This window comes from Colius striatus, chromosome 3, assembly GCF_028858725.1.
Source record: "Colius striatus isolate bColStr4 chromosome 3, bColStr4.1.hap1, whole genome shotgun sequence".
Classification (NCBI taxonomy): domain Eukaryota; kingdom Metazoa; phylum Chordata; class Aves; order Coliiformes; family Coliidae; genus Colius; species Colius striatus.
This window is the reverse complement of record NC_084761.1, coordinates 46,157,967-46,301,751: the sequence shown is the minus strand read 5'-3', so window position 1 is coordinate 46,301,751 and position 143,785 is coordinate 46,157,967. Positions and strand designations below refer to the sequence as shown.

Sequence of the window (143,785 nt, the reverse complement as noted above, 5' to 3'; positions counted from 1 at the left end):
AACTTTTCTTAGCCTATGCCTTTAAAAGCAAAGTGAGAGAATTTTACACCAATCCTAATAAAGGTATTTATGACTCGAGCCACTCAAGCCCCACCTTGAAAGTAAAAAGTATTACAGAAATGGCTTAACAAAGGGGAACCATTAGGAAAGATACCATCGTGACTAAGTCAGGCAAGAATCCATCACTGACTCTTGACTCCTGCGATCAGCTGATGGGCTGAACCTCTCTTCCCCTCATAGGGTCACCTTTGGGTAAGATCTGAACTTTAAACTTAGACACCTCTATACGGTCTCTTTCTCTCTCTTTCCTAACTTTCTGTGCTGTGGTACTCACACATACATATTTGCACGTGCTTTTTTGTAGACCTTTCACCAAGACTTTCATCAACAACTCCCACAGCACTTCCAGAGATCTCCGTTGCTGTCTGATCCAAACAAATCTGTAATGCTCTGCTGTATCCGCCCCCATCTCCCTCAGAGTCAAGAATTCCACCTGGCTGCAAGAGCTAACGTACCTTTAACACCTAATGGTGCAGCTCAGTTTTGCACTGCAACAGAACATCTTGGCCATATTCTTCTACAGACGGCCAGTGCATAAATTCTGCCGCTTGATACTCTGCACGTGCAAATCCCCAAATCTAGTCCCGAGCTTTCCCTGGGTGTCCAGCTAGCTTAGGTGCAAATCTTTTGCTCTTCCCGTGAGACTTGGGGTTCTGAAAACAGGACTTTGCACTTAGCCCAGACTATTGGAGCGTGGTCCAAGGTAATGACGCGATGGATAACTCATCTGGAGAGAGAGGTACAAAAAAAGCTTCAAGAGTAACTGAAGATCCCCTGCTGTGTCTGAACGGGTGGACCCAGGCACAATTTGCACCTCTTTTGTCAAGTTTCCCCCCAGTTAACATTTGGGAAATGAGTGGACGGTGAGGTGGATCGAGAGCTGGCTGAAGGACAGAGCCCAGAGGGTGGTGATCAATGGCACAGAACCGAGTTGGAGGCCTGTGGCCAGTGGAGTTCCACAGGGATCGGTTCTGGGGCCAGTCTTGTTCAACATCTTCATCAACGACCTGGATGAGGGGACAGAGTGTACCCTCAGCAAGTTCCCTGAGGACACCAAACTGGGAGGACTGGCTGATTCCCCAGAAGGCCGTGCTGCCATTCAGTGGGATCTCAACCGGCTTGAGAGCTGGGCGGAGAGGAACCTCGTCAGCTTCAACAAGGACAAGCACAGAGTCCCGCACCTCGGGAGGAACAACTCCATGCACCAGTACAGGCTGGGGGTGACCTGCTGGAGAGCAGCTCCACGGAGAGTCTGTTTTTCTGTAGTGCCCCAGTGACTGGACAAAGGGTAACAAACACAAGCTGGAACGCAGGAAGTTCCACTTAAATAGGAGGAAAAACTTCTTTCCCGGAGGGAGCACTGGCACAGGCTGCCCAGAGAGGTTGTGGCATCTTGCTCTGGAGGTTTTCAGAACCGAACTGGAAGTGTTCCTGTGCAACCTGATCTATGTTAACCTGCTTTAGCAAGGGGAGTTGACTAAATCTCTAGAGGTCTCTTCCAACACTGATCTGGTCTAGGTTAACCTGCTTTGGCAGGAGGGTGAACCAGATGATCCCTAGACATCCCTCCCAACCCAGACTATTCTGTGGTTCTACAAAACTGACTCTACTTCTGTCTTTTCCAGAGCAAGACTATTCAGTGCACACAGGTTCATTCAAAACATCTGTCTGTTTGAGGGGGAACGAGAAAAAGCCCGTTAGCACTGCACTGAGAAAAGAGGAGCTTAGCACAGAGCAGGGCTCAGTGCACTCTTCCCAAGAGACCCACCTTTGTATATTAAATGACAGGAAATATTCCCTGCGTCAAGACTGAGATGAAAAATGCTGAAAAGCCAAATGCCAGAGGCAGGACGCCTAGAGGCCCCTCAGTACAACTAAACTAACCTGAACACCACGCTTGGACTCCCATAATTTCTCACAGACCCTCAATATAGATTGTTGCTCACCTGACTGCTTTCAAACTCCAGCCCATTTGCAACAGGCACTAGTGGTACTTGTTTTGAGCTCACAGGAAGGCTTGTCATCCACTGCTCTTAAGAAAACTTAGAGCAGAAATGGAGAAGAATGACTATGTTTAAAAAGTAACTACTAATGCTCTTGGGCAATGCTCCCAACTTGGTATGTATTTAGAAAAGAAATATTTTAAAAAAAAATTGCTTCCTCGGGAAACAAAAGAAATTCTGCACGTGCCACTAATTGATTTTTTTAAAAAAGCTATGAATATGGAGGTTCCACGGTAAGAAACTACATTGATCTTTACCCTTCCTGTCCAGAAACAGCTCTGAGCCAACCATGGAACTACCAAGCACTGAGACAATTCAGTATCACAACGGCAGCAGACAGTCTTTGGAGTCTAACCACTTCACAGCCCAGTTTTATCCCATGAACTACACGTCTCCTCTTTCCCATCATCTCATTCTGAAGTCTGGTTACTGCCCAAGTCATTGCCTGTCCTGGTTTGAGCTCGGATAGAGTTAATTCCCGTGAGGAACCAGGAAAGGGTACAGCCCGAACAGCCAATCCAGGCTGGCCAGCAAGTATTCGATGGCATCCTAACGTCATGCCAGGATATAGGTAAGGAGCTGGCTGGAAGAAGTTCTCTTGCGAGGTCGTGGTTTCTCCGTATCCGATCCGGAGCGGTGGCTTAGGTCTGATCCTGGGTGGTGAGTGACTGTTTTGTTTGTAATATTCTTTTATGTTTGTTATAGTTGTTCCTCTTCAACTTTCCCCTAGTAAATTGTTCTTATTTCAACTTAGGCGGGCTCTTTTTCTTTTTCCCGATCCCGTCTGCGTTCCGCCGGGAGGAGGAGGAGGAGTCTCGGGCTTTTGTTCCGCCTTTCCGCTGCGGCTGGGCAAAACCACGACATTGCCTTCATCTTCTTTTCCAGACAGAGCATGTTTGGAGGAATCTTTGGCTTCTCCCAAACAAACAGCCCCTTTCCGCTCTGGCAAGACACTGAAAAAGGCCTCTTTCCAGTCTCTCTTCTCCAGGTATGCAAGCATGATCTCAAATACTGCAGAAGGAGCCAGCCGAGAGCTTGTGGCCACTCAAACAGAAAGACCAGGCAGATGAGGGCACCTACGGACAGATAGGAGCAGCCTCCTGTTAACGAGCCCTATCCTCGTGGGGCACTTCAACCACCCTGATATCTATTGGAGGGGCAACAGAGCAGGGCATAAGCAATCCAGGAGGTTCCTAGCACATTATGATGAGAAATTTATATCCCAAGTGATAAGAAGAGCCACAGGGGAGAGGTGTTCCCCACCCTGGCATGGCTTCTCATACGCCCGGTAAGGGCTGCTGAGGGACTACACTGAAAGCCTGAACAGCTGCCCTCAAAAGCAAAGAGAGAAATTTTGTGTAATGCCATTTTCTTCCAAAAGTAGCCCCTGCTCCCCTTTCCTGAATCTGTCAAGGAGAAGCATTTCATCAATAACAGTCGCTCCCTTCATTTCAATCCACTCAGCAGTGTTATCTGACCTCAGCAATGAATCATTTCTGTATCCTTTGCTTTCCCTTCCAAGCCTGCAGTCACGACATCTTACAACAGTCGAGTCCTTCCTTTACACAGTGCTTTCTGTTTGGGAAAAGCTTTTGAAGAAAAGTCAAGGAGGGGCAGTGACAGAATGACTTGGTGTGCATCTGGCTCCCAGCCAGGGCTAAACCTCCACACCAGAACTGGCTTTTCTTTCAGAAGCACACCCCGTGTTTGCAGAAAGACATTGCTGAATTGTTGAAACATGGCCAGCTTTACATTGCAGAAGGCCCACAATCGTCCTGGATGGAAAACCACTCCCAGCCATGTTCCTCAGTAGAAGTCAAACTGGCCTCAGAGGCAAAGGCTTCTTTGCCTCAGTCTTTGGTAATAGCTGCATTTCCACTGGGGAAAGTCAGCCCCCCCCAAGCCAAGAGACAGGAGCGAGGAGCAAAATGTCCCCTCTACATCTATGGGGCTGGATGGGGTACATCCTAGAGTGCTGAGGGAACTGTCAGGGATGCTGTGCTTCATACAGGTAGTGAAGACTATTCTATCGGGGCCCTTATTTTTGTTGTGGAAGGAAGACAGGCGCACCATAAATCAGACCATATGTACGGAAGTGCAAGGCAATCCCCAGCATCATCTGCACGGGGTAACCATGGAAAAAGGCAAGTGAGAGGGCAGAGATTGTTGGTAATTGCCCGGATAACTACGCTACAACAGGCGCAACAGTTAGTGGGGACCCTACAGTGGCTGCGATCATTTGTACCGATCACCCAGGATAAGATGCACGAAAAGGTGGTCACGCTATTTTGGACTTGAGTGTGCGCGGCCACGATTAGACGGGTAAGACAGCGTACATGGCAACTGTCGGGAATGGACCCAGCTGTCCTTATTTTGCCTATTACAGTTGCACAATGGAAAAAAAGGTCAGTCAGTCAGCCAGTGTAACACCCATATATAAGAAGGGACGGAAGGATGATCTGGGAAATTACAGGCCTGTCAGTTTGACTTCTGCCACGAAGTTTTCGGCTCTTGGCCTGAAAAACCAAACTCAAAGTCTGCAAACCAGACTCTAAGTCTGAAAAACCCAGGCTCGAAGCCTGAAACCAGACTAAGTCTGAAACACCCAGGCTCAAAGCCTGAAACACCCAGGCTCGAAGCCTGAACAACCAGCTCCAAGCCTACTTCATGCGGCGATCAACTCAGGGTCCGATTCTCAGCTGGGTGGGAAGAAATCAGTCCTACTCAATGTGAGTGATAGCAGAAATCTTCTTTATTGAGAGCAGGCTCTAACTTATATACACAGCAGCTTCAAAGCTAGCTCAGCAACAGCAGCTAATAGATTACATTCTCATGTTCATCCTCCTTTGCGGTTTCTGCGATAAGCAAGCTCCCTCACATTTTCCCATCTTGTTTTTCTCCGAAGTTGTTTTCCACCTTGAGCTGTTAGCTCGTTAGCTGAAAACAGCCCGACCTTGAGGGAGCAGAAAGCGGCCTGCTGTCTGCGCTGACTACGTGACAGCAATTGCTTTAACCATGGCTCTGACTCTGGTCTTGATTGTGCATTAAATTCATATAACTAGAACTCAGACTGCCTTGCCCCATCAGGCCTAACATTATACCCCGGGATCCATGTCCATTCTCCCTTAACCATTCCTCCACAGACTTCAGTGCCCGGGAAGCTGGTGGAGCAGGTCATCCTAAGTTCTATTACGCAGCACATGCAGGACAACCCAGACATGCAGGATCAGGCCCAGACAGCATGGCTTTATGAAGAGCAGGTCCTGTTTAACAAACCTGATCTCCTTCTATGACAAGGTGACCTGCTTGTTGGATGAAGGAAAGGCTGTGGCTCTTGTCTACCTTGACTTTAGTAAGGCATTTGACAGCCTTACCCAGAACGGCTGTCATGTCAAACCATGACACACAGTTTCCGACAGTTTCCCTGAGAGCGTTCTCTCAGGGAGATTGGCAGTTCTTGGCTTGGATGGGCATACACTTTCCTGGGTGAAAAACTGGTTAGATGATCTGATCCAACGAGTTCTGGTCACTGGAGTTAAATCCAGTTGTTAGCCAGTCACGAGCGGTGTCCCCCAGGGCTCAGTGCTGGAACCACTCCTGTTTTAACATCTTTATTAATGATCTGGATGAGGGGATAGAGTGCGCCCTTAGTAAGTTTGCAGATGACACCAAGCTGGGTGGAAGTGCTGATCTGCTTGAGGGCAGGGAAGCTTTACAGAGAGGTCTAGATAGGCTGAATGGCTGGGCCGAGGCCAATGCCATGAGTCTGAGTAAGGCCTAGTACTGGGTTTTGCACTTGGGCCACAACCCCCAGCAGTGCTACAGGCCTGGGGAGGAGTGGCTGGAAAGCTGCCAGGCAGAGAGAGACCTGGGAGTGTTGGTAGACAGCGGCTGAAGGTGAGCCAGCAGTGTGCCCAGGTGGCCAAGAAGGCCACTGGCATCCTGGCCGGTACCTTTTAGAGAGGTCGTGCTCGCCTGGCAACTAACAACAGCCTATGACGCAATAATGACAAGGCGTGGCTGTGCAGCTCAGAGGTGTCACCAGGAGGTGTCCCAGAGTCTCCCCACATCACCGAGCCACAGCTGCTCGGCCGAGCAGACGCGCTGAGCTGCTGCTCCCTCAGCTGAAGACCCCTGCCCGAGGAAAAACGCAAATCCCTGCTGCAGGTAGCAAAAAGGTGCCACTGTCCTGACACCTGCCAAGAAGGAGCTCCTCTACCTCACCGCTTCTCAGGTAATTGCACCTTTCTGCCCATGACACCAGCACTCATGTGCTTTCCGGGTACAGACTGAGAACTGGTGAAAAAGGCATCAATGGCCTACGTTCCATTTTTCCTCAAGAGCCCATTAACACAGCCAGGTGCAAGGCTACTCTCGTTTTGGGAGGAAGCGAGGAGCCTGGAATTCCTTTGGAATACTGCAATGAACATCCACATTTCTCAGTGTGATTTTATCTACAGTATAAAAAAGACAGTGCTGGCTGGTAACATCCTTCTGTCAAATGTCCAGTTGTCACAGGGATCGCCGCGCATAATTTTGCTGTCTACTAAATCGCCCAAGGCATGTTGTACCAGCTGCCCAAGGTGACTACTTAGGACTGGAGAAGCAGGGAGCTTGCTTCCACCTGCCTGTGCTTATACCTTCTCCAAATTGGATATAGTAGTGGGAAAAATAACAAGAAAACCAGTAATTGTAGCTTCTGCTCCCTTTCAGCCTATATGAGTACATGTTCATTACTTCCCCTCCAGTGTCTGGCCTGAGGCCACCAGCAGAACAGCCAACTGTCTTTGCAGTCAGACTTTCAGCAAGAGAAGAACAAGGGTTACGGGACAGACACTGCTTCCACATCAGTGTCTGAATCCCAGTTCAACCACATCATGAGGAATTTTGACCACTGTTCCTCACAGTCTCGCAACACAGGCGGAAAATACCACGTCTCAAGGAATGTTCCCCATCCCAGGCTGGTCTGCCACATGCCAGGTAAGGGCTGTTGGGGGACCACGCAGATTATCTGCACAACTGCCCTCGAAAGCACAAAGAGAAGTGCAAGTGTAATGCCATTTTCTTCCAAAAGCACCCCCTGCTCCAGTTTCCAGTTTGTGCCTATGAGAACCATTTCATAAAGCAAGGCCGTTCCCTTTATGTCAATCTACTCAGCAGCTTTGCCTGCCGTGAGCAATGAATCATCTCTCCTTCCTTTGGGTTTTCACACAGGATTGAACAACGCTCCAGTCTGTTTTGTAAGAAGCAGCTCTCCACATTTAAAAGGCAAGTCTGTCCTCCTTTCTGTATCTGTAGTCACGACCTCTTACAAAATTTCTCCTCTCAGCTACCCCTGCATCTTGATAGCTTTTAAAGACCACATGCTGCCCAGATAACCTCACAATGAGCAGCAATCACTCGGCAGCAGTGGGGACATGGCACTCTCAGCACGCCTCTTGAAAATACACTTTCCAGGGTTTTCTTCTCATTTCTTGGGTCCCTCAGCAGATAGTTGCTTCAGTGGATTCCACGTGGTAGGAAAAGCAACAAAAGAAAGAAAGAAATACACTCCCTTAGAGGGATCTAAAATATGGTTTGTGCATTTTGGAAGCGAAAAGTGCCCTCTGCCCCATATAACCTAAGGTGTATCATACAGCCGTCCTTTTTCACCCTGAGAAAACACTCTGCCTGTCCATTTCCAGAACCACGTGCAGATCTTTCTGAAAGAACTGAGAGTCGCTCACCTCTTGCAGAACAGGTAAGGGAAGAAAAGACACAGCTCTTTGTTTTCCATCTCTCACTTCCCAGCCCTGTCACTGTGAACTGACAGTCTCAGACTGGGAAGGAGGACAGTGCACAAACCAAAATGAGGGATGTGAGTACCCTGGGTGTAGCTGGTAACCGCTCCTTACATGGAGTCGAGCCCTTCCTTTACACGGTGCTTTCTGTTTGGGAAAAGCTTTTGAAGAAACGACTCCAAGCCTGGGCACAACCTTCAAAAAGAGAGGCAATCCACGTCAAGTCTCTCACTCAGCCATCCCCTCCTTCGCTCAGCTTGAGTGACGGGGAGAAGGTGAATTCTGGCCATAGCTACCTGCATCGGGAAATAAAGGTAAGACGTTACATGGCTCTAGTCCTTCTCGGGGACATTGTCGGTGCTTAGTGGTTGCATTTCCCCGACGCTGTGTGCCTGTCTCCAACTGCTCTTGTTTATTCCCTGTGCTATGTGTGTTTCTGTTGGACCCCTCATGATGTTGACTTTACTGCTGCCTTTCAGCCTGCTTGAGTTCATGTTCTTTGCTTCCCCTCCAGCGTCTGGCCCCACGCCATCAGTGGGAGAGCACACCTGATCGGCAAAGACACTTTCAGGAAGACACGATCAAGGCTTTCACAGCAAATGCTGATTTCCTGACAGCACGTGAGCCCCAGTTCTACCGGCGTTCCACTCAGCCTACTGACTCGGGGGAAAGGCACGTTTTGTCTAGGAACGTTCCCCATCCACGGATGGTGTATTACATGCCAGGTAAGAGCTCTTGAGAGACCACACAGACAGTCTGGACTTGAGTGTAATGCCATTTTCTTCCAAAAGTAACCCCTGCTCCCTGTTTCTATCAAAGAGAACCATTTAATCAACAAAAGCCGTACCCTTAATCCACTTGGTATCTTTACTCATCCTCAGCAATGAATCGTCTCTGTAGCCTTTGGTTTTTTTCTTTTTTTTGCACAGGATTAAACAACGCTCCAGTCCGTGTAGTAAGAAGCACCCTTCCACCTATAAAAGGCAAGTTGCTTTTCCCTTCTGTGTCTGTAGTCACCACGTATTACAAGACTTTGTCCTTGCATCTTGATAGCTTTTCGAGATCACGTGCTGCCCCGACACCTAACAACTTCACAATGGGCAGCAATCACTCGGCAGCATCAGCGACACGACACTCTCGGCATGCCTCTATGAAATACACTTTCCAGGGTTTTCTTCTCATTTCTCAGGCCCCTCAGCAAGTCACTGCTTTAGTGACTCCGTGAGGTAGGAAAAGCAATCCCAAAAGGAAAGAAATACACTCCCTTGGAGGGATCTAAAATATGGCTTCTGTATTTTTGAATTGAAAAGTGATTTGACTGTGTCCAGTTCTGGGCTCCCCAGCTCAAGAGGGACAGAGAACTTCTGGAGGGAGTCCAGCGCAGGGCCACCCAGATGATGAGGGGACCGGAACATTTTTCATATGAGGAAAGGCTGCAGGAACTGGGTCTATTTAGTCCAGAGCAGAGGACACAGAGAGGGGGATCTCATTTATATGTACAAGTACATAAAGGGCGGATGTCAGGAGGTTGGGACATCCCTTTTTTCTGTTGTATCTAGCGACAGGACAAAGGGTAATGGGATGAAGCTGGAACAAAAAAAGGTCCCTCGCAGAATAAGAAAAAACTCTTTTACTGTGAGGGTGAAGGAGCCCTGGCACAGGCTGCCCAGGGAGGGTGTTTGTGGAGTCTCCTTCTCTGGAGGTCTTCAGAACGCATCTGGACATGTTCTTGTATGACCTGCTCTAGGTAGACCTGCTTTGGCAGGGGGATTGGACTAGATGATCTCTAAAGGTCCCTTCCAACTCCTACCATTCTATGATTGGATGATTGGATGATTCTACGAAAAGTGCCCTCTGCCCTGTATAACCTCGGGTGTATCATACGGGCTTCTTTTTCACCCTGAGAAAACACTCTGCCTGTCTAATTGCAGAACCACGTGCAGATCTTGCTGAGAGGAATGAATGTCACCCACCTTCTTCAGAACAGGTAAGGAAAAAAGGTCACAGCTCTTTGTTTTAGCATTCCTCTCTCTCTCATTTCCCAACACTATCACCAGGGAACTGACGGTCTCAGACTGGTAAGGAGGAGAGTGCAGAAACCAAAATAAGGGATGTGAGTACCCCAGGATGGAAACAGAGGTCCAGATTTAATCCCTTCCTCACCTTGATTTCTGTCAGCATGTCCCTGGCAGCACTCTCATTCTCATCCAGAAATTTTATGCCTTATGCCCTGGGCATTTATGATTCTTCTCCTCGATGCCTGGACATTAGAAGTTGCAGCTATTCACCCATTAAATTATCCTAGAGGGGGTCATATCCCAACAGGTGACAGTCACGGGTGTCTCGTCTGCTACACACCCTTGCCGGGGACTCGTGTTAGCCATAGACTTCACCTTGTCTTTAACTGCTGCTTATATGAAGTCAAGCCCTTCCTTTACATGGTGTCTTCTGTTTGGGAACAGGTCTTGAGAAAACGATTCCCAGCCTCCACACAACCTGCAAAAAGAGAGGGAATCCACCTTGTGCCTCTCAGTCAGCCGTCCCCTCCTTCGCTCAGCTTGCGTGGTGATCTGTGTGCCTGGGAGAAGGTGAATTCTCAGCCCATCTGTTTGGATCAGGAAATAAAGGTGAGACGTGAGGGCTACCGCATACGGCTGACCAGGACGTTACACTGGTCTATTCCTTCTTGAGGATAGTGTGCGATTTTCCTGGTCAGATTTTCCACCCTCCGCTGCCCCAGTGTGGAGTCTACTGCCTGTTGTGTTGAGCATTTCCTCTGGAGCAGCTCCCACCTGCCTGGAACTTGCTAGGGGCAGGCACTGGAGGAGCAACACAGCAGGCACGTGGGCTGAAACTTGGACTCTACAAGACAGCCTGCAAAGATCACACGTCACACGCAGGGGGCTTTAGACGGATCAACGCCGCTTGCGATTTCTCTCTTCTGTCTCTCACAGGCTGTGTACACATCATCTTTTGCACACTACTGTCCTTAGGTCACAGTGTGGCAAAACTGATGGACATTTTGGCCTGGCAATTTTCCCACCTGTAAACCTGCGCATTCACAGCTCCCCTTAATCCTGACCCACAAGAACCTGATGGGTACTCAGGGGCACCTCCCTGCCTTCCAGCTGGTCACTGACTTAGAGGGTGAGAGCCCTCCTCATCTCCCCTGACTGTCCTTCCCAAAGAGCCCGTACCCACCCACCCAACAGTCCAGTCACGGGAGCCATCACACCGCGACTCCATGTCGCCAGTAAGATGGAAGCCCAGCAGGCCATGTGGCCGCCTCCAACTGCTCTTGTTTATTCCCTGTGCTACGTGCGTTTCTGTTGGGCCCCTCATGACGTTGACTTTACTGCTGCCTTTCAGGCTATGCGAGTTCATGTTCTTTGCTTCCCCTCCAGCGTCTGGCCCCACGCCATCAGTGGGAGAGCACACCTGTTCGGCAAAGACACTTTCAGGAAGACAAGATCAAGGCTTTCACAGCAAATGCTGATTTCCTGACAGCACGTGAGCCCCAGTTCTACCAGCGTTCCACTCAGCCTACTGACTCGGGGGAAAGGCACATTTTGTCTAGGAACATTCCCCATCCACGGATGGTGTATTACATACAAGGTAAGAGTTGTCAAGAGATAACACAGATGTTCCCTTCATTTCAATCCACTCGGCATCTTAGCCATTCTCAGCATGGAATAATCTCTGTTTCCTTTGTGGTTTTTTTGCACAGGATTAAACAGCACTCCAGTGCGTGTAGTAAAAAGCAGCTTTCCACCTGTAAAAGGCAAGTCTCTCTTCCCTTCTATGTGTATTAGGCACCTCATCTTACGAGACTTTCTCCTCACCGTTATCCTTGCATCTTGGTTGCCTTTAGAGATCACGTGCTTCAGGTCGTAATTAGTATTTACTCTGGAGCTGCTTTCACTTAACTGCATGTAGCGGTTTTGCCTGGGCCAGGCTTTGGTAGCGGGATGGCTACAGGGGTGGCTTCTTTAAACCAAGAGCTGCCAGAAGCTTCCCCTGTAGCTGACAGGGCTAGGGCCAGTCAACCCTAAGATGGACCCGCAGCTGACCCAGACCTGGCCAATTAGTGACTGAGGTAACGCCTCTGTGAATAATGTCTTTGAGAAGAAGCTGCTGCACAGTTGCTAAACTGCAGCAGCAACAGGGAGTGAGAATGTGAAAACATCTCTGCAGACACCAAGGTCAGTGGACAAAGAAGCAAAGGAGGTGCCCCAGCACTGGAAGAAAGACTCCCCTGCGACTTGTGCAGCACGTGCTGAGGCAGCTGTGCCCCTGCGGTGTGTGGAGATCTGCGAGGGAACAGAAAGCCACTCACAGCCTGTGAGAAGGCCCCATGCCAGTGCAATCTAAGAAAAACTGTCGCCCATGGGAAGGACCCGCACTGGAGAAGTTGGTGAAGGACTGTCTCCCGTGGGAGGGACCCCACACTTTAGCAGTGTTAAGATTCAGTTTGGTTTCTCATTTCCCAGCTCTGTTCTGATTCTTCATTAATAAATCAAACAACTTCTCCCCAAGCTGAGTCTGTTTTGCCCGTGACAGTAATTGCTGCGCGATCTCCCTGTCCTTATCTCAACTCACAAATCTCTCGTTGTATTTCTCTCTCCCCTGTCTAGTTGAGGAGGGGCAGCGACAGAATGACTTGGTGTGCATCTGGCTCCCAGCCAGGGCTAAACCTCCACACCGGAACTGGCTTTTGTTTCAGAAGCACACCCTGTGTTTGCAAAAAGACATTGTTGAATTGTTGAAACATGGCCAGCTTTACATTGCAGAAAGCCCACAATCGTCCTGGATGGAAAACCACTCCCAGCCATGTTCCTCAGTGGCTGCCAGAATAAGCAGCCGCTGCATCGGGACTGGCATTTGTAGCTGATGAGCCTGTGACACAACTTTTGCAAGAAGTGATGAAGGGTGTTGCAGAAGCAAATCAGGTCTGAAGGAAAGGAAGCTTCTTGTGTCTCAGAAGGGCCACCTTTGAAGGAGCAACGCAAGACAACTTCTCTCAAACTGACCACCCTGCGTAGAGTGTACACACTTCTGTTTGCGTGCATATAGATGTCTATAGATATCTATAAACTCTACCTGGAGTGGAGCTCAGACCTGGAAGACAAGCTGAGCATAGCCAGCAAAGACCAAAGCCTTGCATGGCTTAGTCAGACTTTCTTAGTGGATACCTTTAGCTGTATGGGGAAGGGGCAGTAATGTGCAGTGATTACTTTCTGCGGAGTATTTATCTCAGCTAGTAAACAGAATCCATCTTCTGAAAATCCTCTTCTGCTACTTAGGAGCACTGCTTCTTTCCCATGTTACATCCAGTTGGACTTGCATGGATGGTAAAAACATCGGCTCTTTCTAAAATTCCTTTCACCCTGGCTAAGAAAAGAGGATCTGAGTTCTTCACTACGTGCTGCGTTTGTCCTTGAAGAGCACAAGCTTTCTAAGAGTTACAGGAGAGCGGTGCTTTTCTCCTGACTGGCACCACTACATGAGCGTGCTTCACCCTACCTGGCCACTCTCCAGATATTTCATCTGGAACATCGTCACTGCTCAGGGAGTGGTCGATCTCACCATCCTCTCCAGCAGACTGCTTAGAGCTCTGTGGCATCTAGTCAAGTCAGTTTTGAAGGGTGTAGGAGTCCAGGAAGGTGGACACTTTTGAAGAAGGAAATCTTAAAAGGCCCAAGAACAGGCCATCCCCATGTGCTGTAAGACCAGCCGGAGGCAAAGACTGGCCTGGCTGAATAGGGAGATTTGGCTTAAAAGCAGGGAAAAAAGGAGAGTTTATGGCCTCTGCAAGAAGGGGCAGACCACTCACAATGAGTACAGGAACACCGTTAGGTTATGTAGGGAGACCATTAGAAGGTCAAAAGCCCAGCTACAAGTCAAACTGGCCTCAGAGGTAAAGGGTAATAAGAAAAGTTTCTATAAATACGTTAAGAATAAAAGAAAGAGCCTCCAGCCCCTATTAGATCCAGAAGGAAGTTTGGTATTAAAAGACGAGGATAAGGCTGAGGTGCTTAATGTCTTCTTTGCCTCAGTCTTTGGTAATAGCTGCATTTCCACTGGGGAAAGTCAGCCCCCCCAAGCCAAGAGACAGGAGCGAGGAGCAAAATGTCCCCTCTACATCTATGGGGCTGGATGGGGATACATCCTAGAGTGCTAAGGGAACTGTCAGGAATGCTCTTTAAGGCATTGTCCATCATCTACCAGCAGTCCTGTCTGACTGGGAAGGTCCCATCCGATTGGAAGCCAGCACTCTCTCATTTCCCAAGACTGTCTCCGGAAATGACAGTCTCAGAGTGGTAAGGAGAACAGCCTTGGGCCTGTAAAGGACAGGGGAAGCCTGTGCACAGAGAAATGTATTAGAGGGGCCCTGCCTCCAGCCAGGGGGAGGACAGGGACAACAGGATGTACTGGTCTGTGTTGATCCGTTGGCTTCACACATCAGATCCACAAGATTACAAGGATCTGGTGGATACTGGAGCTCAATGCACTTTGTTCCTGTCAGGTTATAGAGGAGAACAAATTTGTATTTCCAGAGTGACAGGAGGATTCCAACGGCTCGCTGTGGTGGAAGCAGAAGTGAGTCCGATGGGAAATAGATGGCAAAAGCATCCCATTGTGACAGGTCCAGAAGCTCCATGCATCTTGGGAATAGATTACCTAAAGAGAGGGTATTTCAGGGAGCCAAAAGGGTATCAGTGGGCTTTTGGTGTGGCTGCCTTATCGAGACAGAAGAAACTGAACAGCTGTCCAGCCTGCCTGGCCTCTCAGAGGACCCTTCTGCTGTGGGGTTGCTGAGAGTTGAAGACCATCAAGTGCCAGTTGCAACCACAACAGTGCACCAGCGGCAATATCGGACTAACCGTGACTCTCCGATTCCAATCTACAAAGTGATTCGTCAATTGGAGAGCCACGGGGTGATCAGCAGGACTCAATCACCCTTTAACAGCCCCATATGGCCAGTATGAAAATCTAGCGGAGAGTGGAGACTGACAGTAGACTATCGCGGCCTGAATGAAATCACACCGCTGCTGAGTGCTACTGTGCCGGACACGCTGGAACAAGGAAAGCAGCAATTGCAGATTCTGCTGCCTTTTAGCCTATGGCAGTTCACATTCTTTACTCTCCTTCTAGAGCCTGGCCTCAGGCCATCAGTGGAGGAGCTAAGCTGCTCACCAGAGACATGCTCTGTGACAGGAGAAGATCCAGGCTTACACGACAAATATTCATTCCATGCCAGCGTGTGAGTCCCAGTTCAGCCAGCGTTCCTCTCAGTCGAGTGACTCAGGGGAAGGCTACTACTACTCCAGGAACGCTCCCCATCCCAGGATGGTGTATCACATGCCTGGTAAGAGTTGATGAGGGACTACACAGAGAGCCTGGACAGCTGCCCTCAAAAGCAAAAAGAGACATTTGAGTGTAATGCCATTTTCTTCCAAAAGTACCCCCTGCTCCCCTTTTGTGGATCTGTCCAAGAGAAGCTTTTCACCAGCATCAGCCATTCCCTTCATTTCAATCCACTCAACAGCATTGTTAGCTTGAGGTGGGTGAGCAGGTTCACCGTGCCCAGGGCCGCTTGCATCCCATGGATGCGGAGGCGGGGTCTGTTTACAGGCACCCACAGAGTTATTAAGTGTCCAGAATTGGACAGCGGTAGAGGAGGAGATGCTTCAGGCTGCTTTGTCGGGGACCGAGGGGATGGAGCAGCATCTTAAAACGTGGGGAGGGAGATTAAGAGGACTCTCTGAGACAGCAGAGGAGAAACAGGTCCGCTGACGGCGCGGGAAACTACCCGTCCGGGGAGGTGGCCGTGCGGTCGGGTGCGCCGCCATTTCGAGCTCCGGGGGTCGCCACCTTGTGGCGCGGAGGCGGCGGAGCCGCGGAGGGTGCCGGCGAGCCACGATGGGGGTAAGAGCCGGCTGTCGTTAGCGCGGTGCCTAACCACGAGGCGGTCGTGTTCCCGGCCCAGATTGGGCGGAGTCGTGCGGGGGTACGACGCAAGGTAAGGCATAGTAAGTGGGCGCGACCCCGTGTTAGACTGGGTACCGTCGGGCACGCAGGGGGAGATGAAGAAAAAGAAAACGCAGGAGACAGGAATGCCGCCTGCGCCGCCGGCACCGGGGATGGTGCTGGGTCAGGCGGTGCCGGAGGGGGAGAAATACCGGCGCCACGAGCCGCCAAAGATGGCGCCTGAAGGCAGAGGGGGCGGGACAAATGAGAAATAGCAGCTGTGTCAGGAGCCGCCAAAGATGGCGCCTGAAGGCAGAGGGGGCGGGACAAATGAGAAATAGCAGCTGTGTCAGGAGCCGCCAAAGATGGCGCCTGAAGGCAGAGGGGGCGGGACAAATGAGAAATAGCAGCTGTGTCAGGAGCCGCCAAAGATGGCGCCTGAAGGCAGAGGGGGCGGGAGAAATGAGAAATAGCAGCTGTGTCAGGAGCCGCCAAAGATGGCGCCTGAAGGCAGTGCGGGCGGGACAAATGAGAAATATCAGCTGTGTCAGGAGCCGCCAAAAATGGCGCCTGAAGGCAGTGGGGGCGGCAGAAATGAGAGCCGGAGGACGGGGGGCAGTGCGGATTTGTGGGGCCAACGGCGTTCATCGTTACCAAGTTTGAAAGACTTAGAGGAGGAGGGGACAGAGTAGACAGCGGCTGAAGGTGAGCCAGCAGTGTGCCCAGGTGGCCAAGAAGGCGAATGGCATCCTGGCCTGTGTCAGGAACGGTGTTGTTTGTCAGCAGGAGCAGGGAGGTGATCATTCCCCTGTACTCGGTTTTGGTGAGGCTGCACCTCAAATACTGTGTCCAGTTTTGTGCCCCTGTCTACAGGAAGGACATTGAGGTGCTAGAGGGGATACAGGGTTGGGCTATCAAGCTAATAAAGGATTTGGAGCACGTCTCATATGAGTAATGGCTGAGGGATCTGGGGCTGTTTAGCCTGGAGAAAAGAACGCTCAGGGGAGATCTTATCGCTCTCTATAACTATCTGACAGGAAGTTGTAGTGAGGTGGGGGTTGGTCGGTTCTCCCTAGTGACAACCAACAGAACAAGAGGAAATGGCCTCAAGTTGTGCCAGGGGAGGTTCAGGCTGGATATGAGGAGGAATTTCTGTACTGAAAGGGTTGTCAGGCATTGGAATTGACTGCCCAGGGAGATTGTGGAGTCACTGTCCCTGGAGGTGTTTTTAGAGACGGGTGGATGTTGCACGTCGGGAAATGGTCTAGTGGTTGATAGGGCTGGGACAAAGGCTGGACTCCATGATCTTAAAGGTCTCTTGCACCTGAAACAGTTCTGTGATTCTACGTATGCCAAGTCTGTTCACTCTTTACACACCACTCCATAAACCCTGTGCTACAGCATACAAACCTCAGGTCTGATACCTCTGTTTTACAGACGCAGCACTGACTCTCCTTGGAGAGCCCCAGCTAAGTGTACTGCGTGTTTGCTGTTGTGAAGACAAAACCCAAGTCCTTTGGGTTTCTGCGCAGGCTTAAACAGCGCTCTGGTCTGTGTTGTAAGCAGTAGCTGTCCAAGGGAACACCCACCTGCAGGCAGCCCAGTAATCCCTGAGCAAGATGCTGATCGAGAGCACGTGCTAGCGGGCATGCCACAAGCAACACAACTGCCAAGGTCTACCTTCCAAAGCTCAATGGGGTTCAATTGAAGGCAGCTAGTGATATGCCAAGGCCTGGGTAGCAGGCCTCAGACAATGGCTGGCCTCTGGAGAGACCCCGCAAAATAGCACTTGCTGATGCTAGCAACTTTTTATAGCAACCACCAACAGCACTTGTTAATAGTACCAACTTTCTAGCAGCCATCAGCAGGCACTTGTTGGAATGACAGTGTCACACCTGTCACACTCTTCTTTTTCCCCTTCAAGTGTAAAAAAAACCAGAGGGATCAAAAGCTCTGATTCTGGTCCACCGGTTCAGGGAGGGAAAAGTCATCTCTGATAGCTGTGCTTTCTGGAATACAAGCAGCAGTAAGGAAGTAAGAGACTGTGGTAGAGAGACAGCTCAAGGGCAGCCTTGGTTGCGGTGACCACGAAATGGGGGAGCTCAATATCCTTAGGGCAGTGAGGAGGGTGCACAGCATGCTCACTACCCTGCACTTCAGGAGAGCAGACTTTGGCTTCTTCAGGCATCTGCTTGACATGGTACCACGGGATAAAAGCCCTGGAGCAAACAGGGACCCAGGAAAGCTGGTTCCTGTTCCAGGATCATCTCCTCCAAGCTCAGGAGCGATGCATCCAAACAAAGAGGACGTCAGGCAAACACACCATGACACCTGCATGGGTGAACAAGGAGCTCCTGCATAAACTCAAATGCAAAAAAGGTTACAGGGCATGGAAGGAAGGACAGGTAGCCTAGCAGGCTACCAGAGAAATTTTCTGAGCGGCCAGGGATCAGGTTAGGAAAGCTAAAGCCCTGATAGAACTGCATCTGGCCAGTGATGGCAAGGGCAACAACGAGAAAAGCTTCCTGACAAGATTTCTCCTGGGTAACTAGCCATGGACTTTGGTACCTTTTAGAGAGGTCGTGCTCGCCTGGCAACTAACAACTGCCTATGACGCAATAATGACAAGGCGTGGCTGTGCAGCTCAGAGGTGTCACCAGGAGGTGTCCCAGAGTCTCCTCACATCACCGAGCCACAGCTGCTCGGCCGAGCAGACGCGCTGAGCTGCTGCTCCCTCAGCTGAAGACCCCTGTCTGAGGAAAAACGCAAATCCCTGCTGCAGGTAGCAAAAAGGTCCTGACACCTGCCAAGAAGGAGCTCCTCTACCTCACCGCTTCTCAGGTAATTGCACCTTTCTGCCCATGACACCAGCACTCATGTGCTTTCCGGGTACAGACTGAGAACTGGTGAAAAAGGCATCAATGGCCTACATTCCATTTTTCCTCAAGAGCCCATTAACACAGCCAGGTGCAAGGCTACTCTCGTTTTGGGAGGAAGCGAGAAGCCTGGAATTCCTTTGGAATACTGCAATGAACATCCACATTTCTCAGTGTGATTTTATCTACAGTATAAAAAAGACAGTGCTGTCTGGTAACATCCTTCTGTCAAATGTCCAATTGTCACAGGGATCGCCACGCATAATTTTGCTGTCTACTATATTGCCCAAGGCATGTTGTACCAGCTGCCCAAGGTGACTACTTAGGATTGGAGAAGCAGGGAGCTTGCTTCCACCTGCCTGTGCTTATACCTTCTCCAAATTTGACGTGGAACAGGAAGAAAACCAGTAATTGTAGCTTCGGATCCCTTTCAGCCTATATGATCAGTTCACCTTTTTTACTTCCCCTCCAGCATCTAGCCTTAGGCCACGGGTGGAAGAGCCAACCTGCTTGCCACAGAGACACTCCATAAGAGGAGAAGATCCAGCCTTACATGACTAATATCCATTCCATTCAAGCATGTTCAAGTACAACATGTCAGAATTGAACCACTCCTCATCTCAGTATAGAGGCTCAAAAGGAAAGGACTACTCCAGGAATGTTCCCCAAGCCAGGACGCTGTATCACTTGCCTGGTAAGAGTTGATGAGGGACTACACAGAGAGCCTGGACAGCTGCCCTCAAAAGCAAAAAGAGAAATTTGAGTGTAATGCCATTTTCTTCCAAAAATACCCCCTGCTCCCCTTTCCTGGACCTGTCCAAGAGAAGCATTTCCCCAGCATCAGCCATTCCCTTCATTTCAAGCCACTCGGCAGTATCGTTAGGTGTCCTCAGCAATGAATCATCTCCATGTCCTTTGTTTTTTTTCCACAGGATTAAACAACACTCGCATCTGTGCTGTTAGAAGCAGGTTTCCGCCTTTAAAAGGTAAGTCTTTCTTCCCTTCTATGTGTGTGGTCTCCACATCTTGCAAGATTTCTCCTGGCTAACTAGCGTTGCAGCTTTGTACCTTTTAGAGATCACGTGCTGCCCAGACATGTAACAACTTCATAATGAGCAGCGATCACTGGGCAGTAGCGGGGACACGGCACATTAAAAAGGGACAGAGTGATTTGGCAGAAAATAAACCCCCTTTCATTCTAACTGTCCTCACCAAGGTGGGAGGTTAGGTGTGGCTAGGTTGAAATTTTGAGTGATGCTTAATTTACCACGACCAGTCCAGGCATGTTCACCTCCTGTGAACTATCATGACTCTGGATTCAGTGATAGTGGACTGCATCTTCAGTCCAGTCATTCTCAGGAACTAGCAGAGCCACACTCCAGGGTCTGGTCACGTTCAGTGAGAAACACTGATGACTGGCTACTTAGTGCAGTTTTATTCATGCAAAAGAGATACAGGTTGTTGTGGATTGCCAGCAATAGTGACTGTCTGCAAAAGAAATACGTACAAAAAAAATATAGACACGTATTTAATACAGTGCACGAAATGACAAAGTACAGCCTGGCTACAAAAATTCTGTTTCCAGCAGAAGTACTTAGTTTAAGTCTCACCCAAGGCCACCCAAGGCGAGAGGAAGAGAGGCTCAGTCGGTTGGCTGATCCCAAGAGTCAGAGACAATCTGCAAAGGAGCTTCCCCGAGTTGTTCGTGATGGTGTCTTCCCCCAACATCCCCTTTTCTTTAACCATTTTATACCTTTTTTCACCTTCAAGGTGGAGTTAGAGTGACTTTAGTCTTAAATACCTTTATTCCAATTGGTATGAAATTCTCCTGCCTCGCATTTAAAGGTACAGTTTACAAACAATTCAGGGCGCAGACTGAGGGAGGAGTAGTTTCACCTTGAAGGCAGGTAGCCTTGGGATGGAGGTGTGTTTTAGTATTAAAATGACATTAAAATGAGCAAAGTTTGCACTAAAGACAGCATTTTGTCAAGATTTGACAGACCATTGGCTCAGGGTACCAAAAGTGCTGCTTATCAGTTCTAGAGGACCATCTCGTTCCTGCGTATCCTCACAGAGTGTGTCGGCAGAGCCTCCACTCTGCTCCACACTGCATGGTATTTGCAGGGAATTGCTTGTTGTGCATTCCTCACATAGCAGCAGCAGCTGTATCCACCCTGTAAGCCTTCCCGATTTTATACCTTTCCTTAAATGGTGAACAATGCTGATTTTTATACCTTTCCTTAATGGGTGAACAATGCTGATCTTTCATGCAAGGTTTAATATAAGCTTTAATTTCCAGGCCACTTAGGTAATTATGTCACACACTCTCAGCACGCCTGTTGTAAATACACTTTCCAGGCTTTTCTTCTCACTTCTCAGGCCCCTCAGCAAGTCACTGCACCAATGTGCTGTGTGAGGCTCAAAAAGCAAACAAGCCAGAGAACAATTACAACCCCCTAGGGAGATCCAAAATATGCTCGTGCCGTTCTGAAGTTAAAATGCCCCCTGCCCTGAAGAGCATAAAGGGTAACTTACAGCCTTCCTTTATCAACTTGAGAAAACACTCTGCCTGTCTGTTTCCAGAACCCTCTGCAGCTCCTCATGGAAAGACTGAAGGTCACCCTCCTGCCTCTGAAAAGGTAACAGAAAAAAAATACATGGCTCATGCTTTAAGCACTCTCTCATTTCCCAAGACTGTCTCCAGAACTGACAGTCTTTGACTGGTAAGGAGGACAGCCCAGAGCCACAGCCAGACACATGAGGATCCCACGGGTAGAACAGGAGCCTGCAAGGGAGACAGTGTCAGGGCGCTTGATAACTAAACTAGAACTCTATTGCTTCCAGCTGTGTCATGCCTCCTGAGCTGGCTGTAGGAAAGACCACGCTTGACTTTTACTCTTCCCTTACTCTCACAGAAAACAGCTCTTCCAGGTCTTATTTGCTGTGGTTTGGCTACAGAATGACTACAGGATGGACATATCACCACCCTCAGACAACTACGCTTCCTTAGCAGCTCTCAGCAGCCTGCTGTTCTTTGTACTTACAAATAGAAACTTCTGCCAAGCACAGTTGGACCACTTGGGCCTTCAAAGGGCAGGGGGAGCCTGTGCACAGAGAAATATAGTGGCCTAGCACTAAGTGTGCTTGTAGTGACAAACCCAGTACAGAAGAGCAAAGACACCACAGAGATCCAGATTGAATCCCATCCTCCTCTGATTTCCATCAGCAGTTCCCACAGTCATCCAGTGTTACACATTACGCCCTGGATATCTGTTATTCTTCTCCTCGTTGTCTGGACATTGGAAGTTGTGGCAATGCACCTATGAAATTAACCTAGAGGGGGTCACATCCCAGCAGGTGACAGTCTCGGGTCTCTTGTGCTGCACACCCTTGCTGGGGACTTGTGTTAGCCATAGACTTTACCTTGCCTTTAAGTGCTGCTTACGTGGAGTCATGCCCTTCCTTTACACAGTGCTTTGTGTTTGGGGAAAGGTCTTGAGAAAAAACAGGGGTTTCTGTCCTTTTCAAAACCTTCCCTTGGACTGAGAGGATTGATGAAATTGACTGATCAAGTTGCAGTGCTCCCCAGGGCTGCCTTTGGTGGGAGCGGCATCTGGCCATCATAACTCCCGGCCCTGCCTACAGCTCCTGAGGGAGAGCTGCTGGCTCCCGGCAGGCCTTCATGCTCCCCTGGGCTTTCTCTGGCTCAGGAATGCACCTGAACCAGCGCAGGTATTAAGAAACACAGGACTGCCTCTCTACCCACACAACCCTTAGGAAAGACAGAAACCCAAAAGGCTTGCGCATGTCCTTTCCTGTCATCACTTGGCCCCGCACCTCCCGTGACAAGTCAGAGAGCAATCCACTGCCCTGCTCCAACAGAATCTGTTGCTACAAGGAGATGTCTCAGGCAGGCATAGCAAGGCGCGGCTGACCTGCGGAGCACGAACTATAAGTAAATAGCAGCAGCATTGGCTGCCCCGTGGAACGACTTAGGAGCGGAGCAGCGGGGAGCTTGCTTCTACCCGCCCATGCTTATAACTTCTCCAAATTGGACATGGAAGAGGGAGGAACAAGGAAAGCAGTAATTGCAGATTGTGCTGCCTTTCAGCCTATGGCAGTTCACGTTCTTTACTCTCCTTCTAGAGCCTGGCCTCAGGCCATCAGTGGAGGAGCCAAACTGCTCACCAGAGGCATGCTTTGCGACAGGAGAAGATCCAGGCTTACACGACAGATATTGATTCTATGCCAGCGTGTGAGCCCCAGTTCAACCAGCGTTCCTCTCAGTCGAGTGACACAGGGGAAAGCTACTACTACTGCAGGAATGCTCCCCATCCCAGGATGGTGTATCACATACCTGGTAAGAGTTGATGAGGGACTACACAGAGAGCCTGGACAGCTGCCCTCAAAAGCAAAAAGGGAAATTTGAGTGTAATGCCATTTTCTTCCAAAAATACCCCCTGCTCCACTTTCCTGGATCTGTCCAAGAGAAGCATTTCCCCAGCATCAGCCATTCCCTTCATTTCAAGCCACTCGGCAGCATCGTTAGCTGTCCTCAGCAATGAATCATCTTTGTATCCTTTATTTTTTTTCCACAGGATTAAACAACACTCGCATCTGTGCTGTTAGCAACAGGCTTCCGCCTTTACAAGGTAAGTCTTTCTTCCCTTCTCTGTGTGTGGTCTCCACATCTTGCAAGATTTCTCCTGGCTAACTAGCGTTGCACCTTGGTACGTTTTAGAGATCACGTGCTGCCCAGACATGTAACAACTTCATAATGAGCAGCGATCACTGGGCAGTAGCGGGGAGACGGCACTCTCAGCCCACCTGTTGTAAATACACTTTCCAGGCTTTTCTTCTCACTTCTCAGGCCCCTCAGCAAGTCACTGCACCAATGTGCTGTGTGAGGCTCAAAAAGCAAACAAACCAGAGAAGAATTACAACCCCCTAGGGAGATCCAAAATATGCTCGTGCCGTTCTGAAGTTAAAATGCCCCCTGCCCTGAAGAGCATAAAGGGTAACTTACAGCCTTCCTTTATCAACTTGAGAAAACACTCTGCCTGTCTGTTTCCAGAACCCTCTGCAGCTCCTCATGGAAAGACTGAAGGTCACCCTCCTGCCTCTGAAAAGGTAACAGAAAAAAAATACATGGCTCATGCTTTAAGCACTCTCTCATTTCCCAAGACTGTCACCAGAACTGACAGTCTTTTTGACTGGTAAGGAGGACAGCCCAGAGCCACAGCCAGACACATGAGGATCCCACGGGTAGAACAGGAGCCTGCAAGGGAGACAGTGTCAGGGCGCTTGATAACTAAACTAGAACTCTATTGCTTCCAGCTGTGTCATGCCTCCTGAGCTGGCTGTAGGAAAGACCACGCTTGACTTTTACTCTTCCCTTACTCTCACAGAAAACAGCTCTTCCAGGTCTTATTTGCTGTGGTTTGGCTACAGAATGACTACAGGATGGACATATCACCACCCTCAGACAACTACGCTTCCTTAGCAGCTCTCAGCAGCCTGCTGATCTTTGTACTTACAAATAGAAACTTCTGCCAAGCACAGTTGGACCACTTGGGCCTTCAAAGGGCAGGGGGAGCCTGTGCACAGAGAAATGTAGTGGCCTAGCACTAAGCGTGCTTGTAGTGACAAACCCAGTACAGAAGAGCAAAGACACCACAGAGATCCAGATTGAATCCCATCCTCCTCTGATTTCCATCAGCAGTTCCCACAGTCATCCAGTGTTACACATTACGCCCTGGATATCTGTTATTCTTCTCCTCCCTGTCTGGACATTGGAAGTTGTGGCAATGCACCTATGAAATTAACCTAGAGGGGGTCACATCCCAACAGGTGACAGTCTCGGGTCTCTTGTGCTGCACACCCTTGCTGGGGACTTGTGTTAGCCATAGACTTTACCTTGCCTTTAAGTGCTGCTTACGTGGAGTCATGCCCTTCCTTTACACGGTGCTTTGTGTTTGGGGAAAGGTCTTGAGAAAAAACAGGGGTTTCTGTCCTTTTCAAAACCTTCCCTTGGACTGAGAGGATTGATGAAATTGACTGATCAAGTTGCAGTGCTCCCCAGGGCTGCCTTTGGTGGGAGCGGCATCTGGCCATCATAACTCCCGGCCCTGCCTACAGCTCCTGAGGGAGAGCTGCTGGCTCCCGGCAGGCCTTCATGCTCCCCTGGGCTTTCTCTGGCTCAGGAATGCACCTGAACCAGCGCAGGTATTAAGAAACACAGGACTGCCTCTCTACCCACATAACCCTTAGGAAAGACAGAAACCCAAAAGGCTTGCGCATGTCCTTTCCTGTCATCGCTTGGCCCCGCACCTCCCGTGACAAGTCAGAGAGCAATCCACTGCCTTGCTCCAACAGAATCTGTTGCTACAAGGAGATGTCTCAGGCAGGCATAGCAAGGCGCGGCTGACCTGCGGAGCACGAACTATAAGTAAATAGCAGCAGCATTGGCTGCCCCATGGAACGACTTAGGAGCGGAGCAGCGGGGAGCTTGCTTCTACCCGCCCATGCTTATAACTTCTCCAAATTGGACATGGAAGAGGGAGGAACAAGGAAAGCAGTAATTGCAGATTGTGCTGCCTTTCAGCCTATGGCAGTTCACGTTCTTTACTCTCCTTCTAGAGCCTGGCCTCAGGCCATCAGTGGAGGAGCCAAACTGCTCAACAGAGGCATGCTCTGCGACAGGAGAAGATCCAGGCTTACACGACAGATATTGATTCCATGCCAGCGTGTGAGCCCCAGTTCAACCAGCGTTCCTCTCAGTCGAGTGACTCAGGGGAAGGCTACTACTACTCCAGGAATGCTCCCCATCCCAGGATGGTGTATCACATGCCTGGTAAGAGTTGATGAGGGACTACACAGAGAGCCTGGACAGCTGCCCTCAAAAGCAAAAAGGGAAATTTGAGTGTAATGCCATTTTCTTCCAAAAATACCCCCTGCTCCCCTTTTGTGGATCTGTCCAAGAGAAGCATTTCCCCAGCATCAGCCATTCCCTTCATTTCAAGCCACTCGGCAGCATCGTTAGCTGTCCTCAGCAATGAATCATCTCTGTATCCTTTGGTTTTTTTTCCACAGGATTAAACAACACTCGCATCTGTGCTGTTAGAAACAGGCTTCCGCCTTTACAAGGTAAGTCTTTCTTCCCTTCTATGTGTGTGGTCTCCACATCTTGCAAGATTTCTCCTGGCTAACTAGCGTTGCATCTTGGTACCTTTTAGAGATCACGTGCTGCCCAGACATGTAACAACTTCATAATGAGCAGCGATCACTGGGCAGTAGCGGGGAGACGGCACTCTCAGCCCACCTGTTGTAAATACACTTTCCAGGGTTTTCTTCTCACTTCTCAGGCCCCTCAGCAAGTCACTGCACCAATGTGCTGTGTGAGGCTCAAAAAGCAAACAAATCAGAGAAGAATTACAACCCGCTAGGGAGATCCAAAATATGCTCGTGCCGTTCTGAAGTTAAAATGCCCCCTGCCCTGTAGAGCATAAAGGGTAACTTACATCCTTCCTTTATCAACTTGAGAAAACACTCTGCCTGTCTGTTTCCAGAACTCACTGCAGATCCTCGTGAAAGGACTGAAGGTCACCCTCCTGCCTCTGAAAAGGTAACAGAAAAAAAATACATGGCTCATGCTTTCAGTACTCTCTCATTTCCCAAGACTGTCGCCAGAAATGACAGTCTTTGATTGGTAAGGAGGACAGCCCAGAGCCACAGCCAGACACATGAGGATCCCACGGGTAGAACAGGAGCCTGCAAGGGAGACAGTGTCAGGGCGCTTGATAACTAAACTAGAACTCTATTGCTTCCAGCTGTGTCATGCCTCCTGAGCTGGCTGTAGGAAATACCACGCTTGACTTTTACTCTTCCCTTACTCTCACAGAAAACAGCTCTTCCAGGTCTTATTTGCTGTGGTTTGGCTACAGAATGACTACAGGATGGACATATCACCACCCTCAGACAACTACGCTTCCTTAGCAGCTCTCAGCAGCCTGCTGGTCTTTGTACTTACAAATAGAAACTTCTGCCAAGCACAGTTGGACCACTTGGGCCTTCAAAGGGCAGGGGGAGCCTGTGCACAGAGAAATGTAGTGGCCTAGCACTAAGCGTGCTTGTAGTGACAAACCCAGTACAGAAGAGCAAAGACACCACAGAGATCCAGATTGAATCCCTTCCTCATCTGATTTCCATCAGCAGTTCCCACAGTCATCCAGTGTTACACATTACGCCCTGTATATCTGTTATTCTTCTCCTCGTTGTCTGGACATTGGAAGTTGTGGCAATGCACCCATGAAATTAACCTAGAGGGGGTCACATCCCAACAGGTGACAGTCTCGGGTCTCTTGTGCTGCACACCCTTGCTGGGGACTTGTGTTAGCCATAGAGTTCACCTTGCCTTTAAGTGCTGCTTACGTGGAGTCATGCCCTTCCTTTACACCGTGCTTTCTTTTTGGGGAAAAACAGCTCTTGAAAAAACGATTCCAAGCCTCCACACAACCTGCAAAAACAGAGGGAATCCACGTCATACCCCTCACTCAGCCGTCCTCTCCTTCGCTCATCTCGCGTGACAAATCTTGCGTCCAGGAGAAGGTGAACACTGGCCACAGTGACTTGGATCGGAAAAAAAAGGTAAGATGTGAGGCTTACCGCATACGACTTCCTAGGACTTTGCACGTTTCATTTCCTTCAAGGATGGTGTGGTCCTTCATTGCCAGATTTCTCTCCCCTTGCTACTCGAGTGGAGTCTACTGCTTTTCCTTTTTAGCATTTCCTCTGGAGTCACTTTCACCTGTCTGCAACTTGCTAGGGGCAGGCACCAGGGGCAATCTCACAGCCTGCACTAAAGCAAAAGCCATGCAAAAGTTGTCCGTGAATCAGCTTCTCATCCTTCATGGCATCTGTCTTGTTCATCTTCCAGGTACTGGAACAACTCCACGAGGGTTTCCAGACAGATTCGCCTGCCAAGATCCAAAAGTGGTCAGCAAGGACAAGTAAAAAAGGTGACAAACACAGGCAACTGCATCCCTTCCTGAACCGCACACGCTCCTGGGCATTCCCCTAAAGCCCAGAAATCCTCACAGACCTGAACTGAGTGGAGTTGCTGAGGTGGAAGAGTAGGAGCCAGAGCAGCGTGCTAGGCCCAGCCGTGGCTGTGCTGAGTGGGGAGGTGACAGGGCACAGAAATGAGTCCTTCAGGTCTCAGCACACTCAGGTTTGGTGCAGGATGGGCAAACATGCGCTCTCGGTGGGGATGGGGGAAGGCAGAAGGCAAACAATATGTCTCTCTCTTATATCCTTGAGCCCTCTGAAAGTGAGGTAGGGGACCTCTTGAATTCACCCTAAGCATCCAAATCAGCAAGGGGCAACTTGAGTAAAATTTCTGCTCCTTTCCCATTTCAGAGAAAGACTTGGGGGACAAAAGACAGACAAAACTGACAGACAAAGGCATGCTGACTCCCAAGGAAAGTGCGGCAGAGAACAGGAAGAAGTGCTCTCGGGGCAAACTGCAAACGCATGGAAACAAGAGACCATCCTGCCCTCCCGCTCGATCAGCAGCTCCACGAGTGCCGCAGCCACCTCCCAAAGAACAGATACCCCCTTTACAGAGGAGGACCCCGCAGTGTTCAGACACACTGAAGCGTCTCCCGGTCTCCTTAACAAACAGAAACATGTAAATTCAGTATGCACATTAAAAAGAGATTTGTTCAGACTCCTTGTCAAAATTATTTTATGCCCATTTTATTTAGGCCTGAAGCGATTCAACCACACCATGCTGCACGGGCAGAGAGGAACCTCCCAGCAGGGGCAAGGGCAAAGTCCTGCACCTGGGGAGGCACAACCCCATGTTGTACCAGTACAGGCTGAGGGCTGACCTGCTGGAGAGCAGCTGCACGGAGAGGGGCCTGGGAGTTCTGCTGGACAGCAGATTAAGCATGAGCCAGCATTGTTCCTGTGGAATGATTACTGGAAATAATTTAGAAGTTGAACTTCTATTAAAGAGACAGCATTGTTCACACTCTAAGGAAAGGTGTAACATCGCAAAGGGTCCCAGGGAAGACTGCAGCTGGTACGTGAGGAATCCCTGGTTCACTAGGCAACCAGCACGGAGGCTGGGATGGAGTGGAGATTCTGTAGCCAGGTTCCGCATGGTACTACGGGACTGATAAACTGCAGGCCTGACACTCTGGGCCAGCCTTCTGTCACGTTTTGACAAAATGCCGTCGTCTGAGTGAACTTTGCTCGTTCTAATGTCATTATAACACCAAAACACACCTCTATCCCAAAGGCTGCCTGCCTCCAAGGTGCGACCACCCCTCACTGAGCATGCTCTTTGAACTTTTCTTAGCCTATGCCTTTAAAAGCAAAGTGAGAGAATTTTACACCAATCCTAATAAAGGTATTTATGACTCGAGCCACTCAAGCCCCACCTTGAAAGTAAAAAGTATTACAGAAATGGCTTAACAAAGGGGAACCATTAGGAAAGATACCATCGTGACTAAGTCAGGCAAGAATCCATCACTGACTCTTGACTCCTGCGATCAGCTGATGGGCTGAACCTCTCTTCCCCTCATAGGGTCACCTTTGGGTAAGATCTGAACTTTAAACTTAGACACCTCTATACGGTCTCTTTCTCTCTCTTTCCTAACTTTCTGTGCTGTGGTACTCACACATACATATTTGCACGTGCTTTTTTGTAGACCTTTCACCAAGACTTTCATCAACAACTCCCACAGCACTTCCAGAGATCTCCGTTGCTGTCTGATCCAAACAAATCTGTAATGCTCTGCTGTATCCGCCCCCATCTCCCTCAGAGTCAAGAATTCCACCTGGCTGCAAGAGCTAACGTACCTTTAACACCTAATGGTGCAGCTCAGTTTTGCACTGCAACAGAACATCTTGGCCATATTCTTCTACAGACGGCCAGTGCATAAATTCTGCCGCTTGATACTCTGCACGTGCAAATCCCCAAATCTAGTCCCGAGCTTTCCCTGGGTGTCCAGCTAGCTTAGGTGCAAATCTTTTGCTCTTCCCGTGAGACTTGGGGTTCTGAAAACAGGACTTTGCACTTAGCCCAGACTATTGGAGCGTGGTCCAAGGTAATGACGCGATGGATAACTCATCTGGAGAGAGAGGTACAAAAAAAGCTTCAAGAGTAACTGAAGATCCCCTGCTGTGTCTGAACGGGTGGACCCAGGCACAATTTGCACCTCTTTTGTCAAGTTTCCCCCCAGTTAACATTTGGGAAATGAGTGGACGGTGAGGTGGATCGAGAGCTGGCTGAAGGACAGAGCCCAGAGGGTGGTGATCAATGGCACAGAACCGAGTTGGAGGCCTGTGGCCAGTGGAGTTCCACAGGGATCGGTTCTGGGGCCAGTCTTGTTCAACATCTTCATCAACGACCTGGATGAGGGGACAGAGTGTACCCTCAGCAAGTTCCCTGAGGACACCAAACTGGGAGGACTGGCTGATTCCCCAGAAGGCCGTGCTGCCATTCAGCGGGATCTCAACCGGCTTGAGAGCTGGGCGGAGAGGAACCTCGTCAGCTTCAACAAGGACAAGCACAGAGTCCCGCACCTCGGGAGGAACAACTCCATGCACCAGTACAGGCTGGGGGTGACCTGCTGGAGAGCAGCTCCACGGAGAGTCTGTTTTTCTGTAGTGCCCCAGTGACTGGACAAAGGGTAACAAACACAAGCTGGAACGCAGGAAGTTCCACTTAAATAGGAGGAAAAACTTCTTTCCCGGAGGGAGCACTGGCACAGGCTGCCCAGAGAGGTTGTGGCATCTTGCTCTGGAGGTTTTCAGAACCGAACTGGAAGTGTTCCTGTGCAACCTGATCTATGTTAACCTACTTTAGCAAGGGGAGTTGACTAAATCTCTAGAGGTCTCTTCCAACACTGATCTGGTCTAGGTTAACCTGCTTTGGCAGGAGGGTGAACCAGATGATCCCTAGACATCCCTCCCAACCCAGACTATTCTGTGGTTCTACAAAACTGACTCTACTTCTGTCTTTTCCAGAGCAAGACTATTCAGTGCACACAGGTTCATTCAAAACATCTGTCTGTTTGAGGGGGAACGAGAAAAAGCCCGTTAGCACTGCACTGAGAAAAGAGGAGCTTAGCACAGAGCAAGGCTCAGTGCACTCTTCCCAAGAGACCCACCTTTGTATATTAAATGACAGGAAATATTCCCTGCGTCAAGACTGAGATGAAAAATGCTGAAAAGCCAAATGCCAGAGGCAGGACGCCTAGAGGCCCCTCAGTACAACTAAACTAACCTGAACACCACGCTTGGACTCCCATAATTTCTCACAGACCCTCAATATAGATTGTTGCTCACCTGACTGCTTTCAAACTCCAGCCCATTTGCAACAGGCACTAGTGGTACTTGTTTTGAGCTCACAGGAAGGCTTGTCATCCACTGCTCTTAAGAAAACTTAGAGCAGAAATGGAGAAGAATGACTATGTTTAAAAAGTAACTACTAATGCTCTTGGGCAATGCTCCCAACTTGGTATGTATTTAGAAAAGAAATATTTTAAAAAAAAATTGCTTCCTCGGGAAACAAAAGAAATTCTGCACGTGCCACTAATTGATTTTTTTAAAAAAGCTATGAATATGGAGGTTCCACGGTAAGAAACTACATTGATCTTTACCCTTCCTGTCCAGAAACAGCTCTGAGCCAACCATGGAACTACCAAGCACTGAGACAATTCAGTATCACAACGGCAGCAGACAGTCTTTGGAGTCTAACCACTTCACAGCCCAGTTTTATCCCATGAACTACACGTCTCCTCTTTCCCATCATCTCATTCTGAAGTCTGGTTACTGCCCAAGTCATTGCCTGTCCTGGTTTGAGCTCGGATAGAGTTAATTCCCGTGAGGAACCAGGAAAGGGTACAGCCCGAACGGCCAATCCAGGCTGGCCAGCAGGTATTCGATGGCATCCTAACGTCATGCCAGGATATAGGTAAGGAGCTGGCTGGAAGAAGTTCTCTTGCGGGGTCGTGGTTTCTCCGTATCCGATCCGGAGCGGTGGCTTAGGTCTGATCCTGGGTGGTGAGTGACTGTTTTGTTTGTAATATTCTTTTATGTTTGTTATAGTTGTTCCTCTTCAACTTTCCCCTAGTAAATTGTTCTTATTTCAACTTAGGCGGGCTCTTTTTCTTTTTCCCGATCCCGTCTGCGTTCCGCCGGGAGGAGGAGGAGGAGTCTCGGGCTTTTGTTCCGCCTTTCCGCTGTGGCTGGGCAAAACCACGACATTGCCTTCATCTTCTTTTCCAGACAGAGCACGTTTGGAGGAATCTTTGGCTTCTCCCAAACAAACAGCCCCTTTCCGCTCTGGCAAGACACTGAAAAAGGCCTCTTTCCAGTCTCTCTTCTCCAGGTATGCAAGCATGATCTCAAACACTGCAGAAGGAGCCAGCCGAGAGCTTGTGGCCACTCAAACAGAAAGACCAGGCAGATGAGGGCACCTACGGACAGATAGGAGCAGCCTCCTGTTAACGAGCCCTATCCTCGTGGGGCACTTCAACCACCCTGATATCTATTGGAGGGGCAACAGAGCAGGGCATAAGCAATCCAGGAGGTTCCTAGCACATTGTGATGAGAAATTTATATCCCAAGTGATAAGAAGAGCCACAGGGGAGAGGTGTTCCCCACCCTGGCATGGCTTCTCATACGCCCGGTAAGGGCTGCTGAGGGACTACACCGAAAGCCTGAACAGCTGCCCTCAAAAGCAAAGAGAGAAATTTTGTGTAATGCCATTTTCTTCCAAAAGTAGCCCCTGCTCCCCTTTCCTGAATCTGTCAAGGAGAAGCATTTCATCAATAACAGTCGCTCCCTTCATTTCAATCCACTCAGCAGTGTTATCTGACCTCAGCAATGAATCATTTCTGTATCCTTTGCTTTCCCTTCCAAGCCTGCAGTCACGACATCTTACAACAGTCGAGTCCTTCCTTTACACAGTGCTTTCTGTTTGGGAAAAGCTTTTGAAGAAAAGTCAAGGAGGGGCAGTGACAGAATGACTTGGTGTGCATCTGGCTCCCAGCCAGGGCTAAACCTCCACACCGGAACTGGCTTTTCTTTCAGAAGCACACCCCGTGTTTGCAGAAAGACATTGCTGAATTGTTGAAACATGGCCAGCTTTACATTGCAGAAGGCCCACAATCGTCCTGGATGGAAAACCACTCCCAGCCATGTTCCTCAGTAGAAGTCAAACTGGCCTCAGAGGCAAAGGCTTCTTTGCCTCAGTCTTTGGTAATAGCTGCATTTCCACTGGGGAAAGTCAGCCCCCCCCAAGCCAAGAGACAGGAGCGAGGAGCAAAATGTCCCCTCTACATCTATGGGGCTGGATGGGGTACATCCTAGAGTGCTGAGGGAACTGTCAGGGATGCTGTGCTTCATACAGGTAGTGAAGACTATTCTATCGGGGCCCTTATTTTTGTTGTGGAAGGAAGACAGGCGCACCATAAATCAGACCATATGTACGGAAGTGCAAGGCAATCCCCAGCATCATCTGCACGGGGTAACCATGGAAAAAGGCAAGTGAGAGGGCAGAGATTGTTGGTAATTGCCCGGATAACTACGCTACAACAGGCGCAACAGTTAGTGGGGACCCTACAGTGGCTGCGATCATTTGTACCGATCACCCAGGATAAGATGCACGAAAAGGTGGTCACGCTATTTTGGACTTGAGTGTGCGCGGCCACGATTAGACGGGTAAGACAGCGTACATGGCAACTGTCGGGAATGGACCCAGCTGTCCTTATTTTGCCTATTACAGTTGCACAATGGAAAAAAAGGTCAGTCAGTCAGCCAGTGTAACACCCATATATAAGAAGGGACGGAAGGATGATCTGGGAAATTACAGGCCTGTCAGTTTGACTTCTGCCACGAAGTTTTCGGCTCTTGGCCTGAAAAACCAAACTCAAAGTCTGCAAACCAGACTCTAAGTCTGAAAAACCCAGGCTCGAAGCCTGAAACCAGACTAAGTCTGAAACACCCAGGCTCAAAGCCTGAAACACCCAGGCTCGAAGCCTGAACAACCAGCTCCAAGCCTACTTCATGCGGCGATCAACCCAGGGTCCGATTCTCAGCTGGGTGGGAAGAAATCAGTCCTACTCAATGTGAGTGATAGCAGAAATCTTCTTTATTGAGAGCAGGCTCTAACTTATATACACAGCAGCTTCAAAGCTAGCTCAGCAACAGCAGCTAATAGATTACATTCTCATGTTCATCCTGCTTTGCGGTTTCTGCGATAAGCAAGCTCCCTCATATTTTCCCATCTTGTTTTTCTCCGAAGTTGTTTTCCACCTTGAGCTGTTAGCTCGTTAGCTGAAAACAGCCCGACCTTGAGGGAGCAGAAAGCGGCCTGCTGTCTGCGCTGACTACGTGACAGCAACTGCTTTAACCATGGCTCTGACTCTGGTCTTGACTGTGCATTAAATTCATATAAGTAGAACTCAGACTGCCTTGCCCCATCAGGCCTAACATTATACCCTGGGATCCATGTCCATTCTCCCTTAACCATTCCTCCACAGACTTCAGTGCCCGGGAAGCTGGTGGAGCAGGTCATCCTAAGTTCTATTACGCAGCACATGCAGGACAACCCAGACATGCAGGATCAGGCCCAGACAGCATGGCTTTATGAAGAGCAGGTCCTGTTTAACAAACCTGATCTCCTTCTATGACAAGGTGACCTGCTTGTTGGATGAAGGAAAGGCTGTGGCTCTTGTCTACCTTGACTTTAGTAAGGCATTTGACAGCCTTACCCAGAACGGCTGTCATGTCAAACCATGACACACAGTTTCCGACAGTTTCCCTGAGAGCGTTCTCTCAGGGAGATTGGCAGTTCTTGGCTTGGATGGGCATACACTTTCCTGGGTGAAAAACTGGTTAGATGATCTGATCCAACGAGTTCTGGTCACTGGAGTTAAATCCAGTTGTTAGCCAGTCACGAGCGGTGTCCCCCAGGGCTCAGTGCTGGAACCACTCCTGTTTTAACATCTTTATTAATGATCTGGATGAGGGGATAGAGTGCGCCCTTAGTAAGTTTGCAGATGACACCAAGCTGGGTGGAAGTGCTGATCTGCTTGAGGGCAGGGAAGCTTTACAGAGAGGTCTAGATAGGCTGAATGGCTGGGCCGAGGCCAATGCCATGAGTCTGAGTAAGGCCTAGTACTGGGTTTTGCACTTGGGCCACAACCCCCAGCAGTGCTACAGGCCTGGGGAGGAGTGGCTGGAAAGCTGCCAGGCAGAGAGAGACCTGGGAGTGTTGGTAGACAGCGGCTGAAGGTGAGCCAGCAGTGTGCCCAGGTGGCCAAGAAGGCCACTGGCATCCTGGCCGGTACCTTTTAGAGAGGTCGTGCTCGCCTGGCAACTAACAACAGCCTATGACGCAATAATGACAAGGCGTGGCTGTGCAGCTCAGAGGTGTCACCAGGAGGTGTCCCAGAGTCTCCCCACATCACCGAGCCACAGCTGCTCGGCCGAGCAGACGCGCTGAGCTGCTGCTCCCTCAGCTGAAGACCCCTGCCCGAGGAAAAACGCAAATCCCTGCTGCAGGTAGCAAAAAGGTGCCACTGTCCTGACACCTGCCAAGAAGGAGCTCCTCTACCTCACCGCTTCTCAGGTAATTGCACCTTTCTGCCCATGACACCAGCACTCATGTGCTTTCCGGGTACAGACTGAGAACTGGTGAAAAAGGCATCAATGGCCTACGTTCCATTTTTCCTCAAGAGCCCATTAACACAGCCAGGTGCAAGGCTACTCTCGTTTTGGGAGGAAGCGAGGAGCCTGGAATTCCTTTGGAATACTGCAATGAACATCCACATTTCTCAGTGTGATTTTATCTACAGTATAAAAAAGACAGTGCTGGCTGGTAACATCCTTCTGTCAAATGTCCAGTTGTCACAGGGATCGCCGCGCATAATTTTGCTGTCTACTAAATCGCCCAAGGCATGTTGTACCAGCTGCCCAAGGTGACTACTTAGGACTGGAGAAGCAGGGAGCTTGCTTCCACCTGCCTGTGCTTATACCTTCTCCAAATTGGATATAGTAGTGGGAAAAATAACAAGAAAACCAGTAATTGTAGCTTCTGCTCCCTTTCAGCCTATATGAGTACATGTTCATTACTTCCCCTCCAGTGTCTGGCCTGAGGCCACCAGCAGAACAGCCAACTGTCTTTGCAGTCAGACTTTCAGCAAGAGAAGAACAAGGGTTACGGGACAGACACTGCTTCCACATCAGTGTCTGAATCCCAGTTCAACCACATCATGAGGAATTTTGACCACTGTTCCTCACAGTCTCGCAACACAGGCGGAAAATACCACGTCTCAAGGAATGTTCCCCATCCCAGGCTGGTCTGCCACATGCCAGGTAAGGGCTGTTGGGGGACCACGCAGATTATCTGCACAACTGCCCTCGAAAGCACAAAGAGAAGTGCAAGTGTAATGCCATTTTCTTCCAAAAGCACCCCCTGCTCCAGTTTCCAGTTTGTGCCTATGAGAACCATTTCATAAAGCAAGGCCGTTCCCTTTATGTCAATCTACTCAGCAGCTTTGCCTGCCGTGAGCAATGAATCATCTCTCCTTCCTTTGGGTTTTCACACAGGATTGAACAACGCTCCAGTCTGTTTTGTAAGAAGCAGCTCTCCACATTTAAAAGGCAAGTCTGTCCTCCTTTCTGTATCTGTAGTCACGACCTCTTACAAAATTTCTCCTCTCAGCTACCCCTGCATCTTGATAGCTTTTAAAGACCACATGCTGCCCAGATAACCTCACAATGAGCAGCAATCACTCGGCAGCAGTGGGGACATGGCACTCTCAGCACGCCTCTTGAAAATACACTTTCCAGGGTTTTCTTCTCATTTCTTGGGTCCCTCAGCAGATAGTTGCTTCAGTGGATTCCACGTGGTAGGAAAAGCAACAAAAGAAAGAAAGAAATACACTCCCTTAGAGGGATCTAAAATATGGTTTGTGCATTTTGGAAGCGAAAAGTGCCCTCTGCCCCATATAACCTAAGGTGTATCATACAGCCGTCCTTTTTCACCCTGAGAAAACACTCTGCCTGTCCATTTCCAGAACCACGTGCAGATCTTTCTGAAAGAACTGAGAGTCGCTCACCTCTTGCAGAACAGGTAAGGGAAGAAAAGACACAGCTCTTTGTTTTCCATCTCTCACTTCCCAGCCCTGTCACTGTGAACTGACAGTCTCAGACTGGGAAGGAGGACAGTGCACAAACCAAAATGAGGGATGTGAGTACCCTGGGTGTAGCTGGTAACCGCTCCTTACATGGAGTCGAGCCCTTCCTTTACACGGTGCTTTCTGTTTGGGAAAAGCTTTTGAAGAAACGACTCCAAGCCTGGGCACAACCTTCAAAAAGAGAGGGAATCCACGTCAAGCCTCTCACTCAGCCATCCCCTCCTTCGCTCAGCTTGAGTGACGGGGAGAAGGTGAATTCTGGCCATAGCTACCTGCATCGGGAAATAAAGGTAAGACGTTACATGGCTCTAGTCCTTCTCGGGGACATTGTCGGTGCTTAGTGGTTGCATTTCCCCGACGCTGTGTGCCTGTCTCCAACTGCTCTTGTTTATTCCCTGTGCTATGTGCGTTTCTGTTGGGCCCCTCATGATGTTGACTTTACTGCTGCCTTTCAGCCTGCTTGAGTTCATGTTCTTTGCTTCCCCTCCAGCGTCTGGCCCCACGCCATCAGTGGGAGAGCACACCTGTTCGGCAAAGACACTTTCACGAAGACAAGATCAAGGCTTTCACAGCAAATGCTGATTTCCTGACAGCACGTGAGCCCCAGTTCTACCGGCGTTCCACTCAGCCTACTGACTCGGGGGAAAGGCACGTTTTGTCTAGGAACGTTCCCCATCCAAGGATGGTGTATTACATGCCAGGTAAGAGCTCTTGAGAGACCACACAGACAGTCTGGACTTGAGTGTAATGCCATTTTCTTCCAAAAGTAACCCCTGCTCCCTGTTTCTATCAAAGAGAACCATTTAATCAACAAAAGCCGTACCCTTAATCCACTTGGCATCTTTACTCATCCTCAGCAATGAATCGCCTCGGTAGCCTTTGGTTTTTTTCTTTTTTTTGCACAGGATTAAACAACGCTCCAGTCCGTGTAGTAAGAAGCACCCTTCCACCTATAAAAGGCAAGTTGCTTTTCCCTTCTGTGTCTGTAGTCACCACGTATTACAAGACTTTGTCCTTGCATCTTGATAGCTTTTCGAGATCACGTGCTGCCCCGACACCTAACAACTTCACAATGGGCAGCAATCACTCGGCAGCATCAGCGACACGACACTCTCGGCATGCCTCTATGAAATACACTTTCCAGGGTTTTCTTCTCATTTCTCAGGCCCCTCAGCAAGTCACTGCTTTAGTGACTCCGTGAGGTAGGAAAAGCAATCCCAAAAGGAAAGAAATACACTCCCTTGGAGGGATCTAAAATATGGCTTCTGTATTTTTGAATTGAAAAGTGATTTGACTGTGTCCAGTTCTGGGCTCCCCAGCTCAAGAGGGACAGAGAACTTCTGGAGGGAGTCCAGCGCAGGGCCACCCAGATGATGAGGGGACCGGAACATCTTTCATATGAGGAAAGGCTGCAGGAACTGGGACTATTTAGTCCAGAGCAGAGGACACAGAGAGGGGGATCTCATTTATACGTACAAGTACATAAAGGGCGGATGTCAGGAGGTTGGGACATCCCTTTTTTCTGTTGTATCTAGCGACAGGACAAAGGGTAATGGGATGAAGCTGGAACAAAAAAAGGTCCCTCGCAGAATAAGAAAAAACTCTTTTACTGTGAGGGTGAAGAAGCCCTGGCACAGGCTGCCCAGGGAGGGTGTTTGTGGAGTCTCCTTCTCTGGAGGTCTTCAGAACGCATCTGGACATGTTCTTGTATGACCTGCTCTAGGTAGACCTGCTTTGGCAGGGGGATTGGACTAGATGATCTCTAAAGGTCCCTTCCAACTCCTACCATTCTATGATTGGATGATTGGATGATTCTACGAAAAGGGCCCTCTGCCCTGTATAACCTCGGGTGTATCATACGGGCTTCTTTTTCACCCTGAGAAAACACTCTGCCTGTCTAATTGCAGAACCACGTGCAGATCTTGCTGAGAGGAATGAATGTCACCCACCTTCTTCAGAACAGGTAAGGAAAAAAGGTCACAGCTCTTTGTTTTAGCATTCCTCTCTCTCTCATTTCCCAACACTATCACCAGGGAACTGACGGTCTCAGACTGGTAAGGAGGAGAGTGCAGAAACCAAAATAAGGGATGTGAGTACCCCAGGATGGAAACAGAGGTCCATATTTAATCCCTTCCTCACCTTGATTTCTGTCAGCATGTCCCTGGCAGCACTCTCATTCTCATCCAGAAATTTTATGCCTTATGCCCTGGGCATTTATGATTCTTCTCCTCGATGCCTGGACATTAGAAGTTGCAGCTATTCACCCATTAAATTATCCTAGAGGGGGTCATATCCCAACAGGTGACAGTCACGGGTGTCTCGTCTGCTACACACCCTTGCCGGGGACTCGTGTTAGCCATAGACTTCACCTTGTCTTTAACTGCTGCTTATATGAAGTCAAGCCCTTCCTTTACATGGTGTCTTCTGTTTGGGAACAGGTCTTGAGAAAACGATTCCCAGCCTCCACACAACCTGCAAAAAGAGAGGGAATCCACCTTGTGCCTCTCAGTCAGCCGTCCCCTCCTTCGCTCAGCTTGCGTGGTGATCCGTGTGCCTGGGAGAAGGTGAATTCTCAGCCCATCTGTTTGGATCAGGAAATAAAGGTGAGACGTGAGGGCTACCGCATACGGCTGACCAGGACGTTACACTGGTCTATTCCTTCTTGAGGATAGTGTGCGATTTTCCTGGTCAGATTTTCCACCCTCCGCTGCCCCAGTGTGGAGTCTACTGCCTGTTGTGTTGAGCATTTCCTCTGGAGCAGCTCCCACCTGCCTGGAACTTGCTAGGGGCAGGCACTGGAGGAGCAACACAGCAGGCACGTGGGCTGAAACTTGGACTCTACAAGACAGCCTGCAAAGATCACACGTCACACGCAGGGGGCTTTAGACGGATCAACGCCGCTTGCGATTTCTCTCTTCTGTCTCTCACAGGCTGTGTACACATCATCTTTTGCACACTACTGTCCTTAGGTCACAGTGTGGCAAAACTGATGGACATTTTGGCCTGGCAATTTTCCCACCTGTAAACCTGCGCATTCACAGCTCCCCTTAATCCTGACCCACAAGAACCTGACGGGTACTCAGGGGCACCTCCCTGCCTTCCAGCTGGTCACTGACTTAGAGGGTGAGAGCCCTCCTCATCTCCCCTGACTGTCCTTCCCAAAGAGCCCGTACCCACCCACCCAACAGTCCAGTCACGGGAGCCATCACACCGCGACTCCATGTCGCCAGTAAGATGGAAGCCCAGCAGGCCATGTGGCCGCCTCCAACTGCTCTTGTTTATTCCCTGTGCTACGTGCGTTTCTGTTGGGCCCCTCATGACGTTGACTTTACTGCTGCCTTTCAGGCTATGCGAGTTCATGTTCTTTGCTTCCCCTCCAGCGTCTGGCCCCACGCCATCAGTGGGAGAGCACACCTGTTCGGCAAAGACACTTTCAGGAAGACAAGATCAAGGCTTTCACAGCAAATGCTGATTTCCTGACAGCACGTGAGCCCCAGTTCTACCAGCGTTCCACTCAGCCTACTGACTCGGGGGAAAGGCACATTTTGTCTAGGAACATTCCCCATCCACGGATGGTGTATTACATACAAGGTAAGAGTTGTCAAGAGATAACACAGATGTTCCCTTCATTTCAATCCACTCGGCATCTTAGCCATTCTCAGCATGGAATAATCTCTGTTTCCTTTGTGGTTTTTTTGCACAGGATTAAACAGCACTCCAGTGCGTGTAGTAAAAAGCAGCTTTCCACCTGTAAAAGGCAAGTCTCTCTTCCCTTCTATGTGTATTAGGCACCTCATCTTACGAGACTTTCTCCTCACCGTTATCCTTGCATCTTGGTTGCCTTTAGAGATCACGTGCTTCAGGTCGTAATTAGTATTTACTCTGGAGCTGCTTTCACTTAACTGCATGTAGCGGTTTTGCCTGGGCCAGGCTTTGGTAGCGGGATGGCTACAGGGGTGGCTTCTTTAAACCAAGAGCTGCCAGAAGCTTCCCCTGTAGCTGACAGGGCTAGGGCCAGTCAACCCTAAGATGGACCCGCAGCTGACCCAGACCTGGCCAATTAGTGACTGAGGTAACGCCTCTGTGAATAATGTCTTTGAGAAGAAGCTGCTGCACAGTTGCTAAACTGCAGCAGCAACAGGGAGTGAGAATGTGAAAACATCTCTGCAGACACCAAGGTCAGTGGACAAAGAAGCAAAGGAGGTGCCCCAGCACTGGAAGAAAGACTCCCCTGTGACTTGTGCAGCACGTGCTGAGGCAGCTGTGCCCCTGCGGTGTGTGGAGATCTGCGAGGGAACAGAAAGCCACTCACAGCCTGTGAGAAGGCCCCATGCCAGTGCAATCTAAGAAAAACTGTCGCCCATGGGAAGGACCCGCACTGGAGAAGTTGGTGAAGGACTGTCTCCCGTGGGAGGGACCCCACACTTTAGCAGTGTTAAGATTCAGTTTGGTTTCTCATTTCCCAGCTCTGTTCTGATTCTTCATTAATAAATCAAACAACTTCTCCCCAAGCTGAGTCTGTTTTGCCCGTGACAGTAATTGCTGAGCGATCTCTCTGTCCTTATCTCAACTCACAAATCTCTCGTTGTATTTCTCTCTCCCCTGTCTAGTTGAGGAGGGGCAGCGACAGAATGACTTGGTGTGCATCTGGCTCCCAGCCAGGGCTAAACCTCCACACCGGAACTGGCTTTTGTTTCAGAAGCACACCCTGTGTTTGCAAAAAGACATTGTTGAATTGTTGAAACATGGCCAGCTTTACATTGCAGAAAGCCCACAATTGTCCTGGATGGAAAACCACTCCCAGCCATGTTCCTCAGTGGCTGCCAGAATAAACAGCCGCTGCATCGGGACTGGCATTTGCAGCTGATGAGCCTGTGACACAACTTTTGCAAGAAGTGATGAAGGGTGTTGCAGAAGCAAATCAGGTCTGAAGGAAAGGAAGCTTCTTGTGTCTCAGAAGGGCCACCTTTGAAGGAGCAACGCAAGACAACTTCTCTCAAACTGACCACCCTGCGTAGAGTGCACACACTTCTGTTTGCGTGCATATAGATGTCTATAGATATCTATAAACTCTACCTGGAGTGGAGCTCAGACCTGGAAGACAAGCTGAGCATAGCCAGCAAAGACCAAAGCCTTGCATGGCTTAGTCAGACTTTCTTAGTGGATACCTTTAGCTGTATGGGGAAGGGGCAGTAATGTGCAGTGATTACTTTCTGCGGAGTATTTATCTCAGCTAGTAAACAGAATCCATCTTCTGAAAATCCTCTTCTGCTACTTAGGAGCACTGCTTCTTTCCCATGTTACATCCAGTTGGACTTGCATGGATGGTAAAAACATCGGCTCTTTCTAAAATTCCTTTCACCCTGGCTAAGAAAAGAGGATCTGAGTTCTTCACTACGTGCTGCGTTTGTCCTTGAAGAGCACAAGCTTTCTAAGAGTTACAGGAGAGCGGTGCTTTTCTCCTGACTGGCACCACTACATGAGCGTGCTTCACCCTACCTGGCTACTCTCCAGATATTTCATCTGGAACATCGTCACTGCTCAGGGAGTGGTCGATCCTCTCCAGCAGACTGCTTAGAGCTCTGTGGCATCTAGTCAAGTCAGTTTTGAAGGGTGTAGGAGTCCAGGAAGGTGGACACTTTTGAAGAAGGAAATCTTAAAAGGCCCAAGAACAGGCCATCCCCATGTGCTGTAAGACCAGCCGGAGGCAAAGACTGGCCTGGCTGAATAGGGAGATTTGGCTTAAAAGCAGGGAAAAAAGGAGAGTTTATGGCCTCTGCAAGAAGGGGCAGACCACTCACAATGAGTACAGGAACACCGTTAGGTTATGTAGGGAGACCATTAGAAGGTCAAAAGCCCAGCTACAAGTCAAACTGGCCTCAGAGGTAAAGGGTAATAAGAAAAGTTTCTATAAATACGTTAAGAATAAAAGAAAGAGCCTCCAGCCCCTATTAGATCCAGAAGGAAGTTTGGTATTAAAAGACGAGGATAAGGCTGAGGTGCTTAATGTCTTCTTTGCCTCAGTCTTTGGTAATAGCTGCATTTCCACTGGGGAAAGTCAGCCCCCCCAAGCCAAGAGACAGGAGCGAGGAGCAAAATGTCCCCTCTACATCTATGGGGCTGGATGGGGATACATCCTAGAGTGCTAAGGGAACTGTCAGGAATGCTCTTTAAGGCATTGTCCATCATCTACCAGCAGTCCTGTCTGACTGGGAAGGTCCCATCCGATTGGAAGCCAGCACTCTCTCATTTCCCAAGACTGTCTCCGGAAATGACAGTCTCAGAGTGGTAAGGAGAACAGCCTTGGGCCTGTAAAGGACAGGGGAAGCCTGTGCACAGAGAAATGTATTAGAGGGGCCCTGCCTCCAGCCAGGGGGAGGACAGGGACAACAGGATGTACTGGTCTGTGTTGATCCGTTGGCTTCGCACATCAGATCCACAAGATTACAAGGATCTGGTGGATACTGGAGCTCAATGCACTTTGTTCCTGTCAGGTTATAGAGGAGAACAAATTTGTATTTCCAGAGTGACAGGAGGATTCCAACAGCTCGCTGTGGTGGAAGCAGAAGTGAGTCCGATGGGAAATAGATGGCAAAAGCATCCCATTGTGACAGGCCCAGAAGCTCCATGCATCTTGGGAATAGATTACCTAAAGAGAGGGTATTTCAGGGAGCCAAAAGGGTATCAGTGGGCTTTTGGTGTGGCTGCCTTATCGAGACAGAAGAAACTGAACAGCTGTCCAGCCTGCCTGGCCTCTCAGAGGACCCTTCTGCTGTGGGGCTGCTGAGAGTTGAAGACCATCAAGTGCCAGTTGCAACCACAACAGTGCACCAGCGGCAATATCGGACTAACCGTGACTCTCCGATTCCAATCTACAAAGTGATTCGTCAATTGGAGAGCCACGGGGTGATCAGCAGGACTCGATCACCCTTTAACAGCCCCATATGGCCAGTATGAAAATCTAGCGGAGAGTGGAGACTGACAGTAGACTATCGCGGCCTGAATGAAATCACACCGCTGCTGAGTGCTACTGTGCCAGACACGCTGGAACAAGGAAAGCAGCAATTGCAGATTCTGCTGCCTTTTAGCCTATGGCAGTTCACATTCTTTACTCTCCTTCTAGAGCCTGGCCTCAGGCCATCAGTGGAGGAGCTAAGCTGCTCACCAGAGACATGCTCTGTGACAGGAGAAGATCCAGGCTTACACGACAAATATTCATTCCATGCCAGCGTGTGAGTCCCAGTTCAGCCAGCGTTCCTCAGTCGAGTGACTCAGGGGAAGGCTACTACTACTCCAGGAACGCTCCCCATCCCAGGATGGTGTATCACATGCCTGGTAAGAGTTGATGAGGGACTACACAGAGAGCCTGGACAGCTGCCCTCAAAAGCAAAAAGAGACATTTGAGTGTAATGCCATTTTCTTCCAAAAGTACCCCCTGCTCCCCTTTCGTGGATCTGTCCAAGAGAAGCTTTTCACCAGCATCAGCCATTCCCTTCATTTCAATCCACTCAACAGCATTGTTAGCTTGAGGTGGGTGAGCAGGTTCACCGTGCCCAGGGCCGCTTGCATCCCATGGATGCGGAGGCGGGGTGTGTTTACAGGCACCCACAGAGTTATTAAGTGTCCAGAATTGGACAGCGGTAGAGGAGGAGATGCTTCAGGCTGCTTTGTCGGGGACCGAGGGGATGGAGCAGCATCTTAAAACATGTGGGGGGGAGCTTAAGAGGACTCTCTGAGACAGCAGAGGAGAAACAGGTCCGCTGACGGCGCGGGAAACTACCCGTCCGGTAGATGGCGCCTGAAGGCAGAGGGGGCGGGAGAAATGAGAAATAGCAGCTGTGTCAGGAGCCGCCAAAGATGGCGCCTGAAGGCAGTGCGGGCGGGACAAATGAGAAATATCAGCTGTGTCAGGAGCCGCCAAAGATGGCGCTTGAAGGCAGAGGGGGCGGGAGAAATGAGAGCCGGAGGACGGGGGGCAGTGCGGATTTGTGGGGCCAACGGCGTTCATTGTTACCAAGTTTGAAAGACTTAGAGGAGGAGGGGACAGAGTAGACAGCGGCTGAAGGTGAGCCAGCAGTGTGCCCAGGTGGCCAAGAAGGCCAATGGCATCCTGGCCTGTGTCAGGAACGGTGTTGTTTGTCAGCAGGAGCAGGGAGGTGATCATTCCCCTGTACTCGGTTTTGGTGAGGCTGCACCTCAAATACTGTGTCCAGTTTTGTGCCCCTGTCTACAGGAAGGACATTGAGGTGCTAGAGGGGATATAGGGTTGGGCTATCAAGCTAATAAAGGATTTGGAGCACGTCTCATATGAGGAATGGCTGAGGGATCTGGGGCTGTTTAGCCTGGAGAAAAGAACGCTCAGGGGAGATCTTATCGCTCTCTATAACTATCTGACAGGAAGTTGTAGTGAGGTGGGGGTTGGTCTGTTCTCCCTAGTGACAACCAACAGAACAAGAGGAAATGGCCTCAAGTTGTGCCAGGGGAGGTTCAGGCTGGATATGAGGAGGAATTTCTGTACTGAAAGGGTTGTCAGGCATTGGAATTGACTGTCCAGGGAGATTGTGGAGTCACTGTCCCTGGAGGTGTTTTTAGAGACGGGTGGATGTTGCACGTCGGGAAATGGTCTAGTGGTTGATAGGGCTGGGACTGAAAGCTTCCCTATTTGGAACTTTCGCTCTGAGTACCGGACGGCGATCACCCCAAGGAAGACGAGAGACCAGCTTGCTGCAAACGCACGAGGTGGCTTTATTTCGGTTCACTGAATTCCGGGCAGTCAGACCCTCCTGACTCCCTTCCACCCTTGAGGCGTCCCTCAGGGCTGCAGCCTGCGGTTCCGGACACGTCTATCCCCGCAGTCACTGAGTCCTCACGGTCCTCAGTGACAGTTGCATCAAAATACCAACGGGATCCCAAATCACCAACATGCCAAGTGAACCAAAAGTGGTACTTTAACCCACGAGTGGGACTTAAACCCACAACCAGGGGTGGGACTCTAACCCATGATCCCTGTCCTCAGCCAAGTGAACCAAAAGTGGGACTTTAACCCACGAGTGGGACTTCAACCCACAACCAGGGGTGGGACTCTAACCCACGAGTGGGACTTAAACCCACAACCAGGGGTGGGACTCTAACCCACGATCCCTGTCCTCAGACCAGTGTCGGGTATTTTGCTTCCATCAAACAGATCTTATTCTTACAGGCTAGATTACTTCGGGTTTGGTGTTTTTTTCGCAACTATTCTCACGCGGCTCAGAACGACGACAAAAACGAATAAGTCCTACAATCCAAACTCCCAGTCGTATACAAAATAGACAACACTCACTAAAACATTCAAAGAGACACAGACCAGCCTTCCAAAATATACACGAAACAAACCGCCAAGATATAGCTCAGCAAGACACCCACAGTACAAACCAGATTCCCAAGCAAAATGCACAAGAACATTCGTAAAGACATGTAGTGTATCCCTAAAACAGCATAAGATTTTATAGAAGCATAAAAATTCTTTTTCAATCACTCATGTGGCGCCACACACTCACAAACACCCACAAGCACATTCACACAAAAAGCTCACCTCCAAGGGGTCGTCGTTTCCTGAGGTGTTCGTCGATATCCCGGACGAGCCCCCAAATGAAAGCTTCCCTATTTGGAACTTTCTCTCTGAATACCGTACGGCGATCACCCCAAGGAAGACAAGAGACCAGCTTGCTGCAAACGCACGAGGTGGCTTTATTTCGTAGCTCCGGGCCGTCTCATACCTCACGCAGGAGATAGAGGAGGCGACCACGAAGCCCCGGCGGGGAGGATTTATATAGAGAGGGGAGGAGAGCGGACAATTCCAGCACATCTGCACATCAATAGTGTGGGGAAGGAGAGTGGAAAATCCCAGCACACCTGCGCTGTTCCATTCCATACAAACCCCAACCATACCGAAACAAACCCCAACATGTCCAGACATGCCCAAACGAGCCAAAACCCAAACAAGCCCCAACCCAGGTCACCCTGATAGCGTGGGGGAGGGGAGTAATGTCCTTAGTTTTACCCTGCAGTTTCTGACGCCATTTTGGTTCAATTTTTTTCCTTTCAGGACAAAGGCTGGACTCCATGATCTTAAAGGTATCTTGCAGCTGAAACAGTTCTGTGATTCTACGTATGCCAAGTCTGTTCACTCTTTACACACCACTCCATAAACCCTGTGCTACAGCATACAAACCTCAGGTCTGATACCTCTGTTTTACAGACGCAGCACTGACTCTCCTTGGAGAGCCCCAGCTAAGTATACTGCGTGTTTGCTGTTGTGAAGACAAAACCCAAGTCTTTTGGGTTTCTGCGCAGGCTTAAACAGCGCTCTGGTCTGTGTTGTAAGCAGTAGCTGTCCAAGGGAACACCCACCTGCAGGCAGCCCAGTAATCCCTGAGCAAGATGCTGATCGAGAGCACGTGCTAGCGGGCATGCCACAAGCAACACAACTGTCAAGGTCTACCTTCCAAAGCTCAATGGGGTTCAAGTGAAGGCAGCTAGTGATATGCCAAGGCCTGGGTAGCAGGCCTCAGACAATGGCTGGCCTCTGGAGAGACCCCGCAAAATAGCACTTGCTGATGCTAGCAACTTTTTATAGCAACCACCAACAGCACTTGTTAATAGTACCAACTTTCTAGCAGCCATCAGCAGGCACTTGTTGGAATGACAGTGTCACACCCGTCACACTCTTCTTTTTCCCCTTCAAGTGTAAAAAAAAACAGAGGGATCAAAAGCTCTGATTCTGGTCCACCGGTTCAGGGAGGGAAAAGTCATCTCTGATAGCTGTGCTTTCTGGAATACAAGCAGCAGTAAGGAAGTAAGAGACTGTGGTAGAGAGACAGCTCAAGGGCAGCCTTGGTTGCGGTGACCACGAAATGGGGGAGCTCAATATCCTTAGGGCAGTGAGGAGGGTGCACAGCATGCTCACTACCCTGCACTTCAGGAGAGCAGACTTTGGCTTCTTCAGGCATCTGCTTGACGTGGTACCACGGGATAAAAGCCCTGGAGCAAACAGGGACCCAGGAAAGCTGGTTCCTGTTCCAGGATCATCTCCTCCAAGCTCAGGAGCGATACATCCAAACAAAGAGGACGTCAGGCAAACACACCATGACACCTGCATGGGTGAACAAGGAGCTCCTGCATAAATTCAAATGCAAAAAAGGTTACAGGGCATGGAAGGAAGGACAGGTAGCCTAGCAGGCTACCAGAGAAATTTTCTGAGCGGCCAGGGATCAGGTTAGGAAAGCTAAAGCCCTGATAGAACTGCATCTGGCCAGTGATGGCAAGGGCAACAACGAGAAAAGCTTCCTGACAAGATTTCTCCTGGGTAACTAGCCATGGACTTTGGTACCTTTTAGAGAGGTCGTGCTCGCCTAGCAACTAACAACTGCCTATGATGCAATAATGACAAGGCGTGGCTGTGCAGCTCAGAGGTGTCACCAGGAGGTGTCCCAGAGTCTCCTCACATCACCGAGCCACAGCTGCTCGGAGCAGCTGAGCTGCTGCTCCCTCAGCTGAAGACCCCTGCCCGAGGAAAAACGCAAATCCCTGCTGCAGGTAGCAAAAAGGTCCTGACACCTGCCAAGAAGGAGCTCCTCTACCTCACCGCTTCTCAGGTAATTGCACCTTTCTGCCCATGACACCAGCACTCATGTGCTTTCCGGGTACAGACTGAGAATTGGTGAAAAAGGCATCAATGGCCTACATTCCATTTTTCCTCAAGAGCCCATTAACACAGCCAGGTGCAAGGCTACTCTCGTTTTGGGAGGAAGCGAGAAGCCTGGAATTCCTTTGGAATACTGCAATGAACATCCACATTTCTCAGTGTGTTTTTATCTACAGTATAAAAAAGACAGTGCTGTCTGGTAACATCCTTCTGTCAAATGTCCAATTGTCACAGGGATCGCCACGCATAATTTTGCTGTCTACTATATTGCCCAAGGCATGTTGTACCAGCTGCCCAAGGTGACTACTTAGGATTGGAGAAGCAGGGAGCTTGCTTCCACCTGCCTGTGCTTATACCTTCTCCAAATTTGACGTGGAACAGGAAGAAAACCAGTAATTGTAGCTTCGGATCCCTTTCAGCCTATATGATCAGTTCACCTTTTTTACTTCCCCTCCAGCATCTAGCCTTAGGCCACGGGTGGAAGAGCCAACCTGCTTGCCACAGAGACACTCCATAAGAGGAGAAGATCCAGCCTTACATGACTAATATCCATTCCATTCAAGCATGTTCAAGTACAACATGTCAGAATTGAACCACTCCTCATCTCAGTATAGAGGCTCAAAAGGAAAGGACTACTCCAGGAATGTTCCCCAAGCCAGGACGCTGTATCACTTGCCTGGTAAGAGTTGATGAGGGACTACACAGAGAGCCTGGACAGCTGCCCTCAAAAGCAAAAAGAGAAATTTGAGTGTAATGCCATTTTCTTCCAAAAATACCCCCTGCTCCCCTTTCCTGGACCTGTCCAAGAGAAGCATTTCCCCAGCATCAGCCATTCCCTTCATTTCAAGCCACTCGGCAGTATCGTTAGGTGTCCTCAGCAATGAATCATCTCCATGTCCTTTGTTTTTTTTCCACAGGATTAAACAACACTCGCATCTGTGCTGTTAGAAGCAGGTTTCCGCCTTTAAAAGGCAAGTCTTTCTTCCCTTCTATGTGTGTGGTCTCCACATCTTGCAAGATTTCTCCTGGCTAACTAGCGTTGCACCTTGGTACCTTTTAGAGATCACGTGCTGCCCAGACATGTAACAACTTCATAATGAGCAGCGATCACTGGGCAGTAGCGGGGACACGGCACATTAAAAAGGGACAGAGTGATTTGGCAGAAAATAAACCCCCTTTCATTCTAACTGTCCTCACCAAGGTGGGAGGTTAGGTGTGGCTAGGTTGAAATTTTGAGTGATGCTTAATTTACCACGACCAGTCCAGGCATGTTCACCTCCTGTGAACTATCATGACTCTGGATTCAGTGATAGTGGACTGCATCTTCAGTCCAGTCATTCTCAGGAACTAGCAGAGCCACACTCCAGGGTCTGGTCACGTTCAGTGAAAAACACTGATGACTGGCTACTTAGTGCAGTTTTATTCATGCAAAAGAGATACAGGTTGTTGTGGATTGCCAGCAATAGTGACTGTCTGCAAAAGAAATACGTACAAAAAAAATATAGACACGTATTTAATACAGTGCACGAAATGACAAAGTACAGCCTGGCTACAAAAATTCTGTTTCCAGCAGAAGTACTTAGTTTAAGTCTCACCCAAGGCCACCCAAGGCGAGAGGAAGAGAGGCTCAGTCCGTTGGCTGATCCCAAGAGTCAGAGACAATCTGCAAAGGAGCTTCCCCGAGTTGTTCGTGATGGTGTCTTCCCCCAACATCCCCCTTTTCTTTAACCATTTTATACCTTTTTTCACCTTCAAGGTGGAGTTAGAGTGACTTTAGTCTTAAATACCTTTATTCCAATTGGTGTGAAATTCTCTTGCCTCGCATTTAAAGGTACAGTTTACAAACAATTCGGGGCGCAGACTGAGGGAGGAGTAGTTTCACCTTGAAGACAGGTAGCCTTGGGATGGAGGTATGTTTTAGTATTAAAATGACATTAAAATGAGCAAAGTTTGCACTAAAGACAGCATTTTGTCAAGATTTGACAGACCATTGGCTCAGGGTACCAAAAGTGCTGCTTATCAGTTCTAGAGGACCATCTCGTTCCTGCGTATCCTCACAGAGTGTGTCGGCAGAGCCTCCACTCTGCTCCACACTGCATGGTATTTGCAGGGAATTGCTGTGTTGTGCATTCCTCACATAGCAGCAGCAGCTGTATCCACCCTGTAAGCCTTCCCGATTTTATACCTTTCCTTAATAGGTGAACAATGCTGATTTTTATACCTTTCCTTAATAGGTGAACAATGCTGATTTTTATACCTTTCCTTAATGGGTGAACAATGCTGATCTTTCATGCAAGGTTTAATATAAGCATTAATTTCCAGGCCACTTAGGTAATTATGTCACACACTCTCAACACGCCTGTTGTAAATACACTTTCCAGGGTTTTCTTCTCACTTCTCAGGCCCCTCAGCAAGTCTCTACACCAATGTGCTGTGTGAGGCTCAAAAAGCAAACAAACCAGAGAAGAATTACAACCCCCTAGGGAGATCCAAAATATGCTCGTGCCGTTCTGAAGTTAAAATGCCCCCTGCCCTGAAGAGCATAAAGGGTAACTTACAGCCTTCCTTTATCAACTTGAGAAAACACTCTGTCTGTTTCCAGAACCCTCTGCAGCTCCTCATGGAAAGACTGAAGGTCACCCTCCTGCCTCTGAAAAGGTAACAGAAAAAAAATACATGGCTCATGCTTTAAGCACTCTCTCATTTCCCAAGACTGTCGCCAGAAATGACAGTCTTTGACTGGTAAGGAGGACAGCCCAGAGCCACAGCCAGACACATGAGGATCCCACGGGTAGAACAAGAGCCTGCAAGGGAGACAGTGTCAGGGCGCTTGATAACTAAACTAGAACTCTATTGCTTCCAGCTGTGTCATGCCTCCTGAGCTGGCTGTAGGAAAGACCACACTTGACTTTTACTCTTCCCTTACTCTCACAGAAAACAGCTCTTCCAGGTCTTATTTGCTGTGGTTTGGCTACAGAATGACTACAGGATGGACATATCACCACCCTCAGACAACTACGCTTCCTTAGCAGCTCTCAGCAGCCTGCTGGTCTTTGTACTTACAAATAGAAACTTCTGCCAAGCACAGTTGGACCACTTGGGCCTTCAAAGGGCAGGGGGAGCCTGTGCACAGAGAAATGTAGTGGCCTAGCACTAAGCGTGCTTGTAGTGACAAACCCAGTACAGAAGAGCAAAGACACCACAGAGATGCAGATTGATTCCCTTCCTCATCTGATTTCCATCAGTAGTTCCCACAGTCATCCAGTGTTACACATTACGCCCTGGATATCTGTTATTCTTCTCCTCGCTGTCTGGACATTGGAAGTTGTGGCAATGCACCTATGAAATTAACCTAGAGGGGGTCACATCCCAGCAGGTGACAGTCTCGGGTCTCTTGTGCTGCACACCCTTGCTGGGGACTTGTGTTAGCCATAGACTTTACCTTGCCTTTAAGTGCTGCTTACGTGGAGTCATGCCCTTCCTTTACACGGTGCTTTGTGTTTGGGGAAAGGTCTTGAGAAAAAACAGGGGTTTCTTTCCTTTTCAAAACCTTCCCTTGGACTGAGAGGATTGATGAAATTGACTGATCAAGTTGCAGTGCTCCCCAGGGCTGCCTTTGGTGGGAGCGGCATCTGACCACCATGACTCCTGGCCCTGCCTACAGCTCCTGAGGGACAGCTGCTGGCTCCCGGCAGGCCTTCATGCTCCCCTGGGCTTTCTCTGGCTCAGGAATGCACCTGAACCAGCGCAGGTATTAAGAAACACAGGACTGCCTCTCTACCCACACAACCCTTAGGAAAGACAGAAACCCAAAACGCCTGCGCATGTCCTTTCCTCTCATCACTTGGCCCCGCACCTCCCGTGACAAGTCAGAGAGCAATTCACTGCCCTGCTCCAACAGAATGTGTTGCTACAAGGAGATGTCTCAGGCAGGCATAGCAAGGTGCGGCTGACCTGCGGAGCACGAACTATAAGCAAATAGCAGCAGCATTGGCTGCCCCGTGGAACGACTTAGGAGCGGAGCAGCGGGGAGCTTGCTTCTACCCGCCCATGCTTATAACTTCTCCAAATTGGACATGGAAGAGGGAGGAACAAGGAAAGGAGTAATTGCAGATTGTGCTGCCTTTCAGCCTATGGCAGTTCACGTTCTTTACTCTCCTTCTAGAGCCTGGCCTCAGGCCATCAGTGGAGGAGCCAAACTGCTCAACAGAGGCATGCTCTGCGACAGGAGAAGATCCAGGCTTACACGACAGATATTGATTCCATGCCAGTGTGTGAGCCCCAGTTCAACCAGCATTCCTCTCAGTCGAGTGACTCAGGGGAAGGCTACTACTACTGCAGGAATGCTCCCCATCCCAGGATGGTGTATCACATGCCTAGTAAGAGTTGATGAGGGACTACACAGAGAGCCTGGACAGCTGCCCTCAAAAGCAAAAAGGGAAATTTGAGTGTAATGCCATTTTCTTCCAAAAATACCCCCTGCTCCACTTTCCTGGATCTGTCCAAGAGAAGCATTTCCCCAGCATCAGCCATTCCCTTCATTTCAAGCCACTCGGCAGCATCGTTAGCTGTCCTCAGCAATGAATCATCTCTGTATCCTTTGGTTTTTTTCCACAGGATTAAACAACACTCGCATCTGTGCTGTTAGAAACAGGCTTCCGCCTTTACAAGGTAAGTCTTTCTTCCCTTCTATGTGTGTGGTCTCCACATCTTGCAAGATTTCTTCTGGCTAACTAGCGTTGCACCTTGGTACCTTTTAGAGATCACGTGCTGCCCAGACATGTAACAACTTCATAATGAGCAGCGATCACTGGGCAGTAGCGGGGAGACGGCACTCTCAGCCCACCTGTTGTAAATACACTTTCCAGGCTTTTCTTCTCACTTCTCAGGCCCCTCAGCAAGTCACTGCACCAATGTGCTGTGTGAGGCTCAAAAAGCAAACAAACCAGAGAAGAATTACAACCCCCTAGGGAGATCGAAAATATGCTCGTGCCATTCTGAAGTTAAAATGCCCCCTGCCCTGAAGAGCATAAAGGGTAACTTACAGCCTTCCTTTATCAACTTGAGAAAACACTCTGCCTGTCTGTTTCCAGAACTCACTGCAGATCCTCGTGAAAGGACTGAAGGTCACCCTCCTGCCTCTGAAAAGGTAACAGAAAAAAAATACATGGCTCATGCTTTCAGTACTCTCTCATTTCCCAAGACTGTCGCCAGAACTGACAGTCTTTGATTGGTAAGGAGGACAGCCCAGAGCCACAGCCAGACACATGAGGATCCCACGGGTAGAACAGGAGCCTGCAAGGGAGACAGTGTCAGGGCGCTTGATAACTAAACTAGAACTCTATTGCTTCCAGCTGTGTCATGCCTCCTGAGCTGGCTGTAGGAAAGACCACGCTTGACTTTTACTCTTCCCTTACTCTCACAGAAAACAGCTCTTCCAGGTCTTATTTGCTGTGGTTTGGCTACAGAATGACTACAGGATGGACATATCACCACCCTCAGACAACTACGCTTCCTTAGCAGCTCTCAGCAGCCTGCTGGTCTTTGTACTTACAAATAGAAACTTCTGCCAAGCACAGTTGGACCACTTGGGCCTTCAAAGGGCAGGGGGAGCCTGTGCACAGAGAAATATAGTGGCCTAGCACTAAGTGTGCTTGTCATGACAAACCCAGTACAGAAGAGCAAAGACACCACAGAGATCCAGATTGATTCCCTTCCTCATCTGATTTCCATCAGCAGTTCCCACAGTCATCCAGTGTTACACATTACGCCCTGGATATCTGTTATTCTTCTCCTCGCTGTCTGTACATTGGAGGTTGTGGCAATGCACCCATGAAATTAACCTAGAGGGGGTCACATCCCAACAGGTGACAGTCTCGGGTCTCTTGTGCTGCACACCCTTGCTGGGGACTTGTGTTAGCCATAGAGTTCACCTTGCCTTTAAGTGCTGCTTACGTGGAGTCATGCCCTTCCTTTACACCGTGCTTTCTTTTTGGGGAAAAACAGCTCTTGAAAAAACGATTCCAAGCCTCCACACAACCTGCAAAAACAGAGGGAATCCACGTCATACCCCTCACTCAGCCGTCCTCTCCTTCGCTCATCTCGCGTGACAAATCTTGCGTCCAGGAGAAGGTGAACACTGGCCACAGTGACTTGGATCGGAAAAAAAAGGTAAGATGTGAGGGTTACCGCATACGACTTCCTAGGACTTTGCACGTTTCATTTCCTTCAAGGATGGTGTGGTCCTTCATTGCCAGATTTCTCTCCCCTTGCTACTCGAGTGGAGTCTACTGCTTTTCCTTTTTAGCATTTCCTCTGGAGTCACTTTCACCTGTCTGCAACTTGCTAGGGGCAGGCACCAGGGGCAATCTCACAGCCTGCACTAAAGCAAAAGCCATGCAAAAGTTGTCCGTGAATCAGCTTCTCATCCTTCATGGCATCTGTCTTGTTCATCTTCCAGGTACTGGAACAACTCCACGAGGGTTTCCAGACAGATTCGCCTGCCAAGATCCAAAAGTGGTCAGCAAGGACAAGTAAAAAAGGTGACAAACACAGGCAACTGCATCCCTTCCTGAACCACACACGCTCCTGGGCATTCCCCTAAAGCCCAGAAATCCTCACAGACCTGAACTGAGTGGAGTTGCTGAGGTGGAAGAGTAGGAGCCAGAGCAGCGTGCTAGGCCCAGCCGTGGCTGTGCTGAGTGGGGAGGTGACAGGGCACAGAAATGAGTCCTTCAGGCCTCAGCACACTCAGGTTTGGTGCAGGATGGGCAAACATGCGCTCTCGGTGGGGATGGGGGAAGGCAGAAGGCAAACAATATGTCTCTCTCTTACATCCTTGAGCCCTCTGAAAGTGAGGTAGGGGACCTCTTGAATTCACCCTAAGCATCCAAATCAGCAAGGGGCAACTTGAGTAAAATTTCTGCTCCTTTCCCATTTCAGAGAAAGACTTGGGGGACAAAAGACAGACAAAACTGACAGACAAAGGCATGCTGACTCCCAAGGAAAGTGCGGCAGAGAACAGGAAGAAGTGCTCTCGGGGCAAACTGCAAATGCATGGAAACAAGAGACCATCCTGCCCTCCCGCTCGATCAGCAGCTCCACGAGTGCCGCAGCCACCTCCCAAAGAACAGATACCCCCTTTACAGAGGAGGACCCCGCAGTGTTCAGACACACTGAAGCGTCTCCCGGTCTCCTTAACAAACAGAAACATGTAAATTCAGTATGCACATTAAAAAGAGATTTGTTCAGACTCCTTGTCAAAATTATTTTATGCCCATTTTATTTAGGCCTGAAGCGATTCAACCACACCATGCTGCACGGGCAGAGAGGAACCTCCCAGCAGGGGCAAGGGCAAAGTCCTGCACCTGGGGAGGCACAACCCCATGTTGTACCAGTACAGGCTGAGGGCTGACCTGCTGGAGAGCAGCTGCACGGAGAGGGGCCTGGGAGTTCTGCTGGACAGCAGATTAAGCATGAGCCAGCATTGTTCCTGTGGAATGATTACTGGAAATAATTTAGAAGTTGAACTTCTATTAAAGAGACAGCATTGTTCACACTCTAAGGAAAGGTGTAACATCGCAAAGGGTCCCAGGGAAGACTGCAGCTGGTACGTGAGGAATCCCTGGTTCACTAGGCAACCAGCACGGAGGCTGGGATGGAGTGGGGATTCTGTAGCCAGGTTCCGCATGGTACTACGGGACTGATAAACTGCAGGCCTGACACTCTGGGCCAGCCTTCTGTCACGTTTTGACAAAATGCCGTCGTCTGAGTGAACTTTGCTCATTCTAATGTCACTATAACACCAAAACACACCTCCATCCCAAAGGCTGCCTGCCTCCAAGGTGCGACCACCCCTCACTGAGCATGCTCTTTGAACTTTTCTTAGCCTATGCCTTTAAAAGCAAAGCGAGAGAATTTTACACCAATCCTAATAAAGGTATTTATGACTCGAGCCACTCAAGCTCCCCCTTGAAAGTAAAAAGTATTACAGAAATGGCTTAACAAAGGGGAACCATTAGGAAAGATACCATCGTGACTAAGTCAGGCAAGAATCCATCACTGACTCTTGACTCCTGCGATCAGCTGATGGGCTGAACCTCTCTTCCCCTCATAGGGTCACTTTTGGGTAAGATCTGAACTTTAAACTTAGACACCTCTATACAGTCTCTTTCTCTCTCTTTCCTAACTTTCTGTGCTGTGGTACTCACACATACATATTTGCACGTGCTTTTTTGTAGATCTTTCACCAAGACTTTCATCAACAACTCCCACAGCACTTCCAGAGATCTCCGTTGCTGTCTGATCCAAACAAATCTGTAATGCTCTGCTGTATCCACCCCCATCTCCCTCAGAGTCAAGAATTCCACCTGGCTGCAAGAGCTAACGTACCTTTAACACCTAATGGTGCAGCTCAGTTTTGCACTGCAACAGAACATCTTGGCCATATTCTTCTACAGACGGCTAGTGCATAAATTCTTGGCCCTCCCAACCCAGACTATTCTGTGGTTCTACAAAACTGACTCTACTTCTGTCTTTTCCAGAGCAAGACTATTCAGTGCACACAGGTTCATTCAAAACATCTGTCTGTTTGAGGGGGAACGAGAAAAAGCCCGTTAGCACTGCACTGAGAAAAGAGGAGCTTAGCACAGAGCAGGGCTCAGTGCACTCTTCCCAAGAGACCCACCTTTGTATATTAAATGACAGGAAATATTCCCTGCGTCAAGACTGAGATGAAAAATGCTGAAAAGCCAAATGCCAGAAGCAGGACGCCTAGAGGCCCCTCAGTACAACTAAACTAACCTGAACACCACGCTTGGACTCCCATAATTTCTCACAGACCCTCAATATAGATTGTTGCTCACCTGACTGCTTTCAAACTCCAGCCCATTTGCAACAGGCACTAGTGGTACTTGTTTTGAGCTCACAGGAAGGCTTGTCATCCACTGCTCTTAAGAAAACTTAGAGCAGAAATGGAGAAGAATGACTATGTTTAAAAAGTAACTACTAATGCTCTTGGGCAATGCTCCCAACTTGGTATGTATTTAGAAAAGAAATATTTAAAAAAAAAAATGCTTCCTCGGGAAACAAAAGAAATTCTGCACGTGCCACTAATTGATTTTTTTAAAAAAGCTATGAATATGGAGGTTCCACGGTAAGAAACTACATTGATCTTTACCCTTCCTGTCCAGAAACAGCTCTGAGCCAACCATGGAACTACCAAGCACTGAGACAATTCAGTATCACAATGGCAGCAGACAGTCTTTGGAGTCTAACCACTTCACAGCCCAGCTTTATCCCATGAACTACACGTCTCCTCTTTCCCATCATCTCATTCTGAAGTCTGGTTGCTGCCCAAGTCATTGCCTGTCCTGGTTTGAGCTCGGATAGAGTTAATTCCCGTGAGGAACCAGGAAAGGGTACAGCCCGAACAGCCAATCCAGGCTGGCCAGCAGGTATTCGATGGCATCCTAACGTCATGCCCAGGATATAGGTAAGGAGTTGGCTGGAAGAAGTTCTCTTGCGGGGTCGTGGTTTCTCGGTCGCCGATCCAGAGCGGTGGCTTAGGTCTGATCCTGGGTGGTGAGTGACTGTTTTGTTTGTAATATTCTTTTATGTTTGTTATAGTTGTTCCTCTTCAACTTTCCCCTAGTAAATTGTTCTTATTTCAACTTAGGCGGGCTCTTTTTCTTTTTCCCGATCCCGTCTGTGTTCCGCCGGGAGGAGGAGGAGGAGTCTCGGGCTTTTGTTCCGCCTTTCCGCTGCGGCTAGGCAAAACCACGACATTGCCTTCATCTTCTTTTCCAGACAGAGCATGTTTGGAGGAATCTTTGGCTTCTCCCAAACAAACAGCCCCTTTCCGCTGTGGCAAGACACTGAAAAAGGCCTCTTTCCAGTCTCTCTTCTCCAGGTATGCAAGCATGATCTCAAACACTGCATAAGGAGCCAGCCGAGAGCTTTATCCCATTCCCATCATCTCATTGTGAAGTCTGGTCGCTCCCCAAATCATTTCCTTCATATTCTTTTCCAAACAGAGCATGTGTGGAGGGATCTTTGGCTTCTCCCAAAGGAACAGCTCCTTTCCGCTGTGGCAAGACACTGAAAAAGGCCTCCTTCCAGTCTCTCTTCTCCAGGTATGCAAGGATAATCTCAAACACTGCAACACCAAGAAAGAAAATCAGCTCTTTTACAGGGACATAAGGATACTCTTGATAGTACACAACACCAAATCCATTTTTGCAGATGTTTCCATGCATTCAATTGTGTCATCTTCAGAGTAAAGCCGATGAAGTATAAGCAGGAAACAAAGCAATTCTGCTGATCCTGCAGTCTAAAGCCAAGCACACATTGAGTCTCCAGTTTTAAGACACTTACTGCATCAACGCTTTCTGCAGAAGCCTCATTTTGAACTAGTTTCTCTCAGGGATAGAGAGGAATGTCCCTTCAGTACTTCAGGTCTCACTAGTGCCTTCCCATGGTTGTCTGAAATACTGCTGCGCATGTACTTTACAATGACTTTGTTCTCTCCTTAACACACAGACAGTCCAAAGTCTTTCTAAAGCCTGTTATAATTAGCTTTCTCTTTCATTTCCTTCTGGACTTATGGCAAAAATCCTTATTAGTCTCCCATTCTGTGATCCTTTCTTGCTCTTTCTATTACACTAACCATACAGTCACCCTCCTGCTCCTGCTTTAGCTCCCAAAAGCTTCCCTGATTGACAATAGTTCCAAATTCCATTATATACAAAATTTATTGGCAAATTCTTACATAAAAAACCCTGAGTCACCTAAAAAACCCTTTCAGCACAGACTGCGGCTTGATAGCAGCAGAGAAAGCACAAGGTGGCCCTATGACTAAGCCAGACTCATGATAATCTGGGACCAAGGGGTGGTTCTTCAAGCTTGGGGCTACAGGAAAAAAGCTAACACCACTGGAAAATGCTGACTTCAGAGAATGCACCCAGTAGAGGCATTCTTAATGCCAAGTGACAGCTTATGAGAAAGGATCAAAGGAGCTAGGTGTGGGGGAAAAAAAACCTTACAGAGTTAGGCAGGTATTCAGAAAAGGAGGAACGGCATAATCTCCTACTTATTGAGAGTCAAGTTCCAGGCACATTTACGAGAGGTTTCCTGGATCCAGGTTTATTGGACAGCCAGCCACTCTGAGATGCTGATATCAAAGAGTTGGCCATTTTACTAAGCAAGGTAATCACCTGAAACATATTGTGAAGGTACAAACTCTCAACAGACTAGGTTCTATCACTCTAAGCTACTGCAGAAAGCATCTGTGGCAAAAATGATGGCTTAAGAGACAAGAAGAGTAAGGATCATGTTTCTTCTCCCTTGCTCTGAAGCTTCCTTTATATGCATAGTGAAAACAAAACTGATGGGGAAAGAGTAGCTTCCAGAGAAGGACAACAAAAATATTATGCAAGGACAGAAAAAGACAGCTACAATTGCAGATGGAATGAAGCAATATGGTCTTATAACATATACTACAAAGTAACAGCCTTGGGATACAAACCCAAACTGAAGGATACAAATACTCTCAGCTACACTGGTAGTTGAGTTTTGCAATACACTGTGTTACACAGATCTCAAATCTTTCAAGTATTGTAATTCCAGATCAAGTTGAAAAACATGTTTCTTAACAACATGTCAGTATGCTAGCATTTCATACATATGTGAGTTCCTCATGCATTTTAATGTAACAATGCAGGCACTCAATTGCCTGTGAAAACACATGGAGACAATCCCAAGAGAGTGATTATAAATAAGTAAGCAAAAAGCAACAAGTGAATTCCCCTGTTAACGCTGCTGTGAACCCCTTGCCATCAGAAGTCCCATTTAAGTAAGGAGCTTCAAAGCTGAGGTGGATGTAGTCACAGCAAAACACAAAAACTTCAGTGCAAATGTCTTTCTCATACAAACTTTGATATTTGAGAGGCAGAGTGATTCCACCTTACTGATGCCTTACTCCTTTGAAAGCTGTCTTTTGGGATATACGTTGTAAGCTATTAGGGTAACAACATACACCAGAGCCTTAATTACAACTGTCCCCAAAACCATAAGCAAAATAATTTTTACCTTAAAAAGGGTCTGTGCAATCTGAAAATGTTGTAGAAAGGCAAAGGAAATTCACACCAAAGGAAATATCCCCAATGAAAGTGCAGTGCAATCAAGGAGCCCAAACGACTGGCTCAAGAAACATGCACAAGACCATCAAGCATCTAAAAAAAACCTCCATGTCAGTGAACCGTTTTAAGCTCAGTACACAAATCTGAAAGAGGGCAACTCCGGGAACGGTGACACTAGAGCTCAGTGTAAGATAATTGCAGAAAAGCTCCAGCAGAGGGCGCTACAGCTATTGTAAATTTTGATAAGTAACCCCCCGAAGTCCTATCCGCGTATATATTAAGCAACATTTAAAGATCAGAAACATGTAAATCTCGCAAATACACGTGGCTTGCTAATTTTAAATTCCAGTTATAGTCTATATTCTCCTCCACATTTAAGGAACCTTTGTTATCATTCAAACATGCATCTCATCAATGCCATTTTAAGAAAATAATTATCATCAAACAATGTGCAATAAAATAAAATGAACTTGAAATAAAGCAAGATAAGATAAAAGAACTTGAATTGGGGTAAAATAAATATTTGGACATCATGTAAAGAATTTCTATAAAGGTCTGAGTAGGCTCCATTTTGAATGTATTTTTAACACTGAAAGATAAACCAATAATAAACCTTAAAGTTTAAAAGGAATGTGATTCAAGACTTGGCAAAGTAATTGTATACTTCAATGAGAACCAAGAAATCAGGTAAAAATACAGGTATGAAAGCTCAGCAGATGGAGTACTGCTGACACCAAATGAGGCAGAGAGTACAGGCACCCAAGTATTTCTTGATGAACAAAGCTGTCCAAAGAAGTGACATCACAAACACCCTTCACTGGGAGGAAATACATGGAATAGTTTCCAACACTTTGCTCACTAACACATTAAGCCTGAAAACAGGACCAGGGTGGTAAGAATGCCAAAACTACTCATGGGACAAGCCAAGAGGTGGTGCACTTCTGAGGGGCTGAAACACCTTCTTTTACCTTTAACTGTATTTAAAATATTTACAGACCAAGGCAATGGTAGCATCCAAAAGCAACTGGATTCAAGACATAACACCATTTTGAAGGTTCAAATTCTGAATTTTGCAGGTATATTCTATAACAATGTCAATATTTTTTACTTGAAACTTACCATGATTGACAGCTAACACTTTGCGACTGTTCATTTTGACAAAGTTTCCAAGTGGGAGCTGTGCATGACCAATTCCCTGTTCCACAGCTCTTTTGTATGTAATTCCCTGTGGGGAAAACAACAAAACCAGACTGAGAATCACCCCTTAGATCAGTCTGGATAGATTATTACAAATATCATGATCTGGCAAGAGATTTGCCAGTGCTGCCATGATCTTGCTTTAGAAGATATTTACAAAAAAGAAGCTTATCCCTATGAGGCAGTACCTGCTGCAAGGACTACTGGAAAACATACTACTTTACGTTCCACTGTAATGTTGTTCAAAAAGATCATTAAAAAAAACGTATTCATGCAGCTGTCAGCCACAGCCTGTCTTAAAAGCAGAGACTTTATGCTGAAGTCAAAGTTACTTAGATGGCAGAACTGGGTATTTTTTCCAGAGGAAGAGTAAAGAATAGATAAAATGTGTTTGCTTTTTTAAACCTGCCAACTCCTGTGCTCAAGATGGGAAAAAAAACCACCCTTTTAAATTGTGTACACACTTTATACCCTAATGAACGATATAAAAGATCTGCTTTAGCTCACTCCTAGTCTTTAATTGTGGACTAATTGCTGAAGTATCATTAGTAACATTTAAGATTAATCCCTTTACTTAGTACCACATTGAAATATTAAATGTTACCGGAATTTACAAAAGGAGTGCCTTTGAAGAAAAAGCACTAACAGCACTTCAACTTAAGATTCCAGGTGCACACAGGAAAATCTTCCATACAGGTATAGAACCAGATCCCTGGGCCGTGGGTGCCAAGTTCTCCTGACACGCAAACCAATTAAAAAAGAACATCCAAGATTCAAGTGCTGTTCTTCATCTATATTTGGGCACCTGCACATACAAGCACACATGCATACACACACACACGGGCAGGTACCTACACATACAAGCACACACACACACACACACACGTGCATGAAGAGACACCAAACCCTTCTGTCTCAAAGTATGGCCCTCAGTAAGCCAAGCAGTGTTATTATTCCATTCCTATATTTAAAATGAAATGAGAAAATCCTGAAAAACTCAGCATACCTGCCCTCTGGAACACAATCCATAGTTATGACCACAATGGGGGTTTTATCCCCACTTCTTCCGGGTTTTTTGAAGTCTTTCTTTGAAGAAGTTTTCATATTTTTTTTTTACTTGTTTACACATGAATAGCATCAATGTCAAAGTGTGCCTCCTCGCAACCTCTCCTCCCAAAAAAATAAAAGAGCTGTAAAGAAACAGAGTTTACCTTGTGGTGATTGTGATCCACCAATCCTCCAATCACATAGGCTTTCTTCTCATCAAGGTCACTGAGAACATCCGGGGAATCTGAGGTAAGATATACTAGGTCTTCTTTCTTTATTAGCTCACTGTAGTGTTCCGTTCTAATTTCCATGTCCTCAAAAAAATGGAATTAAGTTGAATTCAACTGATGAATTGCTGGGCAAGCTTTACAGACATGGGACCAGCAAAAATAAATTCAACAGTATGCAGTCCTGCCAGATCTCTCATTCATGTTTAAGTACATAGCATAGTGCAGATTGATTTCTGCATAGATAATCCACAGTGCCCACAGCACTGACTTGGAAAAATCATTAAGAATTTTTTTTAAGAACTTCACAAATTCTTAAATTCTATGGATTCCCTTTAAATATGACCATATTTCTGCTTGAGATCCAAATAATTTTCCAGTCCAGTGAAACCAGAACTTAACATGACTTGTTTGATAAAAGAGGTTTATGCTATGCTTTTGCAAAGCAGTTATCACACAAGACATGCTGAAAGCAGAACTGGTTTCATTTATACAAAGTGTTCTTCAGTTGAAGTTACTGGAATATTTAACAGGGACTTGCAGGGAAAACCAACAGAAGTTTGACCATAAAACAAGCTCCTTCTTTAAAGAACACTTCAGCATTGAGAGGCAACACATTGGAAGTGAAGGTGTGCACAAGGCAGTCACGTCATGATTTCAAAGTCTTCTTTTTTGCTACTACTAGTGTGACAACTGTTAGATCTGCCTAAATCAAGTACTCTTGCTTAGTCTATCACAGAACAAGATCTGTTCAATGAAAACAGGTGAAAGTGGGTATATGTGAAGTTTTTCGAGAAAAAAATCAAATCCAGAATCAACAGAAGCAGTCTTTCACTAATTTATTACAAACACAAAGAGCCACACTATTTCTAAACTGCTATTATTCTGGTGTCTTTTAAAAAACCCAAGCAGACAAAGCACAGCTCCTTCATAACTAACAACCTAGGTAGCAAGTCTAATTAAGACTTCTTTTTCTCCTTCTATAATTACAGAAACAGACAATTATTCACCTTCCAGTTCACCCATCCTTTGTCATTTTCATTCATGTTGTTCTTCAACTGTCCTCCATGGCTGGTCAAGTAAAACTTTGAAAAGAACAAACACGAGGTATAAAATACTGAAATCTTAACACATCAGTCTGTTTCTTCTCTGTACAAGACTTCTTCTACCTTTGACTACTGGCTACAACTCTTACTTTTTAGCTGAAAATGGTACTAAGACCATGTTCATACACTAGTGACACATTTAAAAGACAATCAAAATAAACTGTAAGTGCATAATTTTTAAAACGTCACAGATGAAACCACACATCAACAGTAGTTGACTGGCATGCCAGCATCCAGCACTCTTCATCTGCAGGCACATCATTTTTCATTGATATGGATATTTTTAAAACATGTGCGGTAAAAATTAATCTATTACAACAGATGTCATTTTCATATTAAAAGAGGCAGCTTCAATATTTTTTTTCTACTACAGTTCTCACCACTTTGGTCACAGTCGTCTCTCTCAAATGCTCTGTATACACCAATACAGTCAGAGGTAAGGCTTTTTAAACATACCTGCACGGGATGAAATGCTTTGCGGTTTTCTGCATAACATCTCTGAATTTGTTTGTGAAGCTTCTTAACATCCTGTAGACAACAAAATTTGGTTTTACATGGTACAGACAGAGCACCACAAAACGCTTCACCCTGAGCCAGTCAGAAGCTAGAGAGAGAAAAAGGAAGGTTTTAACTGACAAAAAAATGATTACTCAGAGCACAGATATCAGGACCTGAGGGAAAAAAAACCCCAGCCATTGTGAAGGGATTACACTGGCAAGAAAACACACACACTGTCCACAAAAGTGTAGGTAGATACCTCTACATATGTGCTTGATTTGCAGTACTCTAGGAAACAAACAAACATTGCCTGAATTTAATTATTTGTAATCACATATTTCAAAATTAATCTGAGTAATCAAGCCATCTTTTGAATTTGTGCTAGAAACAGTGTTTATAATGCAGGCATGTTTTAGTTACTGCTGAGCAGTGCTTACACAGTCGAGGCCTTCTCAGCTTCTCAGATGACCATACCTACGAGTAGGTTGGGGGTGCACAAAAAGCTGGGATGAGACACAGCCAGGACAGCTGACCCTAACTGACCACATATCTCTGACCATATGTTGTCATGCTCAGTGACAAAAAGCTGAGGGAAGGAGGAAGGCGGGCACCTTTGGAGTAATGGCATTTGTCTTCCCAAGCAACCATCATGCATGGTAGAGCCCTGCTTTCCTAGAGATGGTTGAACACCTTCCCAGCGATGGAAGTGGTAAATTAGTTCCTTGTTTTGCTTTGCTTGCGTCTGTGGCTTTTGCTTTGCCTATTAAACTATCTTTCTCTCAGCCCACAAGTTTTCTTACTTTAAATCTTCAGACTCTCTCCCCAGTCCCTCCATCAAGGAGTGAGCAAGCAGCTGGGCGGTGCTTAGATGTTGGCTGGGGTTAAATCACAATAATTTAAGAAAATTAAATATGCATAGTTAACCTGAAGAACCCCAGAACAATGCAAATAATTTAGTAGCAATCATTACATTTTGATCTCACATTTTGACCTGACAATTGTGACAGCAGTTAACTCCTTAAACTGCAGCAGACTTAATTTTCAGCCAATTATGGGTTTTTGTAAGACACATTACCTGGCTTTGTTCTCAGTGCCCCCAAAGTAATATTTTGTAAATATAGCTCATTCCCATTTTAAAATGAAATACCATTATATTGCTTTAGTTCATGTGGTGTTTTGAGAACGTTTCAGTATATCCAAAGGATTTTAAGTAACCAGACTTTATCACTACAGAATTGCAATTCGAGTTTTTAACAGATGCTAGAGAAAGCATGTAATTAACCCCATTGCTAAAGGCCATCTTCATTTACAATGCTTTCCTGAACACCTGTAGGAGTGCTAGTTTTTATATCAGGCCTAACAAGGGCTCTGCCTGACCAAAGAAGGAATGTATTTTACAAAGGACGAAGCTCAGCAGGAAACACCCAGTCAGTATCTGCAAAACTACCAAGTGGTTCCTCTTGTCTCTTCTGGGGCACTGCTGAAAGGCTCCTCAGGGAACCAAGTTCTAACATGCCAACTGGAGTGTCCACAATATTTTGTGGTAAGCAGAATTAGCCTCCAATAGTGCTTTACGTGCTCTGTGTTACACTCCACAAGCAGCCAAATTGGCTTTGCAAAATCTTGAATTCAAGTAGAATTGCAGGAGAGTAAAGTCCCCAGCAGCAGAAGGGCTCAGAGAAACAGGGAGGTGAGAGGTCTGACTGAGAAACCAAAAGCTGCTCACTTACATGAGGCTGCAGATTAACATATGTTCCTAGTAGAGTTAAAATTGTTTTGATTTCAAAACATCACACCAAGCATCTCGCAGAGTGGTTGGGTATCATACAGATCTTTCTCATATTTACCTATCCTATGATCATCTCACCTGTGCTTTCGTTCATTCTAAAATTTTACAGATGGGCTAGGCAGCATACTGCCCCAACTGCCTCTCATGTGACAGAGAAAATGCTCGCTACCCTCATAGTACTCAACATTCCCATTTCCACGGATATTGACAGGGTTGGGAGCCTCAGGTCCACTTTGAAGGAGAAAAGTAACTGGATGAGGCATTTCCAGATCCTCTGGCAAAAGTATTTTGAGGCGGCATTGCATCTAACTTCAAGCTGAACACGCAGCACAAACTGTTTCTACACTCCTGTTTTTGGAATCAAACTAACTCACCACATCTCCATGAAGGCAAACTGAATCTTTGGCAAGCTTATATAAAGGTACATTCCAAACCCTAAAAGCTTCAGCAAATGACATATAAATAAGACTGGCAGTCATCACAACATGAAACATGCCAACTGTCCTCTGCAAATGCTCTCACTCTGCATCAACACTGTCATTGGAGAACCTTTCAACATTTGAATGTGATGGGTGAGTTTCTTTTACCTTTAATACCATCAGGTCATCAAAGCTGCAGTCCACAATGAGGCGAAGTGTACTAGGAACAACTTCCCTCCGCATACGCTTTCTGTCATTCCCTTCACTACTGAAGTCCAACTTTGACTGACGTTCTAGCTTTCTCTTCTGGCGTTTTTCTTTTCGTTTCTGCCTAAATAAACAAGCAAACAAATCTTCAAAAAGCATTGCCAAATTTGCTGAGGTGCATGTTATGCACACAAATGTATACTTCTACGATCAAACTGGTTGTCCCATGACTGTGGTTGCTTAAACTTATCCTGTTGCTTGCATTTGTGCAACAACAGTATGAAACACCTCCCCGTCTTTGTGAAATTCTGTAAAAACCTACAAAGACAGACATCTGACAATTCAATTAAGCCAACAATGAGACTCTCATAGATTTAAGGGTGCTCTGAGTCAGGTCTCATAATAGAAACAACCCAAAAGACTGCCAAAATTACAGGACCAGAATGTGGAAGGCAATTTACTTCCTATTTCACCAAACAGGTTTTCAAGAGGCTTCTGAAGCAATTGCTCCTTTCCCCTGTACCCTCAATGGAAGCATGCAGCTGGGAGATCAAATTTCAGAGACAGCAACTTTAACAGCCACCCTCTCAGGAAGGAACACTCATATTTAGCAGGACAAAGATAAACCACAATCAGATCACTTGCAGATACACTTTCTCTAAACTACAGAATAAACCAGAAGCTCATCATCTTCCAAAACTATTTTAACAGATTATCACAGAATCACAGAATGGTAGGGGTTGTCAGGGACCTCTAGAGATCATCTAGTCCAATCCTCCTGCTAAAGCAGGTCCACCTAGACCAGGTCACATAGGAACACGTCCAGGCAAGTTCTGAAAACCTCCACAGAAAGAAACTCCATCCCCTCCCTGGGCAGCCTGTGCCAGGGGTCTCTCTCATCCTCACAGTAAAATAGTTTTTCCTTAGGTTTACATGGAACTTTTTATGTTTCAGCTTTTGTCCATTACCCCTACTCCTATCACTGGACACTAAAGAAAGAAGTGCCGCCCATCCTCTTGACATACACCTTTCAAGTACTTGTATTAGTGAGATCTCTCCTCACTCTCCTCTTCTCTAGGCTGAACAGTCATAAGAAAGACACTCCAATTATTATTGTCAACAATTATTGCTTCAATAACTGTTGTCAACCTTATAATGTTGACATTGTGAAGATTTTTTTTTTAATTCACTGTCTTTGTAAAATTCACCAGGGAAAAAGGGCACAGCCCATGCACAAAGGAACAAGGCTACACAAGATTTCTCCCTTCTGACAAACAAAAAATATGCAAGTTTGAATCCCTCCTGATAGCCTCTTCAACTTGAGGAACACTTCAAGTGTGAAGATGCTTACCTTTCTAGCTTATGCAGATGAAGTAGCCTGCGACTACTACTTTAAACCTGGCATGACAGAAAACTGGTTCAACTGTCTTGATTTCCTAATGAAACCCATGTGCAAATTCTGCTGACACATCATTACTATTATCACTGAATACTACACATGATTCTAGGAAACCTATTTTGCAAATCGTACCTCCGTAGATCTTTCTGCTCTTCCCACTGCTTCTGCTTCAACAGCTTTTTCCTTTGCCTCTTGGACACGGGCGCAAGGCCTCCTTCCTTGTTTGATCCTGCCTCCGGTCTCTCTACTAGACTGTCACTTGACTTCACCTTTTGTTCCACATCAGGAACCTCAGGCGACATGGTATTTTCCATTGGCAACTCTGCATTCTTTCTTGGTGTTTCTGATGACATCAGCTTTTGGCCAGGTTTACTGACTTGCCTCTGAACATATGATAAATGTTTCATTAAAAGCAAGATTCTCCCTCACCAATTCTGTAAGAAACAAAACAATAGTATGTTATTAACAAGAAGTTCAATTAGAACAAGTATCACTCTACACCTACCATAAAACTTGAATGAAAAAATGAGATGGCCCTTTTTCTTTTAGGGTTAGGTTAGTGCCTCTGAAAACAGTAACCTTTGAAATACTAGAAAAATTACAGCCTGTATTTAGATCATGTCTAAAACTCTGTCACATCTGCAGTTTTAAATTTCCAATTTAAAACTCTGAAAACACAACTATATAAAAGTAGGGTATCATACTGGATTAAACATAAAATAAAGAAAGTAGGAGTACTGTTATGTGTACACAAACTGTTCTGAAATATTCAAATAGAAAAAATTTACAGCAGTATCTCTCCTGATATGACTATGGCATCATGTCAGAGAAATAGAATTTTAAAGGGACTAAAACAATTTTGGGGAAACTGTAAGCAGGTCGCATCCCTTCAAAATGAATTTTTATTTCTTCTGAGAATCAAAGACACCAGCCAACCACTGGTGCTGGCTGCTGTCAGTGGATACACCACAGGACATAAGAGTATGAACACAGTTACTGTTACCCAGCAAAACGTTGTGCATTCAAGTCAGTTAGAATTATACCCTCTCCTTTTCAATGGCATTTTTTTCCAACACTAATAGCTACCCCATGCTCAAGAGCCTCATAGCTTTAAATAGAGTCAATTCTCTAGAGTCAACTCCAACGAGGCAAGATGCAGAAAAAAACCCAATCCCCTGGCTTCTTCAGTTAACTGAGGAGCCAGAAAACATACAGACACCAGAAAACCCGAAGGATTTCCACTAACACAGTCCAATTCCCCGATCTGGGGACATGGAGCCACTAGACCCATGGAGTGCCGAATGCTTGCACAGCCCCGCATGGCGCAGGTGCATCGACAGTCGCCACAGCTACCGAGTGTATAAACATACACGCATCTATATATATCTATACATATCTATGTATACACACATTATATATAGACACATGCATTATTTTTGCTCACGCACCCAAGTACCTCATAACTCAACATGATCGGCTCCTCCCGCCCATAAGGGCCCGGATATGCTGTGACAGCCCCCGCGCCACCCCCTCACCCCCATCCCCCTAAAGGCGGCAGCGACAGCCAGGAGCGGGGAGGGGAGTCGAGCTCCTCAGGCCGTTGGGAAGCCGCCATCTTCCCCTCTTTCCCTCTCTGAGGAAAGTCGAGCCCGAACCGCAGATGCTCGCCACTCCCCTCCCCAGTTCAAGGGGTAACGGACGCAACGAGCACGGGAGGGAGAACTGTACCGTACCCGCGAGCTGCTGCACGCGCACGACCGGGGGTGGGGGCAGTGACGAGGCGCGCGGGAGCAACCACCGCCGCCTCGCACGCGCAAGCGCGCGCCTCCCTGCCCGCCACGACTTCAAATCCCGGCGAGCAACGGGCTGCGGTCACGTGGCGCTAACAGCCGCCGCCTTGGTGCTGAGGCGCCGTGTGTGTGGGGCGCGTAGTGAGGGCGCTACAGAGAGGAGCAGGCCGAGCAGCGGCTGGCGGCGGCAGACCTCCCTGACCCGTCGCGCTGACCAGCTGGGGCTTACGCTGATGCCTGTGTTCGCAGTCCGCTCTAGTTTCACCTAGAGTAGCTTACAAATTAAAAAAAGAAAAAGCCTCAAGTATACGGTTTCTCATTTCTGCCTCATAACTTCCAACAGCGGCTGGCGAGCTAAGGTTGGTTGCCAGTGGGTGCTGCTGCCGGCCCCGCCCTGGCCACAGAGCGATTGAGGGTGAAAGTGAGCGCTGTGGCCAGGCTTTTAAGAGTCTTTAGGGCCTGCCTTCGCAGGCAGCTACCCAGGTGAGTCGACTGCTTTGAAGTCTGACAGGCAAGGGGCTGCCACCCTCTAACGGGTGTGCCAGTGGCCTTGCTGAGAGTCACGAGGGAAGCTGTGCTCCCCCTCATTCCTCCGCCTCTTACGGCTGTGGTGGCTCCACGGGATTAAGAGGAGTGAAATGTAAGAAAATCTTATTTTTATCTGATGGTTTTGATGACACCACAGAGTTCACTCAGGGGACAGCAAAGTATTTTTAAGTGGTGACATTCCTCAGAGCAGATTTCTAGCTCCAAAGGTTGTGTTCCCTCTGCCCCCTAAAATGGGTATGTGCCTCCATGCTTCATATTTTTAAAGCCATCACCAATTAGCTTTTTAAACTAATGTCAGTAGTTGACAAAGGGTGACATTCTTTCACCTTCAGATAACTTCAATGAAAGAATGCTGCCGTGGTACAGGAGTAATTTCTGGAGACTGGGATTATATGAGAAAATATATTTTGGGCAACCTAAATACATAGATTGTCTGCTCAGCTCTGGTTATTGAGGCACACAAAGTTAGCAAACATACAAGTGCATGCTACCGTAATACCCTTTTCATCTGCATCAATGTTTATCTCAAGTTTCATTGGTTCCAGATATGTTCTCAGTATATACTCCAAATACACACTCTCAGTTTTAGTGCTGGTTTCAAGTTTACTATGTTAAAGCAGCAAAACTGTATGGTGCTATTATAGCAAGACACTGACCTTTTACCTGCTGTTAGTATTTCATCTTTGCTGGAACATTTGACTTAATTTGTGGTTCCTATTCTCTGCGCTACTTTAAAAATAGCTAGATTTGCATTTGGCTGTGCTAGTGTCTATTTAAAACCTCACTCATGTTACTATTAATGTTGAGCCTTATATGCCAGCATCACACAAATGCGCCACTGTCCCTATGAAGAATCCTCCATTTTCTGTTAGTCTTTAAAAGGCTGCAGATCAGTTACCAATGCTTGCTTGCTTTTTGAGAAAAGCAAAAAAGGCAACTAACACATTCTGTCAATGTTCTGATGTGCTTTTTCTTAGAATGAAGAAACTGCTTACATATTTTGATTTATAAATCTGTTTTTCTCATATTGCAGTATTGCTAATCCAGACCACTCTGTCCTCAGACAATGCCACGTTTTCCGAAGCTGCCAAGTGGTGACAAAGCAAAATGCAGACCCGAGCATTTGCAAATATTGAGAAAGAACTGCCTAACAGAATGTGATTATTTTGGTGGAAACATAACGTTACTTTTCTAGATGGTCATTTAAATGGTAGGTTACCCCCAGCAACAGAACAAACTCCCCATAGCTGAAAACTGAACATCACAGATTTTTGTACAAACAGTCCTGCAAGTCAAGAGGCAGAGTATGGAGAAAGAATGAAAGATACTCAGTGGAGGCTCGGGTGTGTACATAGATATTACTCCCTGTGGGCCATCTCTGATTGGAGCACTCTTGAGATGAGGCTTAGGATGTAAGTGACATGCATGACTCACCTTCAGACAGTGGCTTGGCTGAGCATTTCTGTCTCCCTGTCCTCGATGTCAGAAATAGGGGGTATCTTACCAAAACAGTGGGAGCTGGGCCATACAGACACCAGATGAAGGGCGAAGATGGACTTTAGTACTTCGGTGCACATAGGTAAAAGTTTGAGTTGAAAATCAAAATCTTCACATTGTCATTTGTGAAGAGAAGACAAAAACATCTTCTTGACCTCAGAAGATGTGAGGAAATCTCATTAGTTTTATTAGGTTGTATAAAGATATGAGCCTCATAGTTTGGACTCTGGAAAATGTGCAGCAACAGCAATACTTTGACCCCAGCACATATGCCAGCATGGCGTGAAGAATACATTAGGGGCTGATCCTGCAACCTCTGCATGTAATGGACTTTGGTGAGTGCAACACTTCTTTCATTGGTGTAATTTAGCTGTTCAAAGAAGTCACTGCTGATTTACTCCTGCCATAACTAAGACAGTTAAAGAATGTACCAGGTATTCTTTATGGCTATGTATGTAGGTGTATATATGTGTATGCATTTGGAAACTTATGTACACTATTTCTGTACACAATGCTTATATCCTTATTTCTAGAGTTTGCACTACTACAGTGGTATCCAAAGACATCTACTGATTTCAGCAGGGGATCTGGCCTCTGATATTTCAGTGTCTAAGGGAGACCCTTTTTAAAAATAACTTTATTTCAAGGAATAAATACATGACCTGCATCCTAAGAGCATACAAAGAGGACAATTGCTCTTCTCTAGATTTCAGACCAACTCCTCCTAAGTGTGAACATTGCTTTTCCAAAGCAAGATCTGCACCTCAGGTCTGTCTGTAGCCAGTGTTGGTTTTACACACAGATAATGTCCCCATTTGTTTTTTGTTAAAACACAGCTTCTTGGTTACTAAATGTGGCAAAAGGATCAGTTAAAGTCCTCTGCCTCAGTCTCTGCAAGCAGGACCAGATCCTCTCTCCCCACAGAGCCATGGAGGCTTCATATGCCAGGGGAGCATGTACCAAGGAATATGGGGGAGTGACCTACTGCCCCACTGTCACCTGAGGGACAAGGAGGTCCTTTAGTGACCCCTGTGGCTGTAAGCATCTGCCTCTGGGGCTGCTCACAGGGTTGACACAAGACAATGGAGACAGTGATCAAGGTCTGGCCTTGGCAGCAACAGACCCAATTGCCCTTTTGTTCAGACAGAGGAGGAGTGGCTGGATCTCCTGGTCCTCCCAGTACTGGAGATAGGCTCCACCACTCAGAAATGTGGATGTGTGGGCTCAGTATTCAAAAATGAAAGCCAAGGTGATCAATAAAATGGGCTAGAAACCCCCAGTTACCTTTGGTCCTTAATAATTAACTGGAAGTCCTTTGATGAACTTAGTACCTCAGTGTGGAATTTGGAATCTGACCTTTACTACATCTAGATAAACAGTGTGGCTCACGCGGTGGCTCTCTCTGCAAGCACCCCTCTACTCTCAGCAGCTCGCTTCTTGGAGGATCTCACACTTCATGCTGCAGTCAGGAGCTCAGAGGAGTCCAGCATGATTCTTCTTACCGTGCTCTTCCTTTGCATTATTTCCACCTACTCAGCCTCTGTTAAAGGTAGGTCTGTACTGGGTTGGTTGAGCTTTTGGCTCAGCAAAGGTGTAACCAGTGTGTGTATGCAGATCTGTTTTGCATCCAAAAGAGATGTTTTACATCTTTACTTGTTCATCCTTGAGGAATAAAAAATGCATTAAGTGCTTGTGGCGTTCGTATCAGCAGAGATGGGGATGAAGGAAACTGTTTTCAGAGGCACAGGGCCAGTGGTGAGAGCCAGGAGACTGGGGATCTTGAACTTGCTTAACCAGGACATGCTGCCCACAGCACTGACTTGGACTATTCACACACTGAAAAGTTAAACACAGAAGTGCTCTGGTGGAACAGAGCCAGGAAGTGCTCAGCACTCTCCAGGTTTCAGCTTCTGAGCAGTTGACACAGCTACCACTGAAGCCTGCAACAAGCATCCTGTTAATTTCACGGGGAGCTTGCTCTGCGGTAAGTCATGAAAACCTGGATGTCTGCACAAGCGCTGGAAGCAGGGCTTTACTCAGGTGTCCTGACAGACATCAAGAGTATGAAATCCAGAAACTGCCTGCTTCAGCAGTGCCAGTATATGAAGCAAGGAAAGCTGTCTTTAGTGGTGGCCCATCATGTACAACCTGACTTTAAATTTAGAGAAGCAGCAACCTTAAAACATGGGCTAACACGTATTTTTCAGTTTGGAGAGGATGTCCTCATCATGATGAGGATCAGAGGGGAAGTGGTGGGGGGGGACATGCCATCCTAGGTTAAACTGTTAAAAAGGCTGTAGAGGTGCTCTCACAGCTGCCTCCTGCTGCTCCCTGCAGGGGATCCAGGACATTGTGTCTGTGTAAGCACAGAACAGCAACTTTCCTCCCCAGCTCTGTACCCTCTTACCACAGGAGTTAAAAAGCAGAGAAGTTTGCAAGCAGTTCCTCTACCTGTCACTGTACTTCACAAGACTATAAAGTAATATTTATGGCTAGATATTGATGTGCCACATTTCTGCCACATCTCTTCCCAGCTTCTCTTCAAATATCAATTAAGCAAAGCTCCTTCTTGATGTGGAGTAATATTTGCTTGTCACTTTACATCGCCAGCATACTGTGCAAATATTTTCTCATTAATTAGTCCTCCTTTAAGCTCTACTAGTTCTTATCTCTCTCTTGTGCAGAAAGATTGAGAGCTAAATTACTGTCCCAAAGGCCACTTAGTGCCTCAGTGACAGAGCTGAGATTTGCGTGAGTGTTTTATCTTTCCACCAAGCCATGTGCATTTTGGAAAGGTTGAAGGAATATTCTTTTCATTTAAGTTAGCTAGATAGCACACGTGAAACTTTCCTACTGGAGTTCCACTTGAAAAATGGTTCCAAAGAAGTGGATGGGTATTGCTTTTTAAAGCTATCTGGTATCAGAAACAGTGGCAAATTTAATTTATGAAGGTAGAGCCAGCAAGTAGTTAAGAGATGCACATGTTGCACATGCCAAGTGTATTAATAAAAGGCACAGAACTTGACAGCTGTCTCTACTCATGCAGTGTAACCTTCTGTATTATACAGTATCATGATTTAATTATAGACTTGGCATGTTATCCTTAATGACAGACACTTAACATTACTAGTCAAACTATGTGTTATCCACTCCACCTTGAAAGCAGGCACTTCTGACCCCAAGAGGGCATGGCCGATTGCAGTCTTTATGTCTGTCTCTCCAGCCTTCTCAGTCAGTAGGGCATTTGACGTCAGATGAAATGGCAATGGCTGCACAGGCAGCAAGGATCTCAGTGCTGTAAAGAAAGAGGTTCTGAAGGCAGGATTTTTTTTTTTTTAAGAAAAGTATCTATCAGGAAGGTATAAGAGGAGTATTCCTTTTCAAATAGAACCCGTTTGTTTTCATGAAAGATGTAACCAAAATTTATTTCTGCTGTCTTGAATACTGGCTCTAGGCAATGACACGCTGCCTCTGTCCCTCAGCCACCAATACCCTCCTTGGCTCTCAAACTAACGACACTATCCAATTGTCTCTTGGCTTCCCCATTTTCACTGGGGTAAGTGCTAACTCCTTGGGACTGCCTTCAATACCACCTTATTCCTGCTGCTTCTCTTAGCATGATCCACCACTAGCTCACCCTTTTCCATTGTGACACCAGTCTTGCAACTAAAGGTGTCTTCTTCTTCAGCTCCTGCAGCGTTTTCCATGTATGAAATGGTGAAAGCTTTCAGAACCTAATATCCTTCTAGCTTCCAGAAATACTTTGCAATTATTCATCTCTTCCATGACACTTACAAGAACCTGCTGTGTCATTTGCTAATCTGTTTCCTTCAGGAGAAAAGAGTTATTTTTTATGTGGAAACAAGCAAATGCTAAAAGGGAGGAAGAGGGAAGGAACTTTTGCAAAATGAGGGGGAAAAAAAGAAGGCTTTGAGAGAAGGAAAAGTTAAAGAGTGAGCAAAACCACAAACATCTACCTTAACTAATAAGACACATCTCAGCATCCAGATCATTTTTCTTGGATGAACTTTTCCTCCACCTTTTATCTTTAGGTGGGACTGTGTCACGAGAAAGCACCAAAGGGGTGGGATTTGTAAAATCTCAACTGATACTAAATCATTAGCACTGCCATTTCTGCTGCAAATGAAGGACATTTTGAACCAGGAAGCAACCAGCTCTGTGGTTTCAGGGGTGTCCCTGAAAGGCACAGTCTTCTCTGGGTGGGCACTGAGCACCTTCTTCTCTCAAAGGCACTGTAGCTTCAGAGCTGATAAGGAGTAAAGGGAGTTGGGGAAAGGCCAGGAAAATCACAGGAAACTTGAAGGAGGGTTGCACACCTCTTGGTGACTTTGTTTTGAAGTAGACATACAAGACATGCAAAACCAGAAGAACACTGTTGTTCCAACAACAGCTTCAGCCTCCCTGCAATAAAATCAATAGTTACAGCTTTGAGGCACATGCAAACAGGGTGCTCCCACCTAGGATTACCAAACTTGCTTCGCCACTTCTCCAGCTGGCGTAAAGCATGAGTCAATTTAGTTCTGTGTACCTTTCCCAATTTACGCAGACCAGACTTGGTGGGGTCACTGTTTTCCTCAGGGAAAGATTCTTGGAAGCTGACCTTAATCTGCTGCTATGGCATCTGAATGAACAGAGGAAGGAAGGAAGCAAGCAAAAGCTTTATAAAAGGGGAGTTTTGAGTCTCTGAGCACTGCAGAATATATCCATCCAGCCATCATGGAACTACAGTGTACACCTGCCTAATTAGGATTTAAAATCTGAGAGTGAAATAAGAAAATACTTGGTTTTCCTTTTTATCAATACAGTGATTTGAAATGTATTTAGCAGAGTCAGATAAAACACTGAGGGACATGACATAAATCAAGATAGGTTGTGATTCTCTGCAAGGGTCTTTGAACACACTGATTATGTTACAGCATGCTCAAGTCTGAGATGTTTTGATAGCTTTTTTTTTTTTTCTTTTTAACTCTGCACTTGTTGTAAGACTGAGATGCATCTCCCTGAGGACAGCACTTTGCTTTATTTAGACTAACTCCGTTGTGAAGTTGCTGTTTCTGCTATGTACCTCTTGACCTCCATGAAGAAAGTCCCAGTGGATTCAGTGGTGCAGCATTCGGGTCTGAAAGGCTAGTGCCGTGCTGCTTACAGATAGCACCTAAGGTCACTGCATGCGTATTTGCTTTGCACTTTGTGTACAGCCAGCCTCTCCTCCCTTCTCTCTACTGAAGTTGACTTTGTTGGTTTTTCTTAGGTGGAAGGGACCTTTGTAGCCATTGGCACCAGAGGAGGGAAGCCCTTGAGCACAGTGAACAGGGACGTTATGTGTACCCTTTGTGACAAAATATTTAAAGGGTATTCAAGAAGAAATTTATTTTCCTTAGCCACAGATTATAGGGACACAGTCTTAATTCCTGTGTCTGACACTGGGTAGAGAGTTGTGACACCGGTGTCCCACATTCACAGAATGCATTGCATGAGAGAAAAGATGGAGAAGATAGGAAAGGGTGTGGTAGTAAGTAGTTTTATAAAGGATAAATAAAAGTCCTTTGTATACTACAGATTTCATTTACACTAACAAGACTGCAACTGAATCCCTAGGGAATAGTCTGAGTTGTTGTTTATGCAGATGAAAATGGTACCACAACTTGGGTATGCAAGTTGCATTTATGCTAGAATTTGGCTTTTATATCTCTTAAAATACATCAATTAACAGCAGGGACACAGCTATGAAGATAATGATTTTGTTTAAAGAACAAAGGCTTAATTATTTAATTTGAAAAGTAGTTTCCAATATCTTCACTACATGCATGTCACCCTGGGCAAGGCTCTCAATGGAAAGATTCCCAATAAATGTGCAAGAGATCCAGAGAACAATGTCTGTTGGTTCCAACAAATTACGTCAGTGCATTTCAAATTGCTAAGTGCACAAATTGCATTTCGGTACAATATTTTGAGTTGCAGATAATTTTGTATTAATTTCTGGTGCTAACATATCCAAAGTAAATAATTTTTTAATCTGCCTTTAAGTGTACAGCTACAACCAAGGATTTTGTGTACATTCAGATTTTAAAAATGTAAGAGACATACAATAATAGTAACAAAAAAGAACCCAGCTGCTCCAGTGGGACAGCCTCTGTAATCAAGAGCAGTAGGATCAGTCCCATAAATCTTTTGTTGGCAATTATTTTTTTTTATTTTTCTAAAGATATATTTTAGAGAAGAAGACAGATTATGTGTTAGTCAATTCTAAAACAATGTTTGGTTTTGTTTTCTGAACAGGGCACACTACTGGACCAAGCTTAAGTAATGACAAGCTATATAAATTTACTTACTCAGCTGAAGTATATGTTGATCGGGTGAAAGCATCACTGCAGAAAAGTGCAGGATACCGGTTTGCTTCTGCTGTGGATGTCAACCTCTTGTGGAGAAATCCTGACAATGATGATGACCAATTGGTCAAAATTATGGTAATGCCATCAGGCAACTTAAAACATGCCCAATCTTTTCTGCTTTTATCTCACTGCTAATCTAATCTTGAAGAACTCATATTCAGAGGATGAGCTAAATCTTCTCTTGTACTCTAGTCTTATTGACTAAAAACAGCTTCTTCAATAAGATGATTCCTATAGAATAAGGCTTCACAAGAATATCTCTAACATCATAAGAGAGAACTCCAGAATATCTCGTATGTTTTTAAACTGTTTAATACAGCTTCTATACAACTTCAAACAGTTGTTTGAAGCACCTACCAGAGGGGCAACACGTTTGAAGCCCTCAGTTCTAGCTGCAAGTCGTGACATTTGCAAAATGCAAACTGGGTTTGGTACTTAGCTTTACAGTGACTTTCTTCTGCCACTGATTTCCACAGTGGTGAGCGCTGGTTTCTTTTGAAGGCAACAGACACAGTAATCATGGAAGATGAATGATCAGAACCATAAATGAAGAAATAAAAGAGATTTATTAGGTGGTTTATTCTCTCCAGCCTACTGCAGGCCAGTGCTAGACTGCACTCCACACAAATTTTCTCTGCTTTTGCTTTGCTAGATAAGAGATGTTCGAGTTGAAAATGTGAATGAGCGTCCAGCTGCTAAAAACATCTTCACAGGAAAAAGCACACAGAAGATCATCGGGAAAGAGTACCTGGAAGCTTTACAGAGGCCGATAGTACTTGAGCTAGCTCGTGGAAAAGTAAGACCCTATCTTTTAAAATTCCATCCCTGAAATCTGACAAAAAATATTTTCTTACATGCTTAGAGAATTTACCAAATAACATCTTTTCAGTGTTCTTAATATGCCATCAAGTCCTATCTTTCTATAAGAAATAAAATTGTTAAAACAGACTGTAATTTACTTGTACAAAGGGTCATTCCAGCCCAAGCCTCTAGTGCATTGAGAACACCATACAGTATGGAAGTAAACAGCAGACTAGACACAAATATATGGGTACACATGTAGATAGATGGACAATGGCTGTGTAAGATTTGTGCTGCTGACTTCAGTGAAGCCAGGATTTTATCCAAAGTCTGAAGGCAGAAAAGGAGATACAGTTTGTCATGAGGGAGGTTATACCGAGTGTATGAGGAACAGCATTAGTCACTTTTAACGCTTAACCCATGACTACTTTTCCCACCTCTCTGGCTTGCTTATTTACTTCAGTGTTACCCAGCGTTTCAATGGTCTCAAGTTAATGAGCTTGATGGTGAAAAAACTACAGCATTTCATGTTGTTACTCTACTGGGAAACTGTTTCCAAAAGTGAGCAGGTGTGTCTCAGTGTGTGCCTGTGCCTGGGTTTCATAAGCTGCCCTGAGACAGCACCAAAGTACTGTCCCACCACAGAGGCACCCATGTCCAATTGTAGCTCTCAGTACATTTTGCTTCAAAGGGGTTTCAAGTAAATCCCTATCTCCCCTTTTCCCTGTGAAGCTGCTCACTTGTTCCCTTGTGCTCAGCTGACTGTACTGGCCAAGGAGCAGCAAGGCTTGAGTCATGGGTGCTCCTGCCTTCTCTCCATACTCTTGTCACCCTCTCATGGTTTTTTGCATTAGGCTAACAGTGCCACTCTCCCCATTGCAGCCCGAGCAATGTTCAGCAGGTGGGATGTGGGAGAGGGGCAGTGAGAAAGGAGAAAGGTTGAAAGGTCACACTCCCTTTTCTCTTCTGCAGAGCAGAGTGAGGGCTGTGACACCCTATCCCAGCAGGATCTTTACCACCTACTGTAAATAGGCACTGAGCAAATACCCTGGCTGCCAGCTCAGCCTACTGAATTGCAGCTGCTATCAGGTCTGCTCAGTAACTTTCAGACTCAGCCTTGTCATCAGTTTTGCACAACATAAAAACAACAGCACTGGCTCCCAACTCTACACATCCCTAACTGAGAACAGAGGTATGAGGAGAACGCAGTCAAAATACACATGCTTCTAATACATTAGGCAGTTCATATGCTAAGATTGAGATGTAGTATTTAAAAGTTGGATTTTTTCACAGGTAATAGGGTCTGTACAGCTCTTTTCTGATTTCTCTGTGGTGTGATACATCCCTGGCACACTGATTGTACTTACAGTTCCTGAAGAAAGTTTTAAAGCACCTTGAATGCAAAGTGGAGGTGCAAAGTCTTGTTACTGGAGGAAAGGCTCAAGCACTACAGTTGACCCATGAAGTGCAAAGGTTGTGATGTGTTTGACACGTTGTTTAAGTCATTCTAACTGTGATTTACCTGTGATTCATTCTGAGGTTTTGTAACCTGTGATTAAAGTGCAACAGATATTATGCCCTGTGGTAAGGGATTGTCAGAGGTTATGCAGAAAAAATGAATCACTTGTGAAACTATATGAAGTTTCCCATTTCCATTTTAAATTCTCTCTAAGTAACAGGAGGAAAGATGCCCCCTGTGCTGAAACTGTAGTTAAGTATAACTGAAGCCAAAATACATTTGTACCATTCTCAGCAGGAACTGCAGCCCCAGGAGTTAACTTAGATAAGGGCAACAGGACTAAATTCAGCTTCTCAGTTAGGAAAAAAAAAATAAAGGGAGTTTTTATAGAAAGAATCTCACTATTCCTTTCTCATTTAACCAGATTTGGTATATCCTTGTTTTTTCATTCCTACAGGTCAAAAACTTCTACTCGTATCAGAATGAACCTGCTTTTACTCAAAATATTAAGAGAGGTCTGGCTAGCCTTTTCCAGCTACAGCTGCACTCTGGTGCTGTCAAGGAGGTATGGTGCTATACCTGGCAAGATAATAATGTTATTATGAGAAACAGGCAGAGCGTGGTCTGCTCTGAAAGGCAGGCCTTGGCTTCTGCTGACTTCAGAAGGAATGAATGAACTGTGACAGAAATCAACCCTTTGATTGCATTTGAGGTTTGGAACGTAAAGACAGCCTTCTGAATATTTGGTGATGCAAGTCAGGTTGCTGCAATTAACATAAAGATTTGGTGAAATCCATCTGATTTAAAACGCTTTTATCAATTTAGCAGAATTTGGTAACAAACTAACTTATACCAGATCACTCTAAAAGAGATTATAGGGATCTTTAAAGTCGGTTGTCCTAAACTCAATTCAATGGATTAGATAATTTTAAATCAGAGTACCCACACAAAGTTAGCAATGTTTAGACACATCCATTTAACCTGCATTACATTGTTAAATTTCTAAATCTGTTCACATGAGCAAAGCTGGAATTTAACTCATTAGTATAGTGACAGCTGCCAAGTGTTTCCTCTATTTTTTTGTATAAACAAACATTGTTGCTTTCCTTCATAGCCATCTAATGAAAAGTACCACTGCCTATCCAAAGCAGGTAGTTAGAAACTCAAAACTGGTAAATGAACCCAAACAGTGCAGCATCTCAGGTACAAGATTCCAACAGTGGAGAAAATGGTTCATTTTTTGAAGGTATTCTGGGGTCTTAAAGATTTTTTCAAATAAATTTTCTTAATTTAACTCTTTTTTCCAAGGCGGACATATCTGGGAAATGCAACACTACTTACCATGTACGACAAGATCAAGTCACTAAAATAAAGGCCTTGGACTCCTGTGAAATAGAAAAACATGGATTTACCAGCCACAACCAGGTATAATTTTTTTTTAACAAAATCTATTCTGCCTATTCAAAATATATTCATAATAGCTGTTATTCATTTTCTCAGAAGTCCTTTCTTGCATTTCAGAAATCAAATCCTATATGTACATTTTGTAGTATTACCAGTACAAATTTCAAATGTAGTACCCATGGAGAGAACAGAGAATAGATTCTGCTGTTGTGTAAATGACCTTGGCGTAGCTGACATTGAGTGCAGCACACCAATTCCCGTAATTTTTGGATCTCATCCATAGCATATTTTAATTTCTCTGCAGATTTACAGCATTTTTTGTCCTGCCTGTACTGAAGTTTGAATTGATAATAAGCTGCTTTTTTTTTTTTTTTTTTTTTTTTAAGAAAATACTAGATGCAGTCATAGTCAGTAACCTTTTACCTGACTATTAAGTCATAGCATTTCGTGTACACAATTAATGTCAGGCAAGTCGCTGCCTCCTGAATGGAGCCCAGTGAGACTTGCCTGAAAGGCCAAAGGTTTTCCTAAGGCAGTGGCATCATGTAGGAGATGTGCCTACCTACATCAGGTAACTGATGCCCTATTATGGCCTTAATGATCCTCCACTACTTGTAAATGCCTTTCTGAGTATTGAGTGCAGGCTGGACACATACTGAAGGCACTGGGATTCTCCACATCAGAAACCAACCTTTCTCAGCTCAAAAAAGTACAAAGGGAGCACATGCTTTGTTAATAAACCACCTTATCACAGCAACTGAATTCCTGGTTTTCACACTTTCCACAAAGACTTCATCTTGTTTACAAACAAATCAAACAAGAGACCTGGCTTTGTTTCCCAGATGTGAACATGACAATCTTGTTTACAAGACCTTTTCCTGAAGAAGCTTGTCACCTTATTTACAGTGTATTTTTAACTAAATGTAATACTGAACTTTTTCTCGGTTGCAGACTGCTCCATAACCTACACCCCTCCCCACATTTTTTTTTTCCCCTGATACATATTGAATTTGAAACACATGGAGCAGAAGTGAGTGTCTTCTTGTTTCAGGAGGAGATGTTGTCAACCCACATGCACCTTCCTCATTTGGCTCTGTTTCATTACAAGTTTTATCCTGATTTGGAACTGTGAACCGTTTTCCTATCTTGTTGTTTACTGACCAGCCCATTTTCTGATTTTTTTAAAATTATTTTCAGATTTTAGATGTTAGTACAAAAGCCACATCTGCCACAATTTATGTGCTGGAAGACAGTTTCATTAAATCCATTAAGGCAGAAGAAAATTATGTCTTCTTTCTGAATTCCCGGCGAAAAACAGGTGCCAAAATAGTTTCAAAGTAAGTTGGGCAATTTGACTGTCATTGATGGTAGCAGGACTAGTGGTTCAAGTCAAGCTGTGCATGTATGTCTTATAGCATCAAGATCTAAGGCTGTAAACTCTAGAGCTAAGGATCTGGGCCTCTTTTGTACCCACATGATACCTAGTCCAACTTTGCTTAAAGGGCTCTACCATACTGCAAATAATAAATCATGGCATTCGTAAGAAATTAAATGAAAACAGCTGGAATTGGCCCAAACATTTTAAGCAACACATTACTTCTGTAGTTGTTCAGTTTCTATGTCCTTTCATTTCTTAAGAAATACTTCCAATGGATCTCCTTTTCTAGTATGTGAAAGTTTAGAAGTATTGAAAACAAAACCTGCTGTGTAGAAAGGAAATGACAGTGAAACCTAGATTTGTGCTAGACTCCAGATACCAGAACACTGAAAGTTTGGAGATACTCACTTTTCAGATCTTCTTGTGGAAAGCAATATTAAATGTTTCAGAATGCCTATGGTTACTGAAAGCTGTTTATTGGATGCTCTAAGTCCATACTTTAGAAAGTCTGCTATGTAGGTATTTTTATGGTACATACCTCTAGCAGTAATTCTGCTGGTATCTGATACCACTTGAACCTTAAAAAAAAGCAATGGACTTGCCATGTTGTGACTGTTTTAAAATGAAACTTCGAAAGTCTATGTTCTATATTTTTGACCTATGGAGAGGGGTTTTGTTTACCCTTGCCATGATTGCTGCATTTCTCCTGTAACAGTTGAGCTCTAATGGTGTCTTCACTGTATGGATACACAGGCAGAGACTGGAACTGAAGACAGTAGAAGCTGGCCCTGGGCTGATCGCTGGGAAGCAGGTTGCCAGTGTTATCAAGACCTTGGACTCCAGTTACGTTGCCATCTCGCTAGTAGCAGAGCCAGTCAAATCTGAATGCAAGAAGTGTCCTTCAGTAAGTAAACATCGGCTCGTTGGGCAGCAGGTCGGTTAGCTGAGCAGAACAAGTGCAAAACGAGTTCCTGTACAAGCAGCTCACGAGGAGAGGTCTAACGTATACAGTATAAAATACAGCCTGCAGCAGGGAACACAGTAGTGATGCAATGGGGCTCCACTACACAAGGGTATTTTAAGATCTACCTATAAAGATACTAACCTTTTTGCTCTCTTTCAAAGACTGAGTGCAGTATTTCTCAAGACCACTAGAAAATACAGCACAACTTTTCATTTTATCTCATTTTTGCCAACCTTGACTTGGCAGGAGCTTCTTTCGGTGGTAATGGATTGAGAAATTATTTTTAAGGTGGTTGGCCAGGGCTTATAAAGAATTCTGTCACAGAAGAGCTGAACACCCTCCTAGAAATTAAAGGTAGTTAGCCATTCTTTAGGCAGGCCAAACATTTTTTGGTAATATATTTAACCTCGTGTTACTGCCTGACACTGAAGGAAGTCTTTTATTTAAAGGACTTTATAGGCATTTTATAACCATGAAATGGGGCTTTAGTATTCTTAGCAAGTCCGATACTGTTCTCATTTTTCTGCTGAGAAAAAAAAAAAAAACAAAACAAACTTCTATTTTTTTTTTTTTAATATTTAAGACATCTAAAGCCTACTAAAAGCTTGGTACTGTAAATGCATCATTTTTGTTTAACTGATGCTATTGATCATAAACTAATATAAATTGCTACAGTGACTGTTAGCAAACAGTTTTAATGCTGCTACCATTATGGAATGAATTTAGCCATGACTGGAATATTAATTTAAAGACTATTGTTATCTGACAGTTTTTGATAAGCAAAAAAAGGCTTCTACTCAGCACGTATAACTTCAGTCCTCCAGTGGTACTCCTTATGAGAGCACCTAGATTACTATATTGGAACTTCTGTTAGTTATTTGGAAATAGTGTTCACTTTAATAATTTATCTTGTCTAATGCTTGTCCATGGAGAAAATAAAGAAATATGGTAGGGGAAATTAAATAGAAACGATACTGCATGTGTACTAGAGCAGTTTGGAGCAGGGAATATCAAAGGATCTTAAACTGAGCAGAGGCAGGTGTTTTTTCCCTGACACTGCCCGTTGGGGTATGTGCTCAGCAATTTGTCACTTGGAACTGAGTTTGTCATGATGGTTATAGAGATAATTTCCAGACCAAGGTAACAAACATAGGGTACAATTCCAGAGCACTGCCTGGGGACTGAGCTATGTTGTTATAAACCTAATGGCATGATGAGAATTAAGTCCTGCTTTCTCGCTGTATTTTACAGTAACTGCTATGAAAAAATGGAATCTATAAACAGAATGCTGTATCCAAAGCAGCAACATAACATTTGGTGCTTATATATCATGGTATACATTAATGTCGTGCTGACACAGTATTCTCTGCGATTTTATGTTTTCAAAACTCTTTTAAAATCATAATAGGTTATGCCCCACTTCAGAGGTGGCAGCACTTGGCCTCTGTGAGGAGATAGACAACATTTACATTTAAATTTAGGCCTAGATTTCTGTGTTTAGACATCGTAAAGCATGCTCTTTTCAAAAGAGCTCATGCCGCTTAGATATTTTTTATGTTCATGTGTCCTAGAGGAATGGATTCTTGCCCTTTGTGACATGGAGGTGGGCTTGTTCTCTCTTGTGCAGCCAAAATTTATAGGATGTTAAAGCAGATGTCAGGTGCTGACATTCAAAAGAAACTTTTGTGTAGTTTAGGATCTCTTGATTTGGCTTGAATTTTCCTCAAGTGTCCACAATACCTCTGATCTGATCTCTCTGTCAGAGAGGCAGAGAGCCGTGTCTGAGCTTGGCTGAGGTGTCATGTGGAAGTGCTTGCATCTGTGCCTGACTCCTCGGGGTATTCCCCACTTGCTTTTCTCTAGGGTATGGGCTAAGCTGAGTAAGAGCAGCCTACACATATGGGCTCCACACAGGAGAAAACATAGGATTAATGATGTTAGAGATTTTTTGCCAGGCTAGAATGCAACTTTGACAGAGAGAATAGAAAGTGCCCCACATGTTTTTGCAATTTCAGCTTATAATAGTTACATTGACCTTGATGCTAAGCTCTAATCACCAGTTGAGGTTAACAGACCCAACTGTGCTGCAGAACACAAGCTCCTCCCAGATAGTCATTTAATTCTCAGGAAATATCTGATGTCTCAATCATTGTTGCCTAATTATTGTTTGTTACAGTTGATGGAAGTTGCACTCTGTACTGCTGAATGATACTTGCCAGCAAGTTCAAGTGTTATTGCCTAATACAAAACCCATGAAGAAGCGAAATATTTTAGTAAAGGTCAAATGGGTGCTGCTGTTGTTTTCCACTTGGGAAAACATCAGGAAACATGACTGCAAAGAACAGCTGTGTTTTCACCAATAAATGTTCTTAATAATTTAACAGAGGCAAAAGCAAATGAGAGAGGAAAGGTCAAAATACAGCAACAACGCAAGAAGCAGCTGATACCTGTTCTAATACCATCTTACCTATAATTTTGTATAATAACCACAAATCCCTCCCCATCTTATGGAATCATAAAATCATTTCAGTTGGAAAAGACCTTTAAGATCTTATACAAGTTTATGAATAAGAAATGGGAATTACTTATGGGATGTTTGTTCCTTTTCTACACTAACCACTTCCAAAATGACCATCTTCTCAAAAAAGATGATTGAGATTGAGTGAATTGAGAATTGTGCATCTCCCACTTTCAAAAAACTCACTTAGGAGAAAATGGGGACAGAAAGCAAATGCTGTATTCAACAGACTGTACAGTAAATTTGCAAGAGAAGATAATTCACCTTATTCCAGCTACAGTATAAATAATCATGATTTGTTCCAAAATAGATTGCATTTAAGGCAATGTATATTATTGGGAAAATACTGAAGTGTTGAAAGAGAGACATCTATGTCTCATGTTTCAGAGATATTTGTGCTGGGATATCATAAATAATACTTAGCTAAAGGATCAGCAATATATTTGATTTTAGCTAATTTGAGTAGTAGCTGGCCCACATATCTGCATTTACTAGGTGTGATTTTGAGAACAGAAACCACAATCTGAGAGATTTGACATAATGTGAATTATTTTGCAGTTTTCTGAACACTGGCAAAGCATCAGAGAACAAATGTATCCTGAAAAACTTTCCAAAGCTGAAGCAGTAAGAAGCTTTTTGTCCTTCATTCAGAGCATCAGAAAAGCTACAAAACAGGAGATACTGCAGGTTCTTAGAAGAGAAAATAAAGAACTTATGTAAGTCATCTTGAACAAGTTTTCAAAATATTTAAGTTACTTAAAACTGCAGAGGGGCAAATAGCATGCAAATAGATTCAGTTCTACTGGTGATGTCCTTGCAATGCAAAAACAGTGTTCAGTACCATATACAGCAAAAGGACTTTGCATCTACAGTGCAAGGCAAACATGCTTTGTACCTTTCCCAAAGGTTCCCATCCTGACTGCTTGTTCTGAAATACTCTGTAACTTGTTCTTGATTTGACCATTTGTTTCCGTCAAGTGAAAATACAGCAAAGAAGAAGATGGTTCATGCTTGGATATTGTCCTGATATTAGAGTTTGTAGGTAAACAGCATGCATATCTAAACTATTAGTATTCAAATACTAATATCCATGGATATGAATAATTTCAGGATTTTCTCTACCCTTTTGAGGTGAGAGAATGCAGGGGCACATTTTTTTCCAATGAGTAAAAAAATCCCTGTCTCTTACCTGCAATGAAGAGATCTTTCTTATTTCTTTCTATGTTCAGCAAAGTCTTTTCAGTATATTCTAGCTTGTTACAATATGTCAATTTCCACTTTTGTAGTCCACAGGTAGTGGATGCTGTAACCTCTGCTCAGACCCCAGCATCACTGGAAGCTATGCTGGAATTTCTTGACTTTAAGGATGCAAGCACTTCTATCCTGCAGGAGCGATTCCTGTATGCCTGTGGGTTTGCCTCTCACCCCAGTGAAATGCTCCTGAAATCTTTAACTGTAAGTCGAAGGACAAAGTTAATACTCTTGAGCCTCATCCCTGTCAAAGGGGAAGGAAAGAAGAAATTATAATTGCTGTTTACAGTTTTTCTTTCTTTATCCTTTACAGGGTGTCCTTTAGGTGTGCCAGTAGCGTACACCCTGGAAACAACAAAAATTCATAGGTCCAGACTGAAAGTAAAATGTTATCAATATCTACTACTTGGAAAACAAACATAATTCTGAGTGCTAGCAAAACAATTTGAGGACTGTTTCATTGTTGCCTTATCAAAATCCTGTAACCATTTTGTATTTTTTCTTTTTAAACATAGCTTCAAAATAAATCCACTATTTGATACACTGAAGGTAACTCAAGGGAAAAATATAATGTGAGTTATTACATGTAATGATAGAGCAGTGCTCTGCTTAGTTTAAGCTCAGGCTGTTGTGGTCATTAATGCCTTTGCACTGCACTATTGTTCACAGAAAATGAGGGAAGGTGTTCATCCCATTACAGACTGTGGTTCCTCCTTGTTAGACAGAGAGACTAACAGTATTGCCTTTGCATAACAGGCTAAGTTCAAGGGTGACATCGCAAATGAAGAAATCAGAGAAACTCTTGTCATAGTCATGGGAGCGCTCATCAAAAAGCTATGTGACAGAGGAGGCTGCAAGCTTCCAGTGAGTATCTGCTCTTCATTGCTGGTCAGATTCTGGTTTGTAACACATTTGAATGATCCCTGCCGATGCTACTGGGAGAGCATGAGTGTTATGGGAAGCATATTGCCCCCTGTTTTAAAATGAGCCCATAAACTCCTATGTTTGATAGAAAGAGGATTTTTAATTTTTTTTTTTTTAATAATGACATCTACTTTGCCAGTTTTAGGCTTTAATCTGGTCTATTCCCATTTCTGTGGATTTCTCCCAGTTTGCCCTTGTTTGACAAAATTTTTTCTCATTGCCTAGTCTGTCAACAGAAGCAGTGCTTGAGCTCCCTTGTCGAAATGCTTTGCATGTCCTCAGAGAAAGACTGGCAATCTCAGGATCTATTTAATATTTGCAATCACCTTACCTAATTTCAGCTCTGTGAAGAAAATTCATTGGTTCCAGTACTTAGTTCTGTCCCAGACATGCATAGAACAACCCAGGAAGAAGGCTATCACCTTGACCATGGACTGAGTAGATGCTTGTGATAGAGGATTAGGATGATCAGACAGGGCAGTGCTGCCTGCTGGATCTGTGCTGTTTGGGATTGCACCACTGTGGAGAAGACATAGACTACCTGAATAGCCCTTAGGAATCCCTTTTTCCTTCCCATGTTAATTGCCAAGCACTCTTTTAACGTTATGTTCTGGAGCACTAAAGAAAACTTCCCCTTTTTTTTCTTTTTTTTTTGTGGGGTCATGTTGCCCCCACAAATAAGACCTGTGAAGTCCCTGAATCAGGGCAGGAGCAGCTAGCAAATGATAAATCTATGGACCAGATGTCACTAGTTGTGCCTGAAGGAGGCCATCAACATACAGATTACGAATGATACCTTATCTCTGTACAACGACGTTTTGAAACAAAAAATGGTAGAATCCAGCCCTGCCCTTCCTACTTCACTAAGGGAAAAAGGCAGGTTTATGATCATCATTTAAACATGCTGTTGATTTTCTTTAGGCTGTTGTTGAAGCCAAAAGACTGATTCTAAATAGGCTGGAGAAGGCTACGAAAGACGACAACGTGAAGATGTACTTGCTGGCACTGAAGAATGCACTCCTTCCTGAAGCAATTCCACTGCTTCTGAAGTACGCTGAGTCAGAAGAAGGACGCATCAGCAATCTTGCTGCCACCGCCTTACAGAGATATGATCCTTCTTTTCTTACCAAAGAGGTAAGAAAATATACTGCCCAAGAAAAGAGTGCAAGAGACCATATGAAATGTAAGGTATAAATTTAAGGAGTTCATTTGTCAGTGACACTCTTTTTAAAACCCCCCACATACGTTTATTGGGTTTTTTTACCTCCAGGAAATTATTACACTTCAGCTCCAGTCAGAAAACTATGCATTCCTGCTTGCCAAATCCCAGATCCCAGTCTGTGAGTGCTAGTCAGCTTTTGGCTCCAGAGTCACACACAGCCATTGAAGGTGGCGGAGACTCTGCAGGGAAAACTGGGCTCCCATCACAAAAGTGCTGCCTTCTCCGTGACGTACAGGAGACATTAGGAATACTTGGGCACCTCTGTAACCCCTGTTCTTTCTTGGGCTTTCACACAGCCAGGGAAAAGGCATGACGTATGAGAAGGGTAAAATAGCTGCATCATACCTTGCACCTTGCAAGAGTAAGAGAAGACATACGAAATAGTGGAACATGAGGTTCTGCCTCTGCTGCACTGCCCTGCATCCCATTTCATATCTACTGCTGGCAGCTGCAACTGAGGTTGTCAGGGTGCTGCTCTTCAATGAACATACTGGAAGCCATTCTGTCAGTGAGGCTACATGGCTCTCAATGGACTTCTCTGTAATAAATGTGTCGCAACCTTCTCAGGGACAGAAGGTCACCACAGGCACTGTCTAGGAAATTAAATGATCACCAGATTCTTGATTTTTTAAAAGAACATATTCCCTTAGCAGTCAAGGAAATCTTTCTCTTGATCTTAGTGCTCTTTCTTATTTACAGCCTTGCTGTGAAAATCACTGTGGAAGGCTGTATTTGGACTGTGGCTGAGAAAAGGACCGTGAAAACCAGAGTGCTGAATATATATCCCTATGTATTAGCCTTAGCTATGGAGCCAGCTTAAACTGATATTGTAAACACAATTCCAGTCTGTAATTTGCCCAGTCATCTGTGTGAGTGCTGACTGAATAATCCATTTCCTGACCAGGTGAAGAAAACAATGAACAGGATATACCACCAGAATCGTAAAGTCCATGAAAAGACAGTGCGAACCACTGCAGCTGCTATCATCTTAAACAGTAACCCGTCCTACATGGAAGCGAAAAACATCCTGCTCTCCATTGGTGAGCTGCCTCAGGAAATGAACAAGTACATGCTCTCCATGATCCAAGATATACTGCGCTTTGAAATGCCTTCAAGGTACATTAAGTTCAGAGTAAAATACAGATCATCCTTGCTTCTTTGCAGAAACCCAAAGAATGCTTAGGTTCTCATAAATTAATACTGTAACATTTTAGGAGAGTATAAAAGGATGCCTGATTTTTGTATATTGGTATTTCTAGATAAATCTCTGCATTTCAATTGCATACATTTAATAGCTATTCAGATTCTCAGAGGCACGAAGGAGAATAAGGCCCCTAACTCAGAAGCGCAAGAATTGACATCTGTTGATCTTAATTCTCACAGCGAAGTACTTGCTTTTGTATTTTAAGAACCGGTGAACCAGAAAAATTTTAAACATCACAGCACTAGAATCATAATAATCAAAATATCTCTTCTTCTCAACACCATTGATTTTCAAGCAAGATCTTTTCTTGCCTTTCTACCTATGACTGCAGGGAGTAGCTGAAACTGGAAAAGAGACTCTGGGTTAGTGCAGATTTTTAGTGGGAAAATGTGAGGGTTTTGAAGACCCTCTTTCCTACTGGGAAATTCATCCTCTGTCAAATTTGGTATTTCTACAGAACAGTAGTACAGTTGGTAATATAACATTTTTGTGTCTCTGTCTTTTTGTTTGTTTTCTTGTTTTGAAATACCACAGCAAAACAGTTCGTCAAGTTCTGAAGGACATGAGTGCCCATAACTATGATCGTTTCTCCAAGATGGGCTCTTCCTCTGCCTACTCTGGCTATATTATACGTATGTAAACATGAAACTGCCTTTTAACCGTGTTTATGTCCCAAAACATTTGATTCATCCACTAGTTTAGTCACAGGTACTTTCTTTCTTTTTTAATGAAGGTGGCCCTGATGTATCATCCACATACAGCCTTGACATCCTTTATTCAGGCTCTGGCATTCTAAGGAGAAGTAACATGAACATCCATATTTTTGACAGAAATGCTGAACTTCATGCCAGCCAGGTAACTGCCACACTTTACATAAAAACTAAGCCAGTATGTGATCCTCTTCTTACAGCTTCTAAATCAATGCAGCTAACGCTTAATAGTATAAGGTTTGCTGCACTATGTAGAGAACAAGACAATAACTAGGGAAAAAGAAACTCAGTACAGCCAATGAGGCGCATGTTTGCCCTAACAAAGAGTCAGACGTAGGTCTGCGAGTCTCTAAAATAAAATCCTGTGTTTCAGGTATAACATAGGATACAAGTACAAGGAGTAGACCAAATGTACAAATCAAAGAAATTTAAATGAGCTGCCTCTGTTTGGTACTTCTCTTAATGTTAGCAAAGTACCTTCCGTATTATAATCCTCCTAAGTTTCTGCAGGACAAAAGTTGTGCAGTGAGACATCTTTGAGTTTTCCTTCCAACTGTCTGTGGAAAATAGTCATATGAATAAAGGAAAATTTGTTTGAAAGAAAAGTAGACTTGGGAATGTGACCTGTATGTGTACAAATTCTGCCTGTATGTGGAGGGGGAAAAAAATGTGCCATTTTCTTTTCCATTTTTCTAGCTGCTCTACCTAGTTCCTTTACGTCTTAACCTCATACTTTTTCATCTACAGCTACATAAATTAGAGTTTGGCTATCAGACATTAAGAAAATGTGTAGGGTTGTTAACGGCCTGGATCAGGCTGAGCTTTTTCATTGATTCTATATCTCTGTTGCTTCTTAGGTGGTGATTGAAGCTCAAGGTCTGGAAACCATAATAGCTGCAACTCCTGATGAAGGAGAGGAAAACCTGGACTCCTTTGCTGGCATGTCAGCCATTCTGTTTGATGTCCAAATCAGGCCAGTTACCTTTTTCCAAGGGTATGGTGATTTAATGTCTAAAATGCTCTCAGCAACTGGAGATCCCATTAACGTGGTGAAAGGACTTATCCTGCTGACAGATTACTCACAGGTACTAATAGCACACTATTTTCTTCTTTTCCTGTCTCTTAAGCACAGATGCTCCCTCCCTGCACTGTTATTGTAGGACATCTTATTTTCTTTCTTTTCTTTGCTGATAAACTTGATCAATGTTGCACAGGCTTCTCTTACTATGGGAGCAATACAAAAGTCATGGGTATTAAAAGCCAGAATGAGATTACATGAAAAGCATTCTAGAACAAATGGGAGAACATGTATCATTATAGAAAACAAAGTAACACTGAATAAAAACACGTCCAACTGAGTTTACTTAGAAAATTCATATTGCTATCAGCTATAGCCTCCCCTCCTATGCTTTGTGTACAGTCTTGTCCCATGCGACCACCTAAGTTTTTCTCTTCACAAGTTGTCCAGAGACCTTACATCCAATTAGGCAATAACTGTCAGGTATTGAATGAATGAATCACTGGTACTCAAACTTTCCCAGACAACTAACCTTCAAAGAACAATGCTAAGGGGTCTGAATTTCAAATGCTTGTTAGTAGGCAAAATAAGGAAATTAAAATGAGGATTAACACACTTTTTATGTAACTGTCATCCCAAATGGTCTGTTAATTTTATGTTTGAATATTCACATACAAATATAACTGTCTACATAATGTACTATAGAAGGACTACAAATGCAGACATCTCTCTGAAAGTGCAGGGCCAGCATTTGGTTTGGTATTGTTGTTCTTACCAAGTAAGGATCTCCTTAGAACTCAGCTTATGAAACATCTGCAGGTTTGAACTTTACTTTTTATTTTTCCCCTTTAATTCTTGGCAAAAGAAGATGCCAAAAGTAGATAATGAGGAAATCCACTCTGCAAATGACAGCTGTCCCTTTCCTGAACCCAGCTAAGACCTTTGTAATGGTATTGTAAGTCTATATAGTGCACAAATTGGCTAACTAAAGCTCATTCCAACAATGCTTTACAGTTCAAATGTAGATTATGAACAAAAACTTTACTGTAACCTATTTAACATATAGACTGCAGAGGTGAGAAAGATAAACATGTGCAGTCCTGAACATATTAGCATGGTGTTTACAGAAATAACTATTTCCAACTGCTGTGCGTGCACCAAGCTCTACACATACACTAGCTGAATCAGCTGGCTGGGCACTCCAAGAGCCTTACTAGACAGCAGATTCTCCTCTCCTCATCTTTGGAGGACCTCACAAAAGCCTGGGACACACTGAGGCTGCAACGGTGTGCCATTTTTAACAATGCAACATTTTCAGTCAGTGCAACATTTTCAGTCAGTCGCTGGCTCTCTGGAAGCTTGAGCAGCAGGGTGATGAGAACCCACCCTACTTGCTTTATTTGGCTGCTAACTAGCACAGTTGCTGCCTAAGCTCTTTGGGATTCAAGCAGTGGACACAACCAAAAAAGGGCACATTGGCAAGCAAAAAGGCACTTGTTTGTACCTCTACACCCCCTAATGGCAAAACTTGTTTAAAGCAGTGTTGAGCACAGCTTCGGGCTGAGCTGTGTTTTAGGCCCAGTACATCATTCTAAGAATGGTTTAACAGCTACATTGCAGGTGAACAGCAACATTAACACAGATTAGGCACTTCTACATAACCCAGTTAAACTTCATTAGAAATGTTTTCATCTGTCAAGTTCGTGAACCATGGTTACCACTATACCAGACAACACAGTCAGAATGCAAGTGTGAGTGGCGTAAAACTGGAGCTGATGAAAAACAGTGTGAGAGAGCCAAGACTGATCTAGTTTCTTGATAGCTGAGTACTATCTCCATTTTCCCTGGTCAGCACCAACTACGAATTCATACAGTAGACAACCAAGCCAAATGTCGGTTTATCTTCTTTCAAAGAAGAAAACCAGGCATGGGAAACGGTGTCCATTCTGTGACACCAAAAGTCAGGTTTCCACTGCAGGCCACAGTGTGGTTTCAGAACAGGTGAAAACCAAACAAACAGAAGATACACGATGTGGTTGAGTTGGTGCAGACATTGAAAAGTTGACTTGGAAGCCAAGGCTGGAACGTAATAAAGGGGCAACTGAATTGTCAGAAAAGAACATATGTAATATTTGGGTTGCACTTTTTGCATTGCTGCAGCCTGATTTTGAGAAAAAGGATTTTTAAATATGAGAAAAGTTCTGCACTCCTCTTGCTGTTTGTAAGGATCATGTTGCATCAAAAGACCAAAACTGAGTTGTACTCAGTGCTGTGAAATCTACCACACAGCTACCCCTCTGGAAAATAGTTTCCTTTCATTAGCTTTCATAAACTGTGCTAATCACAATAGGCACATTTGGGAGAGGCGTTTTCCAAGGTAATGATACTGCTTCTAAAGCTTATGCTTCTGCCTGCCACCTGTAACATCTTTTCTCACATAGCTCAACAAACTGAATTCAGAGTGTATTTTACAGCCAATGTCAGTTCTCACAATGTTGTTGGTGGGCTAAGAATAACCGTCCAGAAGTTATAAGTCCCTCTATAAAATAAATGGCTCTTATAAAACTGATTTTGAGACTCCTAAGTCACCTGCATTAAAGTTCAGTAGTGTTAATCTTTCTCCTAGGCAACACACATGCCAAAAGCACAGAGAAATTAAATACTGTATTAATAGGTCAGAGAAACCACTTGAAAAACAGGTCCCAGTGGAAGATAGCCAGTTCCCAAAGAAGTGCCTGTTTCAGCTATCTCTGCGTTGCATTGCAGTAGCAGTGTCAGTGCAGTACAGAAAGATGCTTTTTTAATTGAAACATAGCACATTTCAGCATTTTAAACAGTAACAAACTACCAATTCTGATCTTTTGGATCACATTTTCCACTGCAAATGACACACAAAGCTTAAAATAGGAAGGGAGAGGAAAATACTGCTCCTGAGGAGGCTAGGTCCCTGATTTACACCTCCCATCAGCCTGCACTGGATTTGCACATAAGGTGAAGGATGACACTAAGCGCTAAATAAGGTAATAGACGAGAACAAGATGAGGGGAAAAAAAAAAAAACAAATGCCCCTTAACTTCTCTGTTGGCTTCAGTGACAAACCAGACTTAATTCTAGGTAGTCTTTAAAACCTTAAACGGTGCAGCCATTGCAAACCAAGCCTACTCTGGTATTATCAGGTGCAATTTGACAACACATCTAAAAATATCTTCTCCTCTGGTTGTGTGTATGTGTTTCTGCCAGAATGTATACTCTTACCTCCTCGCTTATTAACCCATCAATTCAGTCCCAATTAAATGCAAAGTAAAATAAAGTAAAACCAAGTTTTATCTCCACATCAAAACAGAACAACAAGGAAAGTATTCCTTGCCCCATTGCAGCCAGTAGAAAAACTTCCTTTGATTTCAGAAAGACCATAATCCTAACCCATTATTTTTACTGCACAATACGAGCACGCTTGCTGAGGGCATGCTGGATTTATAAGCCACAGCCAGCCCACTGCATTCTTACATGAAATCTCAAGCCCACTTCAGCAGCAACTGACTGCCAAGTTGCTTCAGCCAAGGAGATTGTTTATTTGCCCTAAAAGGTGAAGCAACCATATACAGCCACCAGAATTATCTGAGTCTTCGTTTACAGCACGAAAACTTTAATGCTCTGAGTACAAAGCACTCCAAATATTGCTCCTTGCTATAGAGATTAGGAAGCCTGTCTGTCTCTGCTTACTTCTTTCTTAAATCTTGAGTCAGCATTAACTGGAACCACTAGGCTACTGAGTAGCTAAGAAGAGAGACTTTTAAGGTGGACATCAAAAGGGGGAGGAAATTGGGTATTTTTACATCCTCTGAATGCCTGCAGCATTACAGGTACAGAAAATACCACAGGCACAGGAACCCAGGAGGAGGGAGAAAACCAGCTGGGAAGGAGGAGGAAATGTCCTGTATGTGAGGGACATGATCATTTTTTTTTTTTCCCAAATTAATGATTCTTTTAAAACAGTGAGTTAATCCACTAGTTCTTAGTGAAGCAGGATGGCTATATGAAGTGAGTTGGATTGCCAAGCTGAGTGACTGCTAACATCTTGGCTGTACGTCAAAACTTAAAAGTAATGAGCTGCCATGGCTCTGGAGCTACACTGTCACTTCCGAAACGGACTCCACGTGATGTGTTTCCAGTCCAGCCGCAAAGGTTTCCAGAAGCCATGAGCACACTTGACAGTTGCTGGAAAGCACATTAAATGCAAACTCACAGTGGCAGTTAAGGCGCATCAGCTGAAGGGGTTGGCCACACAGCCACTGAAGAGGTAATTCCTGCCACGCGGTGGGTTCGGAGCCACTACTCACGGCACGATGCTTGCAGCGCATTGCATCCTGCTGCCAGCACAAGGCTCCCTTCGGGTATACCAAAGAAGTCACACAGAGCTGCAGCATCGCTGGGCTCCCAGCAAGGAGTTTCATCTGACTTAGCTAGACTGTTGGCAGAGCTTCCATGAGGCTTGCCTTGGAGACAGAGGTCATGATAGTCCTTGCAGATATTCCTTGAAGAAATTATGCCAGTTGGCACATGAAAGAGAAGGGAAGGATGCAACGCACCTCGCCTTAGCTTCATCTTGTTTTCTAGGGAGCAAGCTACATCAAGGTGTTTTGTCCACCCTTTCAGAAAAGCTCTCTATTCCCTTTTGTTCCTGTGACATGGCAAGTGGTGTGATTGCAGTACAAGAGGGAGTAAGGAAAGCATTGAGGTCCACAGTCAGTAACGGGAGGGTTACCTGTGCTTTCTGATGGCTCTAGGAGATTCAGCTGCAGTCTGGGCCGAGGGCCAGTGTGGAGTTCCTGGGCGGTCTGGCCATCGACATCTCAGGAGGGATGGATTTCAGCCTGTGGTACAGGGAATCCAAAACCAGCGTCAAGAACCGGTGAGATACTCCCAGCACACGCTAAAGAGAGCTCAGGCTCCTGAGCACTGAGAAGACCAGAAGAATTTAAGTATTAAAAATATCTTTAATACAAAAGACCTCATAGATGAGTTAAAATTAAATGTCACGTGCATGACAGAGCTTCTCTTTTCCAGTAATATCAGTTCCCACTAGCCTTATCTGAATTTATACAGCTTTACCTGAAGAACAGGCTCCTTTGAGGGCAGTTTTTATGTCTGCATAGTAGGACTGTTTGCAATTTAATTTCTTCTTTCTTCATGTATTTTGAATTAACTGTAATGCCTGAATTTATATTTGCAGGGTTGCCATGTTTATAGCTGGTAACACAGAGGTGGATTCTTTCTTTATGAAAACTGGTATGGAAACCACTTTGGAAGTAGAAACTGCATTAGACTTCATCTCCACAGTGCAGTTTTCACAATACCCATTTTTAGTCTGTATGCAGATGGACAGAGTCGAGTCTCCGTTCAGGTAAGAACAATTTCTGAGGTGTCCTTCCAGCCAGCTGTTGAATCTGGAACTTTTGATGTTCACAGCCATGAAAGGTTAATGACAGAGGCCAAATTTCAGACTAACACAACCATATACAGTGTAGGCTGTTACACATAACCTCTCTGCTAACCCATTCTTCCCTGTTACTCATACCTGAGATTCAGAAAGGACCTTTTCAAAGATCACAGCCTGCTTTGAATGTACATTTTAAACCAATTTTCTAATTCAGTTTAGCAATTCACCACCCTGAGGTGGCAGGAAATTGGTCTCCTTGTGTACGATCAGTTCTGATGGTGACCTGACACTTTGCCAGCTGTAGTTCTCCTTTACACTGTTGAGAGAGGAAGTGTATAGCCATAAACAAGACAAAGTGTTAAAGTTTTCTTCATCATCTGCTATTTACTAGTGTAAACGAAAGTACCTGGTGTGTTAGGCTTTCCCAACTGTCATGTTCTATCATATTTTATTAATGCACCAACTTTCCCGAAAGCTAAACAACTGCACAGTAAGGTAAAGAGGTGCTTTGCAGTAACCAGAGAGTAGTAACTGCATTGCCACGTGAGAAGCTGGCTTCACTACTCCCCCCTAATCCCTGTTTGCTAAGACCTAAAGGCGACAACATTTGCAGAGCCTGTGCCAGATTTCCGTCTAGGCTCTTCTGTCGCAAAAGATGGTCAGCCTGCAAGGAATTCCAGAACCCGAGGATCTCCGGGAAATCATAAGACAACACTATCTGTTATTCTGCAGATACTAAACCATCTTCCGATTACACCTACACATTGTGAAAGTGTAAACTTGTCTGTATGTAAAGTGTACTCACCTAAAGACTTGTCACCAGTGTGCTAATGCCAGGTCACCACGTTGTGTCTTTACAGGCGTTATGTGACTAAGTATGAAAGTCTACCATCAGGCAGACAATACACTGCCAGGAGAGGGAAAGCAGAACTGTTGGCAGGGAACGAATACCCTCTTCATCAAGAGAACTCCAACATGTGCAAGAAGGTTTTTGGCGCAAAGTCTGATTCCTCCAGCAACTGGTTTTGAAGCGAGCGCCTGAGTTTTTGCTTTCCCGAATCCGTGGCTCCCTCAATGGCTTGTACGTACTGTACTAACTTGGAGCTTGATCTTGCACTACTGCAGTTCATGGGAAATTTGACATTGTTTCCAACAGGCCAGGATCAAACTCTCAGTGCGTGCACAGTGTTTACATATTAACCTGTATTTAAGATTTTTGTAAAGAAACCCACTAAGGCAAATAAAGACCAATTTGGTAGTATTCCATGCACTCCCTTAAGGGTGATGCAAGTTCTTTATTTTTACTCTTTTTTTGGTGCCAAAAGCAAAAAGAATCCCTCATTTTTCTTTCTTGGGGAATACAGAGGTCTATGTTTTTGATGTGCAGTAAGAACAATTATGATGCATAAAGAATGATTATTTATGAATGTATTTTAAAGTATGTAGGTGTTTTAGGCCTATGACCAATCCTCATTCAAATATTCAAGCACAATTATCATCTAAATGGGACCATGAAATGCTGCAGTATTGCCTATTTACAAAAAAAGTAGGTTGTATTTTACATTATTTTAAAGGGTTTTCCCTTTTTTAAAAGCAGACTGGTCTTGATTATTATTTATCTTGGGGGTTTTTATTAACTGCTACAGTTAAATACAATTTATTAAGAACTTGGGGTAACATTTTCAGAAGTACTTAGGGTTGCCTTAATTCTGTTCCCACTGAAGTCAACGGTATAATTTCTGTAGTTATCACCAGAAGCAGAGTTAAGCCAACCCTTTTTGCTCTTCAAAGTTGCCTCCTGAAAATTTGTGGCCCTGCCTGTGTGTTATCAGGGCAGGTATATCTCAAAAAAAAAAAAACCCAAATGAGCACCCACTAAGGCAATTCTGAACTATGATGAAGGAAAAGGTCCTGAAATAAATCCATTTTGGGTGCACAGTATAGCAAAGCCGGAACATTTTGTTCTAGGTCAGTTAGGCTCATATTTCAATGCAAAATAGTAATTGCTACTCATACAAGTGCTCGGATGAAAATAAGATACCTTTTCACTCATTCAGTCAGTGACTTCAAAGGAACTATGTAAAAAACCCCAGTGTTTTATATTTACAACAGCAGTGCAGATTAATGAAGAATATACCTCATCCCAGCTCAGCTGATCTCTGACATGATCCATCTGATTTAATTTTTACAGGACAAGGTGGGTGAGTGATACAAGGTGGGTAAAAAGACATGAGCAATTATTTTTAAAAAAAAAACACCACCACCAGGCAAGAAAAACTCATAGATTATCATGGGGGAAAAATGTACTACAAGAATAAAAAAGAAAATCCAAATTCTTTTGTGTTGTGAAAAAACAAAAGTGCAGAATTCTGCAAAAATCAAACTGTCAAGGGGATGAAATAGTCTGCTTGTTGTCTTTCCTGAAAATGCTGACACACTTCTAGTCAAAGCATAAATAAAACAGGTAAAAATACAGTGGGGGAAAAAACGTGTTGTTTTCAGTCCTGATTTTTGCCCATTACCTTCTGGGTTGGGAAAGCCTTTCGTGGGGGAAGGAACAATGGTGTTAGGGGCAAGAGGAACTATTTATTTCACCACCACTTAGGAACCAACCATGTAAGCTGGACACGCACTCATCCTGGGTTTCCCCTCTAGTCACAAGATAGAGGTATCTCCAGAGGGTGGTGTAGACCCCAAGCAGCACTGTGTGCTAGAGGCCCAAATCCACTGCACAGAGGAGAGGCACTCTTCTTCAGTGTCAAAGACACCAGAAATGAAGTAAGGCTAAAGTGATTTCAGCAGTGCTGGCAGGGGCATCATCCTGTAAAATAATGCCCAGCACTGCCAGCAAACCTGGTCCTGATCCTCAGCCCTAAATGCCCTCTTTACGCAGCATCCCATCCCCAGGCATTCCTCCTCCATCGAGGAAGGGTAGTTTCTCCTTCCTCTCTTTGAAAGCTTCCCTCCTTCTCCTCAAACACAGCCTTCCTCTTTTCAGCAAGGCTCCCACAAAGCTGTGTCTTCCCACTGTCCATGCTCAGAGTCTGCACATTCTGTTTTGTAGACACTGATACTTCCGCTACTGTTTTAGGAGCTGAAACTGAAGACAAGCTTTTACATTTATTACTACTTGCTATTTGTGTCATATAAAAACAAAAATAAGATCACAGATAAGTATTCACTTAAATAGAGGCAGCCTCCTCCTGCAGTGATCTGACACCCTAAATATAGAAAGTGAACAAAGACTGGCATGAAGAAATAGCTAATATCACTATTTCACCTGTAGAGAATTGAGCTGATGACCTCATCCTAATTTGCATCAATAGTCTTTCAGGGTCTCCCATAACTTCAAATCCCAAAATCAGAATAAAAAGGTTCTAGATCATTCAAGTTTCATCTGTGTGATCCCTGTCTGATATCATCAATCCCACTGCGAGGCAATTAAATTTCCAAACCTTCTGAATGTGTGCCTGTAAAATGGGACCCTTCAGAATACAAAAATAATGTATCATCAGTGCTCAGTTTTTAAAAGGGATATGAAAACATTTTCCAGTTACAAAAGATAATCGGGATAGTGCCAAGTATCTGGCCAACACCACCATGTGGGCTTCTCGCTCAAGTGAAATGCATGACTCTTTTTAACATAAATGCATCAAGTCTTACAGAGATACTGATCTGTGTCTTTTTTATCTGCTCATCAAGCCCTGGCACAGCTTGTTAAGGAAAATTGTGTGACCAATCTGCACTATAGAAAACCAGTCTTTTGGAATGGGATGATCAGCCTGTAAGGGCAGCTTTGAGTCTTTCACAGCTTTGACAACATGCCTTGACACGAAATCAAATGGAGCCTCTGAAGCCCACTGTTGCTCCTTCAGAAGTGACACGTGTCCTCGTGGATACTCCCTGGCACGGCAGCAATACACTTGCTTCTGAAGCTATCTGACCCTAACAGCTGGACATAATGGGGATTCCAGAAGGGGTTTAGTCCAACAGCTGGGTAATGGAAGGCCACGGCTTTCTTACGTGGTCTCCATAGCTACAGAAACAACAAAACCTACAATCTTCTAAAAATAAGGTGAAATGAATACATTGCTGAAGCCTGCATTTGAAGTGAAAATACACTTAGGGTTACAACCAAAGCAAACACTATGAGTGTTTATCAAACCAGTAGGTTAACCAGGGGTTAATCACAAATACACAACATGCATATTTAACAATGGGACTATCAGGCATACTTTTAAGTAATCAGTGACCACAATCATCTAAATGGTAATTCATAGATGAAGTTTAGAGACTCAAACAAATGCTCAGTCCTCTCTAATCAGAAGCTGCAGTACAATGTGGCAGAAAGAACAGTGCAGCTAAGTCCATAAAGCAACCCACTTGCAAAAGAGATTCTAAAACTTTCCCCTTAAACTTTCAAGGAGTGCTGTTTTTTAAAAGAGCATTTTTCATATGCTCTTCAAAAAATATTCAAATTCCAAAATTCCATTTCTCACTCCACTTCTAAACGTATTCCAGTGCAGAAAGCACAGGGAAATATAAAGGAAGGCAGACTTCCCCGTGAGGTTATGAATTAAGCCATCAGCACAGTACAGGTTAGTGGATACAGGGACTAAATATTTTTATTTTTGCAACACTTGACTACAAATCGCACTGGGTAAAAGGCACTCTTTCCTACCAATAACAGATACCAACCAGAGCTGCACGGGAGTAAATCATCAGGAATCTCAGAACAGATGCAATCATGCTGACAGCATCTTCCTTTCCCTTTGGTAGTGGGAATAAGATCATAATTTTAATTATTTAACTTTTAATAAAATAAATTGATACTTGATGAAAGGTGCTAGGGTTAGCACCCATGCAACAACTGATAAAATACTTAGCTCAGATTTCCAGTGACTATGTGTTACTGACAAAGTCAACTCTGACTTTTTGAGAGCAGCCAGTAGAGGATTTGTCTGGCTATACATCGTAGGAGGAATTGCAGTCCTTAAGTAAAGATCCATTTGAGGAGTTTAAAGCCATATAATACTGCAATTGTACCTTAGAACATAGGAGGATTTGTTAAAAATAGTAAAATAAACAGAATTCCTGGCTGAACAAGGTTTTTAACCATGTTTTCAACTTGAACCGTGTGCCCTGTCCAGTAGAGGTCGATGGGAAGCAGGGCAGCAGCAGAGCTGGGCTGTCAGGCACTTCTCTGCAGCAGCCACTTCGAATTTGGGAACTAGATCATAGGTACCTCATTAAAAAAACAGCTGGATAGTCTAGGGATACAATTTGAGTTTGGCAAGCAGATTACATGTTCTCACTAGTGACAATCCAAGATGACAGCAATTCTAAAATGGGTGCTTTTGTGGGGTTTTTTTTAAGTACTTGTTTTGTCCTGGATAGCTTGTTTATATCTGAAGTCTCTACCAAACCTTGAAAATCTCAGACATACTTAATCTCAAATTAAGGTATCAAGAGAAACTCTCTCACTTGAATTTCAGTGGATTCTTGTAGCACAAGGCTCATTGCTGTTGGATAAATACTGGCTACAAGACTGAGTTCCTGAGGGAAAGCTTAGAGTTCATGTCTCTGAGTACTTTTGACCTCTTTTGCAGAGGTTTCAGCTTAAAATGTCTTTCTACAGTGAAAAAGCAGCAGTGTTGTAAAGAGCTCATTACAGAGGTCCACTGAAATCAGGCTGCAGAAGCTCTTGGAGCAGTAAAAGAGTAGTTCCCAAATTTTCCTGATGACAAAACCAAATTCTTCTGCAACTGCAGACTCCTTTAGTTTGAATAAAGTGATCCAAGGGCCTTTTCTCCACTCTACATACCCCCTATTTGTTCTGTTTTGGTCATCCTTGGATCTCCTGCAGTCACTCAGCTTGTTCCTCTTGTGCTAAGCCTGTGTGGCTGCACTCCCCTCAGTTCTTTCCCTCTTTTTCCCAATTCTTCCTTTCGACATCTATTCTCATTCATCTCTTAAGTCTTTTGGGTCTGCTAATTAATCCATTTATATATCTGTATAGGAATCACAAATTATACATTGGCAGTGAAGTCACTGATGATATCTATCCTAAATGTAATGCTGAGGTACAAATTTCGAAGAATCCAGAAAAAGAGAGAAAGAGACTGTCACAAACACTAAGACACTGTTTTACCAGGAAGCTTGTGCTTACACTAAGGTAGGAAGACCATGAACCAGTCTTGGAATGACACAGCAAATTCATGGAACGTGCTGTATAACTTGCAGATAAATAAGGAGGTGGGCATCTCTTTTCCTTTAAGCATCTAGGGCATGTGATTAAAAGGAAGACCATTATAATGTGTCCTTTACGTACTGAAAACTGACAAGTGCTCTCTTCAATTGCAAAATTAATACTTTCATTTTCAAGTCCATATTGTAACTTTTCTGTGTTTTACTCATGTTTTTTCTAAACATTTGGACTCGACCTAACATCAGAAAGCTACTCAATCTCCATTAGGGTAGAAGAACACATGGAAGCAGCAAAAGGCTTTTCTTAGCAATAATTCAAGCAATACTGCTGTCCACTAAAAAAGTGATCTGATTTTTGATCATATCACAGTAATAGACAACGAAAATAACTCATTTTTGAGAATATGCAGAAACAAAATTATTCACCTCACCAATTTCTCTCTCTGAAGATATTACAACAGACAAAGATGCATTTCTTTGGATACCCAAACCCATATACCAGCCAAAGTTAGCCCACTGAAACTCGAGAGTTCTTTCTTCCGTTAAGTTATATCTGGGGTAAAAAATAATCAAAGAGAGTCAAATAAAGCAATACTCTAAACTTCCTTTCATCCTAAGAGGGCAGAATAAAGAGTGAGATCAGGTCAGAAAGAGACAAAGAGACTTACAACACTAGGACAAACCTGGGGAGACAGAGTACGGGATTTTAGATCTGCTCGCCAGTGAAATATTTTCTTCTGTTGCTGTTTACACTTGGAACCAAGTAAAGCCTCTGTTATCACTTGTGCTACACAACAGCAAATGTAACTTCACAAACACACGACCAAGCAGGGAACTGCAGGCTTACTTGCAGAGTGTCTTTTACTGAAAAATACATTTTATTTACCGTAACATTCAAAAAAACAAAAACCCATCAAAAAACCCCAACATAGTATAAATGCCAACTCATTCAGTTACAAACTGTGGTACTCAGCAACTTCAGCTCAAGTGTTCTTGCGAGGTCGTGCCGTACTGCAGGGCTCCCAATGTGCAGGACACTGTGCCGGTGCAAAGCGCAGTATGAGCAGGTCCACACTCCGGCAATCCCAGGTTCGCTACATCCTGCGGTGGAACTGCTTTGGCCTTCGAAGGGCTATACATTTGCCACAGTATCATCTACACTGGGAGCAGCTCAGAGAGTCTGTTTTTCTCCAATTATATATCTTTCCCCTCCCCCGCCCCAGGCAACAATCATCAGCACAATGCGTTTAATGGCATAATTTTCCCCTTTGCCTTATAGTCCACTGCTCTCACCAAACACACCACCCACATCCTCTTACCAATCATTATCCTTACTTCACACTTGCACTTTTAAATATCCTTACACTGATAACCTACTCCCTTAAAAAAGAGAGGAAAAAGAGTAAAGAACCCAAAAACCAAACAAACAAATTAAAAAAATACAACAGAAAAAGGGGAAAAAACCACACAAGCATTTTTAAAGTGTGTATTCTCAGGTAGCCACAAGTCAATGGTACTTCATCAGCGTAAGGAACGACACCTTGAACATCAACACTAAAGAGTAAAGGCAGCTTTGAATGCAGACAAGGGAAACAAAAAAATCCCAACCACACAACCCATAAATAGATTTTTAATCATTCACCATGGATTAAATTTAACTGAGTAAAACCAACCCTGCTGCAAAAGACCAGAACAACATTTGTGTATCACTCCAGTCCCGCTCAAACTTTTAATTGGATCCCGACCTGAAACATGTGGAAGTGTCAGGCTGGCTGCTGCAGGCCCCAAGCCCTGACAGCAGGGCTGGGAGGGAACTTGTGTGGTGCACCAGATTTTGCCCTGCTTTTCATACAGGCTGAGTTTTGGCTTTAACATACTATGACTGCACCGTGAAACATATAATACTAGCAGCTTACACACCCTGAGGCAGAGGGCTTGACTCTAGTCCAAGATATGTGGTTACATATCACCCCATCAGCTGGAGAAACTCAGTGCTCAGTGTACATGGAGGAGCACCATACTAACAGATTCTTTTCTGGCAACCTGTTGTGGCATTTTCTGCTGGGTCTGGCTAGACTCAAGCCCAGAGCTCTTGTTTTATACGTATGAAGAAGCTGGGACCTGGGTCTGCAAGGCACTCAGCGCTCCAGGCCAAGTTCAGAAAGCTGTTAACAGGTTAAAAACCCCAACAATGTATGTCCACTTAAGTTCCCAGGAATCTGCTTAGATATCTGAGGTTTGAGGGGCATGTGAAGGCTTTGCTGGACTGGGTCTGCGAAGTGGAGCTCCTTGCAAAACTGACCCCTTGATACAAACATGGAATCTCTTTAGTAACAGACAAAATTAAGCTAATGCTGTTTGACGTTCCACTGAAGAAATCTCGCCTGAGAAAATAAAGAGCTGTTGGTATTGCCTCATGTCATTGCTTTCATCTCTACAGGAAGTTAAAAAAAACCCTGAAAAAATTTCCTCCAATAAATACATGTTGAAACCCCAGGCACCTGTTTTCTACATGGTTGGTTTGGATTTTTTTTCCTTTCAAGTACATTGGGTGAAACTGTAAACCCTGAGTTTGTGTGTGCAAACCTCTATCTTGTAAACTGCAACGTAAAACTTCGCTCCGAGCACCGATATAGGAAAAAAACAGGACAGAAACATTTTTTAACACGGATGCTAGTATTATAATGTACGTACCATACATGTGTATGTCACAGTGGACCATCTGCTCTGGTACCTGCACTGTCCTGCAGTCCGAAGTACTGTTTTCTTTAACACTGATACTCTAGTCGTAACGTCTACAGACTTAGGAGTCAGGAACGTGGTGAAGAAGCATTCATTTTCCTTAAGAGGCATTCGGCCTCTTAGGAAGCTAAAGCATGTCAGCTGTAGACTGTACAATTGAAGTGCACAGGGATTAAGCTTTGTACTCTATATGCTCTGGCTGGGCACATCAACCCCTTTAAAAAGGATTTTAATAATATTTTTTCATTGGATTTCCACAACAGCGAAGATAAATGAGAAGATATATGTTAAATCCCTCACTGTCTGTATACTTGCAGTGCATTTCATCCTGAGGGCAATTTCAACTTGTGCCTGTAAACAAATAAATTGTATTGAAATACAATCTCACACGTTCGGTTACAGACAGTTGTAGCTGAGTTTCCTGTACCTCATGAGTTATTCGGGAAAATGAAAACCCTGAAGCTTCCTTAGCAGCAGGAAGCCTTGAGAACAGGCGGAGGAAAATCCTGACTGTGGGAAAATGCAGACCTTTGAGGTTTGCACTTAGACTTCTAAGTTTCGCACCTGTTACCTCAAGAAAGCTTAATGGTAAATAATTTGGGCTTGATCTTACATTTATTGGCTTCTCAAAGTGTTTCGCTGAACTGAAATTTTGGGCAGAGAACACACTACTGTAGTTTAGTTTTACTGTCACAATAATAATTCTGCTTTGCTGAGACAAACTTGTTACTGGCAACAAAATAATCAGTTTAAGCAGAGTTTGACATATGGCCATATGTATCCCTACATTTTGAGTAAGCTTATTTTATATTTTATTGTTTAAAAGAAAAATATTTCCTTATCAAATACAGATAACGTATATGTAGTCCTCAGATAAAACTGCCAAACAACATGTAAGGAAACAAGCACATATTATTGGGGCTGTAACGTTATAAAAACTCTCACAGCAGAATCACTGGCATTGTGTCTCCAGTAATGCTGCAACTTAAGACTGCAATTTAGTAGACTGCAGTCTTAAAGAAAAATAAATGCTGTCATCTCAGTTGTAACTAGGATCTAAAAATACTACATTCAATTTCTGGATTTCCAGTATTTAAATACTGCTATAATTAAGGCAACTTGTGATGTTAAACACAGTACAGAGGAGCAAACTAAAAATGAAAGCAATCAAATATGTTTTCTGACATTTACACAACTTGTTTTGAACCATGCCAAAAAATAAATCCTAAAGATAAACACTATGCTACAGATCTCTCCATTTGCAGTTCCACGTGCAGAAGTACAGACCCTCGTTTACTGCAATGGGAGAGAGCTGAGGGCTTTAGTTGTTTTTAAAGACTTGCATGGCTGCACTGGATGATTTCCACACATTCCAGGGACCTGGACAAAGCTGTGTGTTGATCCATACTGAAACACTGTTGCATTTACACCCTGCGTTAAACAAACAGCTGTCAATGCGCTACTACCAGCAGCCACCGGCACAGAGGTAACGCCTAGAGCCTATGGACTGGCTTCAGGACAAAAACAATGTTGCAGAAAAAAACGCTGTAATTTAGTGTTGCTCTCATAATTAAATGTATGCATACTCCAAACCTGGGGTGGGGGGCTGGTATTTAGGAGAAAACAAGAAACTTACACACTTGTTTTGTATGATGAAGCAAAACAATGAGAAATCTGTAGAAGCAGTTTTTAGGATTCATGTTTAGTTACCAAGTGTATTTCAGATCAAAGGAGTATGAGTCTTCTTCTTTATCCCTGTAACAAAACAAAACAAAACAAAACAAAACAAAACAAAACAAAACAAAACAAAAAAGTATAATTACTAAAAAGCAGATTATTAGAGCTGCCACAAGCATCTGAGCAATCCTGACTACTCCAGTGAGGGTCATAGTGTGTCCTTCACTGTCACACTGGTTTTGCTACTAATTTTCTAAGCTACTGCCGAGAATTAGACTTTTAAAGCTGAGTTGGAGGTCAGCCAGCCTTCTTTATTTTTTGAGGAGAACCGATCCTTGCTGCTCAAGGTGTGAAATGTGCAGCACCTTCCAACCCTGCAGTTCCCCACAGACTGGCCCTGGGGAACCCCATGCACAGAGGTATAAAGAGGGCAAAGCGATCTCTCTGCTTAAGTTAAACACCTCAGCACTTCACGTACCAACACAACATTCAGCACGTAAGCAAAATGAAACAGCCCATAATCATGTACTCCAAGGTTTATAGAGTTAAGACTCAAGAGAGCACCCCGGGAAAAAAGAGTCTTTAAGCTCACCATTGATTTTTATTGGTATCAAGGTTAAGTGCTATTTAAATGTTTCCTAAGTAGCTCTGGAATTGAACACAAGATTATGCTTATTTCTGTTCATAGGCTGTTTTATTAGCTCAAATGCTGAAGCTTTTTTTAGTTATTGGAACAGTCCCGTACTTCCCACTAAAACTGGACAGATGCTTTACTAAATTCTCAACAAAGGCAACATCATAAATAAATCGTATGTACTGCATATTTCACTCTAAGTTGACTTTTTGGATCAATAACGTAGGCTATACATTCTGCTGAACAGGACACAACTAAAATTGGGTTTAAAAATATCAACTTATGAGCCTTTAAAAATCATTCATACATGCTATGCACACAACATTAACTTAAAGCAAGTATAGATTGTCTGATGACAGGTAGGAAGAAGCACAAGCAGTAAGTGTATTTGCATTCTTTGCTGACAGACTGCTCATGTCTGACTTAGGCTACTTCCACCACTTTCCACTTTGCTACATGTTATTTTCTCATTTACCTAACACAAGGCAGAAACTCCCCAGAGCACAATACCAACATTAAAACCACATTTTCAGTACTTCAGGCTGGGAATGAGCTCCCTTCGGGCAGCCTGCACATTACAGGTCAGTGCTGTCTAGGTTCGGATGCAGGCAGAACTGGTTTGGGTTTTTTTCTATATGAAGGAAAAAGTACAGCAGGCAAGAACTATTGCTAAAAGCTCACCAAGTCCTGAGAGAGAAGGGAGAAAAGCAACCTCATGGTATCTCTCGGAAACATGTACAAGCAGTGCTTGACACAGTGATATAGCTTGTGAATGAAGATTCACAACTTGTGAGTAGCAAAGGGAGGAAGGTACTATGTGCAGTACAGAAAGAAACACAGAAATGGAAGGAAGAAGCATCCATTCCGCTTGTTTTGGCTAGAAAAAAGTACCTGAAAGAACAGTATTTTATTCAAATCTCATGCTCATGTGATGAAATCTGGCTGGTTAAAAATCCTTTTTAGGATCTGTGCAGCATTGCTGCAATCAAAAAAAAAAAAAATCCCTGATGTGGTGTGAAAGCAACTGGAATGAAAAAATGATCAACAGTGTACCCTCAGATTTGTATGAAAACACATGTCTAATTGTGAAAAGAAAGACAAAAGAGATATAGGAAAAGAAGGAGAAACAAAAGCAGATAATAAAAGAGAAAGGAGGAGAAAAAAATAATCCATGGGGATATGAAAGTTATGTAAGTGAATGAAAAAGTTGACTAAGTACAATGACAGAACAGAATAATATGAAGAAGGTGGCTATAGATGCGATTCCCCTCAGGCATACACCTGATTTTCCACTGAGAGCTGTATGAATACCCAGTCTCATGACAAGCTAAAAGTGTCTTGCAGCATTCAATTAAAATGATTTCCTTTACTGACTTTCAGAACAGGTTGAGAAAAAAAAAAAAAACCCACAATGCATCCATTATACACCCACAGTCAGGACACCCACCTCAGCAGGTGTGAGAGGGCGGGGAAGGGCCACTCCGGCCTGTGTTAGACAACATGCGTCTTGGCATCATTAATAGTAAGATATTAAGATCTTCAAGCTGCTGACTAACTTTCTGTAAGGGACATGCAAGTCTTCACCATCCTTCTAGGGCGGCTTTCACACCTCTCCTGCAAGGGCAGAGCTCTGACATTACACAAAAAAAAGCAGAGCACGGATGCGGTTATCAACTCCACTGATGAAAAAGAGCAATTTGCTGAGAGCATTGCCCTCCTCCATACAGTGGGCACTGTAGGCAAGCTAGCTGTATGACATGGCAGGACAAGGCAACCTCCTGGGAAAAAAGGGGCAAATTGCACCAGAAATGTGATGGGTTTCATTTAAAAGCGTGATATAAGAAAAGTCAGAGTTTTTTTTTAATTAAACACTGCTGTAAAATGGAAATGTATGTACTATATACCATGCCTTTTCAAAATTAGCAAGTCCCTAACCCAAAATCTAACAAACTCCTTGTGCTAGCAGTCTGAATTCAGGCTATAGAGTAAATGGGGAAAAAAAAAAAAAATCAAATAGCTTTTTTCATTTTATCTAGATGCTCTATCAAAACTTTACTGAGCAAATCAACTGGGGCAGCACAGAAGAGCTCATCTTAAACTAGTACATTGCCTGTCGTGAGTGACCTCATAAGGGCCAATGAAAACAACTTCATTACCCAGGATAAAAGAATGGCACTTTCAAGATAAAATATTTACAAGGAGAAAACTGTATACATCATTTCAGCAAGGCTTCATTCGACAAATAATCTACTAAGCAGTAGCAGATGATACAGACTAAAAGATCCACAGAACCCAAAAAAAACCAGCTAACCCAAGCTCTGAAAGAAAGTAATCCACCCTCAAGCATGTGACTGAACAAAACTCAGTGAAAACAGGCGACAAACCCAAACCTCTGCCTATCACCGCTCTTCCTCTTTGCCCTTTGATATCTACAAATAACAAACTCTGTGAGTCTTTGGTAAGCCACAGAAGAATTTTGTAGCTCCGCCCAATACTGCATTTGATAAAGATGAGCTGTTTGTTTTAATGCAAGAGGCAAAAGGAATAGCTGCACTCATCCTGAAGGCGCTTTCTTAACACTTCAGGTAATTTGAAACAAAAAAGTCATCTTTCCTTGGTTATATTGCACAAGATTTCCTGCACCTTGGCTTCAATGTGTGTCATACGCTCAGTCCTGAGCCCTCCTTGCTGCAGAACAGACACTCATACCCACCTCATCCCTGAATTTGGAGGTTGGCCCTCATTACAGTCTTGGGTAACCAGACACTGGCGGCACTGTGGCAGGCCAAGCTTGGAGTAGCCATGTGAAATTGTGATTTGCAGAGGTGCCCACAGGCTCTGCTGGAGCCCTCCTGTAGCACAGACAGCTGCATGTGCCTCTGCCTCTGCCTGCAGCCCCACAGCATCAAGGTAGTACCCCAGGGTCTACCCCACATATCCCACTCCCTGGTCCTGCAAATAAGGAGAACCCAAAATAAGGGTTTACTTCTAATGGATCCCTCTCTTCACAAGGATGAGGGGGAACAGTGGCTCAGGGCAGAGAGATGGGTTCTTGCCTCCCCTTGAGAGGAAGAAGTGAGAGATGAGAAATGGAGGATGCACTGCTGAGGTGGAGCAGGAGGACTTCACTGAGACGGGGCTCCCCAGCCATGGGGCTACAAAAATATGGGCTGTGTGACAAGCACTATGGCATGCTTTTACTGATATCGCCTCTGGGCCCAAAAAAGGGGTATTTAGCTTCTCCAAGGAACACTGAACTACCCCATGGGATGTGCATAACCTTTGTGCTTCTGTCTTACGCTTCTATTTTACGTCCTGGTGAGGGCCTCGAGCCTGCTGTTTCTTCCCCTGGAGAGGAAACTGCGGCACAGCTCTCATTTGGCGGGTAACCCAGCTGGCCCTTAACCATCACTGATGACAGCCATGCCTGACAGCCTGCACCCACTCACCCCATGCTCTTCACCGGTGCTCCACCACGAAGCGCATGGTGGTTCCGTCGAAGGAGGGCGGCGCGACAATCCGTGGGCCGGTGGCCGGTGCTGTGATGCTGATGACTGGCTTCGTCTCTGTCGCCCCATGCTGTGGCGGCGGCGGGCCCTTGCCAGTAGCCACGTAGTAGGGGCTGTCGGCAAAAGCCACCTCTGCCACTGCTGGGCTGCTGGGCTCGGCCGAGGCACTGGCATCGCTGCCTGTGTGGGACAGTGGGCGCTGCAAGGCACCGGCAGGCAGCATGGCGGCGGCAGGCAGGAGGCTGGGGTAGAGCATGTAGGTGGCACCGTAGGCCCCGGCGTTGAGGGCCAGGGGCGAGAGGGGCAGCGGGACTGGGGCGACGGCCGGCTGCTGGGGCACCGGCACCTCCACGTACTGCCCGGTTTCGGGGTCGAAGAGGCGTCGTTTGAGTGGCTGCTGCACCGGCGTGTCCACCAGGTAGTACTGCCCAGTGCTCACGTCCAGAAGCACCTTGCGCTGCGTCTGCGGGAAGGAGTCGGCCGCCGTCGCCGCGGCGGGGACGGAGGGCGAGAAGCAGAGCGCGCCGCCGGGCAAAGCAGCGAAGGGCAGCGGCGGGCGGTAGAGAGCGGCGGGCGGAGCCTCGGAGGGTGGCGGGGCGGCGGCGGCGGCGGCGGCGGCGGCGGGTGGCTCCGCGGCGGGCGGGGGCGCGGGCTGCGGCGCGGGGCTGCCGGGGCGCTTGGCGGTTCCGTAGGGCTGCAGGCTGCACAGCGCCGCAGCCGCTGCCGTCGCTGATACCGTGCTGGGGCGGACGCCGCCGCCCGCCCCCGCTCCCGCCCCCGGGGAAGGGGGGGAGCCGGGCTCGGCGGCCGCCTTCAGCGGCAGCGCCAGGTAGTTACCGCAGTCCGAGCCGCGCTCCGCATCGCTGCCGCCCGCGGGCAGCCGAGGGGAACGCGGCGCCGCCTGGCCCCGCACGCCGCCCTCGGAGCGGGGCTTGCCCGGCGCGGCGGCCCCCGTTCCTCCGGCCCCGCGGAGGGTGAGGAGGGCGCGGGGGGTGGCAGCGGGCTCGGCGCGGGGGGGCGGCGGGCCGCGCTGGCGCAGCCGGGCCAGACTCTCAAAGGCGGCTGCCTTGGCCGAAACCTTGTCGGCCGCGTTGTTGGAGGGGCGGCGGGGCAGCCGCTCGCTGCCCGGCCCCTTGGCCGACGGCACCTCTGCCTTATCCGCCGGCGGCGGCACGGGAGCAGCGGCGGCGGCGGTGGGGGTGGGCCGGGGTCCGGCGTCCCGCTCTTGGCTGGTGATGAGGGAGAGGACGTGGCTGTCGGTGATGGGCAGCGGGTCGCTCTTGCGCTTCCACTCACGCTTGTTGAAGCTGTACAGCTCCTCCATGCTCCGAACCGCTGCCGTCAGCTTCTCCAGCGCGTTCTGCACCGGTGCCGCCTTGCCCTCCTCCCGCGGGTCGTCCTCCAGCCCCCGACCCCTGTCAGCGGGCGGCGGCGGCGCTGGGGGCTGGTGTCTCCAGGGCGCGGCGGATTTGGAGACGATCTTCAGGACGGCCGGCTGGCGCGGGTCGCTCTTGTTGGGGGCGATGGTGGCCACCGGCAGCCTCCCCGAGGTACGGTGCACCAGAACGGTGCCCTCCGGGGGACAGGCCGGCGCCCGGCCCGCTGCTTTGGCCCCTGCCTCGGCAGGCTTGGCGCTGGCGTGGCCCACGGCCTGGCAGGTGATGACCACGGGGGAGAGTGACCTAGGGACGCCTGCGATAACCAGTTGCTGCCGAGGCTTCTGCTCCGGGCCGCCCTGGTCGGAGGCAACGCTGCCCTTGTCGCTGCTGTTGTCCCCGGAGTCGCAGCTGTAGGTGCTTTTGATGAGTTTCCGCACGTCCCGCACCTGATGGAGTGGCCCCTGGGCTCGGTTCTTGGCGTCTCTCACGTCGCGCACCAGGAACTGCGGCACCTTGTCGGAGCCGTCGCCGGCCTTGGTCGGCTTGGGCTGCTGGCCCCTGCACTCCTCCGGTGGCCGGCCTGCGATCTGCGGCGTCAGTAGCTGGGCGATGCTGAAGGCGGCGTCCTGGGGTTGCAGGCTGCCCAGGCTGATCTTGATCTCGGGGGCTTTGGGCTTGGCGGCGGGGGGCGAGGAAGAGGAGGAGGCGGCGGCGGAGCACTTGGTCACCCGCTTGCCGGTTTCCTTCTCCCGAGGGGTGTGCTGGATGGCGGGGACGAACAGGCGGGACATTTTAGTGGACTTGCCGGTGGAGATCTCTCCCAGGTCGGCCCGCCAGTCGTGCCTGGGGGAGAGCTTCAGCTTGCCGACGGGCGCCCTCTCCTCCTTCCTTTCCGCCTCCCTCTCCTTCCAGGACCTGAAGGCGCTGTGTTGGCTGCGGAGGAAGGTGGCCTTGATGGCTTCCGAGGCGCTGCGCTTCACCTCGCACAGCTCCTCCGACAGCACCCGGTCCAGGCTGCGGCTCCCTTCGCGGGGCGTCGACGCCTTAGAGACCGGTGAGCGGCCGCCTCCGGACTCGCCGGCGTCCTCCGCCGTCGCCGCCGTGCAGTCCGAGCCGCCGCCCTCCGAGTGCCGGGAGCTCTGCCGCTGCACGCCGCCTTCCCGCTGCCGCTCCCGGCCGCCACTGCCCGCGGGCTCCGGCTCCCGGCCAGCGGCCAGCCCGGTGTAGGAGGTGTCGGTGATCTCGCCCCGCTCCATCTTGAACTCATGCTCTAGCTGCATCTTTTTGGAAATGATGTTTTTTAGGAGGCTGGAGGCGAACTTGGACTTCTTGCTGGACCCTCCCCCGCCGCCCTCCGCCGTCGGCGGCTCCCCGCCGCCCGCCTCGGGGGGCGGCCCGGCCTCGGGGCCATCGCCGAGGTCCAGCAGGGTCACCACCCGGGAGCCCGCCCGCAGTCGCCGCGGCGCCTCGACGTGCGCGATCTCCCCGTCGAGCTTGCTGACCACGAACTCGAGGGCTTTGGTCTGCGAGCGGCCAGAGCGCAGCAAGCTGGGCTCAGCTCTCGGCCCCAGGCTGCCGCACTTGAGGTCCAGGAAGGTGGACCAACGGTTGATACCCAGGGCATTGTCGGGCAGAGAGGCGGAGGAGGCACGGGAGCCAGGGCGCAGGGTGTCGAAGTAGGGGTACGCCAGGCTGCGGAAAGCCCTGGCCGTCAGGTTCCGCACCTCTTTGTCGGCATCGTCGAGCTCGCTGACGGCGCTGGAGGCGCCACTGGAGTGCTCGCCTGCCCTGCCAGCCCCGCACCGCGTCTGCAGCCGCGCGGGGACCGCGATGAACTTTCTCGCGTGGTCGCGGACCGCGTCCACTTTTAAACTCGCATTGCGTTCAGGAGCCGCGGGGACACGGAAGCTCATGTCGCCTTCATGCTTGGCAGCGTAAAGAGTGTTTTGCTTTCCGCGCACGTTGCTAGACTCATTTATAGCCCGGGAAGCGGCTTTGATTGATAGGAGAAGCTGGGCGGCCGGGCTCCCGGCGGGGCGGCCGGGCTGCTTGGACCGGCTTTCCTCCGGGCTGGCGCGCTTGTCCCCGCCGGGGGTGTCGTGTTCGGAGGTAAGGCTGATGATCTCGGTGCTGCTGGTGTTGTCGATGCTGTCAGTCTGGTTGTTGGGCTCGCTGGTGGTCGTGCTGAGGTAGCAGCTATTCTCCTCCTCCCCCTCCGTCGGCGTGTCCCCCGGGGTCTCGTCGCTCCCGAAGGAGGCGTAGTCCACGAACGAGTAGATCACGTTGTTGTCCTCGAAGTCCCAGCGGGCTGCCAGCCCCGCGTCGAAGTCCATATCGTGATCCACCTCGCTCAGCTGGATCTCCTGCGTGCTGATATAGTGCGCCTCGTCGCGGCCACCGCCGGGGGGGATGCCCGGGGGGGCGCCGGGGGGAGCCGCCTTGCGCCCCGCGTCCACCTCCTCCTCCTCGCTTTCGTAGCCGAAGGAGGACGAGGAGGTTTTGCCCTCCGTCGACACCGGATGACCCACTGCGGGAAAGCCGCTCGCCTTGGTCACTGGCGAAGGGCAGGAGGAAGAGGAGGACTCCGGGCAGCCCCCCGCCTCCGGCGGCTCGCCGCTCCTTGCCGCCCCGGCGCCGGGGCCGGACTCCGCGCCGCATCCCGCCGCCGCCGCTGCGCCCGGGGAAGGCTGACGATCCCGCTCGCCAACTGAGGATGCTGGCCCGGCGAACCTGCCCGGCGACCCCCCGCTCGCCGAGCCGCGACTATCCCCGGTCCCGCCGGCTCCGTTTTCCGATGCGGGACCGGCCGCTTCCTCTGCGCCGCCGGCCGAAGCCAGCTCGGGGGGCTGCCGGCTTTCCTCTGGTCCCCGCGGCGAGCCGCGGATCTCTACGTACGCCGCCTCTTCCTCCTGGACGGCCGCCTCTGGACTCGGGCCCCGTCCCGCCGCCGCGCCCTCGGGGTCGACCAGGGGGCCGACGGGCGACCGGCCGGGCACGTCCATGCCGGGGCCGTCGGGGCGCGGCAGTGGCCCGAGGGGGCGGGCAGGCACGTGCCGACGAGGACGGAGGGGCAGCGGGCCGCCCATCCCTCCCCTCCCCCCCACGCCCCAGCCTGCGCGCCGGCTCCTGGCCGGGGCGGGCATCACCGCCGGGGGGCGGAGGGGCCGGGCCAGGCTTCCCCCGCACAGCACGGCGCGGCGCGGCACGGCGAGGCAGCAGCTGTGGGACAGCGAAGGTCCGTCCGCCTGCTCGCCTTGCGTGTGATCCCTTCGGGATTTTCCGAGATGGGCGTCCCTTGGCTGGTCCCGGACGCGGACTATAGATAGAGCCGGCGTCGCTCACTCTGGTTGAACAAAACTCCTTATTTTAAATCTCTGTGTTGTCCGGAATAAAGACGCCTGGACTGCCTTTACAAGGGGAGAGCCGCCGCTGCCTGCGGTGATGCTACTGCTGCCTGCTGTGATGCTGCTGCTGCCCAGATGGCTGGCGGCAGGGGCTGGAAGAGGCAGCTTCCGGGGCACCAAGGGAGCACACAGTTTTGTCTGCCCTAAATGCACCCCTTGTCCCAGACACAGCAGTGACTAAAGAGCTTTTTTTCTTCCTTAAACTGCCCCCTTGCACCCCATGTCCCTGTCTCGCAGGAGGGGTGTTGCAGAGGGGCACCCCATGGATGCCAGCCTGGCCCTGTTTCTTTGCAGCAGTCCAGAGAGCCACTGTCTGGGTGACCCGTGCCAGCTTTTTCCAGGAAACATTAGTTTAGACATAAGCAGCACCTGAAACCTATTAATAGGCGTTTCTGTGGCATGCCTGGCTGTTGGTGGCTAAAGGCTATACTGAGCAGTCCCCAAGATGACAGACCAAAAATCATTCCAGAGCAGTGGAGGGTAAAGACAAGGTACTTGGAAAGTGAGCCATGTTGAGGAGCTGCACTCAGGTTTACAATGCAGATAATGGCCTAAATTTACAGGTTAAAAAACAAATAAGCAACCACACGCTTAGGTGAACAAGTCAGTGTTGGGCTGGTAACATTGGACATTGGGTAATGGAGGGTTATGGAAAACACCAAAACCAGTACCAGGATCTGTGCCCCTACAGCTGCATGCACTGGCATGAGGGGCATGGTGTGTGTCTCTGCTAAGGATGCTGCAAGAATGCAGGGAACAAGAGATGAAGCAGATGCATCCCAGACATCTTTGCAGCTCCATCTGCATTAAAACAAGGGTTTTCCAGTTCTCCCAGCTCCTTGCCCCACCCAGGCTGCTCTGCTGCCACCCTCCCCATGGGGCTGCGGCATTACTGTCATCTCCAGGAAAAGTGGCCTCCCTCCACTGAGTTCAGGTGGTGGCTTGTTCAGCCCCTACAGCAATGATAGATCTCATATCCCATTTTGGATAAGGGTCTCTGCTGCCTGGAGGAAAACAAGTGAGGTGGCTCCAGCTCTTAGTACCCTGCATAGGTACAGGGTAGTTTCTTAGGCTGTAGACTGACAGCATGAAAACTACTGCTGAAGCACCACGTGATACTTCAACAGAAAGACACATCCTCCAAAGTGAAAGGAGTAAGTCAGGTCACGCGTGGTGAGGCCCTCACCATGCAGCAGGGATAACTAGTTCCCATCCTTGCTGAGGCTGTTGTGCCTCCAGTGGGCTTTCAGTGAGAACCTGGTCACCAGTTCTGAGTATTAGGTTTACAGAGTCTTAATCTTTCCTTAGGCTAGATTCATGTAGCTTCATCTTCCCTTGCACACACAACAACCACGCAGTCATCCACAGAACTCTGGTAAATGGCATCAACATTCTTTAGGCACAACTTCACCAGATTCCATGTCCCCTCTGCACGTTTTAGACTTGCCTCTCTGTCCCAAGCCACCATAATAAAAACGTGATGTAACTAGAGAAAGACAATATTTTAGCACCTTATTAAAGAGACATCTTGGTTTTAATTGGCAATGGGACAAGAGTAGATCCTCAAATACAGCCCTTTCCAAATGCTTGGGGTGCAGAGGGATACTAGGTTTTAAACCCTGATCATTCATCATACTTGGGTGCTCGCCAGCAGCGCCAGCATCCCTGCCTCCTGTTCTGCCTCTCTTCTACCAGATGTCTCCTCTCAGTGTCTCCACTCGACATTCTCACTGCTCCCACCTTCTTATCCCTCAAAGCAGGGTCTCAGATGACAGTCTCTCACACCTTACTCTCCTCTCCAGTATGTGGTTTTACTGCATTAAGAATACACAGTAAGTCAGATCTTTGCTCCTGAAAGCTGCATAATGAGAAGTGGTGGTGGTGGTTTTTTTTTTTTAAGTTGTAACAGTTGTTCATATACTCCTGCCAAGATCTCTAGACAAGATCCCCACCAAAATGAGCGTCGAAACTTGACTCCTTATTTATCTATTTCCACAGTCTAGTTTCCAGCTATGCTCCAGAGATTTTTTTTTTTCCTTCTGTTTTCCTTTGGTGTTATCTTGAACTGAATCTCCTCAGTCTTACAAAACCAATCAATGACTCTTACTGCTGAGGCTGAGCCAATAATGGAGCACTCATACATGTATGTTTATAACATGTCTATGTCTCCACCACAGGGAGTTTATGCTCTTGGTGACAAAAATACATACATAAAATCCACATCTGTTCTTCTCTGCTTTCAGTTATAGCTAGCACTGAAGGCCTGCATGCCTTAGGCAGTCAGATCAGGGTAATTCCCATGGCACTAGGAGCTTGCTACAGTGTACAGAGCCACTCAAATCCTAATGCCCTTTGGAAAAATGTAAATCCGTAATAGTCACCTTAAGTACTGTAATCACTCTATGTGTGTTACAGGAGAGGAAAAAATGGAGAAGGATTTCCTCTTCTTCTGTATCAGACGTTTCTGCACTGATGCAGTGCCAGCCCCTCAGAGATGTTTTGCTGCAAGTCCAGACCCGAGCAAAATGTAAAATTCCATAGGGGTTTAGGTTTAATTCCTTCTTCTCAGCCTTTCCTCTTAGCTACCTTAGTGTTGGCTTTTGTAGAGCCCATTTCAGAGGTGCCTAATAAAGCTTGGGTGCATGGCTTGAGCCCAGACACTGGCTGATTCCTCAGAAGTGCTTCCCTGTAGGGCTACCTTGTGAAGGATTGGAGTTCTTCAACAGCTTTGCAAAGGTGGGGATGGTCTTTTTTTTCTTCAGGTTTTTCTGTGTCTGTTACTGTTGTCAGAGAAACCTTACAGCAAGCAAAAAAAAAAAAGTTATAGACCTGTTTGCTTCCAGTCAAAACGGTGATTCCATCATGCCATCTTGCAAATAGCAATCTCTTGATCTCTGCTGGCAAGGCCTCAGAATTGATTAGTAATGAGATCAATGCAATTGTACTTTATAATATTGTATATCAGTAACTAACACAAGCTATCCTTACGATCTTAGTAATCCTCAGTTGAGATGTTCATTAATGCCAATTACTCTTTTGTGTTTTCCACCTTTAAATCTCTCTCATTTCTTAAAGCTATGGATGTCTAAGATTTCTACATTCAAATCTGTCATAAAGTGTTACTGAAGCTGTCCTGACAACCACACAAAACCTGTGTGCTTAATGCCTCTTAAACTCTTACAGTTAAAAATAACAAAATCTCACACTGTTTAGCCACATTCTGCCCTTTCTAATAAAAGGTTAGATCAGAGAGGTAAAGGTGACAGGAAAAACTCAAGACAGACTGAATTGCCTGTGCACCTCTCACTCATGGAAGTAGCAGGCAAGTGGGATTTAAAAGGTATTTGAGAAGAGGCACTTAAAAGCAGAATAAAGACATTAATAATGAGGTTACAGAGACTGTAACTATACTGTCCGTGGGTGACCATGCAGAAGGCGGCATAGGGTTCTTCTCTGTAATTGAGACGTGGAAAGAAAAATGAACAACTAGGGGGAACAGCAGGAGGGGAAGAATTTAGTTGACCTTTCTCTGACTCAGGAAAGGGAAAATGTTAATTTATTAATATTAAGACATGTTAATAGTGTTACACATCTTAGGTCTTATAGTGCTGAGCCACAGTTTTAAAAAATTGAAATAGGAATAAAAATCACAAAAGAAGTTAAAGTCAGGCCAATGCAGAAAGAAAATAATATTATTTGCACAGAGAAAACAGATACAGTTCCAGTAACTAGGATGGGCCTGCAGGAGAGGTTATGTTTCTAGCATGAAAATAAATGATGGCTTTTGCAGAAAATAAGGAAACAGCAGAACGATTCTGCTGCCTCCTGTGCACACAACAAAATACTTAATTTCACTATAGGTTCAGAGATATTAAGAATTATTCATGAATCAAGGACAAGTGCAGAGTCCTGCAACTTGGGAGGAACAACCCCATGCACCAGTACAGGCTGGGGATTGACCTGCTGCAGAGCAGCTCTGCAGAGAGAGACCTGGGAGTCCTGGTTGCCAACAAACTAAGCATGAGCCAACAATGTGCCCTCGTGGCCAAGAAGGCCAATGGCATCCTGGGATACATCAAGAAGAATGTGGCCAGCAGATTGAGGGCCTTTCTTCTCCCTGTACTCTGCCCTGTTGAGGCTCATCTGGAGTCCTGTGTTCAGTCCTAGGCTCCATAGCTCAAGAGAGACAGGGAACTTCTAGAAAGAGTACAGCACCGGGACACCAAGGTGATCAGGGGACTGAAGCATCTTTCTTACGAGGAAAGGCTGCAGGAACTGGGGCTGTCTAGTCTAGAAAAGAGAAGACTGAAAGGGGACTTCATTAACACAAGTACTTGAAAGGTGTATGTCAAGGGTATGGGGCATTGCTTTTTTCTGTTGTACCTAGTGACAGGCCGAGGGGTAATGGACATAAGCTGGAACACAAAAAGTTCCACTTAAACACAAGGAGAAACTTCTTTCCTGCAAGGGTGAGGGAGCCCTGGCACAAGCTGCCAAGGGAGGATGTGGAGTATCCTTCTCTGGAGGTCTCCAAAACCTGCCTGGACCTATTACTGTGTGATCTGATCTAGGTTGACCTGCTTTAGCAGGGATTTGGACTTGACCTCTAGAGATCCCTTCCTACTCCTACCCTTGTATGAGTCTACGATTCTGTGAATGATTCAGTCACAGGAAGAAGCTTTCATTTTGACTGTTTAGTCACTTTCTAGTAGTATTTGAATACTGCTGGTTTCAATTTTTCTGTCAGTACTTCTTTGATAACATCACACGTTGCCAGTGTGAGCTTTGTGGGTGACATTGTCTTTGAAATTAAGTAAATACTTGGCTAGAGTTTAGATGTGTGCTTTAATGAGAAGGGAAAATTGAAAACAGGACCGTGGTTTGCCCTTAGGACTAGCACCCAAGGAGCAAGCAAAAGCCAATTTGCAAAAGGAGAAGGGGACTTGTGGTTTAGCAATGAACAGTGAATCCCAGCACATTATAAATCTCCAAGAGCTACTAGATATACTGAAAGACAAGACGATACCCACAACCTGTGTTGGTATGGAAACTTTCTAACGAACCCAAATGGAAAAAAAAGAGAGATTTTTATAGCTTGCACTAAAACAGTGTCTTTTCTGTGATTTAGCAAGGGCCTGTCTGACAAAGTACCAAGTCTTAAGTAAAAACCAGCACCTGGATGGGTCAGTGTCTTCTCACACAGAGAAGACTACTCCAGCCGAGTGGATCTTTCCTTTTCCATCCCGTGCCTGTTGGAGAGATTGAGCGACTCTTCTAAACGTTGAATCTGCAAATGTAAACCATATGTGGGCTCTTTCCTGGTAGATCTCTCCATTTGAGCAGACAAACCTTTCAGAGGAAAGAAACTCTAGAGCTGGGTGGATTTCAAGTCTGTAACCTGAGTGCTTGAGCTTGCAGGATTCAAAGGCCTTGGTGTGGCCCTCCGTATGGGAGGCCACTTTCCCTTCCAGGATGAGATGGGATCGTGTTCTGGCCATTACCTTATGCTCTGCAGTGCACTCCCATGTAACTGAGCCCCTGTGAAAATTGGTGGCTGAAGTGCTTGTTAAAAGACAAAAAAAAAAAGACCCAAAAAAACCCCCATGTCTGTCTCTGGCCCTTGCTATAAGCAGCTCCTGCTGGATGCCTTACAAGGTCTGCAGAAGATGCATATATTTTTAAAACAGTTCCTCCCCCTCACTACCCATCCTTCTCTTCCAGACCCCAAAATCTCATGCCAAAACAAACAAGCAGGAGTGTAATCCCAGAACGAGCTTAGATTTCTTCAGTACTTTTCAGTCGTGCTGCTAATACAGTCTAAAGATGAGTTCACATATTTATATGGCTAGTCTGGTACTCAGACAAAATAAATTAAATTCTTGCTGAATTTTGCATGTGTCACGTTGAACAGCGTCTACCGTGTCACTGATACAAGAGAATATTCTGGTGGCTATTACACGTAGACAGCAATAGCACATGCAAACTGCAGGAACATGTTGAATAAAACTATTTATAAACACTTTATTGCCTTCACAAACATTCTGACAGGTGTCTGTCCAGCTTGTCATGACAAATTTCTGCTTTCAGAGGCTTCACAACTTTCCCCAGGCCCTAATTATCCATATGCTGTCAGAAAGATGGTCCTCAGGTCTATCTGACTCCTTGCTGTAAAGACATTATTTCTGCTATGGATGAAAGAAGAGATGATTCTCACTTTCTGTGCTGTAGCTTTTTGCATATCTAAGGGTGGCCAGTGTGTTTCCTTTGCTCTTCATCTTTTAACTTGTCCTAATAGCCCCAATTTGCTTAACCTGTATCCATGGGACATACCTGCCAGGTCTCCCATCACTGCTCTTCCGACTTCCTTAGGCACATCTGTATATGCAGTACAAAGAAGTGGCCATAAGATGCAAGGTGTGTCCTGCTCATAAACCCCTGAGTAACATCTGCCATTTTCCCGTTGGTGTGACTGTGTCCTTGAGCTCAGGCCCTACTCTGAGCACGTTTTCCATTCATCTTCCAGTTGCTAATGAAAATACTGAACAAATGCAGCCATGTTGACCCCTATAAGTTCACAACTAATACAGATGATGCAGCATTTGTAGCTGACCTTCGAGCAGGATCCAAGCAGTCATTTCTCACCTTGTATTTTCACCTGCATAGAGCTTCCTTACCTGGTTGAAAGAAAAGTATCATGCCTATCAAAGCCAAACACAATTTCTGCTCTCTCTGTAAAGCCCATTGCCCTATTTTCAAAGGAATTTAGGGGACCTGTCAAGAAGAAGCCAAATCAAGTTTGTGTTGGCTGTTGTTTATCTGTTTGTTATCTTTTAAGAGCCTACAGATTGCATGTTTATGCCAGTATGTCTCCAGTAACTGAAAGTACCCTGATTGCTCTAAACTTTTCTGTTGCTTCCTTCCCCCAGGTCTATCGAAGTCTTTATTCCACAGAACCATGTCTTGCAGGTTGCTAGGTCTGTTCAAGTCTCCCATCATGGGCCTACATTTGGAAACAAACTTTCTGCAGTGACCCTATTCTTTGTACAGTATTATCATGTAACCTGAGAACTGCAGATGTATCTGATTATTGAAACTGTGGAGGTGATTGCCACAAAACCCGAAACCATGACCTTTCTTTGAAGTGTTACCAGCCAAGCTGGTGGGGGGACAAGATTGCTGATTTATGACCATTAAAATTACACAAAACTGATTATTTGTAGAGGTAGGCTTGAACTAAAAACTTCAGACTCTAAACCTATCTTTGTCATAGTTCAGGGTGTTTGAACATGGGAAAAGAAGGAAAGATCTCTTGAAGCAATATGAATGCAACTGGATTGTATTTTATGGTATTTTGTTGTTTTGCATTATATTTTAAAATATAATCTCCTATTTGTATTTAACAATATTAATGATTTTTTCATATATTATTGTTTTTATTAATAGATTTTAGGAAGTCTGGTTTTATTAATTTAATCTATTTTTTTTTTAAATCAATTTTTCACTGCCTAGGGGCCGTCATATGAAAACATAAAGCAGTACCGTGGTTTTTTTCACATTCTTTAGAATTAGAAACACAAACAGCCAGGCTGGATTTTGTATTGGATAATACCATCCCTTTATGTAATCGACTGTTTTGCGGAGCAGTTCTGAATTCTGGCAACCATTTATTGCCATAGAAGAGCTCCTACAGACGAATGTGTGCCCAAGCAGTGAATTTCAAATCTGGTATCATGAGACTGTAACATGAAATTGCCATGCTTTGGAGAGCAGCCAGCATCAGATTGGGATTAATTTGCTCTCAGAGTTCAATAAATAATGTTCAGAGGGCCACATGAAAAGCGATCCCTGCTTGTTATGTGCACCTCTCTGCCACGGGGCCTATGTTTGGTCAGCAAGCTGAAGTTCATGCAGCAAACATCTTGGGGGTATTTCTCACCAGGCTTACAGTAAAAGCCAGCTGAAGTGCCTCCTGCCACCTGGCAATGAAAAGGAGGATCAAACAGCCCCCAGAATGAAGCCTTTCTCGGGCTGGAGTTTCTATATATACTGGAGCTCAATAAACACTATTATGTGATCCGCCTGCCCAGAATTAAGGTCACATACATACTTCTGTATATGGTTTCTCTGCCAGATCGCTTGGCTTAAAAATTAAAGATTACAGGTGGGAGGCTGGATACGTAATCAGAAGTTGTAAACCCAATCAGGTCCCATCCAACAAATCCCTTTAGTTAGTATAGAAGGCAACTGCATGGCAAAGTAAGAATGAGTTTTTCAAACCCAGGTGTAAAATCCATTGTAAAGGTCAGGTTTATAAGGAGACCATCCCAAAACGCTAATGACATGACAGTTTTATGAGGCTGGAAAGTGATAGCTTGGCTGAAGCTGAGTAATACTAGAGCAGGGGATTTATTTAAATTGGACTACTTTTTTTTTTTAAATTTTTATCCTTGATCCTGCCAAATCTCACTGAGATAAGAGATCCTTGCTTGTGTAAGTAGCCCCCCACATACAGTTGAATAAGTGAGGTAAGAAAATGTTATTTACATGAAGCACTATTCTATAATCTTGTTTGGTTTTTTTTCCCCTACAGTGTATATAATTTAAACTTATACAAATGTTAATGTCTTTACTTTGCAAAAAAATACATAATGCATCAATTGTTAGTAGCTAGCCTCAGAAACAGAAATGGCAAGAGTTGTTACACTAACACAGTTTTGACTCAGAGAAACTGCAGTTCTCCAGTGTAGTATAGAATGGGATAACTGTTCCAGAAACGCTTATAGTCAAGTGTATACTTTTAACAGAAATGCACACAAGCATAACCTGCACAACCTTATCTGTGCACCCTAAAATTAGGCACTTGTGTATCTAACCAGAGCAAAGGTCCTTTTTCACTTGAAATGGAAAAATCTCTCTTATCTTAATACTGCTTCTTCAAAAAGTAGTGCTAACACCTGATCTGTGGGTTAGGGGTTTTTCTAACCTTGCTCTAATTCTTGTGCAGTGACTTAATTCACCTTCTAGAAGACTACAAGCCCCTGGACACATCCTTCATCAGCTGGGCATTTCTTGTCCCGCTGAAGCATAATGCAATTTTTGTTAAGCTACAGTTTCAAGCTTCGACCTGAAAACATACCATATCATCTATCTGTAGCCATGCTAGGTTTTTGCTTATATAGTTCTGCATTTCCCACAGTTCCCTTAATCAGCAGAGGTTTAGGAAAAAATAAGAATATTTTAAACATAAAAATTGTCTATTCTCTCCAAGCAGTCCAAGGTTCTCTGACTAGGTCTACTGTTTCTCTTTACCACAGAATTTTGAAAATGCAGGCGGTTTCAGCACCTAGTAGTGTGGGGTTTAGTAGGGTTCTTGGCACTGAGCACACAGGCCCGATCCTGTGAGGTGTTGAGTGCTTCCCAGGAAGCGATGAGCTCTCTGAAATCCCTGTGATTCAGATCCCTGGGCCAGGCAGACATTGACCACATCTCCCCAAAACCCTCCTGTGAATCCCTGCACAGCACAAGCCAACCTCATCTTCCAGTGTTGCCTTCATGGAAGTTGTCAGTCCCAGTAAAGAGGCTGGGTGGATTTGGGGCAAATACTGACTCCTGTGGAGATCACTCTGCAAAAACACTCATGTATTTCTCAGCTTTCTGGCTGTAGCACATTTGAATGTAGCTCCTCAGCAAAGAGAGCTGGCATGCAAACCCATAAGGAAAATGGGCTTCCCCAGAGCCCCAGGCCAAACTGACCCCATGGGGCAACACTCTTCCTCCAGACAAGCCTCTTCTTTTTAGAGTCTTGCAGTTGCTAGAAGGCTTCCTATGACTCCACACATACTGCCACACCCTGGCCAGGGACTCACACAACTGAGCATGGATCATCATCTGCTTTGGGTAAGTCTGTAGGTTGAGAGAAGTCAGAGGGAAAGATTTCCACCTCCTGTCTTTCCATGGTTCCAAGACACCCTATGAATCAAGACTAAGAAAACAAAAAGACTCAATTATTTCAGAAAATGTAAACACTCTTTCTCCTCCTCTTTTTCCAACTTGAATTATTCACTGAATATAACCCAAATCAACAAACATGCCTGATGTATTCAGAAAATAAGTGACCAGCTGGGAATTTTGTTTGGTCATACTCTAGTAATTGTTTGCTTTCCTATACTCTTAGTACAAGGCTAGTTGACGTAAAAGATTGCTACACAGTGGCACAAGCAACAACTGTATTAGCTTGTGGCTGCAGGTAGCACATAGCACAGAGATGCCTGAGCTAGCTTTAAACTGGCTGTCTGGGATGCTGGCCATTTGTTCATTGGCAAAAGCAGAGAGGTTAAGTTGAGTTGGGCTGTCTCACTTTAGGAATTCTTGTGTGAGCAGTTTTTATCTGATCGTCATGTCACAGTCCGGTCTGCACAGCAAAGACCCTCAAGGGCCAAACATGAGAACATGCTCCTCCTCAGATTGTATTTGTTTTAACATTTACCATTAGAAATAGATTAAAAATTAAAAATTTTTAAATGCCTAGAGTTGTTCACAAAAACTGTTTCTCACCTGCTGCTCCATGCTTTAGAAGATTGGAAAACTGAAACTTAATTTGAGTTTTATGCCTTTACAATTACTTTATGTATTTCCAATCCTATTTTCTGACCCCCTGACTAGGCACAGACAGGAGAAAATGCTTTTAGAAAAGGACTCTTCCCTTTAAAGAACAGAAAACAAAACCAAAGCCAACAGAAAATCTCTCCAAACCCCCAAATCCAAAATAGTTTGATACAAAACAAAAAAGTAACATGCTCTTAGAAATCTCCCAGTTTAATTTTAAGGCTGAAAAAACTTCAGGGAGACTCCTTCACTTTAATGCCTCTCTGGCCAAATGTTGAGGTTTACTGATCTGTAGTTCATCCCACTTCACACCAGGAACTTGCTTGAACTGCTAGACTGGGAGTGCAAGCTCTCTGTCTAGCCAGCAAAGTGGGAATTCAACCCACCTGAAGTCCCAGTTGTTCTGTCAGTCTACAGTAATTAGCTTCTTTCTTCAGATGAGTGAATTTGGTGCATAAAGACATGTAGCATAAACTTCCACATCTGGCCATAACTGTTTTGCTTCCTGTTTATGAGAGAATGCAAATAGGTTTTCCAGGGAGACTGGTGCCTCAAGTCCTTTTTAGGGACTCAGAGAGGTACATGGTGTACTAGAAGCACACTGCTTGGTTTCATTAAAAAGACCTACCAGACAAGTAGCTCCATCTGAACTGGGATTAGTGATTCCACTGGGCCTACATAATTAGATGAAAATGAGTTTGTGATCTGAGCTGGTTTTGTGAACAGTGTCAAACCATTCAAGTGGGTTTGAATGGAAAAAAAGTAGTCATATATAGCTTAGTACCTGACACCTCAAACAGCACTGCAATGATATATTTAGCTTGAATGAACTCCTGAGCCCTGGTTCAAACGTGTTCAACTAGTGCATGTTCATCTCTGTGCTGGAAAAAGATGAGTCCATGAAGGTCTTATTCTGGTACATCAGCAGTCCAAGCCAGTTAACTTTCCATGCAGTAGGTCAAACGAAATGAATATAAAACAGGCAGAGAAATCATTTTCTGTCACTGGCTAATAAAGCACACACTGATCTTTTTGGCCAAACCACTGCTTTCCACTGAAACCTCCATACCTCCTTCTGTGAATATGTTGAAGAGAGTGGGTGCTTACGATGATCTGGACTAAAGTCAAGTACCACTTGTCAATGAAGCCCTAGTTAACACAGATCCTGTTTGGGTTGTACATTTGTTTTTAGTCTGCAGATAGAGCAAAAAGCAGTCATGGGGATATGGTATCAACCTGAGAAGAGCTGTGCAGTGACAGAGAGAGTATAGCCCATAAGTCGAGCTGAGCAGACCAATGCTGATCCCTAATGTACGCAGCCGGGCTCTCAAGTTACACGATTTAGTCCGTTGCTTACCAGGAGCAATATAACTAATCATGTATTTTTAGGGGAAAGGCACGATTTATCAGATCCTAACCCAGAGGTTCATGTTCTCTCTCTTTACCTAGAAAAGATGGTCATCCAAGGTTACGGGAGAAGTAGCTGAGAGATCAGCATGCAAAAACTTTCATGGCAGCTGCCTTCATCTGTTAGGCAGGCTTTGCTACTCCAGAGCAGATGGCTTTGAAGTTGGCACAAAAGCCAAACAGACAAGACATAGATACACGTACAAAAGCTTTCTCACTCCCACATGCATTAGTGCCCTCTGAAGACAAGTCACACTGAGCTTTCAGAGACAGAAATCTCTGTGTATGAGTGTGGAGGAAGTTCATTGCACTCTCCTTTTTAACAAATTAATTGGTTCCCAAGCTCTACTACTCAGGAAATGATCAGGTAGCTGAAAATTCAATACTGTCACAGTACGCTGCTGCAAGAGATGAGGACACATTTGCCCTCCATTCTGCACAGGTTTTATTTTCAGATATTGTGTTTATGAAATTAAGTACTAGAAGCAGTGGGAACATGTTAAAAATGCACCTGCGTTAAAAGAGTATCTCAAAAAGGAAAACACTGAAAATTCAAGAAGTGGTTTTTACTTCTGTGCTTATCAGAGGATGATACAGTATATGACTCCAATTGAATACCATAGGTTTGGTTTAGGGGAAACTTCCTTTCACCATTAAATAATAAGAAAAGTCAGCAGAGATATTCATGTTCTTGATAATGCTTTACAAAGTTTTCTGCAATTGTATAACCTTACTGCTGTTCCTGTGCAGAGTGTTTCCCTGGATATGGACATCAATAACCCCTGAGAGAATAAGGCTATCATTTCCTGACCGGTCCACTGACTTACCAGAGCATGGATTATCTGACCTTCTTTAATACAAAACGGTTGTCAGTACTTCATGGCTGTAATGGTTGGAGAATCATAGAATCATAGTAGGGGTTGGAAGGGACCTTTAGAGATCATCTAGTCCAACTCCCCTGCAGAAGCAGTGTTCTTTTAACAAAAAGTTTGTCTGTTTTTTTATTTGCAAAACTAGAAAAATAAAACGAGATCCTATGCTCATATCTGGGTACTTCCCATTGATCGTCTGTTCCTGATGCCAGTACAAGGCAGAGCTTCTCCCATTTTGATCAGAGGAGTGGCTGGTCTGTTGACTTTAGGGCATATCTCCAGATTCACTCCATCATGAAAGCAGGATCAAAGGCTCACTCTACCTGCTGAACAACCTGCAGCACTGCTCCCTCATTTTCACCAGGGACAAAATGGAGGTTTCCTCTCAGCTGGACGTTATGTGACCTCCCTAAAGCCAAAGAGTTTCAAGTTTCTAAACAAAAGAGCATGGCAATATACCAGGCTGGATTTGTATTGATCAGGCAGCATTTTAACAGCTCTCCTCAGCCTAATTTTAAGTACAGTGTACCATAACAATAATCCTCATCAACACTTGTCAGCTGGACAGGACTAAAATACATCTCAGTAGAACATAGGAAGGTGAAGTGAGACCTCTGGGGTTTTTTTTTCCCTAAGAACTTGGTATCTTCCACGGACAACTTTATTTCTTTTTCTACTTAAATACTGACATAAGCATGAATATGAAAATGCAAAAACTGTGCTGGCTATTTATAGAGGCACTGTATAAAGATCAACAGATATTTTCAGAACAGCCATGTACTTCAATGGTTACTTGCAAAAACTTCCATTAGAGAAGACAGAGTGTTGCAAAAGAAACTGTAATGCTGAAAGTAAAAAAAACCCCACATGCCCTGAATTGTTGAGGTTTTCTAGAGGATCCACCAGTCATTTGGCTAATTGCTGTTTGTGTCCAATTGCATAATAGAATCTAGTAAGTGTGAAGTTGATGTGACCTTTCCGTATGGAAAGTGAGCTCTTCATATAGAATGTGCTCTCAGAGCTGCCAGATGGGAGGAAATATCTGGTACAATACCTTCCTTGCTCTCAGTTTAGCATGTGCAGCAGAAGAGTTAATCTCTCACTACATCCAATGAGCGACATGGATAACCATCCAGGAGAATATCCTGACCTCTGTTAGATATTGACAGAGCCCTGAGCCAGAAGCAGCTGACTTTACCAGCATCCTGATAAAATTCACCTCCTGCACTTGAAGGCAGTGTAGAACAAGATAACCATTTTCAGAATTTCTAGATTTTATTTGAAACCTCCTAGGATCCAGGTTGGAAGTGGAATTTGAGAGGGGTTTTGCTGCCAAACTAAAGGCATCCAACTAAAATCCTGACTCCAAATAGCTATGAGTTTTGTGATGCCTGAAATGCAGACTTGACATTTTCTAAAACTCTACATAGGATTTTTATGTTCCTTTTTGTCCACACGTATTACAGGATACTAACCTGAATGGCAGTGCATCAAACTCATGTAATATCTCTCCACATCAGATGAGCAATCATCAAGTCAGCAGATCTCTGAAATAAAGGTTCTTAGCTCCTTCAAGCAGGTTTCCTGCTGTAGTTGTCCTTGCCCATACTGTGGTCCTTGACAAAAGCTCTTTTCAGGATAGGGTCCTGGCTTGGCTAAGTACTGTAAAATCAGAGTTCAAACCTCACAGGAAAGCTACAGCAAAAGCACTGAGGGCATGAAATGGAGGCAGCAAGAAGAGAAAGTGAAATGATGGGAGTAAACACATCCTGCTAGACTGCAGGCATCAAACAGGCAACAGGACATTTCATTTTACATTTGGCTTTAATCTATCTGACTCAGTTCCTCTCTTTGTAATTTTTTATTAATCCTGTAAGAAAAAAGAAACACAGTATTGTTTAAACCACGCAAAGACAATAAGTCTTTTCTGCTGATTTCAGCAGCAAACTGCAATAGTATTTCTTGTATTCAGGCACAATACATTTTTCTTGGATTCTAAAGCTTCCTGCACATTCCCATAGTCAAGAATTTAATTCAGAAAAAAACTCATCTGCATCTATAAATGGTAGAAGGGCCTGTTCCATTATGAACACTGGCAGGTATAGGAGCAGGGGAGTTTAAGTTGCCTGTGCACCTCCAGCAGTGGGGCAATTAGCACAATTACCCCTGGTTCTGGAGTGTGGCTGGTCTTCTTGTCTCACCTGAACATGGCCAGGCTGTTCTTAGGTCCTTCCTGTGGTCTGCTTGTGCAGTGGCAGAGAGGAGGGGAAGATGAAACATATGTAGGTAGAAGGTCTCAGCTAGTCTTCAGTAGTGCTTATCAGCTGGTCACTATCCTTCTGCTGTGCTGATCTTAAAAAAGAGTTCTTTGTTTGGTTGTTTTAAAACTTTCCATATGATATAAAGAAACAGGAGGCACCGTTTCCCACTGAGGGAGCAGAAGTGACCTCTGCCAAAAAGCTTGGCTACTTTTGCCTACAGTGAGGTAAATCCAGGCTCCTTTTGCTGGGTAAAGATGGCAACTTGCTTTATTTGAACTTTTTTCAAACTGGCTTGATAGCCCCACAGGAACCCCCAGAGAAACTCAGGTTGTTGTGGGTTTCTACAACCACTTTCTTGTTTCCCAGCTGTAGCTTAGGGCTTACATTCAGTTTAGGTGTATGCCTTTCAGAGTCAAGTTCTTGCAATAGTGCATGCTGTAACCACATTTTAAAGGAGCTAATGCTTAACTGCAGAGTTTTAGCAGTTCTCTGAGATGGGGCTAGGGTTTGCAGGGACATTGCAGAGTCCCTTGCTAAATGGCAACAAGGCAGATGCGCTTAGGGGCATCGAAGGGGCAGATTGGCACCTGTGGGACAGAAGAGACATCTGTCATGCCCATATTTTAGCAGCACTAATCCATGTCAGGAAGAGCAGGTTTGAAGCCCTCAGGGTTTCAGTCAATCATATTGAAATGCCAAGCACAAGCAGATCGGGGGCGGGAGATGTCTAAAGGAGGTCTGGATGGGTCACGTTCATTCAAGGCAGAAAACATTTGGGCGTTTTAAGGATAGCTAAACCCTTGCCAGCTGTGCCTCACTGCTGTAGGTGGCAAAGATGAAGAGAGATGAGTTGCAGCTGTTTTATCTCAGTACAGGAGCACAGGGTGCATGTACAGCTCTCAGGGAGCTGTTTGAGACGCTCTGGCTTTGGACAGGGGAACAGCATGCATAACGAGAGGTACACAGGGACATGCAGAATAAGGCAGTGCAGGATGAAACTCCCTGGCTCCTTACAGATACCTGCACTTCATGACCTTGCTGTATAGCAGCACAGACTACAGAGGCAAGGACCGGATCAAACTGTAAACACATGCAGCTCAGCCAAGACAGTTACCTCTGGCACAGTGCTTTGGTGCTATATTGCCTCTTACTCCAGAGCTGGCTCCCTTGCATGTATGCTCTTCACTCATAGGAAACCCTGAATGTGTTGCTAATACAGTCAAAACCAGGCACACAAACACAGGGAGTTTATGCAGCTTTTCTCTGTACAGCCTGGGAAATTACGCCACATCCACTCCCTTTCCTAAGGAACTGACAGTATCAATGTATTTCTTAACATGACCCATGTTATTCAACAGGCCAGCCTAGCTCAGTAAATACTACTACAGTAACATTTAGTGCCCACAGTACATCATTGTTCACATCCAAGGGCATTTAGAAGTATCGCGTTTCTGCAGCTCTGAGGTAGAGACATTTAGATCCTCATAGTTCTATGTTGTAAATAATTTTTTAATATGGTAAAATGTATGCAGAGTTAAAGACCAGATTACGGCTGCAAAGCCACTGGCAGTTTGGGGAATGTAATATATAAGAGTTCTCTGAAAGTAACAGAGGACAGACCAGCTTTCACCATGGTTTTGATGACAAATTTGTGTATGTCTTTGAACTCTCCTTCCACTGCTCTTTTATATCATGGATGTGATCACTCTTCATTTCTTTTACAGACCACAGGGTGGCAAAGATTGCTTGGTACTTGGCTTCTGCACAGCAAGATGACAAGCTGGAAAACTAGATCCTCAGCACCTAGATGGGTAGAGCCCGGTGGAGCCCCACTGCCCTTGACCAAACAGAAACTGCAACCACAGCAGCACGCACTCCATCATTTGGACGTGCAAGTTATATTCCCTTCCCATGGGAGGGATGTGGGGCAAGGAAAAAACAAAGATTCAGATGCTACAGCAGGAGATGGGCTTCCAGGTGGAGTCCATAAAAGGCCAGATCTTAGTGTATTCCAGGTCCCCAGAGCCTAACATGGACTGATGGCACTTCAAGGCCCCGCTGATGATTCAGACTGCAAATAAACTTCAGAAGGCAGCAGGTGCTGACATTCATCAGAGGATGAAGCGCAATTGTTTTCTAGTGAACAGAGTAATTTGAAAAGTATTTGTGCCATCTTGCCAAAAATACAAACTGTGCCATGTTTAATTTTAGATGCAGATATCCCCCTGGGAAGAAATCACAACTGGTTATGTCACACATAAATCAGAGCTACCTGCTGATACCATCACAGAGCTTACTACAGGGCTTTTTTAAATGGCTAGCTACCTGAATCCAAGGCTGTTTCTCTCTGACACCTGGTGAGTTATGATATGCTATGGAACTTTAATTTACATCTCAAACCACCTGCTTTCCTGGGAGCAAAATGCTCACTGGAATAGAGGTGTTGGGCAGGGAAGAGAGAATAGGGGGGATTGGGGATACAGCACTCTCCTCCGTGACACATTTCTACCCCACACTTTGTGCTCCCTTGCTAGAGTGGGATTACTTATGTTTTTTTTAAACATTTCTCCTGTTGGGTGAATAGCACTGTGCAGAAGGGAAGGGAATTGATGCTCTAGCCTTAGCATTATGAAGGCATGTAATGCAGGGGCCGTGTTAGGTGGATGGATTCTGCTATGGCAATTCTGGGTAGTCATGCTCATGCAGCAGGTAAGCAGGTAGCTCTCTTTAATCTCTGTAGTGGATTAGCCACTGAAGGGGCACAAAGGTCTGCACTGGGCTCGTCTGAATTACATCTAGTTGCTGCTCTGGTTATTTTTTCTGACGCTTTATTTTTTTATCATCTGCTTTCAGCACTGTGCTGTGCTGAGCCCTCTTCTGCTCTAGCTGCTGGGCTTGGGTTCCTGACTACACTAACCTCTGCCTTAAACTGTGAGACATTATTCACTCCTGGATCCCACATAGCCCTGCTGCTCCATACACAAAGGCAACGTGCTCCTTCAGGTATCAACATCCCAGTCAGATTAATGGGATTCATGAAAGACCATGAGTACAAATCATAAAAACCACCAAATGTTTCCTATAATAGTAATGAAGTTTGTACTACACAGCAAACATGAGTCTTAGAAAAGGGTGTCTGAATGGAAGTGTATACAAACAGAGAAAGGTTATGTTAAAAGAAAGAAGTTTCTGTGAGACTTCATTAATAATATTTTCTTGTTCTTTTTGTTCCATATGCTATAGACAGTACTAGTTATCTGTTGTCTCACATCCCATCTTGTAGTCTCACATTTCCAGTCTTAAAAGACTGTTTGACCCTCGTTTCTTTCAAAAAAGAATCACATTATTCACAGTACAAAGTTCCACCAGCATGCTTTTACCATTCTCAACCCCTGCTCCCCCCCAAAAAAAAAAGTTTTCCACATCCTCTTCACTATTTGGAAAAGAAGGTCTTCAAATCCAGTGTGAACAAGCACTATTTAACTCATTAGGGCAATACACTTTCTGACTATATAAATAATTTTGAACACATACATATTTTGAATCCTTACCAAGAGAATAGATGCAAACCTGCACATATCAGTAGGTAACATTATGGATTCAAAGTTCTGGTTTGTCTCAAAATGTTGCCACGTATTAAGAGCTAAGAATTCTGATGTCATTTTGCCTTCTTGTTCCTCCTAATTTTTAGCATCATCCTTGGTTTTTACAGCTATGTAATGAGATAGTTACAACACAGCTACTGCACTGACAAAACTGTTTTGAAAAACTCAGACAAGAGCCTTTGTCATTCACAGATGGTGGACAACAGCATTATGGACTAGATGATCTACAGAGGCCCCTTTTGACTTTAATTTTCCTACAACATTTTAACACGTACACTTATATACGAACACTTAGTATTACCCTTCTGTACCCCCGTTCATCCAAACAGAAATATCCCCACAGTGCAGACAGGCCTTGGAGGCTGAAATTCCTCTGCTAGATCACCTCCTGTGCCTTGCCAGACTGAGCTCTGAGGAAAAGTGATATGCTGCTCTCAAAATATCACGAGCCCCATCCTTGGAGAGCTCAGCCACGGTGGCATCCGGGAGGATGGATGCACAGACCTGGCAGCTCCTGGTTTGAAATGACCTGCAGAGACCGACAGTTCTTCCAAACACTGAGCCTTGCTTTCTCCTTGACAGGCAAGGACCTCAGGGCTGCTGTGCATTGTGACATCCACCTGCAATGAAATGCTGCAGCATAGGGGGATGCCTGGGGTAATGAGCACCAAGGAGGGTGTCACCAGCCTGCTTTGCCCCCTGTCATCACATATGTCTTCAACCTTTGCCTCTCCCACACCGTGGGAGTGTCAGTGGTCTCCAGACCATGCTTCTGATAGAGCCTGGATTATCTGTCTCCTTCACATTTCCCCCTCACATTTCCCCTCATCCTTCACTTCTTTGCTCATTCGCACTTTGGCTATATGGAAAAGCAAGAGGGTCACTTCCATCTGTTAGAAGTGACCTTTCATCCCAGATTGGTCCTTCTGCAGTGTGACAGGGGGAACGATGGTGAGCAGCATTCTCTGTGTCATGTTAAGCTAACATCACATCCCTGTCCTGCTTCCCAACTGTGCAAGCAATAAAGCTTTGTGCAATCTTTGCGTTTTCCAAGACACTGTCCATTTTGGACATGTAAACTCTAAAAATAGCAAATCCTCACTTTCCAAATATCCACCAGCTTACTACATGCCCAGCACCCAGGCAGCACCTTGCAGGCAGGCCAGTTTGCCTGTACCTACCTCAAACAGCTTCTCATGGCCGCTGCCTGCTGGATATCCTCCTCTTGGCAACACATACGCTTACACACCCACACAGGGACTTTTTTTGTTACACAACATCGTTTTGTAAGCTATGAATTTGTAGTGGAGGCCCTATTTCTCTCCTGTAGATTGTATACTGCTCCAGTGTTAGGATAAAAAAGCTATATAATTTTAATTAAGCCTAAGTTTAAGACTTGTATTCTTATTCTAATGAAAATATTTATCCCCTACCACCATTCTGGAAATGGTCATACTAACCCCTACTCAAAACCAGAAGCAAACCCATCTAATATTCTTAACATATAGGTTGCATTAGGAACCCCCAGACTGACATGTGTTTATAAATTCTCACGTAGATTTTCTCCTCACTGACATTAGTCTTGAGGAGGAACAGCTGCTTATACTATGACCTACAGATACTGAAAGCTATTTAAATATAGTCTGGACAATGCACTTGCTAGGACTACAACTAGGCTCTGTCTTTCTAGTTTGCTATCTGCTTCTCCCCTCTGGGTTATTTCTTTCTTCCATCATTTCTTCTTCAGTACCTTGAGTTCCTGTCTACCCTGTAATTACTCTTTTGAAAGCTTGTCTGTCTCCTGCCCATTTGCTTGCAAGTTTAACAGCGTGTGTCCTATGCTAGAAAAAAACACCTGAGCTTTCCTTTGCCCTCCCATGCCACTTCCCAGCTCACAACCTGCTTCCAATATCTGAGTCTCTCAGGGCAGCTCTCAATGCCTGAGGCTGCTCTCGTTCATCTTTGCTCTGATGACATTGTGGAAAAACATCTCCAGAGCATCTTTCCCACTCATCACCTCTGGAAGCACAAAATTAAAGGCTCCTTCCCCATGAGGTATCTCAAAGGCTTTTTTCCCCAGTGGTATCTCAAAGTGCAAATCAATCACATGTAATGTTTTTGGCCCAACAGTTTCAGAATTAGATATATTTTATCTACACTAAAATGAGCAACAAAAAACTTTTCTGACACCTTTTTTTTTAAAAAAAGTATGCTGTTGCCTGCATTTTTCTTTCAGTATCAATTTTTCTCCTTCATTACTGCCTCAAGTGGAAGTGATAAAAGCATTTAAGATGCAGTGAAAGAGTTGGTTATGATGTTAAAAAAGTAAGAAAAAGGAGTGTGTTTGGGAGAGTATTTTCTGCTCTCGCCTCCTTCACTTACTGTCATGCTACTATTTATTTAATGCCACAGAAACTCTCAAAGGCGCTGGTTTTAGCTGTGTATCCACACAAGCCAAAGTTGGTTTCAAAAGGCCTGGACTCTGCTAACAGTTCAAAATGCAGATGGTTTTTAAGGTTGTGGCACCACCTGGAAACCAGTAAAGCTGAAGGTGTTTGCAGGGTCTTGACAAAGTGGGAACCTGCAGGGCAAGCAACAGGACCAGTAGCAAGATATTTGGAAGAAAATATTTCAATGCAAAATAAAAAAAAAGCATCTATGCTTTTCAGCTAAGGGAAAAGACTGATTATTAAAGTTAAAATTAGAAGCTACAAGATGTAAAAATGTTACCATCTTTTTTTTCTTTTTTAACATCAAAAGGTGTATCCTGCTGTAAAATTGTGACTGAGATGAATCAGTTCCAGTTTCTCCTGCTCTTTCTCTGCAAACATATGCCCCTTCAGCCAACTAAACTACACGGGGCTGTGGAAGTAAAAACTCCGGGTCTCTCCCTGTAGATGCCAACCTGTGCAGCCTTCACTGGGGAGCAAGGGAAAGAGAGAGGCTCCTGCAAGCCCTGCTGACTGGCAGGAAGCCATGTGGAGAGTTCAGCACTAACATTTGCTTGCTCCTCTTTCCTGGACACTCTCATGAAATGTCTGCCAGGTAGTTTCTTCTAAGAACATTTATGCACAAAAGCAAGAGAATAATGCATTTCCCCCTTCTCAACAAAGTTGGTGCTTGAACTGTTTTTGATGAATGACTTATGGTGACTTGACAAAATTATACACTTTACCCTACCTTCAAGTAGAAGGTAGGAGTGCAGCCTGGAGTAAACTAGAAATCCCTGGCTAATCTCCAAGATGTGGATGTGACTGTCTGAACCTGTCATTCTCACCTCCTGTGGCTGAAAGCAAGGCAGCTGGGAGGTCTGGACAGAAAATCAAGAACAGCATTAGCAATGTTACATATGTTTGGTCTGTAGTACTCATCCTTTCTTTTCTCTTCTTGCTCACAGATGTGGGGTTGAGGCGAGGATGCCGCCATATGACAACTGCACAAGGAGTATGACTGCTCGCTGAAGTCTCACCTATGTTTTTCACCTCATTAAAATGTAAATAAAAAAATCCAGACTAGGTGATGAGAAAAACTGGGCAACTCTATAGCTGTTGGACAAGACTTGCCAAGAAGGACAATTCCATTTTCCACTCCTCTGGCTTCAGGTATCGTATTCTAACCCCAGCTGCAGAAACTTAAATCTGGTCTTTAAATTTAGATGACAGGCCATGTTTATGGCTCATCTGGACAACTGCAAGGCTATCCCAAAGGAAAGAGAGGGGGTTCAGAGCAATCACTTAGTAGATGAGCCTTTAGGTATTGCCTGGAAGAGTTTCAGGATTCTTTGATATGCTTCACGGAAATGACAGACTGCTATTGCTACCACCACTCTCTGTCACTGAGACTTGTTTTATTCCATATATCTGTGTTAAAATTATACTCACGATTACTCACAAAATAGTAAGTGCCTTCATCTGTGCCTACAGTATTTGACTTTTTGGTTAATGACCCCGCAAAAAGAGCTCAGAGAGCAGAAAATAAAATACCATTTTCCAACTTGCCCCCACAGATTCCTCAGTGCCAAACCAAATGGATGGTTCAGTCCTGCAATTTGGCTTTATAATAGAACAACTAGGAGAAATTTTAGCTTTTTGAACAAATAATTGGCTTCACTAAAAATAGCCTCTGTTCCTTCCTTGAACTCCATAATTGCTCTGCAAAATTAACAGAACCAATCAAAAAATTTAGTGATGTTGGAGAGGAGAGTGTCAGACTTTTAGTTGATAAAAGAATCAACTGGAATTCTTGTGTTTGATGGCTCTGATGTTGAAACTTCTTTCCAAAATAAAACTAATGTTTTATATTTGCCTCCCCTGGGAACAATTCTGGAGATTTAAAGCAGAATCCTATGTTATTTCTTCCCCTCTAACTCAAAGTTTTATACATGTTTTCCTATGTAGAGACTCCAAAAGTAGCCCAAGCATTTTGAAAAAGTTACTCCAAATTCTACACATATACCATAATGGGAAAAGATGCTGTTGGTTTTGGTGTGGTTTGGTTTTTAGGTTTTTTGTTTGTTTTTCCTGGGTGGTTTTTTTTTCCTGGAAAATTAAACAAAGTGAGAAGTTCAGCACAAGTGCAATGTGCACTTATTTCAACTTTCCTGTGCTGCTAATCTCTTCATACCCTAAACCTGCCAAGTGTGAAAACCAGTGGCCATGCAGCTAAAAGCATGCTTTAACTCCCCTGGCCTGACCATTACCACCACCAGCACTCCTCCAGCAGCCTGTGACCTCCTTCCTGGACTGTGACCAGTTTCCTGGCTCAATTCCAGGCATGTGCTTGCAAAAGCAGAGACTGATGAAGCTGGACTGCCTCAAGCCTGCATTCTGGATAACCTGGAAGGGAGCAGTTTTTGGCTAGAAAAGTAAATAGGTAAATTAGCAAGCCCATGAAACCCTGTGCTCTGCTCCTGCAGTGCAAAGGTGCTACAGGAGCAGCAAGCCTTACAGTTTGTGTCTACCATGGCACAGCTCAAAATGATGCTGTTGTTAAGAAAAGAGGTCTGCCCCAAGTTTATTCCAACTTCATTCAATGTACATGCAGGCACAAAGTCTCAAGGTGAGAGTTCAGCGATGGAAGAAACTGTGGTATCAGAAAGCAGCTCAAAACCTCCCTTCCAACACAGAACCCGTTGCTAAATCATATTTGTACTGTACTGGGACCTCTCAGTGACAAGAATGATATATAGTTGTCTAGCAGTATTTACACCACAGCGGCCACTGCAGTATCTGGGGAGCATGGTATAAATACAGCCCGAGCCACAGCCAGGGAAGCCCAAAGAGTGGGCGAGGAGGGCGAGTGGCCAAAGCAGCTGAGAGACGTGCTGATTCAGTGCATCTCCTTCAGCTGTCCTCAGCGGCGGGTTGCCATGGAGTGGGGGTGGAAAGTTAAAAAGGAAGAAGTGGGAAGTGAAAAGAACTGATTTTTCTGTTTTGTCCTCCCTTAAACAGCCTGTTTCTCACATTTTGCTTGAGTCCACAAGATGTTCCATTTGCATCTCTGACCACGACACTATTAAAAAAGTTGTTATGTGTTTATTAAACCACTTAACTGTTTCTTCTAAAGAAATGACTTGGCTCATGCCCACCAGCCTACAGCACTCAGCAGATGAGGCTGGAGTTCTCATCCATCTTACAGATGACAAAATCCATGCAAAGGGAAACTGCCTTGCCCCATCAGGCCCATGGCTGTGCCAGAAGTAGAGGAGAGGCTCACGTTCTTGCCCAAAAATCCAGTCACGGGGCTTTTGAGACAATAGCTTGAAATACATTCCTGTTTAAATGCCTGAGAAATGGAAACAGTTGATTAAGAAAAACTCCTGGATGTGCATTTCAGTCACATGTTTAGTTTCTACCCATACACATTAAAGGCAAGTATTTTCAGGTGACTGAATAGAACTTTTCAGCAGAGAAATCAGTGGGAATTTGAATACAAACTTTGCATACTGACTTCTTTCTTCTCTATAGAAAAATTACAATTCTCTATTCCCAAATTAAGCCTGTGAAATAAAGTATAAGCAGGGAAAAATCCTTCATACAAACTGGGGATTTGCAACAGGGTTTTGCAGGCATGCAGCTGGATTAGGAGACAATCTTCCCACCTGGTCTAGCAATGTTTGAGTATCTCTCTTTGCTAGAGAAGTAATACCACTTTGTCACTTTGTTCTATTTTTTTCAATTCGGGATATTATGGGGTTTTTTTCTGAAGAAGTATGGATGCAGCAGCCTGCCTGCTTGCTGCAGTTCCAAGGACAGGTTCTTTTCTGATTCCATCGCTCTACAGGGAGCTGGACTTCTCAGCAGCACCACAGCAGATTAAATA

At 45.5% G+C, this 143,785-nt stretch overlaps 3 protein-coding genes across 6 annotated transcripts; 1 reads left to right on the top strand and 2 right to left on the bottom strand.

Moving 5' to 3' along the window:
- Window positions 1-49,375: 49,375 nt before the first annotated feature.
- On the bottom strand, window positions 49,376-70,445 carry TRMT10A (tRNA methyltransferase 10A). Of its 4 annotated transcripts, none has more exons than XR_009818464.1 (9): window positions 70,354-70,445; window positions 68,753-69,054; window positions 67,183-67,345; window positions 64,765-64,836; window positions 64,213-64,287; window positions 63,140-63,289; window positions 61,851-61,956; window positions 50,852-58,750; window positions 49,376-50,815 (listed from the first exon to the last, which is right to left on the bottom strand). XR_009818464.1 is itself a non-coding variant. In XM_061993140.1 (8 exons), exons 2-8 carry the CDS (start codon window positions 69,025-69,027, stop codon window positions 58,572-58,574), a joined length of 1,020 nt encoding a protein of 339 aa, XP_061849124.1. In that variant the 5' UTR covers window positions 69,028-69,054; window positions 70,354-70,445; the 3' UTR covers window positions 49,376-58,571. The 4 variants fall into 4 exon arrangements, 2 of the variants coding, with proteins under 2 accessions (XP_061849124.1, XP_061849125.1); XR_009818465.1 differs by having other exon boundaries at window positions 49,376-55,094; window positions 57,459-58,750; XM_061993140.1 differs by having other exon boundaries at window positions 49,376-58,750.
- Window positions 70,446-73,926: 3,481 nt separating this feature from the next.
- MTTP (microsomal triglyceride transfer protein) lies at window positions 73,927-100,260 on the top strand. The gene is made up of 18 exons (XM_010203626.2): window positions 73,927-74,005; window positions 78,757-78,944; window positions 79,522-79,665; window positions 81,587-81,694; window positions 82,438-82,554; window positions 83,731-83,870; window positions 84,665-84,815; window positions 87,952-88,109; window positions 88,680-88,848; window positions 89,401-89,508; window positions 90,490-90,702; window positions 91,695-91,906; window positions 92,529-92,626; window positions 92,728-92,849; window positions 93,562-93,789; window positions 98,510-98,634; window positions 98,956-99,126; window positions 100,023-100,260. The coding sequence occupies exons 1-18, from the start codon at window positions 73,945-73,947 to the stop codon at window positions 100,189-100,191; spliced, it is 2,682 nt and encodes an 893-aa protein (XP_010201928.2). The 5' UTR covers window positions 73,927-73,944; the 3' UTR covers window positions 100,192-100,260.
- A 13,621-nt stretch (window positions 100,261-113,881) lies between these two features.
- C3H4orf54 (chromosome 3 C4orf54 homolog) lies at window positions 113,882-118,396 on the bottom strand. Its single transcript, XM_061993196.1, has 2 exons — window positions 114,668-118,396; window positions 113,882-114,394 (listed from the first exon to the last, which is right to left on the bottom strand). Exons 1-2 carry the CDS (start codon window positions 118,394-118,396, stop codon window positions 113,882-113,884), a joined length of 4,242 nt encoding a protein of 1,413 aa, XP_061849180.1.
- Between the last annotated feature and the right edge of the window lie 25,389 nt (window positions 118,397-143,785).

Excerpts from the sequence above, each read along its gene's own strand:
- C3H4orf54 (XM_061993196.1), bottom strand. The coding sequence starts at position 118,396 with ATGGGCGGCCCGCTGCCCCTCCGTCCTCGTCGGCACGTGCCTGCCCGC. Across the intron at positions 114,395-114,667 it reads GCGGCGTCCGCCCCAGCACG|ACGCAGCGCAAGGTGCTTCT; the intron begins GTATCAGCGACG and ends TCCTTCCCGCAG.
- TRMT10A (XM_061993140.1), bottom strand. The coding sequence starts at position 69,027 with ATGAAACATTTATCATATGTTCAGAGGCAAGTCAGTAAACCTGGCCAA. Across the intron at positions 67,346-68,752 it reads GAGCAGAAAGATCTACGGAG|GCAGAAACGAAAAGAAAAAC; the intron begins GTACGATTTGCA and ends TTGTTTATTTAG. Across the intron at positions 64,837-67,182 it reads ATGACCTGATGGTATTAAAG|GATGTTAAGAAGCTTCACAA; the intron begins GTAAAAGAAACT and ends TGTTGTCTACAG.
- MTTP (XM_010203626.2), top strand. The coding sequence starts at position 73,945 with ATGATTCTTCTTACCGTGCTCTTCCTTTGCATTATTTCCACCTACTCA. Across the intron at positions 88,849-89,400 it reads TGCTCCTGAAATCTTTAACT|GCTAAGTTCAAGGGTGACAT; the intron begins GTAAGTCGAAGG and ends TTTGCATAACAG. Across the intron at positions 89,509-90,489 it reads GAGGAGGCTGCAAGCTTCCA|GCTGTTGTTGAAGCCAAAAG; the intron begins GTGAGTATCTGC and ends GATTTTCTTTAG.